The 144179-nt window shown below is 43.8% G+C and overlaps 1 pseudogene; it reads right to left on the bottom strand.

Moving 5' to 3' along the window:
* Positions 1-39690: 39690 nt before the first annotated feature.
* LOC114229015 (mitochondrial import inner membrane translocase subunit Tim9-like) lies at positions 39691-79496 on the bottom strand (annotated as a pseudogene).
* Positions 79497-144179: the final 64683 nt, after the last annotated feature.

The raw sequence follows: 144179 nt of genomic DNA, 5'->3' as shown, positions 1-144179 counted from the left end.
CTATAAACAACGTGGTACATATGAAACACATGGTAACCAGAAACAAAAATCTACAAGTGGTACATTTAAAAAAGAGAGAAAGAAATTCAAACCCAACAGTACAGAAAGTCATCAACAAACAAGAGGACAGAGCAAGAGAAAAAGAAAAGAATAGAATAGAACTACAAAATGATCAGAAAAAAATAAAATTACAATAACTACATATCAACAATTACTTTAAATATAAATGGTTTAAATGATCCAGTCAAAACATGAATAAAGAAAGAAGAGGTGGTACATAGATACACTGGACTACTTCTTGGCCATAAAAAAAGATGAAATCTTGCCAAAACCGGTTTGGCTCAGTGGATAGAGCGTCGGCCTGCGGACTCAAAGGTCCCGGGTTCGATTCCAGTCAAGGGCATGTACCTTGGTTGCGGGCACATCCCCAGTAGGGGGTGTGCAAGAGGCAGCTGATCAATGTTTCTCTCTCATCGATGTTTCTAACTCTCTATCCCTCTCTCTTCCTCTCTGTAAAAAATCAATAAAATATATTAAAAAAAAAGATGAAATCTTACCATTTGTGAAACATAGAGGGTATTATGCTAAGTAAAATAAGTCAGAGAAAGACAAATATATTATTTCACTTACATGTGGAATCTAAAAGATAAAATAAATGAACAAACAAAACAGAAACAAATTCATAGATACAAACTGATGTTCACCAGATGGGAGGGATGTTGGGAGGCTGTAGCAAAAAGGAAAAGGGACTAAAAAGTATAAACTGGCAGTTACAAAATAGTCATAGGGAAATAAAGTACAGCTTAGGGAAAATTGTCAATAATGTTGCAATAACTATATATGGTGGCAGGTAAGGGCACTATGTACCAGGGGAAATCACTCGAAAGTTATATGTTTAATAACTATGCTGTACACCTAAAACTAATATATAATATTGAATGTCAACTGAAATTTAAAAAATGGTCACCAGGATATAAAGTACATCATAGGGAATATAGTCAGTAATCCTATATAATAAAGAGGTAATATGCAGATTGACCATCTCTCCAACACACAAGATGGCCGCCCCCAAGTGGCCAAAGATGGCTGCCCCCATGAGGACACAAGATGGCCACCACAAGATGGCTGGCAGGGGAGGGCAGTTGGGGGGGACCAGGCCTGCAGGGGAGGGCAGTTAGGGACAATCGTGCTGGCAGGGGAGCAGTTAGGCATCGATCAGGCTGGCAGGAGAGTGGTTAGAGAGTGATCAGGCTGGCAGGCAGAAGCAGTTAGGGGCAATCAGGCAGGCAGGCAGGCAGGCAAGCGGTTGGTAGCCAGCAGTTCTGGATTGTGAGAGGGATGTCTGACTTCCCATTTAGGCAGTCGGACATCCCTCAAGGGGTCCCAGATTGGAGAGGGTGCAGGCTGGGGTGAGGGACACCCCCATGCATGAATTTCATGCACCAGGCCTCTAGTCCTATATAATAAAAGCCTAATATGCTAAGTGTTCAACCGTTAGTTCAACCGTTCGACCAGTCGCCATGATGTGCACTGACCATCAAGTGGGTAGGTTAGCTTGTTGCTGGGGTCCAGCCAATTGGGACTGGGTGAGATGGTCCAGACACACCCTGAAGCCCTCCCACGGTCCTTCCCTGGCCCGATTGTGCACCCATGAGGTCCCTCGGCCTGGCCTGCAATCTCGGGTAATCCGGGAACCCTCGGGGGATGTCAGAGAAGCAGTTTCAGCCTGATCCCTGCATGCCAGGCTGAGGGATCTCAGCGGTGCACAAATCCATGATCCAGCCCTCTAATCCTATCTAATAATAGACAAATATGCAAATTGACCATACCTCTGACACACCCACAAGCCACACCCATCATCCAATCAGAGCAAGTATGCAAATTAACCCAAACCAAGATGGCTGCAGCCACAGAGAGCAAGGTTTCCTAGGTAACAGAGGAAGCCAAGCTTTCCGCCTGCCCTAGCCAGGCCTAAGCCTCCACTCAAGCTACAAAGTTTCAATTATAGAAGGTAAACAAATTCAAACAAATGGCGGCAGAATGGAGCTTGAAAGAGCAGGCCAGGGTTGCCACCAGCAACAGGGGAAGCAAAACTTTTCGCACACCCTGGCCGGGCCCACCGGCTTAAGGCAACAAAGTTTCAATTATAACCCCAACACAAATGGCTGCCGGCCAGCCTTGGAGGGAGCCCCAGGCTTGGCTTTGCTCCAGGCTACAAAGTTTCAATTGTAGAAGGAAAATAAATCCCAGATACCAGGGTCTTTGCTTGGGTCGCTGGGGGGCGTGGCCGGCCTGCAAACCACCATAGGCCCCTCGCTCAGGCCTCCCCACACCCCAAGGGAACCCCCACCTGATCCGGGATGCCCTTCAGGGCAAACCAGCTGGCCCCCACCCCTGTACCAGGCCTCTATCCTATCTAATAAAAGAGTACTATGCAGATTGATCATCACTGCAACACACAATATAGCTGCCCCCATGTGGTCAAAGATCCTGCCACCATGTGAACACAAGATGGCCACCACAAGATGGCCAGCAGGATAAGGCAGTTGGGAGGCACCTGGCCTGCAAGGGAGGGCAGTTGAGAGGGACCAAGCCTGCAAGGGAGGGCAGTTGGAGGTGATCAACCCTGCAGGAGAGGGCAGTTACGGGTCACCAGGCCGGCAGAGGAGGGATGTTGGGGGCAAACAGGCTGGCAGCAGAGTGGTTAGGGGGTGATCAGGCTGGCAGGCAGAAGTGGTTAGGGGCAATCAGGAAGGCAGGCAGACAAGCAGTTGGGAGCCGGCAGTCCTGGATTGTGAGAGGGATGTCCGACTGCCAGTTTAGGGGAGTTGGACATCCCTCAAGGGGTCCCATATTGGAGAGGGTACAGGCTGGGCTGAGGGACAACCTCCCTCCGTGCACGAATTTCGTGCACCGGGCCTCTAGTATTGTAATAAATATGTGTGGTGTCAGATGGATACTAGACTTACCAGAGTGATCACTTCATACATTATATATGTGTCTAATCACTATGTTGCATACCTCAAGTAATATGATATTGTATGTCAACTGTAATTTTAAAATTAAAAAATAATTCAAAATGTTTTAAAGTCAAAATCCTTTAAGCAGTTTCTGGAACAGTTCTGAAATTACTGATTGAAGAGGCTGAGTGCTAATGAAAAGGTTTGTAGAACACAGTAAGTAAATATGAAAATAATTTCCCTAATCTTTCAGAAAAGTCAGAATAACATGAAGTCATTTATTAAGAATAATAGAATCACTAAATATTTTGAAGATACATTGAAAGGCCATATGGCCATCCTGTTAGAATAGGGAATTTGGAGACCAAAATAATACATGGCATCTCATCCCAAGTCCAAATTACAGAGGATCCAATTATTCACAAACTCACCCAGTGATCATTTCCTGATACTCAACTATATAATTAGAATTAATATATTTAAAACTTGGGGTGCGGTGATTCACACATTGGCTCCTGGGACTGTGGAATAAGAGCTAACTAGTGAAAAATCCAAGATGAATCCTCTAAATTGTATCCTCTGGCTAAGATAGTAAATCAAAACAATATTTTATCCCAGGAGGCAATAGCAGGGTAACTAACCCTCAAGACATAAAGAATGCAAGGGTGGTACACTCTATCATATCAATTTAGCATTCTGGCCACTAAAAAAAAAAGGTGAATTGTGGTGGACAACAGTGATAAATAGCAATTTGACCAAGTAGCAACCCAGGGACCTGCTGGATATAGGATATTTGCTAGATACACAGCTTTATGATAGTACATGGTATTCAGACAACTAGTTATATGGCAAATGTGGTTTTTCGCGCATTGAATTTATTGGGGTAACAAGTGTGAATAACATTATGTAAGTTTCAGGTATACAGTTTTATGATACATCATCTGTTTTTGCATTGTATACTCACCACCCAGAGTCTAGTTTCATTTTGTCATAATATATTTGACCTGCTTTACCCTCCCTTCCTGTCTGGAAACCACCATGCTGTTGTTTGTGTCTATGAGTTTGTTTGGTTTTTATTCATTCGTTCCTTCTGCCTAATATCCAATATATGAGGGAAATCGTATGGTTGGTTCTTGTCCTTTTCCACCAGACTTATCTCACCTAGCATGATACTCTCAGATCCATCCATGTTGTAGCAAATGGCAATATTTCATCATTTTTATGTCTGAATAGTATTCAATTTTACTTATATATATTGCACTAGAGGCCCGATGCACAAGATTCGTGCACTCAGGGGCAGGGGCGGGGGGGGGTCCCTCAGCCTGGCCTGCACCCTATCACAGTCGGGAGCCCTCAGGGCATGTCCGACTGATGTCTTACCCCACCACCCCCCGCCAGGGAGGGGGCCTAAGCCAGCAATCGGGCATCCTTAGTGCTGCCACTGCCACTGCACTCACCAGCTGTGAGCCCGGCTTCTGGCTGAGCAGCGCTCCCCCTGTGGGAGCACACTGACCAATAGGGGACAGCTCCTGCATTGAGTGTCTGTCCCCGGTGGTCAGTGCCCATCATAGCGACCAGTCGTTCTGCCGTTTGGTCAAGTTGCGTATTACCCTTTTATTATATAGGATACCTTCTTTATTCACTCACCCATTGAAGGACACACACAAGTTGTTTTCATGTCTTGGCTATGGTAAGTAATACTGCAATAAACACAGGGGAACATATATTATTATGAATAACTGTTTTCAAATTTTTTTCAATAGATATCCAGAAGAGGGATTCCTTGTTCATATGGTGGCTCTATTTTTAATTTTTTGAGGAACTTTCATACTGGCTGCACCAATTTACATCTCCACCAACAATGTACAAGGGTTCACTTATCCACAATCTCTCCAACATTTATTTATTGTCTTATTAATTATAGTAATTCTAACAGGTGTGAGGTGACATCTCACTGTGGTTTGATTTACATTTCCTTCATAGCTAGTGAAGTTGATCATCTTTTAATATACCTGTTGGCCATTTGTATGTCTTGGGAGAAATATCTGTTCATGTCCTCTGCCCAATTTTTAATTGGATTGTTTATTTTTGTTGTTTTTATTAAGATGTATGAGTTCTTTATATATTTTGGATATTAGCCCCTTATCAGAGGTATGATTCTCAAATAACTTTCCCCCTTCATTCGGTTGCCGTTTAGTTTTGTTGATGATTTATTTTGCTACAGAATCTCTTTAGTTTAATGGAGACCCATCGACTTATTTATGCTTTTAACTTGACTCTTTTTGCATTTGGGGTCAAATTCACAAAAAGCCCTCTGAGACTGAGGTCCATAAAATTAACACCTATGTTTTCTTCTATGTACTGTATTCCTTTAGGTCTATATTCAAGTATTTAATCCATTTTGAGTTAATTTTGGTGTATGGTGTCAGATAGCATTTTAGTTTCATTCTTTTGAATGTGGTGTTCAAATTCTCCTAACTGTATTTATTGAAGAGGGTTTTTTTTTCTCCATTGTACATTTTTTGCTTTTCTATAAAAAAAATTAGCTATATATATATATATATATATATATATATATATATATATATATATGTATATATATATATATATTAGCTATGAGAGCCTAGAAATAAACTATATATATATATATATATATATATATGAGAGCCTAGAAATAAACTATATATATATAGTTTATTTCTAGGCTCTCATGTCTGTCCTATTGATCTGTGAGTCTATTTCTCTGCCAATATCATACTATTTGATATTATAACTTTGAAGAATAATTTAAAGTCAGGGGGTGTGATATCTCTGGCTTTGTTCTTTTTCTCATGATTGCTTTAGCTATTTGAGGTTTGTTCCATACAAATGTGTGGATTTTTTCTTTTATTTCTTTGAAAAATACCATTGGAATTTTTATGGAAATTGCATTAAATCTGTATATTCTTTAGGCAATATAACCATTTAAATTATGAACATAGAATATCTTCTCATTTCTTTGTGTCTTCTTCAATCTCTTTCAACAATGTCTTATAGTTTTTATTGTACAGGTTTTTCACTTTTTTGTTATGTTTACTCATGGATATATCAGATTTTTGTTGCAAGTATAAATGGGATAGTTCTTTTTTCATATTTGATTGTTAGTACTTAGGAATGCAATGGATTTTACATTGGTTTTACATTCTAAAATTTTACTGTATTTGTTTATTGTTTCTAATAGTTTTTTATGGATTCTTTAGGGCTTTTTATATATATAATCATGTCATCTGCAACTATTGACTGTTTAATCTCTTCATTCCCAACTTGGATGCCTTTTATTTCTTTCTGTTGCCTAATTGCCCTGGCCAGGACTTCAGCACTATGCAGAATAACAGTGATGAGAGTGGGCATCCTTGTCTTCTTCCTGATCTTAGAGGAAAAGCTTTCAGTTTTTCACCATTGAGTATATTAGCTGAGCTTGTCATATATGGCCTTTATTATGTTGAGGTACTTTTATTATATACCCATTTTATTGAGTGTTTTAATCATAAATGGGTGCTGTATTTTGTCAAGTGTTTTTCTGCATCTATTATGTGATTATATTATTTTTATATTTTATGTTGTTAATATGGTGTATCATTTGATTGATTTGCATATACACTGTATTGAACTATTGTTGCTTCCCATAAATGAATCCCACTTGATCATGATGTATTATCATTTTATGTATTGTTATATTTAACTTGCTAGTATTTTACTTAGGACTTTTGCATCTGTGTTTATCAGAGAAATTGGCCTGTAATTTTCTGTGTATGTGTATGTGTGTGTATGTGCGTGTGTGTGCGTGTGTGTGTGTGTGTGTGTGTTTCTGTGCATGGTTTGGTTATCAGGGTAATGTAAATATTGTAAAATGTAAATATTGTAAAAGAGGAAGTATTCCCTCTTCTTCAATTTTTTAGAAAAGTTTGAGAATAATAGGTATTTAATCATCAATGAATGTTTCTAGAATTTGCCAGTAAAGCTATCTGGTCCTGGAATCTTTATTTTAGGTGATATTTTTATTACTCTTTAAATTTTCTTGTTAGCAATTGGTATATTTAGTTTTTTGAAAATGTTTTATAAGTTAGTCAAGGTAGGTTGTCTACTTTTAGGATTTTTCCATTTTTTCTAGATTATCAAATTTGGTGGCATATAGCCTTTCATAATAATATTCTAATATCCTTTGTATTTTGCAGTGGCAATTAGAACTTATCCTCTTTAATTTCTTATTAGATTTGAATCTTCTCTATCTTTAGTGAGTCTAAGTTTTTCAAATTAATATATATTTTTAAACACTTAGCTCTTTGAGTCATTAATTTTTGTTCTCTACTTTATTTAATTTCTTTTCATTTAATTGCTTTAATTTCTTTTTTTTTTCTTCTACTGGCTTTGAGCTTCATTTGTCCTGCTTTTCCTAGTTCTTTAAGATAAAATGTTAGATTGTTTATTTGAGAATTTTAAAAAATTTCTTGAGGTAGGCCTATAATGCTATAAACTTCCCTCTTTAGTACTGCTTTGTCTGCATCCTAAAAATTTTGGTATGCCATATTCTCATTTTCATTTTTCTCTGTGCATATTTTGATTTATTATTTCATTCTGTTTGATCCAATTGCTGTTCAGTAGATTGTTGTTTAATCTCCACATATTTGTGGTTTTTCTAGCATTCTTCTTATAATTAATTTCCAGTTTCATACTATTGTGTATGGAAAATATACTTGGTATGATTTTGACCTTCTTAAATTTACTTAGCAAATGTGTTCTTTTCCATTCCTGTCATGAAGTAAGATCAGAAACAGTTTGAATTTATGTGTAATGGACAAAAGTCCACAGATACTCACTTGCCCCAGGGTTACCGTTCCTTTTTAATTGTATTGTCTAAAAGAATTGGAACAGTTTATACATTTAACAGAACACCACATTATTCCACAATATTGATGACACCTTATTAGTCCAATAAGATAAACAAAAGTGGCAAGTATATTGGAAATCTAATAACACACATGAGCTCCTGACTGTTGGAAATAAGTCTTATAAAGAATCAGGATACCACCATATCTGTGAAGTTTTGGGGAGTTCAGTGTTTTGGATCATGCTGAGACACTCCCTCTAAACTGAAGCACACATTATTTCACCATGTATCTTATAGCACAAAAAGAAAACAATGCCTTATAAATCTCTCCACATTCTAGAGGCAGAATATTTCACTCTTAGGATGCTGTTCTGACCCATTTATTGGGAATCAAAACCACACCTCAGGAAAAGCAGTCCACTTAGGCCGCATAACCCAGAAGAACATATAATACTAGGTTATTTGTTTGATAAAAAAAGACACCACATGGCCTGGTTGGTGTGGCTTAGAGATTGAGCATCGACCTATGAACTAGGAGGTCAATTGAACCAGGTTCAATTCCCTGTCAGGGCACATGCCCAGGTTGTGGGCTTAACCTTTTGCACTCATATGTCGAGTCACACTCGACACGTAGTTTCACCGCCGGGGGAAGGGGGATTTTTGTCTATTTTTCCAGTATCTTTTCTTGTTTTCATTAGCATGAAAGGACAAGTAAAATGTAAATGCAGTCTCAACTGATGCCACCACCTAAGCTTCACCAATGGCATCTTCAAAGGCTATTTGTTTCTAAGACACATCAGTCACATGAAAAAGGTTAGACCAGTACACTAACTTCCAGGGGTAGATTATTATCCACTAACTTAGAGCAACGTTTAGATGGAAAGCTCCATATAATCACACCTTACCCTAACAAAAAACACAAAGATTGTGTTGTTTGTTCTAACAGAAAAATCAAAGGAGGAAGAAGAGAGACGATTTTATTTGCAAAACATGTGAATGTAAACCAGGTCTTCATGTGGGTGAATGTTTCAAAAAATATCACACCATGAAAAATTATAGAGATTAAAATTACTCTTTGAATGTATCAATAATTTGAAATATAAAAAAATCCAAATAAATAAGTTTGTATGAAAAGAAACTCCAGTTTTTTATTCTACTGCCACGCTTTGTAAAATCTGGGGTATTTAAAAAATTAAATCCCAAGTAGAATAAAGGAATCAAGAAAAAAGCAAGCGAGTGCAAAGGGTTAATCCCCAGTAGGGGGCATTCAGGAGGCAGCCGATTAATGATTCTCTCTGATCATTGATGTTTCTATCTCTCTCTCCTTCTCCCTTCTTCTCTGAAATCATTAAAAATATTTTCTTTTTAAAAAGACATCATATGGGCCGAAACCGGTTTGGCTCAGTGGATAGAGCGTCGGCCTTCGGACTCAAGGGTCCCAGGTTTGATTCCTGTCAAGGGCATGTACCTTGGTTGCGGGCACATCCCCAGTAGGGGGTGTGCAAGAGGCAGCTGATTGATGTTTCTCTCTCATAGATGTTTCTAACTCTCTATCCCTCTCTCTTCCTCTCTGTAAAAATCAATAAAATATATATTTTTTAAAAAAGACATCATATGGATTTTATAGCAAGCTTTGATAGAAGAATCACAACACATTTTTTTAGAGACCTGGAGCAAGACTATTCTTTCCAAAACTGATATCTATAATTTATTTTACATTATGCTCCTTGCATTGTTACTGGACCCTAGTAGAGATACAGAATTTGACCATTGGATGTTAAGTAACCATTTGGCCAGAGCTGCCCATTATAGGCTGGATTCTATCCACCTAGTGTAAGAAAGGGAGAGATACAAGTTTGGTATGGTCCGGAGGGCCCCACAGCAGTTCAAAGTAAGAGAAAAGTGGTACGCCAGTGTCAGCATGGGCAGCAAAGGCACATGCAGGCTGTGTGAGCAGATGCCCAGACCCTTTGTTGTCCCCCATTGTTACCCCATGTCTGCCTGTGACCTCACACCAGCAACTGCCTGGGGAAGAGTATGAACCCCAGCGTGGCTCTGCTGGTTCACTCCATGGGTTGCTGCGGTATAACAGCCACACTCAAAAATGCACCAAAGGACAGTGGTGAGTGGAAATACTCCCAGGAATCAGACTTCAGGTGAACAACTTGTGTATCTACTTTGTGTGAAAAGAGAGGTGGCCTGAGGTGAATCCGTTAGTTGCTCTCACCTGTGTGTTCCAAATGCATATTATATTTAACCCCTTCCACTATACTTAAAATGTGGCTTTGGGATTTTCAGTATTAAATTTTCCCACAAGGTAATATGTTTCTGCAATAAAGAATAATTACTTTATTTTTTATCAGCCCTGGTGCCTGGTCCATAGTAAATTTTAATAAAAGTGTTAAATGAATCACTAAACATCCTCTTTCCATTCCCTCCCTCCCTTTTCACCATTTCTTACCACTGCCCACAATGCCAGCTAATCTGTCTGCTCCCACATTACCCATCAACCCCATTTCAGCCAGACCTTACAGACAGTTCCTGTTTTCTTATTTCCCAAATCTCTTCCTATATTCTCCTACCCTGGTCAGGAGGTCATTTTTCTCAGGGTTTTGCTAAGTAAGATAATATGACAAATTAATGTGTGTCAAGGTTCCAGTAAAATTTAATGGATTTATTATTGAATATTATATTTTAAAATTACTACATATTTTTAATCCAAGCAACTAAGCAATATGGTGCGGAAGGAAGATAACTGGGGGGCAGGCTGCTGTTGGTGGCTGCTTGGCTGCTGTGCTTTTGAGGGTTTTGAGGAAATACATATGTTGAGCATTAGTAATCATTTATCTCTAGACTATTTAACTTATCAGATTATTTCCTGAAAACAGAGAATTTATTTCTTGAGAGGATAGTAGAGAAGAAGAGCAGGCATGTAATGGGCATGTGAAGAGAGGAGAGGGAGCTCCACGAGAGATGAAACGGAGCTGGGGGTGCCGCGACCACAGAGAGACCTGGAGATCTTGGTTCCTCTGCAGCCATTGCACTCTGCCTTCCAGTAGGACCAATCCCCGGGCCTGACCCTGTCTGGTCCAGAAGTCCAGCTCAGAAATGGCTCAGTCACAATATAAATTTGTGAAAATGCTCTGAAAACAAGAAATTACATTAATTTATCACTGAGCCCAGAAAGGTAAAAGCATATCCAAATATACATTAGGTAGTGAGTGCTAGCTCTGTGAAAGAATTAAGCACAAGGACTATAAAGATGAGTAAAACAAATATGTTGTCTAGAAACAATTAAAAATCTAGCAAGGAAAAATGTATTGCAAGCTAACTGGATGGTAGATGTTTAAAAACATTATATAGAAAGGCAGCATTCAGTTCTGGTTAGGTAGCTCTCATTAGCCAATGAGAAGCTATCATATAGTAAGTAATACTTGAAGCAGGTCTTCTAGGATGAGTAGAAGTCTCCTGGGAAAACAGAGAAAGTGGAAGAAGGAATCCTAATAATAAAAGCCCAGGGTTGTAACTTGTAACAACCAATCACGACCAAAGGCTGACCAACCGGAAGTCAGTGCTGGGTTGCCTTGGCGACCTTCACAGCCACTGCCACCTGCTATGGGCTCCACTGGTTGGCTCCTCCAGCCCACAGGAGACTGGCGAGCTGCAGCTGGTGGAAAGCAGTGAGCCCAGGCTGAGCCGCCCACTCCCCCCAATCACAGGGTGAAGAGCCCAGGCCCAGCCGCCCCGCAATCATGAAGTGAACAGGTCAGGCCGAGCCTGGCCAAGCTGCCCTGCAATCCCAGGTGAAGAAGCCGCTCCACTGACCAACCTGCGCTAGGGACCTGTTCGGGCATGTGGCGCAGAGTCCGGGACCTCTAGCCTGCAGCCACGGGAAGTCTCTCTCTCCCCAGAGTTAGGAGCACCAGCCCAGGTCTACCCAGCGGCCTGGTCCTGACTGCGGGGGCGAGTTCCTGCAGGCTGGGGTTTGATCCCCATGCATTGGCAGTAGGAGACCAGTGACTTTCTGATTGCTGTGTGTCTGGATTTTAATTGGACAAATGCCCCAAGTCTTGGGTGCCAGCTTAGTAAAATCTTTTAGGAGGAGAATTCTGTCTGGGTTTCCTCAAATTCCCTCAGCCCCTACTCAGCCCTCTGTAAAGGCACAGAACAAGTGAGGCCCCTTAAATAAAAATCAGAGGTCTCCAGCAACGGTGGGCCTCTCTCATCACAGTCATTTGGACTGGATGGCATTTGAGTATTTATATAGGCACCATGACAGAGAAACACAAGCTCAAGTCATGATCTCTGCCCTTAAAAAATTCACAATCTTATTAGAGCGAGTGGATGATAAAAGTGCAGTAATGACATAGAATGTAAGGCAACAATACAGAGAGGAACAGAGGCAATTGCTAGGATGATTTTTCAATAATTAGTACAAAGAGTATGTGCTGTGAATTAAATAAAAAATATATGTGTGGAAGTAGTTGCTTCATGAGTATGGCATCCCTTCCTATTTTAAAGGAAGCTGAGTTCCACATGAACTGTGTACTATGCTATGATATCTGAGGCACAGGACAAGGGAGGCCCTAAGTGTACTATGCTTTGATATTTGAGTCATTCTTTTTTGTTCAATGTGATTTATTTCTGTATGCCTCAGTTTTGTAACAGTTAAATTACTAGAATAATACATCTTCCTACAAAATATTACTAGAAGATCAAATGATCAGGTGTCATTTATTGTTATTTTCTATAAATGAACACAATCTCTGGTATGCTAAAGTGATAGCTATTATAGAAATATTCAGATAGGGAGTCCTACAGGCTTGATTACAAGTGAGGCTTACTATCACAACCCAAATTTATTGCTTAAAAAAAAAAAGCAGGGAGCCAACTAGAAATTGAACCAAATATAAACCTTGAAAGGCAAATGTAAATTGGATAAGCTTTGCTATTACAAGAGCAAGAAGAAAAAATTCAGATGCAAGAATGAAAATCACATTGCATCCACTCTAAGTTGCTGCTAAAGATAAAGAATGATATACTATGAAAACACTTAATACAGATAGTAAAGACATTTATTCAAAGAGGATTTCCTAGAGTAGGTGATATTTCAGTTAATTTTTTTTAAATGTGAAGAGGTTAGCTAGATAAGAAGAAGGTGTAGGGATCCCGAATTGCAGACGGTGCAGGTGGGGCTGAGGGACCCGCCCCCCTCTGTACACAAATTTTGTGTACCAGACCTCTAGTTTATAATAATTAAAGTGTAATATGCTAATTAGACCAGATGTCCTTCCAGACGAAGCTGGGCTGCGAGGGAAGCCAGGGTCCCAGGTGCAAGAGGGAAGCCAGTGCTGGCAGCCAGGGGAAGGAAAGCCTACGCTTGGAAGAATTTTGTGCATCAGGCCTCTAGTAGCATATAAAAAGCATAAAGCCATGGAAAAGCCTGTCTTGGGGGTAAAGCATCCTATCTAATAAAAGAGTAATAGGCAAATTAACCATCACTCTGCTACACCCACAAGCCATGCCCACAAGCCATGCCCATAAGCCAATCAAGAGTGAATATGCAAATAAACCCAACCAAGATGGCTATGGCCACAGAGCAGGAGGGAGGCTTGGGTTTCCCTGGCAATGGAAGAAGCCAAACTCTCCACCTGCCCTTGCCGACCTAGGCCTCCACTCAAGGCTACAAAGTTTTAATGATAGAAGATACATAAATCCAAATAGAAATGGCGGCAGCCATGGAGCTGGAAAGAGCAGGAGGCTAGGTTGCCCCTGGAGATGGAGGAAGCCAAGCTTTCTGTACACCTTGGCCCACCCAGGCCTCTGCTTAAGGCTACAAAGTTTCAATTATAGAAGATAAATAAATTCCAACAGAAATAGCTGTGGCCACGGAGCGAGCAGAAGGCTTGGCTCCACTCCAGGGTACAAAGTTTTAATTGTAGAAAATAAATAAACCCCAGATACCAGGGCCTCTGCTTGCATCGCCAGGGGGCATGGTGGGCCTACAAACCACTACAGGCCCCTCGCCCAGGCTTTCCCATGCCCCAAGGAAACCCCTACCCTGATCTGGGACATCCTTCAGGGCAAACCAGCTGGCCCCCACCTGTGCACCAGGCCTCTATCCTATCTAATAAAAGAGTAATATGCAGATTGACCATAATTCCAACACACAAGATGGCTGCCCCCATGTGGTCAAAGATGGCTGCCCCCATGTGGACACAAGATGGCCACCATGAGATGGCCAGCAGGGGAGGGCAGTTGGGAGGGACCAGGCCTACAGAGGAGGGCAGTTGGGGGTGATCAAGCCTGCAGGGGAGGGCAGTTAGAGGTGACCAAGCCGGCAGAGGAGGGAAGTTGGGGGCTACCAGGCCTGTAGGGAAGGGCAGTTGGGAGGGACCCAGGCCTGCAGGGGAGGGCAATTAGGGGTGACCAGGCCTGCAGGGGAGGGCAGTTAGGGGCAAACAGGCTGGCAGGGGAGCAGTTAGGCATCAATCAGGCTGGCAGGGGAGTGGTTAGGGGGTGATCAGGCTGGCAGGCAGAAGCGGTTAGGGGCAATCAGGAAGGAAGGCAGGCGTGCAGTTGAGGACCAGCAGTCCTGGATTGTGAGAGGGATGTCCACCGGGATCGGGCCTAAACTGGCAGTCAGACATCCCTTGAGGAGTCCCAGATTGAAGAGGGTACAGGCTGGGGTGAGGGACACCCCCCCTGTTCACGAATTTCATGCACTGGGCCTCTAGTTACTAATAAGATGGATGAATCTTGGGCTTTGAGAAAGTGTGTGGTGATAGATGAAGTTCAGACATAGTAAGGGACCAGGTTATGAAAGATCTTGAATTCCATTCTAAAACTTTTTGTAATTTAATATTTTTAGATAATAAACCACTTACGATTCTTAAACAAGGGACTTACATGTTCAGAATTTCATTTTTGGAAGATGACACTCGCTGTAGTATTGAAAGTGAGGAAGAATGGACTCAGAAAGACCAATCTATTGACAACAAATTAAGGTGGAAGAGAATCTGAGTCAGATAATCATAGTAGGGGCGGACAAGAATGGATAGATACAAGACATATGTAGAAGATGGTCCAAAAGCTTCATGCCCTATTGGCTATTATGGCAAGGAGTCATGAATGACATGATCAGTTGCTTTGGATGATCTTGTGAATTTGCTGATATGTGTAATACAGATGCAGAAAATGTCCATGGACAATTCTATATTTGTGCTGAGGCATATTGACCTTGATGTTCCTATGAAACTACCTTGATGTAGTACCTATGAAACATCAAGGTAGAGGTTCAGAAGGCAAATGGGATAAGGATAGTCAGTAAAGAGAAGATCTAATTTGATTATGTAAACTTTGAAATCACATCAACATATGTATTAGATTGAAATTTTGGATGCAGATGAATTGGTGTAAGGAAGTATGTTGAGACACAACCAAATATAGTATGCCCAAATGTGAAGACTGGTTGAAAAGGAGGAGCCACAAAAAGACTAAGATTATCAGGAGATAGAAGAGAAAAATATAGTGTCCACCAAAAAAAAGGGAAGAAAGTTTCCATGAAAGAATATCAGATGCGTAGAGAGGCAAAGAAAGAGATTTTAAAAACCTGAAAATGTTGATTGAATGTAACAGTATATAGATCTTAGTTTCCTTGGTGACAACACATTTAGTGAAGGGGTGGGGACCAGGTACGACAAGTGAGGCACCCAGGAAATAAAATTTAAGATGGCATTCACTCTCAAAGTTATGCAAATCAAGATCAGCCCCTGAGAGTCAGGGCCACCTTAAATGTTTCACCTTATGTGCCTTATTTGCCTCACCTGTCCATGCTGAAAAGTAAATGAGAAGGAAGGTAGTGAAGTCAGCAGTGTAATTTTACTGCAGGGTATCAGGCTCTCCATCTCTTTCCTAGAAACCACCCTGGAAAGACAGGCTTCAGCCACTGGCCCATGGATAGACATCTGATTTAAGAGAAGCTAATTCTAAACTCTCAGCATGCTGGGCCAATCATTTTCCTCCCTCAGAGACTTTGAATAAGGAAATACCATGAAAATTTATTAGTTGATAATAGAAAAACAGCTAAAGAAAGCTTATCTTTTAAAAGTCAAAATAGCCATAATGGGCAACATATATGCTATATTTATGCTGTATTTATAGGAAGTCCCAGTTCAGAGTAAGCTAAGGAATCAGTTAAAAATGAAATCCAATAATCAGGAAAAGTAAAGTTCCTGCAAGAGGCAGAAAGGACCACAAAGGTCTACAACCCCCTCAGCTCCAAGGAGCTTGCTGTTTCCTGTGCAAACATTTAGATTACACTCCGTTTGTCCCTCAAGTCATTTTGAGTTGAGTTTCTCTCCTCCTTGCATCCAGTAGAACCTAACTAAAGTTATTTTTAAAGGCGCTATTGGAACTATATATAATGGAATGAACTGAAAAAGTGTTAATAAGCTACTCTGGTTAACTTGAGCAGCTTGTTTATCTTACTGATTTATTCCTAAAACACTCTATATCAGGACAAAAAGGATCGAATGTTTGCCCAACTCCTTCCTTTACTCAATAAGTTAAGTCTTGGTTTTCTTACCTATAAAGTGGGGCTGTACACATCTACCTACTTATCTCATTGGATAAATGGATATATTGAAATATAAAATGTCAGGCATCAATAGTAATTGTGAGTCATATAAATTATAGGAGCAAGGGTTTATGTTTTCTCTTTAGTAAGATCAGCCTAAGATTTACTGAGTAGGACTGTACCCACCCCGACCTACCTCTCTGCCACTTTTTTCTCTCTCTCAAATAGTGCTTGAAGCTCTTTGCTTGCTCCGCCATTGCCATCTTTTACTTCCTACTTTTACATCTTATCCAATAACTGAATAATTAACAAATGTCACCTAAACTGCTCTAACATGTTTGTTCCCCTGCAGAAAGGTATTCCAGCTGAAATGGGCAGGAAGGCACTTTAGAGACAGTACATGTGAGGTGCTAATAGTCATGGTGGTAATAATCATGGTGGGATTCTCTTCATGCCTAATTACCATACTAAGCATGGCAGTAGTATAGTTGTTGTTCTTGCCATGTTTACACCATAGAAAACAATATTTACTCATCTGAAATTAAGCTTAACACTTCCATGTTACACCTTAAAAGAACTCTATGTTGGCCCTTTTCCTTACTTTTTTAAAACCAGAATTTTTCGATGCCATCACACCACTTTTAATATGATTTGGGAGTCTCCTAAGTCTCCTTTAATAGCCTACAAGTGAAAACAACCGTGTTCCAGCACAGCCTCCCCTGTGCGCAGCCCTACTCCCTGCCGTGGAGCCACGAGCTGACACAGATGGAGGCTCGGTGCTGTGGAAACCTCTGTAGCAACGGCAGCATTTGGATGCTATGAGAAGGGCACATTTCCAGTTACTATGAAAATGCACGGCATTATTAAAAAACTGAGGACATTTGTTGGAACTTCCCTCTTGCGTAGCACTGAGAGTCAATCTGCTGCTTCCAACCACTTGATAATATAGTCTGATAAGCTGGTCCCCTGGAAACCAGGGAGCTGTCACACAGGTGACAGCAGAAGCCTGGGGAGCCAGCACTGCTGGTCTCTGATTGGCTGGCTGTGTGGGTACTCTCTGAATTCCCAGGTCTCCTGACTGGTTGACAGTGGAGAGAGGACAGCAGGAACACCCAGCACTTCCTCATCCAAAACTCTGAGAGCTCTGGCGCGGCACCCAGTCCTGGCTCCTCTGTGTCCTATGAAGGAAAGCTGTCACCCGGTTGTCACACAGCCCTCCCTGCAGAGGCTGAGGTGGAAAGAGAAGGGACGGGGCTCCTCTCTGCCCTGTATTTACCCATCAAGCACAGTGAACGTCTGTAAAGAAGGCAACTGGGATGATGGGTTCATGAAGGTGCAGGTTATTATTTTTTCTACTGTTGTCATTGTTTGAAATCTCCCATAATAAGAAGTTAAACTAGCCCTAGCTGGTTTGGCTCAGTGAATAGAGCATCAGGCTGCAGACTGAAGGGTCCTGGGTTCTATTGGGGTCAAGGGCACATGCCTGGGTGTGGGCTCGGTCCCCAGTAGGGGACGTGCAGGAGGCAGCCTATCAGTGATTCTCTCTCATCTCTCCCTTCCTCTCTGAAATCAATAAAAATATATTGAAAAAAATAAGTTAAACTAGAAAATAAAAGGTATCATCTTCACTGTGAAACTTTAGGCTTTGGGGAAAAGGGATCTTTCTCACCCAATTATTTTCTACCAACATGTGGTCAGTGCTTTCTGTTTCACAGCTGGAAATAAGACTGAAAATACAAATAAAAACAGAAGTGAACTGTGACTAATTCACATTCAGGTGGAAGCCACCTAACCCTGTTCCTGTCCCCATCCCAGGAGGGAGCAGCAGGGTCCCAGGCGCCTGGAGGGAGAGGGAGCCATGGAGAGAGGGACTGGGAGAGGAGACTGGGAAACGCAGAGACAGATCCTGCTGATGTCACCACCTTCCCATCTCTCTGTCTCAAATGGTTCTTTGGGGGACAGCCTGGTGCTTACTGAGGTTCCCATTTCCCCCATGAGCTTCCCATCCTGCTCCATCCCTGACCGTTATTCTGGGCTTCGGAAGCAAAGTCCTTAACTGGCTTTTGACCCCTGTCTCCTTAGTAATATTAGACCATAAAGTTGCTCAGCACAGAGGAGTTGCCATGACAACACATCCACATTTCTGTAAAATGCCAGCACTGAGACCCGCGGGCTCAGGCACATGGCAGAAGGACAGCTTGGGGAACCGTGGAGGGGGCTGGCTGCGGATTCTCTTCATGCCTAATTACCCAGACACATGGCACAACGGCTCATTTAACTCTGCCTTGGCTAGAAATGGAGACAGGTTCTCATTCCAGTTGGAAAGAATTCCAGCCCTGGCCCTTGCTTCCATTTCAGGGATGAGCAGGAGAAGGAAAGTGAGTTATTGAAATGCACAGACGTGTCTTCTTAATTGTTTTGCACTCACCACAGTTCTTCGTCCTTATCCCAAGTCAGGAGCATTTTTCACCAAAGGCTCAGCTGTGGGTAAATGCCGCACCAGTGTTGGGAGCAACTGTTCCCACGCCTAGTGAGGCAATAGAGTATCATTCTTTCCTGGGACGGATCGGGCAGCCAAAGGGTGGAATGACTTATTCATCCTCGGGATGCATAGGGTAACCCTCCTGGCTTCCTCGCACAGTCCTGAGAACCCCAGCGTGCATTCAGGCTCACCCTGTGGGATTTCACAGACTGAGAAGCAGTCCTGCCAGGACCGGCTGTAAGGTGAGCCCAGGAAAAAGAGAGGACAGAGATGGAGGCAAAGGAGGTTATCTCTTCTGCGCAGGGAGCAATCTCAGGACTAGGCCATTCCTCCACAGGGTGAGATCACAGCTCACCAGAAGTCCTTTTTAGTCATCAAAGGCCATGGCAGAGCAAGTGAGGCTACTGCCTTCTAGGAATTAGAACGAGTGTTTTTCAGAGATTTGTGCCACCAGTTTTCTGCTGGATTTTCTGCCATGGAAGCCACATACATGGGGCAATTGATTACCAAGACAGCATCCAAGTCAACCGGGTAATAGTGCCTTAACCATCTGTTCTGTCTCTCTCCAGCTCTGATCCTTATCACTTTTCTTTCTATGTGATTTACTGTTTATTATCCAATTCAGATCATCACGGGCAGAGGGTCAAAGGCTTTCCCACTATTTTCCTGGCTCAGCAAAACCCAGGGTGCCCATCTGTTCTCCCTCTGCTTTGGTCCACCTTAGCACTGAGCACACTAGAAAGTGGGGTTTGGGAACCCATCACTCTGGGAGGGCCCAGGGCACTGTCTCCTCAATAAGTTAGTAAGAAACACTCTGGTGAGGGATTCTGGCATCTCTGAGGTCAGAGAGGCCTGTCCTCTGGATAAGAGGACTGATGGAGAACGTAGCCATGGAATCAAACTTCTTCATCCAAGTGGAGTATTTAATGGCGTCAAGAGGAAGATGAGACTACTGTGGCTCCAGCCTGCCTTGCACCCCAGCCCAGGCGCAGGGGTAGGATTGCCCACCAGGATGGTTAGAGCACCGCTCTGTGAACAGGGAGGAAAACAGTGTCTTCTGTAGCAGAAAATCACTGTTGTTTGAAAAGAAGCCCATGGGCAAAGGGACGACAATGAGATACTGTTGGAAAGGACAAGGGACTCAGGGTCTGGGCCATTCTTACCAAATGCTATTCCTGCTAAATGTTAAAGTTAGCCCAGTATTTTGTAGACCAGCTGTAAATAGTATGGCTTGACAGCAACAAAAGGGATAAATGTAGCCAACTGCAAAGGAGAAATCTGTGTGTGATCGGCCATATAGTGTCTATAAGTGATCCTACCCTCCCTTCAGAGACATAGAGCTTTGGATATGGATCCCGTCCCCTTCACTTGCTGCAAGTAAATAAAACGGCCTTGTGACAACCACATCTTATTCATGGATAGAGCACCTCAAGCGGAAGCCTCTTGACTTGGGTAATAGTACTGACTAGGTGACGGGGGCTGCACATCAAAAGCTGGGTGTTATTGATCACCTGCTTCATAAGACCAGGTGGCTGAGGACAAATTCCTGGGCAATAGAAACTCTGCATCAAGTCTGGAGCTCCAGGAGGCACAAGTAAATGATATGAGCACGTAGCCAGACTCCCTGCACCCCTGCCTGTGCTCCCTCAGCTCACACCTACGAAGGAGGAGGAATGGCTCTCACCGAGCTTTCAAATGGGGATACACATATTTGGTGCTCACAGTCCTGGGTGCTGACTCATTACTGCCTCACTTGTGAGTGACAATATGTGTGACAGAAAGTGCTCACAGAGGTTCAGAACTTGAAGCAACATATGGGGCCAGTTACTTCATCAGGAGGAAGGTCTGAGGTCTAGATTTATATAGAAACTCCTGAGAAGTGGCAAATTACTTGGCTGAAAAAATTAAGTCTGAATATGTGTATATTCATTTCCTGTAGTTGCTATAGCAGATTACCACACCTGAAAACAACAGACATTTATTCTTTCACAGTTCTAGAGGCCAGAAATCTAAAATCAGAATCACCAGGTTGAAAGCAAGGTGTCAGAGGCTTGAAGAGACAATCCATTCCTTGCCTCTTCCAGTTTCTGATGACTGCTAGCAATCCTTGGCTTGTGGCCACATGACTTCAATCTCTGTCTCCATTTTCACATTGCATTCTCTTCAGGTTTTGTCAAATGTCCCACTGCCTCTCTCTCATAAAGACACTTGTGGTTTCATTTAGGGCCTACCCAGGTAATCCTGGATAATCTTCTAATCTCAAAATTCCTAATTTAATCATATCCACAAAGATCACTTTTTCCAAATAAAATGTAAAGATTCCAGGAATTGCAACAGGATACCTTTAGAGGCCTTTATCAGTCTGCCATAGGTGGGACTAGTAGAACTTGGAAAGGGATTTCTGGGTGAACCTATGGGAATGGGTACCAAAAGTGTGAGGATTTTTGTATCCCATGTTCCTACCAAACAAAGTGCATTCACCTCAGAGGCCTCGATCCTCAGGGAGACAGCATGACTTCCTGTAGATGTCAGTGAGTGTTCATTTGGCCTACTATTGGCTGAGTCCCTGAGTTGAGTGGCTATGTGCAAAGAAAGAGTAACCTGTGATCACAGCAAAACGGGTTCCCTCTGACAAGCTCTTGATGCTGCCCAACCTGCCAGCAGCAGAGACTGACTCTAACCACTGGATATGCTACCACACCTTTAGGACAGTGCTTCCCCACCCATTGGTTCTGAATCACCAGGTTTATTTGTTTTTAACTTCTAAATACTATAGAAAATATTTTTAAGTAATACGATAAATTGCTAGAAAATTAGCACATGATTGGATGCTAAAACGATGTCAAATTGCTAACAAAAGATTTCTAGACCCTTACTCTCAATTTCTGTATTTATCACAAATTGGTAACATAGCAGCATAGATCCAAGGACCATGTTTTGAGTAATATAGCCCTACAAAATTACCCAGTCACCTGTTGGCAGATCAATCACATCAGATCCTTTTCATTTATCTAAGGTTACACCTATTCAGAAAATCGGCTTTCCTTCCCTGCTCCTGCCCAAGATGCTTCCCCCAGTACCTACTGGCAGAAACAGGCTTGGGAACAAACAACTGATGGAGAAGTAAGCTGGTTTCACTGTTAGATCGGCATTAATATCACATAGAATGTGTTACGGAGAGAAAGGGAAGCCTTAGTTAATCCACCTAGTCAGTGAATTGGAGGTTGGATAAGAGTTTCTACTATGTAACTATTTGTTACGAAAACTACCAAACCTATCAGGTATAAAAGTAAAGACACCAAATGAACATGGAAAAAGGCAAATTTTGTCTGGCTTGGCCTACAGTTGGACTCTTGTCCTTCAAACTGAGTATGGTTGCCTTGGTTTTAACAATGTGTCATCAAAGTTGAGAATCAGTGTATAATGGGTTGCCCCTAACCACTGGCCTGCCTGCCTGATTGCCCCTAACCACTCTGCCTGCCTGATGCCCCTAATTGCTCACCTGTCTGCCTAATCACCCCTATCCCCTCTGCCTGCCTGCCTGATCGCCCCTAACTGTTCACCTGCCTGCCTGCCTGATCACCCCTAACCACTGGCCTGCCTGCCTGATCACCCCTAATCACTCTGCCTGCCTGCCTGATCACCCCTAACCACTCACCTGCCTGCCTGATTGTCCCTAACTGCCTCTGCCTGCCTTCCTGATTGCCCCTAACTGCCTCTGCCTGGCTGATTGCCCCTAACTGCTCACCTGCCTGCCTGATCACCCCTAACAGCCTTTGCCTTGGCCCCCACCACTGTGGCTTCATCTGAATGATGTGGAAGGTCATTCGGCTATCCATTCTAATTAGCATATTACCCTTTTATTAGTATAGATAATAATAAAAGGGTAATATGCTAATTAGACTGGACATCTTCTGGACGACCTTCTGGATGTCCTTCTGGACAAAGCTATGGTGGCAGGGCAGAGGCAGAGGTGGTTAGGGGTGATCAGGATGGCAGGGGAGAGCAATTAGGGCAATCAGGCCAGCAGGGGAGAGTAGACAGGGGATCAGGCTGTCAGGGGGGAGAAATTGGGCAATCAGGCCAGCAGGGGAGAGCAGTTAGAGGAATCAGGACAGCAGGGGAGAGCAGTTAGGGATCAGGACAGCAGGGGAGAGAGTTAGGGGGATCAGGTCGACAGGGGAGAGCAGTTAGAGTGATCATGCCAGCAGGGGAGAACAGTTAGGGGGATCAGGCCAGCAGGCAGGTGAGCAGTTAGGAGCCAGCAGTGCCAGATTGTGAGAGGTATGTCCGACTGCCGGTTTAGGCTCAATCCTGCAGGAATAGGGCCTAAACCAGCAGTCAGACATCCCCCAAGGAGTTTCAGATTGGAGAGGGTGCAGGCCAGGCTGATGCACTAATTTTGTGCACCCTGCCTCTAGTAGATATATAGAAGGCTAACATGCAGTGTCCCCTCAGGAGTTTGGCCAGGAAACCGGGAGTCCAACTGCTCACTATGATGTTCACTGACCACCGGGGGGCAGCACAGAATGAAGGAAGGCCCCAGCTGGCAACCGGAAGGCCCTGACTGGCCCTGATTGCTGGCCAGGCATAGGAACCCTACTCATGTACACATTTCATTCACCAGGCCTCTAGTTATTAATAACAAACTACAACATTCACTAATGACTGATTACTGTAATGGTGTTGCATTCATTTCCTTTACATGCCTTATGAGCAGGCACACCATTTCTCTCCACTAATACTAGCAGCAAATATTTTAGCAGCCAATTGCCACATCATTAGTCTTGGACTGACTTGTTTGGTGTGTGCAATAGGAAATATTTTGTTTTTGGAGAACAAGAAAAATAGGTTTATTTGCATTATGCTTATTAATTTGTGTAGGTATTCAGTGTCTGGTAAGTTAATGTTCAAGAAAAAATATTCATTTTTATTAAAATGTTCTATTATTTTATGTTAAGGATTACTCATTTATTTCAGCCCTTTGTATTCAGCATGTCTCTATCGAAATAAATCTATGTTTCTATGAAAATTGAAGCTTTTGTTTTTTGTGACCCACATAAATTTAAACCTTGTTTATTTGGCCCAGGTTAGCCTTTGAGTTTGATATGCTTGTCTTACATAAACTGTCATTCAGCTTGCTGGTGCCTCTTACAGTGGTCCTAAAGCAACACTGAATGAATGGATCCATAGGTCCAGAACAGGGACACATCACTTAACCCTGGTTGGAATGAGAGTTCTTGCCATATGATTATTTTCTTCTGTTAAAATCCTTCATACTTACTTTATAGCTATTCCAGAAAGTCTTGGAATAGAAACATCAATGATGAGAGAGAATCATTGATCAGCTACCTCCTGCACACCCTCTACTAGGGATCAAGCCTGGGACCCAGGCATGTGCCCTTGACCAGAATCTAACTTGGTACCCGTCAGTCCACAGGCTGACACTCTATCCACTGAGCCAAACCAACTAGGGCCAAAACTCTCATTTTAAACATGAGGAAACTGAAGGCCAGAGAAGGGAAATGAATTGCCCATACTCACTTGCCATACATTGCAGAGCCAGAATTTCATTCATTTATGTATAGGTTAAGTATTATCTATACTAATAAATGCCTATGTGGTTGTCACGCCCTCATGCCATGATGCCCTCACGCCATCACAATCCATCACCAGGAGGCTGCAAGCACAGTAGGCACATGTAGGTGGGTGAGGCTATGTGCGCGACACAGGTGGGTCGAGACCTGCTGTGTGCACAGCACAGAGGCGGGGCCCACAGCTCCAGCCTGCCTCTTTGGGGCAATCCATCCAGGAGCCCTGGATGGGTAGGCGGGGTCTACCTCTTTGGGGCGATCGATTGTGGGACTCCCACACTGTGAGAGGGCACAGGCCAGGCTGGGGGACCTCCCCCTTGAGTGCATGAATTTCATGCACTGGGCCTCTAGTCCTATATAATAAAAGCCTAATATGCAAATTGACCGAACAGAGGAATGACTGGTGGAATGATGCATTGCTATGATGTGCACTGACCAACAGGGGGCCAGATGCTCAATGCAGGAGCTGCCCCCAGCCTGCAGGCCCCAGGCCAGCCAAGCCAGGTGCCAGCAGGGTCCCCCACCCTGATCGCCCCACTGGTTGTGCTGCAGAAGGAGGTGACCTATGGCAGCAGTGGGGTAATCGAGGGGCAGAGCCGGCCAGCAAGCAGGCCAGCACCACCCCCCAATCACCCTGCCAGTCACCTCCAAGGCAGGTGCCAGCAGGGCCCCTCAATAAACCTTCAGGTTGCCCCAGAGATGGGCCCTGATCACCAGCCAGACCTAGGACCCTACCTGTGCACAAATTTTGTGCACTGGGCCTCTAGTTCATATATAATTCTGGATAGAGTAGTTTCCAGTTTCAGATACAGGACCCTATGGGGAGTAAGAGGGACAGTTTGTGGGATCTGAACCTTGGTCTTAGTCCAGTGCACTTCCCACTATAACACTTGTCGTGTGCAGTTTAACTAGATCATACTTACTTTATAGCTATTCCAGAAAGTCTTGGAATAGAAACATCAATGATGAGAGAGAATCATTGATTGGCTGCCTCCTGCACATATCAATCTGAAAATATCCCTTTAGCCAGCTTTATCTTCTTCACAAACAACTGCTGCCTTGGAGGCTAGGGCTCCTCCAAGCCCCTCCTTGCCCTGTGTGTGAAGGTGCTTCCTCTGCCCTGAGCCTCCCACCTGCCAGCACCCATGGGGGCTGGGGTAGCCTCGGCTCCAGCCTCCCACAGAAGCAGGACCTGGGCTTGGGCTATGCCACCTGACCACAGGGCCCCTCCCAGTGCTGGGAGCCTTCAGGACTGCACACCTCAAAGCAGACCCAGAAGAGTGCTTTCCAAACTGGAGAACACAGGAATGCGTCTGTTAAAGGTGAGGTGTTCCAGGCATTGAGAGTCAGACTCTAAGTGGTTGCCATAGAAATCATTGATCTGGAAGAAGCCGAAGATGAGATGGAGGACATTCAACCAGAAATCATAGCGCTGAGTCAGGGTGACAGTTCATACCTGTAACCAGACAACCAAGGGGTCCGTGCTGCCTGTCAGTACTTCAGCCAATAAGCAGAGGCAGGAAGCAGAGGCAGGGTTGAATCATTATGAGCGTTTATTCCAATCCTGCCGGCAGCCTGGGAGAGCAGCAGGTCGTCCACAAAAATCTGCTCTGCCCCTCCCCATAAGCTGGCTGCTTATATTGGTAGAAGGACAAGATTTCGTGGGGAAGTAGGAATTACAGGCAGGGGAAGTGGGCACGGGATAATCATTACAGGTTACAACATGCGGGCTGTGGGGAGTCACAGACACGGTGCCCCGGGAGCCCCAGGACCAGATTACAGGTAATAGGGGCTGGGGTGGTAAAGAGCAGTGCCTCCAGGACTAGGTGCCATGAGGTTGTGAATCTTCCATGACGACAGGCAGTCCTCAGAAGGATGGGCTGCCATTAGTATTTTAATCCAAATTGGGAAAAAATGGATTTCTTTTATTTCTTTTTCTTGTCTCATTGCTATGGCGAGGACTTCCAATACTACTGTATTTTCTGGCGTATAAGACCCCCGACTTTTGAGAAGATTTTCCTGGGTTAAAAAGTCGTCTTATATGCCGGAAAATACGGTATGTTGAGTAAGAGTGGTGAAAGCAGACATCCCTGTCTTGTTCCTGATTCTAAGTGAAACACTTTTAGTTTTTGTCCACTGGTTATGATGTTCATCACAAGTGGCCTTTATTATGTTGAAGTGTGATTCCTCTGTTCCCTCTTTGCTGAGAGTTTTTATCATAAGAGATGCTGTATTTAATCTAATGCTTTTTCTGCATCTATTGACAGGATCATTTGATTTTTAGCCTTCATTTTTTCTATGTGATGTATCATATTTATTGATTTTCGAGTATTGTGCCAACCTTGGATTCCCAGAGTAAATCCCACTTAATTGTAGTGTATGACTTTTTTAATGTATTACTAATTCCAGTTTGATAATATTTGTTGAGGAATTTAGCATTTATGTTCATCAGGTATATTGTGCTATCCCTTTTCTTCATTGTAGTTTCTTTATCTGGTTTTAAAATTAGGATAATGCTGGCCTCATAAACACACCTTGGGATTCTTCTGTCCTCTTAAATTTTTTGGAATAGTTTGAGGAGAATAGGTGTTATTTCTTCTTTGAATGTTTGGTAAAATTTGCCTATGAAGCCATCCAGAGCAAGACTTTTGTTTGCTGGGAGTTTTGATTACTGCTTCTATTTCATTAGTTGTAATTTGTCTATTCAGATTTTCTGATTCTTCCTGATTCAGTTCTGGAAGATTGTATGTTTATAGCATTTTCTTACAATCCTCTGTATTTTTCATCAGTTATTATTTTTTATTTCTGATTTTATTTATTTGGGTCCTCTGGTTAAAGGTTCATCAAACTTGTTAATCTTTTCAAAGAACCTGATCTTGGTTTCATTGGTGTGTTGTTGTTTTTTTCATTTTTAGGCTCTGTGTCATTTATTTTTACTCTAATATTTATTATTTCCATCCTTCTGCTTACTCTGGACTTTGCTGGGTCTTTTGTAGTTCTTTTGGGTATAGGCTTAAATTGTTTATTTGAGATTTTTTTCTGTGTTTTGAGGTAAGCCTGTTATGAGATAAACTTCTGTCTCAGGACTGATTTTCTATATCCAATTGATTTGGGTTTGTTGTGTTATTTTAATTTTATTTCTTTCTTGAGCTCAGTGCTAACCCATTCATTGTTAACTCACACACTATTTAGACTCCATATGTTTGAATGTTTTTCAGGGTTTTTTATTGTAATTGATTTCTAGTTTCATACCATTGTGGTCAGAAAAGATGCTTAATATGATTTCAATCTTCTTGAATTTACTAAGACTTATTCTGTATCCTGACATGTGGTCTATCTTTGAGAGTGCTCCATGTGCATTTGAGAAGAATGTATATTCTGCTGCTTTGGGATGAAATGCTCTTTAAATATTAATTAACTTCATCCAATCCAATGTGTCATTTAATGTCACTGTTGCTTGTTTGATTTTTTGGCTGGAAGATCTATCCATTGATGTAAGTGGAGTGTTAACATTCCCTACTATAACTGCATTGCTGTGGTTCTCTCCCTTAATATCTGCCCAAGATTTTCTTTATGTATTTAGATGCTCCTAACTTGGGTGCATATATATGGATTATATCCTCCTGTTGGATTGATCTTTTTAATATTATGTGGTGACCTTCTTTGCCTCTTGTTATGGCCTTTGTTTTGAAGTCTATTTTGCCCAATATAAATATTGCTACTCCAGCTTTTTTGTTTTTATTTGCATGGAATTTTTTTCATCCCTTCTTTCAGAGTGTGTGTATATTTTGTTCTGAGGTGGGTCTCTTGTAAATAGATATATTCTGGAGAACACAGGAATGCGTCTGTGTTCTATATAATGTCATGTTTACTTATCCATTCTGCTACCCTATATCTTTTAATTGAGCATTTAATCCATTTACATTTAAGGTTATTACTGATAGGTACTTATTTATTGCCATTTTATTTTTATACATATGTTCCTCCATACATATATATTTTTCCCTTATTCTTAAAGCAGGCCCTTTAACATTTCTTGCAATATTGGTGGTAATGAACTTTTTCAGGTTTTCACTGTTGTTTCTTTTTTGTTTGTTTATTTTTGTCTGGGAAGCTATTTATTTCACCTTTGATTTTAAATTATAGCCTTGCTAGATAGAGTAGTCTTGGTTATAGGTCCTTGCTTTTTATCACTGAATATTCCATGCCAATCCCTTCTGGCTTTAAGTGTTTCTGTTGAGAAATCAGCTGACAGTTTTTTGGGAACTGCCTTGTAGGTGACTGTCTTTCTCTTGCTGCTTTTAAAATTATCTCTCTGCTTTTAACCTTTTCCATTTTAATTAAGTTAACACATTTAATTATGTTGTGTATTATTGTGGGTTCATCTTGATTGGGACTCTCAGTGCTTCTTGAACTGGTGTGACTTTTTCCTTAACCAAGTTGGGGAAGTTTCAGCCATTATTTCGTCAATGCTCACTCTCTTCTCTGTCTAGTACCCATTTGGTACAGATGAGGTTACTTTTGGTGTTGTCCCACAGGTCCCTTTGACTTTTCTCATTTATTAAAATTCTCTTCTTCTTGAGTGCTGGCTGTTATCTTGTCCTCTAAGTCGCTGGCCCACTCCTCTGCTCCATCTAACCTTCTGGTGATTCCTTCCAGTATAGTCTTCATTGCAGATATTGCATTCTTCATTCCTGACCAGTTCTTTTTCATGGTTTCTATGTGTGTGTTTTAATGTTTGCTGTCTCTTTGTTTAAGTTCTCTGTGATATCATCCATTCTTTCCCTAAGGTCCTTGAGCATCCGTATAACTATTGTTTTAAACTCTGAATCTGGTACCTTGGTTGCCTCCATTTTATCTAATTTTTTTCCTAGAATTTTTCTTGTTCTTTCATTTGGAGCATATTTCTTTGTCTCCCCATTTTATGGCTGTGTAGATCTGCTACAATTCTAAAACTTTATTTGATGACTTTATTACGTAGTTGTCTTATTGGGTTCAGTAGCCCAATCTTCCAGATCACCTGAACTCTGTGTTCCAGGAATGTTTCTTGTTATGTGCACCCTTCTGTTGCAGTTGAGTCTTTAATGCTGTTGACACTTTCGGGGTGGAGTGGACACTTCAGGCTGCCTGACTATTAGGATAGCCTTGATCACCATGTAAGAGTCACTGTGCAGGGGCTATTTCCCAAAGTGAAGTTGTCCCCAGCAGGGTCGAGTGCCTGCCCACATCACCCTTTGGGTGTGCCACTTGTGTGGCTAGCATTGTCTAAAGCCCACCACTATCTTGGTCAACTTGGGCAGGGGTCTATTACAACTTGATGTCAGACATTGTGTGTAAACAGCTTTGGGTTACCTGTCTGTAGCCACCACTCTATTCACTGTTTGTGGCCATACCCACTGGTCCTGGATGTGCATGGGAGGGTCCAATCTGTATACAAGGGTAAGCTTGCTCCATAGTAGAGGGTAGGAGCAGATCTATAAAAGGTCTGAGGCTCCCTGAGGTCTGCTTCTGCCTGTCAGTTACTCTACATCCCCCTGAGGTTTTCTGGTTTTCTTCCAGCGCCTTCCAAGAAAGACTGCACAGTGAGCCCAGGCCAGCTGAAACCTGTATACTCTTCTCCAGGCTGCAAGCTTGGGAGGCTGGGCAACTGGGATCAGGGGATGGGGCTAGTGGGTCTCCTACTTGGGGGCTGTGCTGTCAGGCACTCAATGAGGGGAAAGTGGCCCCTAGTCTCTACCAGATTCTCTAGCTCAGCACCCCAGGAGAAGCGTGCTGCAGGCTCAGGTTGTGGGCAACCATCATCCCCTCTGCAGGAGCAATCTCAGTAGGGTAGAGAGACCTGGCCTCCAGAGGACAGTTCAGGAAAGCCTTGGGTTGAGGGTGGTGCCAGCTGAGATGCAGGAATGGGGCAAGCACTCATCCTGGTCACAAACAATAGCCCCCAAGGGAGACCCACTCCAACTGCCCAGGCTCCAGGCAGTATTTCTTCACCACTCAGAGCCAAGGACAGCAGGGCAGGGCCCTAGGACACTGGAGGGCAGATCCAAACAGAATCCCATTGAGGTGACACTGGCAAGCCTATAAGAAATGGGCGGGCACTTCTCCCCCTTTCTGATCTAAAGCCTTGGAGGGCAACAGGCACTGAAGGTTCTATTCCAATCAGCTCCCACATTTTCCCACGGTCTGAGCCCAGCAGGTCAGGGCCCCCAGCTGCCAGAACTGCAGGCAGGTCAAATCAGTCTCCTGTTGAGGGACTGGTCCAGGCTGAGCTAGCAGGGGAGATAGAGTGCCTCCCTCCCACCCTGCAATATAGCCACACCCCAGGACCTGCCTTTCTCTTTCCCAGACAAAAGCCATCTCAGGAGACAAGCCATGCTCAGAAAGTCCAAGCTCAGTGTGGCACTCTGATCCCCCCACCAAGGGGCTGAGCTAAGCAATGTAGGGCCACAGGGAGTGGAAGGGCAGGCCCAGAGATTCAACAAGTCAAAGTGGGGGACACCAGCTGCGTGCTCAAGGGGACGCTACCTGTTCAATCACTGGCTGAGTCTCTGCCAAGAGCTTTTCCAGAAACAGAGCACGTCAAAGGTCCCTACTGGGTGTAGCCTGCAAACCCACCTGCAGGCAAGAATGGTGTTACCAGTAGTTGGAGGTAGGTCTTTGCTTTACATCACTTTGAATATTTCATGCCAATCCTTTCTGGTCTGCAAAGTTTCTGTTGAGAAATCAGCTATCACAGGAGAGCTCCTTTGTAGATAAATAACCTCTGTCTTGCTGCTTTTAAGAATCGCTCTTTGACTTTAACCTTTCCCATTTTAATTATGATGCATCTTGGTGTGGGCCTTTGGGGGTTCATCTTGTTTGGGACTCTGTACTTCATGAACTTGTGTGTCTTTTTCTTTCACCCAGTTAGGGAATTTTTGGGTCATTATTTCCTCAAATAGGTTCTCAATCCTTTACTCTTCTCCTACTGGCACCCCCATGATATGGATATTGTTACACTTCAAGTTTTCCCAAAAGTCCCTATTTGTTTTAATTCATTTTTCTTTTTGCTGATCTGATTGTGTGTGTTTTTCCTACCTTGTCTTCTTTCAAATCGCTGATTTGATCCTCTGCTTCCAAGCTACTGTTGATTCCTTCCAGTATATTCTTTATTTCAGCTATTATATTCTTCATTTCTGGACATCCCCCGAGGGCTCCCAGACTACGAGAGGACACAGGCCAGGCTGAGGGACCACCTTTCCCCTGCCCCCAAGTGCATGAATTTCATGCACTGAGCCTCCAGTAATTAATGATTAGCTAATTACAAATGGTATCACAATCACATATCTACCTGTAATCAAAAAGCTGCTAACCTAATTTAACATTGAGGAGAGGAAAAAAAACTTTTAATATATATTTTTTTAATCACTGGAAGGAATTTTACTGATCATGTTGACCTTTCAAAAGACCACATGAAAAATCTACAAATAAAGCATAGTTATGTTTATGGGAATGACTGCAGTAAAAGAAACAAAAATGTCTCAAATGGAGTTATTAGTGGAAAATATTTCTAAAGTTTAAGAGTTGGTTTGCATGGTTTTAAGAAAGATTTTAGAAGACATGAAATTTGTTGAGACTGGGCAAAGTTTTTGACAGTAGCTTTGGAGTGGTAGACACAGCAAGTCAAGGGTCTAACAGCAAGCCTTGAGAAATAACCTGTTAGTTATGTTTTGCGAAGTTTTTAGGTGAAATTCACATGAAATAAAATTGACCATTTTAAATAAGTAATTCAGTGGGTATAGTCACATTTTGTATAATCACAACCTCTATTAATTCCGAAACAGGAAGAAAAACAAAAACCTATGCTCCCAGCGGTTGGTGTTTCTGATCCTGGATTTACCTACTCCGTATGTTTCCTCTAAGTGAGATAATATGTATGGGCTAAAAAATACTAAATTTTTCCTCTCACCTTCTAGGTTTTTCTAGCTAGGTAAATACCCAAACTGACAGATTAACAGGAGAAAATCAAAGGTTAATGCATGCACATGGGGAATTAACATGGACATGACAAATCCATGAAAATTCCCCAAACATTGAAGCAACACTGGGTATATAAGACATTTTGGACAGAGGAGAAAAGGGGGTCGTGAGGTATTTGATTTTAGAAGTGAGAATGGGTAACTGACAGGTGTTTGAGGAGCAGTGGAACGCACATGGCAGGAACGTCCTTGCCAGGTGACTCAGACACTCTGGGACATGGTGAGTACCAAGCTAACAGGCACCTACTACCACCTGTAATCAAATTAGGCTGAGGGAGCACCCTAAGGTCTCCTTCCTGAAGCAGGTTCCTCTGTTTGAATCTATTGGGCAGGACACAGGGAGGGTCAAAATTTTTTCTGAGTCTTTAGTTTCTTATGACAGCTTCTAATTAACTTCCTTTCTATGTGCACAAATTTGTGCACCAGGCCACTAGTATTATATAGTTCATATAAAACCAAGTACCATGTGAGACTGTATGAAGACCCAATAGAATAGAGATGTAACATAAATAATCAGCATAATAAATGGCATAGGGAAGGTGCTCAGGAACATGAGTTCCTTTCCCTTTATGGCAGATGAGAAAGAACCTGGCTGAGGATCTCATCACAGATGACAGCAGGGCCCTCACACATGCGATTCTCCAGGCTAGGGTTTTGGCACTCATCTGTTCCAGAGTGGTGTTAACATGAAAACATTCAAACCATTTACATGGATGGACCTGGAGAGCATTATGCTAAGCAAAATAAGCCAGTCAGAGAAAGATAAATATCACATGATCTCACTCATTTCTGGAATATAATGAACAACATAAATTGATGAACAAAAAACAGATTCAGAGACAGAAGCATCGATCAGATTGTCAAACCTCAGAGGGAAGGTAGGGGAGGGTGGAGGTAAGGGGGAGAGATCAACCAAAGGACTTGTATGCATGCATATAAGCCTAACCAATGGACACAGACACCAGGGGGGGGGGTGGTGAGGGGATGAGTGGGGGTTGGGGGGCAAAGACAAGGGTTCCTTGTCTTTACAAGGACCCATATATCATACCTTAATCAATAAAGAAAAAAAAAAAGCTAGTGGCCCTTTAAAAAAAATAAACATTCAAACCTGTAAATAATTTTTTGTGAGTTTATTTGAACCAAACTGTGGACAATTGCCTGGAAGCAGAATCTCAATGGGTTGGGACAGTGCTTCAGAGAATGGCAGTTTTTCACCTTGTTATATGTATTATAGTCAGAGAAGGAGATGTAAGTGGGTTACATGAAATCCATTGGTGAGAGATTAGGGAGACAGGAGTGAGCAAAGCAGGGAAACCTCTGGGATTGGATAAAGAGTGAAATGATAGACAAATACTTCTTTTACTTAGGTGGGTGCAGAAAAGTTAAGTCAACAATTAACATGATAACAATAATGAAGGAATTGATGGTCTCCATTCAGGCGCCCAGGGCATTTGGTTGTGCCCTGAGGGGTCTGGAAAAAAGAGAGGCTACAAGTTACCCTGACATTTCACAGGGAGGTTATGGCAGATGCGAAAAGACAATAGGCCCAGTTAAGGTAAAGAGTGACCTTTGACAGGGAAGATACTGGCCTAAGACCTGACTACCCACTATAAACTGCTTTTAGTTCAAATTTAATTTCAGACCATCCTTTGTGGTTACTTTTTTAGGTCTCTGAGTTTGCAAAACGGCCATGCCGGCCTCCCCTGAGCTGGTCAGGTTAGCACATGGCCTTTTTTTCATCCACAGTGGCAATTCCTTTCATAGAAGGCACTTTTGAAGACTGGGAGAAGGATATTGATTGGTGGAAAGAGGGAAAAGCATCCCATGGGCATTTCACAGAAGCTCTCCTTTAATGAAGAGTGAATGCAGGTCACACTGGTGGCTTACAGGAGTTGCCAGGATCTAACAGTGACTTTTCCTCTGAATGTGTTTACCTTTTCTCTCCATGTCTGTGTGTAAGGTTCTGTGGGGAGTGGGCTAGGTTTTTTGTTATTTTGGGGGGCGGGGGGCGGGAGTTGTTTGTTTGTTTGTTTTGTAACTTTATATCTATAGTGATTAACACAGAGGTGTCTGTGATAAATTAATGAATTTATCAAGGAAAGCCAGATTATGAAACTGTAGGGCAGTGATGGGCAACATTTTGAGCTTGGTGTGTCAAACTTCACCAAAAAACTGAGCATAACTCGGGTAGTGTGTCACTTTGAGGAAAAAACTAATTCCAAGACTCTAGTTGCAAATGTTTCATCCTCAGGAGCAGCAAATGTTTCATCCTTGGCATGTGGCCACGTGTCATCAGAAATGGCTACGCGTGTCAGTGCTGACACGCGTGTCATAGGTTCGCCATCACTGCTGTAGGGCAAACCCCTTGCCTTTCATAGAAACTTCACCTGAGGCATTTTTATAATCCATTGATGTTGTTTATTTGTTTTTAACTTCACCCAAGGATATTTTTTCCATTGATTTTTAGAAATAGTGGAAGGGAGGGAGAGAGGGAAGGAGGAAAAGAGAGAGAAACATCAATGTGAGAGAGACACATAGATCAGGTGCCTCCCGCATGCACCCAAACCAGGGCCAAGGATTGAACCTGCAACCCAGGTACGTGCCCTTGATCAGGAACTGAACCCATGACCCTTTGTCGCTCAGGTAGACATTCTAACCACTGAGCAACACCAGCCAGGGCTTAGTTTATTGATTTTTTTTAGAAAGAGGAAGGGAGAGTGAGAGAGATTTGTTGCTCCACTTATTGATTCATTCATTGGTTGATTCCTGAATGTGCCGACTAGGATCAAACTTGCAAATTTGATGCATCAGAAGGATGCTCTAACCAACTGAGCTACCTGCCAGGAGTGCCCTGAGGCACTTTAGGAAGAGGAATTCTTCCCAGATCCCCAAGGATGATGCCTGTCGGGTCGGAGCTGTGGCCACCTCATGTCTAAGTTTCCCTTTGCAGGAGAGAGGAAAGGGTCGCAGAGTAGCTGCTGACAGTCGGATTATATGCCAGCTGTGCACAAGCCCAGACAGGGCTCCTCTCTCATTTAGGCCTGCCCATTTCCACACCTTCACTTACATTACTCTGTCCCTACAAGAATGGCCTGAAATGGGACAGGGCACCTTTACACACACGTTCTACCATTTCACAAGCTTGGGGCAAGTTCTCTGACCTCAGGTCCCTAAGTGGCTTCCTAAGTCTACTTTTCCCTTTTCCTATCTCATCTAGTCAAGCGTGGCTAAAAATATCCTGCAAAGCACCAGAGTAAACCTGTCTTTGTCTCTCCAAATGGTGTCCCTGATACATCCATGGGCACTCACCCGGGCGAGCTTGCAGACACACACACAGACGGAAATGATGCCACTTCTTGGAGGTGTCTCTGAAGGGGAGGGCCTGCAGGAGGAGGCCCTTACCAATAAGAGTCTTTTCAGGGCAAGGCTCAAAGCTGCTGCCATGGCAACCCCTGCAACCTGGCTGAGATCCAAATAGGTTGTTCTGACAGAGAGAGAGAGAGAGAGAGAGAGAGAGAGAGAGAGAGAGAAAGGGAGAGAGAGAGAGGATGAATATCACTGATATCAATGAGATTGGCTGCGGCTTCTGTTTGGAGTTATGAAGCAGTGAAAAATTAATTTCCTAAAACAACAAAGAAATTAAGCCCCTGGGAAAATCGTGCCCTCAAGGAAGAGAGACCAAATGGCAGAGAACTGCGGCAAACCCCAGCGGAGGCAGCTTGGAGGGAGCTTCAGGGGCAGAGAGAGAGCTGCTGGGGTGCAGACCCACATCCCATCCCGAAGAGCGCCTCCCGGGGGTGCGAGCCTCCTGTTAACATTAAAAAAAAAAAAAAAAAAACATTGAAAGAATTTTTGAGTTTATTTGAGCCAAACTGTGGACATATGCCGTGAAGCAGAACCTCAAGGAACAAAGATGATGCTCCGGAGAATGGCGGGTTACATCTGTATTTATACATTGCAATCAAAGGAAGGAATGTAGGTGGGTTACATGAAATTCATTGGTGATGGATTTAGTAGGTGGGAGAAATCAAAGCGGGGAAACCCCTGGGATTGGATAAAAAGTAAAATGATGGACATATACTTAGGTGGGTGCAGGAACAATTAACATGATAATGAAGGACTTTGTGGTATCTGTCCTGGCACTCAGCATGTTAGGTTGTGCCCCAGGGACTCCAGAAAAAGGGAAGTTACAAGTTATTCAGACATTTCAAGGGTATCCTATCAAATAAAGAGGGAATATGCAAATTGACCATCACGCCGATACAAGATGGCCATGTCCACAGTGGAGGCTGAGTTCCCTTAAGGAGCCTTAATGAGCAATCAGCAGGGACCTGAGGCTGTGTGGTGCTGGGCTGGGGCAGGGCACCTCAGGCTGTGCCCCCTGCCTGGCAGGGCTTGATGGGGGACCTCAGGCTGTGTCCCCCACCCCAGCACCAGGCCAGGGGACCTCAGGGCAGACCCCCCATCCCGGTGCCAGGTTGGAGGACCTGAGGCCACTTCCCCTGCCATGCAGGGCTTGACAGGGTTGGGGCAGGCCAGGTCTGGATCTAGCCCAATGGTGGTGGGGCTGGCCAGGTCTGGGTCTCACACAATTTCGAGGTACAAATGGGTGGGCATGGACTTGAATCTGGTTCCTGTGGCTCACCCCAGACTCTGACAGGAGGAAGATTTTCATATACACTTTACTAATTTTCTTTCATCTCTGACACTTCTATTATAGATAAAGGGCAAATAGCAATATTAAAATATTTCCTCTAATTAATTCCCTTTTAATGTGCACAAATTTCATGCACTGGGTCACTAGTGTTATTACAGATGCAAAAAGACAGGCTCACTTAAGGTAAAGGTTGACCTTGTCAGGGAAGATACCAGCCTAAGGTGTGACTACCCACCATAACTGCTTTTAGTTAAAGTTTAATTTCAGACCATCCTTTGTGGTTACTTTAGGTCTCTGAGTTTGCAAGACCGCCATGCAGGCTTCCCCTGAGCTTGTCAGGTTAGCATGTGGCCCCATTCGTCCACACTCCCTCTGCCCCCTTTCCCCCTCCACTTCCTCCCTGCCTCCTCCAAACCAGAGGGTCTCCAGTTAAGCACAGAGAGTGGCATGCCTTTAAAAATCGTTTCTCTTTGTGTCCTAGGTGATATGGGGAAAACTAATGGCAGCACATGGCACAGTGAAAAAAGCGTCCACATTTGTCTTTACATTGACACCCCTCTCCTCCCTTCCACTCCTCCCCTCTCCTCAGACCAGTGAGCCAGCCCCTCCGCTACGCACTCCACCCCCCACTCCAACTCTTTTATTATCAAATAAGTCACGTTGTGTACCAAGCCCAGGGTCATTTCAGGTCAGCTGTGGATGAAAGGACAGAGGTGCTGACATTGTGCGCAAAGGTGCTAACATTGGCAGGCCAAATGAGAGGGAGAGAGAGAGAGAGAGACAGAGAGCAAGACTGGAGAAGGAGCAAAATGTGAGAAGCTCCAGTGTCCTAACAAGAATATAGTTATGCCTGAAAGACACAAGAAATGTTTCAAAGCACGACAGGTGCTACTTAATCTGTAACTACTTTCTTATAAAAACAAGAATGTGGCTTCTAGAGATCTGTCTAGAGACTGATTAAAGTGTTGAGTTGTCCTCCCTCAGAACCTCATTTTTGACCTTTGCTCAGAGAGAAATGCTCCCCATTGCAGAAGTCCATGCTCTGGGGACCAGCCCTCAGTCAGCCAGAAGCAGGGCTCAGGGGCAGTGGTCAGCCTGGCAGAGGGTCTGGACTCAGAGCCCCGGGTGATGGGGAGGAGGCTGGTGGTGGCCTAGCCCTTCTCGGAGATGTTTGGAGCCACCAGGGCGTGTGGCCAGTCTATTTGCCTTGTTTCAGTATCAAGCACAGATCTCTTTGTTGGGAGATAAAGAAAACAAAAGAAGCCTTACATACATGTTTTCTCTACAATGTTTGCTGGGTAGTAATGGCCTGGGTTGTTTGTTGTTGTTTTGAAGCAAGTAACTATTTTGTGTATTTACCAGCAACTTGAGGCAGTCATTGATACTATTGCAATCAACTAGTTATTAATAACAGAAAAGGAACAATGAGGGAAGGCCAGGCACTGTAGGCATATCATTTCAGCAGCTTCACCATGAAGCTGCAACTTTGCACCCACAAGGGGTGCGACCAAGGCAAGACATATGCCCGCTCCCTAAAGTTAGGGAAAATAGGGAAGTTGCCTGTCAGTCACACCTGGAACAGAAATCCTTCGCCAGAATGGGCGTGGCCACTGAAGGCATTCGAACTCTTAGGAACATATAATCCCCTAAACAGAGGGGTTCACTCTCTTGGTACTTGTAGGACTCCTGTTGCTTGAGTGCTGCTGGCTTGCTCTTGGCTTTCTTGTACTTGTTGTGTGGCCCATGGCCATGCGAACCCCACACACAGGGGGTGAAGGGACTGCAGCTTGTGCTGTGACATTGGACTATGTAAATATACAGGAAGCTGGACACTTTCTCTGGCTTTAGTTTTCCTAAAACCCCAGCTACATTTTTCTGTGACTGGACTATGGAAAATGGGGCTATGAAAATCCAGGGGTGTTTACCATGTAAACAAACCTTTTTACTCTATTTCACCCTCTCATGAGGGCCTCCGGGATGCTTATTTCATCAGTACCCCAAGCACCACGCTTCTGTGAACAGCTGAGGGAGATGGGACCCTCCACTGCCCTGTCACAATATGCATGAACAGTGATATTTGGAAGATGATTTTGAATGAAAAACACTTCAATGTGCCCAAGGTCCAGTAAGAATACTATGGTACTATATAGTGTAAACAACTGCTCAGTAACACTTCCATTTATTTTATTTTTAGTAATACAATTTTTTCCACCACATGATTGAACACATATTTGGTTTTAAAATTAACAGTCACAATTGAAGAAACAATTGTCTATTTTTCTAAAAACGATTAAGCTGTTGAATCTCAAGGCCTCAACAAATGTTGCATCTGACTATTTTCATTGAACCTTCTATTATGATTATTCCTGCTAAATACCAATGCTGTTTCTCCACTGGGCTTTCATTTACCACATAGTCATGACAGATGGCCGACATGGTGGCCACTGCTCCAGGGGACTCTGTCATATGGGTCCCATTTCCAGCGCAACAGCCACTGGCAATCTCTCATGCAAAGTCCACTCATAGGGACTTCTCTATCGCTGTTGGCCAAGGGGTCCCGCTTCGGCTGCCAGAGCTCTGCTGAATATGAAATCCCTGAAACCTCACAGGAATTCTTTGCATCACTTTTAAATATTTCTGTAAGCAATGTTCTGAACAGGTGGTCTCTTCAGGTTTTACATCTCTTGTTGTGAAGTCTTTTTTTTTTTTTCCTTTTTAATCTTTATTGTTGAAAGTATTACATGGGTCCTCCTTTTTCCCCATTAACCTCTTCCAGCCACTCCCTCCCCCCAGGCCCTCACCTCCCCATTGTTTGTGTTCACGGGTTATACATATATGCATACAAGTTCACTGGTTGATCTCTTCCCACCCACCCTCCCCTGCCTTCTCTCTGAGGTTCAAGTCTGTTCATGCTTCTATGACTCTGGGTCTGTTTTTGATCATCAGTTTATTTGGTTCAGTCAATTCCACATATGAGTAAGATCATGTGATATTTGTCATTCTCTGACTGGCTTATTTCACTCAGCATAACACTCTCCAGGTCCATCCATGCTGTTGCAAATGGTAAGATTCTTTTTTACTGCCATGTAGTATTCCACTGTGTAAATGTACCACAGTTTTTTTATCCACTCATCTGCTGATGGGCACTTAGGCATGAGGTCTTTAACAAGCCTAAAAAACAGGTTTCTGTACATTTATTGTTGTTTCCAATAAATTTCTTAAACTGTTTTATCTAATCAGATTCTGACATTTGTGCAGCTGTTAGTCTAGGCGGCTAGTGAGGTATTTAAAAAAGAGAAGGGCGGAAACTGGCTGAGCCTGATGAAGCTGGGAAACTACCGTTTCACACACACTCCAGGGAGTAGCCCAGTCAGCCTGCCAAAGGGGTCAGTGCCTACTGGTCAGGGAAGACCAGCTTTCCCATCACCCAGAGGAAGCAGGCCCTTCTCCCAGGTTAACGGGGGAGGGAGCAATGCTGAAGAAATGTTCTACTGAGTGCGTGAGCAGTCGGGGCAAAGATGGTTCATAAAGGGGAGGAGATACACCTGGGGAAGATCAGAGAGGATAAGGGTATGACACCCCAGGAGAGCCAGGAAGGAGATCAGATAGTTCGAAAGAAAGCTTGCTCTCTCCCAAGCCCAAGGAATTATAAGGGAGCTTAACAAAGACCAAGGCTCTCTCTTTCCCACAGACGCACAGGCCTAGTGCCGCCCTGGAGCAGAGACTGTGCTGGGGCAATGGCCGGGCAGCTCTGGGCCCTGGCCCTCCTGGTCTCAGTGGGCAATGGTGTGGGTCTGCAGCCCTGGAAGCTGAACTTCTTCCCGAGCAAGAGAGAGCCGAGCCGAACCACCTGGCTGTGGATGAGACATTCGGTGGGGTGTCTCTGAGAGCAGATGGACAAGGCTCTGCTGCTGGACCCACCGGGCAGTGTGTGGGGCCTGGGAAGCCCTGTCACGGGCATGCTAACACATCTTGCCATCATCACTTAAAATCCTCCTTTGCGGGTCCCTGAAGTTCCTTTCCTGTGACACATGGAAGAATCTGTTTCCAGACCAGCTTCCTCCAGTAACACAGCCATATTCTTCTGGTACATGAATTAGTCACCTTTCCTGATGCCTGAGTTTCCTTTCTCTTTCTTGAATGTCTCCAGTGAGGCCTGGTTTCTCACGTAAGCACATACTCTCTCTCCCGATAACATCCTGAGGCTGGCAGCTGGGGCTGGTCATGCTGCCGGTCAAGTCCAGGGGAAGAGGGTCAGCATGATGCAGATGCCCCAGCTGTTGGATGGAAAAGCTGTTCTGTTGTTGTTGTTATTGTAACTATTGTTTAATCTACGAAAGAAGATGCCACTGTCTCCTTTGAGCTTTTAATTCAATGCCATTTCAATAAAGATAATTTTTGTCTCTGAATTCTTTCCAAATATATTTTTCCCTTCTCTTCCTTCCCACTGCTGTAAGAAATGTCCTATATTCTCCTCACTAATTTTTTCTAAGAAACAAGGTTTTATTTTCTTATTTATTTTATTTATATTTATTTTTGCAATAACATTCATGCCAACACAATCCATCAAAGGAGTGGGAAGTTTGGGCAATAAATTACTTCCAGATTTGCAGTCTGTCATATGGAAATCCCCATCCCTGCTCCATCCCCCATGACCTCTGCTCTGCCTCCTATTTTACTAGTCGTCCCTCTCTAGCATGGTAAGCCCACAGAAATTCAAACGGAGAGGCATTTGAATTAAAGGCAACTAGATAAAGTAAACTGACACGTGACAAGGTCTGAAATAGTAAAGGCTGAAATTTTGTGAGTCATCCATTTATCAACCCATCCTGGCAAAGAGCTCTTTGTAATGGTTATCATCTCAGTGTGATAAACATACTAGAAAAACCTGCTTCCATATGCCAATCCCCAACTCATGCCATTATAAAAACACTAGAGGCCTGGTGCATGAAATTGTGCATAGGTGGGGTCTCTTGGCCTGGCTGGCCATTGGGATCCCTCGGCCTGGCCAGCAATTGGGGCCAATCGGGGGGGGGGGGGGGGGAGGCTCGCCTGCCAGGGGAAGGGATTGTGGAAGGTTGGCCCCAGCAGCAAGCTAACCAATGGCTGATTCCATGAGGAATAAGACCCCCTCCTCCCTCCTGTCTGGGTCCAGGATGCAGGTGAACTAGTTTCGGGGCTGTCAGGGCGCTGACAGCAAACTAACCAATGGCTGATTCCACGAGGAATTGGGCTCCCTCCTCCCTCCTGTCTGGGCCCACGGTGCTGGTGAACCAGTTTTGGGGCTGTCAGGGCCCATCAGGGCCCCAGCAGCAAGATCTGGGTCAGTGCGCATCATAGCTACTGGCCAGTCATTCGGTCATTTTGGTCATTTGGTCATAATGGTCATGTAGGCTTTTATATATATATACTCACTGAAGTTATAGCAGTTCCCTCATCACCAGAATTATATGTTTTCAAAGGAACACAAGTAGTTTCTGTTACTGTTGTTACTTTTCTTATAGTTTTTCATTTCAGAAGCTCAATTTTCTTGGCATTTGACTTGAATGGACTACCATTGGTCTGTTTGGGGTAGAGAGTGAAGAGAATAGAGTAGGAAGGAATAATGTCATTTATATGGTTGGAAAAGATATCTTGATTTAGTCTAAATCAGTTACTGCCTTATATGTTACTGGACTACTACTAATAAGTGGATAAGGATTAGCTGATGCTTATACCAATCAGAAAATGTGGACACCTATGCCCTGGCCAGGTGTTCAGTTGGTTGGGTGTCATTCACTACACCAAAAGATTATGGGTTCAGTTCCTGGTCAGGGTGCATACCTAGATTGAGTATTAAATCCTTGGCCAGATGAGTGCAGGAGGCAAATAATCAATGTTCCACTCCCACATTGATGTTTCTCTCTCTCCCAGTTCATCTCTCTAAAAACCAATAAACATCCTTGGGTGAAGGTTTTAAAAAAGAAAAGAAAATGTGAAAACCCACAAATAATCAATGAGAGCTCCCAGGGCATTAGTCATTTTCAACTCATTAAATGCACCATAATGAGAGACCCTGCTCTGAGGCACAGCTGAGAACAGCAGCTGGGGCATGCATATGCCACAGAAAGAAGATGGCAAGTTTCCTCTAACAACCTTGCCTTGAGCAGCATTGAATCATGCAAATGAGCAAAGCAATAATATTTCTCTATGTTCATATCTTCCTATGTCTCCCATAGTCTAAAAAGAGCCTTCAGGTTGACTAGATGTTCTAACAGACTCAAAATACAATTGGTCATTTCTCAGTGCCTTACTGGGAAGGATGGAAGGAATGAATCTAATATTTCTTAAGTAATCATGCACTTCACGTGAATATAACTAATTTAGTCCACACAAAAACCCTGTGGATAAGTATTAATTTATTCCCTGATGAGGAAACTGACACTCAACCAAAATAAGTATCTTAAAAAATACCATTCATCTAACAAAAGAAGGGAGACCTTCCTGTTTCAAGGACCATAATAAGCTTACTATACACAACTTTCATATAACCCTACATTATGCTTAGTACTATCTCCTTTTATAGATGAAGACACTGAGATTTGAAGAACTTAAGTAGCTTGTTGAAAGACACAAAGATAGTGAATAAAGGAGTCAGAACTCCAGCTCTTGTCAATCTGACTCTCAAAGCCCCTGCTCTTTCATTGCAATTGATGCCTCTAATATTAGCCTGAGAAGGGAGAGGGAAAAATTAGTTCTGAGCCCCATTCCAACATGATAACATACAAAATCTTTCCAATCTCTAAAAGACAGAAAATGTTATGTTGGCACTTATAGAGAGAGCCTGTCCATGGGAGGGCATCACCACAAAGTCCCACAGGCCCAGAGAAAAATGTTTCAGACAGTCTTGTGGAGGATGACAAATAATTACCCACTAGGTCTGATGATAAACTAAGACCTCAGGAGTGACGTTGGTTTGTTGGATGTTCCAAAGACACCAAATGTGAAAGATGAGAAATTCTCAGAACCTACTCTCATTCTAGCTTTTTACTATTGAGTCTAAGACCATTTTTAAATGCAACCACCAAATTTATCCTTTTCAATTGATTTGGCCATCTTAAGTAAAGGACATTTGTTTATTACACAAATATTAATTGAGTACCTACTAGGTGCTAGGCAATATGTTGTATGTTGGGGATACATCATGTTGTTCAGTTGACTAGATAGTGCTACTATTCACTAGTTAGGGAACATCAGATGAGGAGAAGGAAAAGAAGGAAGAGAAGGAGGTTGGAATGGACTTGGTGAAGAAGTTAATGAAGAAAGATATGGCAGACTAAACTGAGTCTAAAGTGCCTGCATGTGGGGAAGCATGAGACTTGGTTGGAAAGCTTGTAAGGAGGATATTCCAAGAAAAGGGAAGTGTGTGGAAGGCCGCCTACCCTGTTTATCAGAATTCCGACTTCAGGGAGTGTCGAAAGCAGCACCCCTAATTATTCCTTGACCTTTCCAAATAAGTCTGTGTATGTGTAGACCCCCAGGTGTTTACTGGCATCCTTATGCTTAACCCCTGGATGCCCTTGCCTAGAAGACAATGTAAACACATGTGTCTTCCCAAGATTACTCACCCTACTGATTGTATCTAAAGATAAACTTTATCTCAAACTGCTGCTACAATAAAAGGTTAACGAAGCAGGCAATAGAAGCTGCCTGGTTGCTATTGCCAGACTGTCCCTTAGCCCTCTCTTTCACAGCAAACATGTTGGAATAATCCATTCATCCATCACTCAGGGTCCACTTGTCAGTCCTGCCACCCGAAGGAACACCCACTGGAAAAGCCTAGTAAAGTAGTTGAAATTAAGGGTTTGCTCTAAGGAGACAGATCCAGACTAAAAACTATATATTTGAGAGGGACTGACATATGGCAGATGATAACTGAAGACCTGGTGGTAACCAGATCATCCAGAGAAACAGGGTAAAGTGAGAAGAAAGGGACTTAGATAAACAGAGCTCTGATGAACATTGTGTTTAAGAGACATTGGTGATCATTAGGAACTTTTCCTAATTTCATATGTAGCAAATAGGCACACTCTTATTCATTCAGTCATTCATTCAACAAGCACTTACTGACTGCTTACTATGGATTAGGCACAAATGAATGAGGTATGATCCCTTGCCTTGAGGAATGTTATAATGGATTTATATACCAAAAGCTACCTATATTCTTTCTGGAGGAGAAGGAAAGAAATGGATGTGACAGAGGTTCATAGTGGAAATGAGGTTTAACCTGGACCTTGCATAATAAATAGAGAGGAAAATATCAGAAGAAATCCAACTTCTGTACCTTTGTGCAATATAGCTACTTAAATACTAGTATTGGAATAGACCAAAAATATGCTGAGAAGAATATAATAGAAAAGTAAACGGGGACAATGGAATGCAGTGGGTGTGGGGAATATCGGGGAAATGCATTAAAAAAGGGGGAAGAAAGCTAAAGAGGGGAAGGAGTCTCCGCATTACTTGGGGGAAGGGTTACCTAAACCAATGACAGAACTGGGAGGAGCAGCTTGAAGACGTCCTCTTGTGTATATTGTGGGGATAAAGCATCCAATTTGGGAAACTAGAAAAAAACATATTCGCCAAGGCTCTTCAATTGCAACTAATGAAAAGAAATTGAAGGTACCTTAAGGAAAAAGTAGGGTCAGCAGTCTTTGTTAAATAAATGATGCGATATTAATAGAATTAAACAAACAGGACAGAGCTGGGCCTTAGGAAGGGACTGGAAATATGAACTGGAAACCTGTTAAAGAACTCGATCAGATGACACGTCTCTATCCCTCCATTGCCTGCCTGCATGCTGCAGACTTCTTCCTTTGCTAACCAACTTTCTCTGCTTTGCAGGCCACTTGCTAGGATGTGAGTGCACAGCAATTGACACGCTGGGCTGTGTGCTCCACACAGCCTTGAACACATTGTTTGTTAAACTGGATTCCAAATTAGAAGATGAGAAAATGGTGCAGAATCATTGAAGCAGCTGTCCACCAAGGGCACAATCACTCCGGTGGGAGACATGGCGCGCAGGGAGACATGGGACAGGGCATGGCTTATTAACTGGACATACAACCTCAGAGTCCAGAGGACTGTATTTGAGGCTTTGGCCTGGAACCAGGTTTGTGCATGAAACCTATCACGACAGACACAGTTTTTCTTAAGAATGGAAAGCAAGGAAGCAATAGGACTACAGCGCTCAGTTAGGGGAGAGGAGAAAGAGAAACAAATTCAGCAAAGTTGGCCCTGAAATCACGGTAGGCACCTGTAACTGTCCACCCACAGCGGCTCATGCTGGGAAGACTCGCTAATTGTGATCTAAGCAGCAGGGCCAGGACGAGGGCTCAGTGAGCAAGGCAGGCCATCCAAGGGCATGATCGTATCCTATTTTTATTTAAAATCTGGGTATTTTGTTCACTGTTGATATTTGTGTTAATATTTATTTTAAAATATTACATCAAGATAGTTTTTATCGTGATCACTGGTATTTGGGTGCTTCTTGAACTTTGCACCTCAGGCAGGGGCCACATTCACCTCACCCTAGTTCCCTATTCTGCTGAACAGCTGGAAAAGCACATGAGGATTTGAATGACACCTTGTGTGAAGAGAATCTTGAAAAAACTTAGAAAAGTCAACCTCACAGCTATTAGTCAACATTAGAACCAACTGAAACAATTTAAAGGGAGAAAACCCTTTAATCCCATGGCCAATGCACAAGAGCAGTGGTTAACATAATGGAATTTTGTCTGGTGGCTTGTCAAAAGTAAACAGTTTTAGCATCTATACAGAAAACACAAAAATAATCTACAAAAAATATAGTAGAATTAATCAGTAAATTTAGTAAGATTTTGGGATACAAAGTGTTGTGGGTTGGATTGTGTCTCCTAAAAATATATGTTCTGTACCTGTGAGCATGATCTTATTTCGAAATAGGATCTTTGAGGTGTAATCGAGCTCAGACTAGGCTGTCCAGCTTAGGATGAGCCCTAAGTCCAGTGACTGGTGTCCTTACAAGAAGGCAATTTGAACACAAACTCACAGAGGAATGATCAATGTCACATTATAAGCAGAATTGGAATGATGCAGCTACAGGTCAAGAAATGCCAAGGATTGCAGGCAACCACCATAAACTAGGAGAGGTGTGGAATACATTCTTTCTCAGAGTTTCTAAGAATGCAGTGGGTGTGGGACTTTTAGCCTTCAGAACTATGAGAGAACACATTTCTGTTGTTTTAAGTCACTCAGCTTGTGGTAGTTTGTTGCTGCAGCTCTAGAAAACGAATGCACAAGGGTCAATATACAAAAATTATTTGCATTTATAAATAGTAGAAATAATCAGCTGTAAATTGAAATCATTTAAACCATTTAAAATAGCTTCAAAAATACTAAATATTCAGGAATAAATATAACAAAGTATATTTATACACTAAAAATTTATACACTAAAAACTATAAAGCTTTGCTAAGAGATCTTAAAGAAAACTGAAGTCACCTAGCAGGTGTGGCTCAGTGGTTGAGCGTTGACCCAGGAACCAGTAGATTACAGTTAGAGGTTCGATCCAGGTCAGAGCACCTGTCTGGGTTGCGTGCGGGCTCGATTCCCAATAGTGGGTGTGCAGGAGGCAGCCAGTCAATGATACTCTCTCATCATTGATGCTTCTATCTCTCTTCCTTTTCCCTTCCTCTCTGAAATCAATAAAAAATATATTTTACGAAAAGGAAAACTGAAATCAATGACGAGATAAGCTGTGTACATGGATAAGAAGGCCCAATGTTGTTAAAATGGCAATTCTCTCCAAATTGATCTACAGATTTAACCCAGTCTGAGGAAGATTCCAGAAAGCATTTAGAACTTTATTAGCTGACTCTTAAAATTTATGTGCAAATGCGAAGAGACTAAGATAGACTAAACAATTTTTTTAAATAAAAATAATTTGGAGAAATGACACTATCTGATTCAAAATCTCGAAAGTTATAGTAATCAGTCAGTGTGGCATTGGAGTAAGGATAGTTACATAGATCAATAGAACAGAATCAGACTCACACATATATCACCAGCTGATGTTCACTGACAAGACCTTTCTATAGGTATACAGCCTTTAAAATGAGAATAGCCTTTAAAAGTCAAAGAGTGATAGAAAAATTAGATAGCCATGTGCATAATAAATAAATAAAAACAATTATTTGCATTATTTACAAATATTAGCTTTAAATGTATCTGAGACAAAAATGTAAGAGCTAAAACTAATATGTCTAAAATAAAATGGGACAAAATCTTCGTGATTTTAAGTTAGATGACAATTTTGCATATGTGACCAAAAAAAGCATGAACCATAAAAAAGAAAAACTTATAATAAAATTAATTTTTTAAAAAAATCCTGCTTTTAAAAATATACTAAAAAATAACAAACATGTTACATACTGGGAGAAATGTTTACACTTATATGTGATAAAGGAATTATACTCAGAATATATAAAGAAGTTTTAAAATTTAATATTAAGAAGACAAAGATCCATAAATAAAAAGGGCAAAATAGTGGAATGCATATTTCACCAAAGAAAATATGTATGTCCTATGAAAGGAACCCAATGGTATTTTGAGTCACTAGGGAAATGCAAATTAAAGTCATAATGAGATAACACTAGACACCACAAAATGGATAAAATTTAAAAGACTGACAATATCAAGTAGTGGCAAGGATGCAGAACAAATGGAATTCTTATACTTTGCAGATGGGAACACAAAATGGTACAACCACTTTGGTAAACAGTTGGCAGTTTCTTATAAAATTAAGCACACACTTAGCATCTAATCCAGCAATCTTCCCCTAAAGAATGAAAATACATACCCATGTAAAGGTCTTCATGCCAATGTTTCCAGCAATTTTGTTCTTAATTAGCAAACTCTGGAAACAACCCACATGCTCATCAACCAGTGAATTGATAAACAAATTATTTTACTTCCATTCACAAAAAAGACAAATAACTGATATGTGAAAAAACATGAATAAATCTCAAAAGCATTAGGTGAAGTGAAAGATGCCAGAGTTGATTATTACAACATTCTGGAAACAATAAAACTAAAGTTGTACAGGTCAGAGTTCACTGACTTGGAATAGAAATGGAGGCAGGAGGTTACTGCAAAAGAGAATAAGGAAGCTTTTGTGGGTTATGAGAATGTCTATGTATTCTTTGTAACAGTGGTTGCATGACTAAACATTTGTCAAAACTCATTGAACTGTATACTTAAAAAGAATGTTTCATTTTATGTAAGCTATTCTTCAATAAGATTAATTTAAAAATGAAGAAAACTGCCCTGGCCGGTTTGGCTCAGTGGATGGAGCATCAGCCTGCAGACTGAAGGATTCCAGGTTTGATTCCGGTCAAGGGCATGTACCTTGGTTGCAGGCACATCCCCAGTAGGAGGTGTGCAGGAGGCAGCTGATCAATGTTTCTCTGTCATCGATGTTTCTAACTCTCTATCCTTCTCCCTTCCTCTCTGTAAAAAAAATCAATAAAATATATATATTTTTTTAATGAAGAAAACTGACTGAAATGACCAAGGAATAAACTGAATATATATTTAAACCAAATACAAACTTAAATTCTGTTAAAAAGCAATTTATTTTTACTCTACACTCACAAAATAAGAGCAAGTATAAGAGCAGCCTTACATATTTTTCATAAATTAATTTGTTGCAAATTTTTCCATTTTACACCAAATTGCATACTAAGCATATCTGTAAATTAATTAAAATCTTTCCATTCCCTTCTGTACATGCTCTAACCTCCTCCTGTGCCCAAGAGTATAAGATACAGGCCACAGAAGCTTACTCACAGCTAAACCCCCTTTAATACTGGGGCATCATCTCCAGAAAAGTATAAAAAAAGGAAAATATAATGAAGAAGGGTTGATTTTATTTCCACTGGTACTGGCACAAGAACAGACATATAGATCAATAAAACAGAACAGACAACCCAGAAATTGACCCAAGCCATTTCAGTAAATTAATATTTGATTAAAAAAAAGGCAAGAATAAACAATGGAGTAAAGACAGTCTCTTCAGATACATGCAAAAAATCAAACAGTACATGCAAAAAAAAATGAAACTAGACCACCAATTTACACCATAAACAAGAATAAACTCAAAATAGATAAAAAACTTAAAGTAAATCGTGAAACCATAAAAATCCTAGAAGAAACCATAGGCAGCAAGATCTCAGACATCTCACATAGCAGAATTTTTATTAATACATCACCTAGGGGAAGAGAACAAAGGAAAAAATAAACAAATGGGACTATATCAAACTAAAAAGCTTCTGCACAGCAAAAGAAAACATCCACAAAATGAAAAGAGAACCCACTCTATAGGAGAATAAATATGCCAATAATACAGCTGATAAGGGGTTAATTTAGAACATATATAAAAAACTCATACAACTCAACAAAAGAAATACAATCAAATTTAAAAATGGGCAGAGGGCTTCTCCAATGAGAAAATACAAATGGTGATGAGACATATGAAAAAATGTTCAAAGTCACTAATCATCAGAGAGATCCAAATTAAAACAACAATGAGGTATCACCTCATACCTGTCAGAAGGGCTACCATCAACAAATCAATAAACAACAAGTGCTGGCGAGGATGTGGAGAAAAAGGAACCCTAGTACACTGTTGGTGGGAATGTACTAGGAAAATTATGGAAAAAATGTGGAGTTTCCTCACAAAATTAAATATGGATCTTCCATTTGACCCAGTGATCACACTTCTAGGAATGTATCCTAAGAAATCCAAAACACCAATCAGAAAGAATGTATGCACCCCTTGGTTCATAGCAGCACAATTTACAATAACTAAGATCTGGAAACAGCCCAAGTGCTGTTTAAGTAGATGAGTGATAAAAAAGCTCTGGTACATTTACATCATGGAATACTATGCAGTTATAAAAAAGAAGGATCTCTCACCCTCTGAGACAGCATGAAGGGACCTGGATAGTATTATGCTAAAATAAGCCAGTCAGAGAAAGACAAGTATCACATGATCTCACTCAAATGTGGAATCTAATGAATAAAATAAGCTGATGAACAAAATAGATCCAGACACATTGAAGTGTCGAAAATCAGAGGGAAGGCAGGAGTGGATGGTGGGTGGGGAGAAATAACCAGGGAACTTATATGTATAACCCATGGACAGAGACAATAGTGTGGTGAAGGCCTAAGAGACGGCAGGTGTGGGGTGAAGGGAGTCAATGGGATAAAAGGGGGGATATTTGTAATACTTCGAACAATAAAGATAAATTAAAAAAAAAACTAAGGCAAGTAGTTGAATCACTTGTTTAAGGACAGGAAGCTAGAAAGATACAGAATAAGGATTCAATCGCAAATCTTAATTATGTCACAGTCATGTTATGATATATACGTAGTATTCTGTGTCTCTTTTTTTTTAAATCCTCACCAAAGCATATTTTTCCATTGATTTTTTTTTTTTTGTTTTAGAGAGAGCATGGAAGTGAGGGAGTGTGGGAGAGATAGAGAGGGTGAGCAAGAAAGAGAAATATCAATGTGGGAGAGACACATAGATTGGTTGCCCCTGCATGTGCCCCAATCAGGGCTGGGGATTGAACTTGCAACCCAGGCATATGCCTTTGACCAGGAATTGAACCCACAATCTTTCTGTGCACAGGCTGACACTCTAACCACTGGACACACTGACCAGGGCTCTAAGCATCTTAATGGATTCCTGGCTTATGTGAATTACCTCGTGGTGATATGTGTGTGTTATTGTTATTTTTCCAAATAAGTTGGGCAACGACCGTTTTTTAGCAACTTTACCTTTGAGCTTTATGGATGTCATTATAGAAAGACACAATCCTCCTAGAATTGTGTAAGAATATAGTTGATAAACAAAGTCCCTTTACTCCTTACAAATGTATGAGTTCTTTCTGCAGATTGTTCATTATTGGTAAAAACACATACAGATTAAGCACTGATAAAATACAGTCTTCCAAAGGATTTCAGAAATTACTTTTAAATAATAGATCCCATGTTTTTGACCACCAAAGACATGTATAAGAATGTTCATAACAGATTTGTTTGTAATAGTCCAACACTTGAAACAATAAAATGTTCATCAATAATGGAAGAAATGTTTTTAAAGTGTGGGATATCTATACAATGGAATACAACACAGTAATTAAAAAAATACTACCAGTTTGTGCAATAATAAACATGAATCTCACAGACACATATTAGTGAAAGCAGTCAGACCTGATGAAAATAAAATAAACTGAGTCTAAGTGAAGATCATGCTGGAAGGACAGAGACAAAACTTACACTCTCCTCCTAAAGAACTAGGTGAATGACTAGTGATCACTGAGGGACGTGAATCATAAGGCGAGCCTGTAGCTGCCCGTGCTAATGATCTGAGGAGACAGTTTCCAGGCTGCAGTTCACTGAATTGAGAAGACAGAGTTCAAAATCTGGGGATGCAAAATGCCTAGAATTGGTGAGACAAAAAATAGTAGAGAGTAGAATGAACTTCAAAGATCTGCAGGGGTCCACTCAAGGTTTTTAGTCCTGTCCTGTAAATGTGAAGAAGAAAACTGCCTCAGGCCAACTAAAGAACAACCAGACATCATTCGCCAGAACAATTCTTGAAGCTCACTCAGGATTAGAAATAGTTTCTTTTCCGAATGGATTGAGTGAAAAGACCTCACCATGTATGGAGCATCTTGTAGAGTCTTCAAAAGGGCATTGCCTCAGGATTGGGTTAAGTTAGCTCTGAACGGAAGACTGCTCCCTAACAAAAATTAAAATCAATCCTAAAACATGATCAAACTGACTCCAAGTCATTTTTTCCCCAATCTTTAAGTGAATTTTAAAAAGTCCACCATGCAACAAGGTAAAATTTGTAATATCTAGCATTCAATAAAAAATGATCAGGAGTGCACTGTTCACTCATATTTATAGCAGCACTAGAGGCCCGGTGCTCCTTCCCTCTGAGATTCATCAGTCCGTTCCATGTTTCCATGCCTGTTCATTGAGTGTCTGCCCCTGGTGGTTAGTGTACATCATAGCTACTGGTCGAATGGTTGGATGGTTGCTTAGGCTTTTATATATATAGACTAGAGGCCGGGTGCATGAAATTCGTGCACTGGGGAGGGTGTCCCTCAGCCCAGCCTGCACCCTCTCTAATATGGGACCCCTCGGGGGATGTCAACTGCAGGTTTAGGAATCGGGCCTAATCCTGCAGTTGGACATCCCTCTCACAATCCGGGACTGCTGGCTCCTAACCGCTCACCTACCTGCCTGATTGCCCCCTAACTGCTTCCTTGCTGGTCTGATTGACCCCTAACTGCTCTTCTGCGGGCCTGATTGCCCCCAAATACCCTCCCCTGCTGGCCTGATCACCCCCAAGGCTTTACCCTGCACAGAAAATTTTACTAACCCTGCTTTACAATAAGGGCTTGACGATTGAATCATTAGGACCAGACACCAAGATTTCCTTTCTTTGAATAGTGGAGGGAATACTTATCTTGTCTTTAAGTTGCCCAGAAATTAAAATGAGATAATGACTTAGAAAAGTATAAAAGCACCATATAAAGACAACTGTCTTCTTAATGAAGTGGCAAAATGAAAAACACTTTTTATTCTCCCCTTCCTTCCCTTACAGCTTTTATTTAAACTTTTAAATTTATAAAAATTTCACTCCAATTTTCATTTCTTTACATTCAACATTATTTTGTATTGGTTTCAGGTTTTATATTAGTTACAGAATAGTGGTTAGACAATCATATACTTTACAAAGTGTTCCCTGATATTTCTAGTACCCACCTGGCATCATACCATCATTACAACACTATTGACTATATTCCCTATTTAAGTGACAATGGGTTTACAGGTTCCTTTCAGTCTTTCTTTTGTGTTGCTTGTCCTTCCTTTTCTTTCTCACTTCTTCCCTCATTTTCTTTATATAGTATCTCAATTGGCCATCAAAGCTCAGTGAAGGCACTGGGACACACTTCATCCATTTTACAGACCAGGAAACTGAGGCCAATTCCAGTTGGCTGTGGAACTTGACTCAGCACACAGGAAGCCCTCAGAGCCATGCTCTTTGCACTTCCTAAGGGGCAGCGGCCCAGCAAACAGAACAAACCTTCCAGTCAGGCTTCTGAGCCTTTTTCTCAAGCACCTCTTCATTGCGGATGCTCCACATTCTTTCCTCTCCCCCCATTCTTTACTGCCCCCCCTTCTCCGAAGCAGGTGGAAGGTTGCCCACTCACTGCCTAGGCATGCTCTGCCATGGGGCAGTGTGTCGCGAGCTTGCTTTTGGGTCAAGGCAGGAGCAGGAGTCACTGCCTCTGAAGTGTGAAGGCCACCTGAGCGAGGCCCATTAGCACTGGGAGCTTCTCTGAATCACATCAGTCAGTCCAGTACCCTGCAGTGCAGCACCCTCCACTGAGGTGGCACCACCCCTCAACCCCCACCTCAGGGGTGAGGGTCCTTGCCCCTCTGCCAGGAGTCCTTCCATGCCCCTTGATCCCTGGCTGGGCCCACCCACGTCTTGGGGACACTGCAGAACCTCTGTCTCCCTGCAGATGAGGCAGATCCCTGCCCTAGGTCTCCGCAAAGCTATGAATCTGTGGCCAGAGGCCTGGTCTGGGTCTCAGCAACCACATGCCTGCAATGTTCCCAGGGACCCTGGGAGCAGCTGGGCGAGTCCCGCCTCACCTCCCCAGGGTGCTGATCTCCCCAGGGACCCCTGGGAGAGGCTGGATGGGCCCGGCCATGCCCCCACAGGTTGCCTATATCCCCAGGGACACCCGGGAGCGGCTGGATGGGCCGGCTAGGCCCCCTGGGTTGCTGATCTCCCGGCCACGCCCCCCTGGGTTGCTGATCTCCCCAGGGACCCCGGGGAGCGGCTGGATGGGCCCGGCCATGCCCTCCCGGGGTGCCGATCGCCCCAGGGACCCCCGGGAGCTGCTGGATGGGCCCGGCCATGCCCCCCCAGGTTGCCAATCGCCCCAGGGACCCCCGGAACTAAGAGGACTGGGCGCCGCCATCTTGATCTTCTCAACAGCCGGATAGGCCACCCGGAGTCCCGCCCCCCAGCCTCCCGCCGGCCCAATCGTGGGCGTAGCGGAGGTGCGGTCAATTTGCATGTTTCTCTATTATAAGGTAGGATTATTTGCAATAGCTAAAGATGGAAGCAACACTAGTGTCTATCATCAGGTGAATGGGTAAACAAAATGTAGAATAGACATACAAGGGAAAATTATTCAATCCTAAAAAGGAAAAGAATTATGTAACATGGATGAACATTGAGGACATTATACTAAGTAAAATAAATCATTCACAAAAAGTCAAATTCCACTTCTATGACATACTTACATAGTCAAATTCATAAAATCAGTGACTGGAATAATTATTGCCAGGGGCTGGAATGAGGAGCAAATGAGAAGTTATTTTTAATAGGTATAGAGCTTAAATTTTAAAAGACAAGAGGAGTTCTAGAAACTGTGTGCATAACAATAAAAATATAGTTAATATGAAATATACACTTAATGATTAAAATGACAAATTTTATTTTATATGTCTTTTAACATGATTTTATTTTTTCTTTTTCTTTTATTTATTTATTTATTTATTTATTTATTTATTTTTTATTTTTAAACACAAATACATGTTTATTATGTGACAGTTCTAGGACCTGCTGTATATACTGTCAGTTGAGAATGAGGGTGACCAACAAAGTAGAATTAAAAACTATTTTTAAAAAAACAACATAAAACCCAGAACTAGGCAGACAGCCTGACAACACATATGTCACCGATTACAGCTTGGAAAGATTCTTTTTTTTTTTAATTTCTTTATTGATTAAGGTGTCACATATTTGTCCTCATCCCCCCATTCCCATCCCACACCCCGCGCCATGGATGACCCCACCCCCCTATTGTCCTTAACCATTGGTTAGGCTCGTATGCATGCACACAAGTCCTTTGGTTGATCTCTCCCCCCTAACCCCACCTTCCCCTACCTTCCCTCTGAGGCCCGACAGTCCAATCAATGCCTCCTTGTTTCTGGGTCTGTTCTTGTTCATCAGCCTATGTTGTTCATCATTTACCCTAGATGAGTGAGATCATGTGTTACTAGAAATATACTTATAAGAACCGAATGTGAGACGAGCAATAATAGTTATGCTGACAGGCAAATGAATCAGTCTGTAGTGAGTTTCTTTCTGGACCAACAGTTCTTTTGAGACCCAATTTCAATGTCCACCAGTTCCTTATGTGTACATGTCGGCACTGACTTTTCAGCTCTGAATGGTGGACAAATGGTGGTAATGCAGGTCCGACTCCCTCTGGTTTGGTCTCTCCCAGACTCAGGGGCACGGCTTCACCCGGACTCAGGGGCACGTGGCCTCACCCAGACCCAGGGGCACGTGGCCTCACCCGGGCCAGGGACCCAGCCTCATCCGGACCCAGGGGCATGTGGCCTCTCTCGTACCCAGGGGCATGGTCTCACCCAGACCCGGGACCCAGCCTCACCCGGATCCAGAGGCACATGGCCTCACCCGGACCTGGGATCCAGCTTCACCTGGACCCAGGGGCGCGCGGCCTTGCCCGGACCCAGGGGAGCGCGGCCTCACCCGAACTTGGGACCCAGCCTCACCCGGATCCAGGGGCACACGGCCTCACCCGGACCCGGGATCCAGCTTCACCAGGACCAAGGGGCATGTGGCCTCACCAGGACCCAGGGGCGTGTGGCCTCACCAGGACCCAGGGGTGCACGGCCTCACCCAGGCCCAGGACCCAGCCACACCTGGACCCAGGGGCACGTGGCCTCACCCGGACCCAGGGGCGCGTGGCCTCTCCTGGACCCAGGAGCGCAACCTCACCTGGGCCTGGGACCCAGCCTCACCCAGACCCGGGACCCAGCGGGGCTTCATCTTCTTGATCCCAATTCCTGTTGGTCAATTCCCTCTCAGCAATTCCTTTGGCCATTTTCTCAGAGCTCAGGGCGGCTGCCGCAGAACTTGTTGGGCGGCGGGCTCGGCGAAGCTCTGGTGTGCCCAGTGCACGGTGGCGGGCTGGTCCGGGGTCGCTGCATCGGCGCTTGGGTCTGCAGCGGTGGCTGGTCACTGAGCGTGTGCACCTGGCCGCATCCGGGGCGTTGAGATTCTTGAAGGACTCGGAGGTCAGCAAGTGTGGAGTCTCCCACCCCATGTCTCCCAGGGGCTCGTCTGTCCGTGCTCAGCAGCGAGTGGAGCCGTCCCCTCAGCCGGAGACTGCCGGGGGAACTGCGCTGAGCACGTTCCAGGCCACCATTGTGTCGCCTGAGCCATAGTTCTTAAAGTGTGATCTTTGGCTCACCGGCATCAGCATCATCCCGCGTACCCCTCTCTTTTATTCTAGTTGTAGAGCATCCGCTCAGCCAGCCCTCCGGTGGTTCTGGATGGTGTCTGCTCTGTTTTCCCATCGTAGTCTCAAAATTGTTGTGGTAGGCAACGATCAGGCTTCCGCCCTATGCCTCCATCTTGGTCCTCCTTTGTGTAGTTAAGTCTTGATTGTTGTTGGTGTCACTGGGAGGAATTTTCCTCCAGGCCAATTGGCTGTGAGGACCCGCTGTATCTATAAAGGAAGAATTGCTGTGCAGGAGACACGCTTATGGGCCGGGACTTGTTGCAGCAAGGCTTTGGTGCTCACTGAGTCTGCCTCTTGAATGTGTCCCTTATGCGAATGGTTGAAATCTGGTGTCATCTCACACCGACCACTAGCTGCCCTCGTTTCTGGGTCTCCAATGGGGTGCAGGTCAGCTACTGTCTCAGGCCACTCAGCAGGAGTTACAGAAAAAACTGCAGTTTTCTCCTCCTGCTTGAGTGGTTTTGGAGCAGACTGACTGGAACTGCAGTTTATTTGGTTAAGCTGCCACAGGGCAGGCCATTTATATGCAAGCGCTGCTGTTTGGAGCCTGGGCGGGTTTGTAGAATGTGCGGGGCGGGTCTCAGGGCGGGGCAGGGTCTCAGGGCGTCACTAGGCTAGGGTGTGGCAAACAGCAATGGCTGCAAGTCTGCCTTTTCTGCCTTTCCGCGTTTCCAAGTCTCCGCGTCCGATGCTCCAGTACAGTAAACACTGATTGCTGGGCGCACCTCTGCAAGAAAGTCGCTCTCACTTTCTGACACGATGTCTGAGAGTCCAGCTTCTCTCCGTAGGTGTCTGGGTCTCCCGAGTGTCCCCAGAAACTGGATTTCAGAGTGATGGGGAGCTAATCTCCCTTCGGGTTGGAAAAAAAGCCGCGAGTCCCTTCCCCCGCCACCAGCCCGACCCACGCGCCTCCGCACCTCAGAGCCTCCGAGTTTGATCTTTCCTCTTCCCTCTTAGTTGTAAATCCACCATTCAGCCAGCTCTCCTGTGGTTCTGGGTGGCAGACGCTCTGTCCTCCAGTTGTATTTTTGAAATTGCTGTGCGCAGCGCAGTTCATTTGTTTAACTTTGCCACCATCTTGGTTCTCTCTGGAAAGTTATTTTTTATTTTTAAAAATGACTGGAATGCAAATAATCAGAAAAATACATTTATAACATAGAGGAAAGTAAATCAATAAAAACAGATAAAAATTATACAAATAATAGAATTAGCAAACACATTAAAAGAGTTATTATAAGTATTATACATATACTTCATATGTTCAAGAGGGTTGAGGAAAACATGATCATAATGAGTAAAAAAATAGAAGATATTAAAAAGGCCTAAGTTGGACTTTCAGAGTTGAAAAGAATATATCTGAAATGGAAAATACATTGGATGAGATTAACAGCAGATTTGACACTGCAGAAAAGATTATTAACCATGAAGACATAGCAATAAAAACAACTATGAAACACACACAAAAAAAGACTGAATAAAATGAACAGCTCATCAGTGTACTGTGAAACAATAGCATATGTCTAATATATGTGTAATTGAAGTTTCAGGGGGGAAAGGGTGTGGGGGAAATAAAATGTATATAAAAAATTATTTCAAGAACTAATGGTGGAAAATTTTCCAAATTTGATGAACACTACAAACTCATAAGTACCAAAGCTTACACATGTTTAGTAGAAGAAAATGAATAAAACCACTCCAAAATATATCATAATGAAATTGTTGAAAATCAATATAAAGAGAAAATCTTAAAGGCAATCAGACTAATAAGACATAGAACAAAGATAAAATTGAGAACTGACTTCTTACTACACACAATGTGGAAGATAAGTCAATTTAGAGGCATCTTTAAAATACTGAATGACAGAATTGTCAATCTAAAATTTTAGCCCCACAAAACTATCTTTCATGAAGGAAGACAAAATAACTTTTAAAAATATATGGGGGAAAACCAAGATGGCGGCATAGGTTAAACACCTAACCTGCAGCCGGGCACAACAATTTCAAAAATACAACTAGAGGTCAGAACGGACATCGTCCAGAACCACAGGAGAGCTGGCGGACTGAAATACCCACAGCTGGGGGGAAGGAGAAGGCCACGGGGACAGTCGGGGAAGCCGTAAAAGCCTGAGGTATGGAGAAACGGGCGGAGACACGAGCACACGCGCCTGCGGGGAAGATGGAACCGGAGAGGAGGGGGCGGCTGATGACCTGGCCGGAATTCACTGGCAGGAAGGAGATAAAGGCTCCGGAGTGCGCTGAGCACCGGCTCCGAATGCACTGAACCCCATTCCGGGCGAAACCCTGGGAAACTCACTAACTTTCGCAACTCCGCCGCCCCCGCAGGCCGCCCGGCCCGGGACGCTGGGGACGCCGCCGCAGCGGCGGCGCCCGGAGCCCGGCGGCCTCCCAGCACCCGTCCCCGCCGCGCAGCCCCCGCGCGCCTGGTGCCGCGGGCCACGCACCCCGCACACCGGACGGAGGCCCGGGCGCCCTTTCCGTGCACCTCCCGGCGGCGCTAGACTTCAGTAGAGTTGACTGAAATGAAGGGATTAAGAGGTACGGATTGAGAAGTTTGAAAAAGATGGCGGCGGAGGTTAGGGGCTGTTCTGTTGCCTCGCACCCAGCGAAATCGGAGGGAATGAGGTGTGAAGGTGCGTGGGTCTGGCTGGTGGCGGGGGAGAGGGGCTTTTGTTCCAAACCCAGGGGAGATTGGCTCTCCATCACCCTGAAACCCATCTTCTGGCGAACCCCGGGAGACCCAGATGCCTGCGGGGAGAGGCGGGACTCTTGCGGAGGTGCGCCCAGGAATCAGTGTTTGCTGCGCTGGAGTGCGGAACGAGGGGACTTAGATACGTGGAAGGCAGAAGGACCAGACTCACAGCCATCTTGGCTCGCCGCACCATGGCCTATGGGCGCCCTGAGACCCCGCCCCGCCCTGGGACCCGCCCCGCACGTTTTGAAGACCTGCCCCGAAAGTCTCGCAGGCACACCTGCGCCCCAAGCAACGGCTTATGCATGTGGGTGGCCTGCCCTCTGGCAGCGGACCAGATGATCTGCTGTTCTAGTCGGACTGCTCCAGGGCCACTCAGACAGGAGGAAGAAACTACAGTTTTTGCTGTAATCCTTGCTGAGTGCCTAAGGCAGTAGCTGATCTACACCCCATTGGAGACCCAGAAACGAGGGCATCTAGTGGTCTGTAGGAGATGACACCAGATTTCAACCACGTGCATAAGGGACACATTCAACGGGAATATTCAGTGAGCGCCAAAGCTTTGCTGCACCAAGACCCGGCCCATAAACGTGTCTCCTGCACAGCAACTCTTCCTTTATTGACAAAGAGAGCCCCCCCAGTGACACCAACAACAATCAAGACTTAACTATACAAAGGAGGACCAAGATGGAGGCATAGGGCGGAAGCCTGATTGTTGCCTACCACAACAACTTTGAGACTACGACAAGAGAGCAGAGCAGACACCATCCAAGACCACCATAGGGCTGGCTGAGTAGATGCTCTACAACTAGAATAAAAGAGGGGTATGTGGGATGATGCTGATGCCGGTGACCCAAAGACCACACTTTAAGAACTACGGCTCAGGCGACACAAAAGAACTATGGCTCAGGCGATACAACAGCGGCCTGGAACATGCTCGGCGCAGTTCCCCCGGCGGTCTCCGGCTGAGGGGACGGCTCCACTGGCAGCCAAGCACGGACAGACGAACCCCTATGAGACATGGGGTGGGAGACTCCGCGCTTGCTGACCTCTGAGTCTGTCAAGAATCTCAACGCCTCGGAAGCGGCCAGGTGCGCATGCTCGGCGACCGGCCACCGATGCAGACCCAAGGGCCGACGCAACGACGCCAGACTGGCCCACCGCCATGCACCGGGTGCACCGGAGCTTTGCCGAGCCGCCGCCCGACGAGTTCTGCAGCAGCCATACTGGAGCTCTGGAAGGATGGCCAGGGGAATTGCTGAGGGGGGATTGACCGGCAGGAATTGGGATCGGGAAGACGGGGCCCCGCTGAGACCCGGGTGCGGGCGGGGTTGCGCGCCTCTGGGCTCGGGTGTGGTCACACGCCTCTGGGTATAAGTGAGGCCTCAAGTCCCTGGGTCTAGGTGAGGCCACATTCCCCTGGGTCCAGGTGAGGCCGGACTCCGGGTCCGGGTGAGGCCAAGTGCCCCTGGACCCGGATGACGCTGGATCCCTTGCCCGGGCGAGGCCAAGCGCCCCTGGGTCTGGGAGAGCCCACACACCCCTGGGTCCAGGCGAGACCATGTGTCCCTGGATCCGGGTGAGGCCGCGTGCACCTAGGCCCGGGTGAGCCCAAGTGGCCCTGGGTCTGGGAGAGGCCAAGCGTCCCTGGGTCCGGGTGAGACCATGTGTCCCTGGATCCGGGTGAGGCCTTGTGCACCTAGGCCCGGGTGAGCCCAAGTGGCCCTGGGTCTGGGAGAGGCCAAGCGTCCCTGGGTCCGGGTGAGACCATGCGTCCCTGGATCCGGGTGAGGCCTCGTGCACCTAGGCCCGGGTGAGCCCAAGTGGCCCTGGGTCTGGGAGAGGCCAAGCGTCCCTGGGTCCGGGTGAGACCATGTGTCCCTGGATCCGGATGAGGCCTCGTGCACCTAGGCCCGGGTGAGCCCAAGTGGCCCTGGGTCTGGGAGAGGCCAAGCATCCCTAGTCCGGGTGAGACCATGTGTCCCTGGATCCGGGTGAGGCCTCGTGCACCTAGGCCCGGGTGAGCCCAAGTGGCCCTGGGTCTGGGAGAGGCCAAGCGTCCCTGGGTCCGGGTGAGACCATGTGTCCCTGGATCCGGGTGAGGCCTCGTGCACCTAGGCCCGGGTGAGCCCAAGTGGCCCTGGGTCTGGGAGAGGCCAAGCGTCCCTGGGTCCGGGTGAGACCATGTGTCCCAGGACCCGGGTGAGGCCTCGTGCACCTAGGCCCGGGTGAGCCCAAGTGGCCCTGGGTCTGGGAGAGGCCAAGCGCCCCTGGGTCCGGGTGAGACCATGTGTCCCTGGATCCGGGTGAGGCCTCGTGCACCTAGGCCCGGGTGAGCCCAAGTGGCCCTGGGTCTGGGAGAGGCCAAGCATCCCTAGTCCGGATGAGACCATGTGTCCCTGGATCCGGGTGAGGCCTCGTGCACCTAGGCCCGGGTGAGCCCAAGTGGCCCTGGGTCTGGGAGAGGCCAAGCATCCCTAGTCCGGATGAGACCATGTGTCCCTGTATCCGGGTGAGGCCTCGTGCACCTAGGCCCGGGTGAGCCCAAGTGGCCCTGGGTCTGGGAGAGGCCAAGCGTCCCTGGGTCCGGGTGAGACCATGTGTCCCTGGATCCGGGTGAGGCCTCGTGCACCTAGGCCCGGGTGAGCCCAAGTGGCCCTGGGTCTGGGAGAGGCCAAGCGTCCCTGGGTCCGGGTGAGACCATGTGTCCCTGGATCCGGGTGAGGCCTTGTGCACCTAGGCCCGGGTGAGCCCAAGTGGCCCTGGGTCTGGGAGAGGCCAAGCGTCCCTGGGTCCGGGTGAGACCATGTGTCCCTGGATCCGGATGAGGCCTCGTGCACCTAGGCCCGGGTGAGCCCAAGTGGCCCAGGGTCTGGGAGAGGCCAAGCGTCCCTGGGTCCGGGTGAGACCATGTGTCCCTGGATCTGGGTGAGGCCTCGTGCACCTAAGCCCGGGTGAGCCCAAGTGGCCCCGGGTCTGGGAGAGGCCAAGCATCCCTGGGTCCGGGTGAGACCATGTGTCCCAGGATCCGGGTGAGGCCTCGTGCACCTAGGCCCGGGTGAGCCCAAGTGGCCCTGGGTCTGGGAGAGGCCAAGCGTCCCTGGGTCCGGGTGAGACCATGTGTCCCTGGATCCGGGTGAGGCCTCGTGCACCTAGGCCCGGGTGAGCCCAAGTGGCCCTGGGTCTGGGAGAGGCCAAGCGTCCCTGGGTCCGGGTGAGACCATGTGTCCCTGGATCTGGGTGAGGCCTCGTGCACCTAAGCCCGGGTGAGCCCAAGTGGCCCCGGGTCTGGGAGAGGCCAAGCGTCCCTGGGTCCGGGTGAGACCATGTGTCCCTGGATCCGGGTGAGGCCTCGTGCACCTAGGCCCGGGTGAGCCCAAGTGGCCCTGGGTCTGGGAGAGGCCAAGCGTCCCTGGGTCCGGGTGAGACCATGTGTCCCTGGATCTGGGTGAGGCCTCGTGCACCTAGGCCCGGGTGAGCCCAAGTGGCCCTGGGTCTGGGAGAGGCCAAGCGTCCCTGGGTCCGGGTGAGACCATGTGTCCCTGGATCTGGGTGAGGCCTCGTGCACCTAAGCCCGGGTGAGCCCAAGTGGCCCCGGGTCTGGGAGAGGCCAAGCGTCCCTGGGTCCGGGTGAGACCATGTGTCCCTGGATCCGGGTGAGGCCTCGTGCACCTAGGCCCGGGTGAGCCCAAGTGGCCCTGGGTCTGGGAGAGGCCAAGCGTCCCTGGGTCCGGGTGAGACCATATGTCCCTGGATCTGGGTGAGGCCTCGTGCACCTAGGCCCGGGTGAGCCCAAGTGGCCCTGGGTCTGGGAGAGGCCAAGCGTCCCTGGGTCCGGGTGAGACCATGTGTCCCTGGATCCGGGTGAGGCCTCGTGCACCTAGGCCCGGGTGAGCCCAAGTGGCCCTGGGTCTGGGAGAGGCCAAGCGTCCCTGGGTCCGGGTGAGACCATGTGTCCCTGGATCCGGGTGAGGCCTCGTGCACCTAGGCCCGGGTGAGCCCAAGTGGCCCTGGGTCTGGGAGAGGCCAAGCGTCCCTGGGTCCGGGAGAGACCATGTGTCCCTGGATCCAGGTGAGGCCTTGTGCAACTAAGCCCGGGTGAGGCCACGTGCCCCTGGGTCTGGGAGAGGCCAAGCGTCCCTGGGTACGGGTGAAGCCAGATCCTGGGTCCGGGTGAGGCCGTGCGCCCCTGGATCCATCCGGGTGAGGCTGGGTCCCAGGCCCGGGTGAAACCACGTGCCCCTTGGGTATGGGTGAGGCCACGTGCCCCTTAGTCTGGGTGACGCCGTGCCCCTGGGTTCGGCCGAGACCAAACCAGAGGGAGTCGGACCTCCGTTACCACCATTTGTCCACCATCCAGAGCTGAGGGGTCAGTGCTGACATGTACACATAAGGAACTACTGGACATCGAAATTGGGTCTCAAAAGAACTGTTGGTCCAGGGGGAAGCTCGCTACAGATTGATTCATTTGCCTGTCAGCATAAATATTATTGCTCGTCTCACATTCAGTTCTTATTAGTATATATCTAGTGACATATGATCTCGTTCATCTAGAGGAAATGATGAACAACATAGACTGAGGAACAAGAACAGAACCAGAAGCAAGGAGGCATCGATCGGACTATCGGGCCTCAGAGGGAGGATAGGGGAGGGGAGGGGGAGGGTGGGGGGAGGGGGAGAGTTCAACCAAAGGACCTGTATGCATGCATATAAGCCTATCCAACGGTTAAGTTCAACAGGGGATTGGGGCATGCATGGGGAGAGGGGTGGGATGGGAATGGGGGGATGAGGACAAATATGTGACACCTTAATCAATAAAGAAATTTAAAAAAAAAAAAAAAAAAAAAAAAAATATATGGTTTTTTTTATTGATTTTCAGAGAGAGGGAGAGAGAGATAGAACCATCAGTAATGAGAGAGAATCATTGATTGGTTGCCTACTATGGAGGATCGAGCCTGCAACCGGGCAGGTGTCCTGATCAAGAATTCAACTATGACCTCCTGGTGCGGGGGTCAATGCTCAACCCCTGAGCCACACTGGCTGGGCAATACTTTTTGGACAAATAAAAGTGAGTTAATCCATTGCCATCTGACATGCATTACAAGAAATATTGACAGAGTCTGGCTGGTGTACTCAGTGGTTAGAGCATTGGCCTGCAGACTAAAAGGTTGCATATTCAATTCCCAGTCAAGGGCACATACCTGGGTTTTAGGTTCAATATCTGGCCGCAGTAGGGGCATGTGTAGGAGGCAACCAATTGATGTGTTTCTCTCACATCAATGTTTTCAATGTTTCTCTCTCTCTCTCTCTCTCTCCATCTCTCTTCCTCTCTCTCTCTCTAATAAATATATATATATATATATATATATATATATATATATACAGAAATTTTTCAAGCAAAAAGAAAATAATACCAGATAGAAATTTTGTCCTACACAAAGAAATGAAGGACAGAAAATGGGTAAGTGTGTGTAAATATAAAAAACACCTTTGAAAATAATTTTCTAGGTTTATTTAAAGGGTAATTTACTCTTTGGAATAAAAATAACAACGTGTATTTTGGGGTTTACTACATTTTCATAAGTAAAATGTATAAACACCAATAACACAAATAACAGAAGGAGAAATAGAAGTATAGTGTTATAAAGGTCTGCATTACACATGAAGTAATTTAATGTCATTTTACATTAAATTAATACATTAAATATTGAATTGAAATAAACAATGGAAAAACTACTGAAAAGGAAGTATAGATAATAAGTTAATAATGAAGATAAAATGTAAAATGAAATAAAAATAATAATTAATCCAAAAGAAGACAATATAAGAGAAAAAATATCAAAGAATAGATGGGATGAATAGAAAACAGAAGCAAAATGATAGATTTAAACCCTGAAGGTATACATTATAGTAAAACTAGAGGCCCGGTACATGAAATTTGTGCATGGAGGGGGGTTGTCCCTCAGCCCAGCCTGTACCCTCTCCAATATGGGACCCCTTGAGGGATGTCCAACTGCCCGTTTAGGCCCGATCCTGGTGGGATTGGGCCTAAACGGGCAGGCGACATCCCTCTCACAATCCAGGACTGCTGGCTCCCAACTGCTTGCCTGCCTGCCTTCCTGATTGCCCCTAACCGCTTCTGCCTGCCAGCCTGATCACCCCCTAACCACTCTGCTGCCAGCCTGTTTGCCCCCAACTTCCCTCCTCTGCCGGCCTGGTCACCCCTAACTGCCCTCTTCTGCAGGGTTGATCACCTCCAACTGCCCTCCCTTGCAGGCTTGGTCCCTCTCAACTGCCCTCCCTTGCAGGCCAGGTGCCTCCCAACTGCCCTCTCCTGCTGGCCATCTTGTGGTGACCATCTTGTGTCCACATGGGGGCAGGATCTTTGACCACATGGGGGAAGCTATATTGTGTGTTGCAGTGATGATCAATCTGCATAGTACTCTTTTATTAGATAGGATAGAGGCCTGGTACAGGGGTGGGGGCCAGCTGGTTTGCCCTGAAGGGCATCCCGGATCAGGTGGGGGTTCCCTTGGGGCGTGGGGCGGCCTGAGCGAGGGGCCTGTGGTGGTTTGCAGGCCGGCCACGCCCCTGGCAACCCAAGCGAGGCCCTGGTATCTGGGATTTATTTTCCTTCTACAATTGAAACTTTGTAGCCTGGAGCAGAGCCAAGCCTGGGGCTCCCTCCCAGGCAGGCAGCCATTTGTGTTGGGGTTACAATTGAAACTTTGTTGCCTTAAGCGGGTGGTCCCAGCTAGGGTGTGTGGAAAGCTTTGCTTCCCCTGTGGCCAGTGGCAACCCTGGCCTGCTCTCTCAAGCTCCATTCTGCCGCCATTTGTTTGAATTTGTTTACCTTCTATAATTGTAACTTTGTAGCTTGAGTGGAGGCTTAGGTCTGGCAAGGGCAGGTGGAAAGCTTGGCTTCCTCTGTTACCTAGGAAACCTTACTCTCTGTGGCTGTAGCCATCTTGGTTTGGGTTAATTTGCATACTCGCTCTGATTGGATGGTGGGTGTGGCTTGTGGGCATGGCTTGTGGGTGTGTCGGAAGTATGGTCAATTTGCATATTTGTCTATTATTAGATAGGATGTTAGTGGTAAAACTGAGGTGTAAATATATTGATGCAAAGTCCTATGAAAAAAGACATCAATGAAAAAAGACATTTAAATAACAGTTCAGTTAACTAAACAAGCTGTTTAGTTAATTCACAGTTTTTAGGTGGAAATTGAAGCAGTTCTGTTGGGCATGCATGCTTAATTGCATGTTTTGATTTCTTGGTTTTGGCCTGTATTCACTTAAAAATAATTATCATACAAATCTAAACAGTAACTATAGTTGCAAGATTATGCATTTTGCATTTTATGGTATGTAAAATTTAGCATAAGATAAAATAAATACAAGAATGACATATACACACACATACACATGATGTACATTACAAAAACATTTGTTGTATGTTTAAAATTTTTTCATAATAAAATGTTGGAAAAATCCATTTCAACTGAAAAAATATATTATAATTCAATTGATATGAAGTTCAAAACAGTAAAAAATAATCTGTATGAATGGTGATTACAATAGTGGTCACCCTTGGGATGTGGTTGGAAGAGAGCTTTCTAACATGCCTTTTGAAGTGCCGTAAATGTTCTATATCTTTGTCTTGGTAGTCTTCAGGTGAGCACATGATAATGAGTATGAAAATCAATCACTGGATTTTTACACATTACAGTACGTGAATTATTTCTCACTTTTATTTTTTTTAATATATTTTATTGATTTTTTACAGAGAGGAAGGGAGAGGGATAGAGAGCTAGAAACATCGATGAGAGAGAAACATTGACCAGCTGCCTCCTTCACACCCCCTACCGGGGATGTGCCCACAACCAATGTACATGCCCTTGACCGGAATCGAACCTGGGACCTTTCAGTCTGCAGACCGACGCTCTATCCACTGAGCCAAACCGGTTTCGGCTATTTCTCACTTTTAAAAAATTCTAGCAGATGAGTTCAGCGGTCACTAATGATTTTAGAAAACCATTATTTTTTCTTATTTGTAAAAATTCCTGGGATGGCAGATTCTTTCTCCAGTCCATGATGAATTGTCAAATCTGAATAATTAGTGACATATTGAATCGTCTATTTTAGAGTGGTTGGGGTCCACACTGTGCAGGCCCCTTAGTTCCAGTTTCCAGCTGGCACAGGAGGGTTCCAGCACTATCAGAATTCAGGTTTCTGTCCTTGCCCCTTTATACTTACTTCACTCCTGGACATCTCTGCTGTATACTTCACCATCACCTCAAAGATCTTAAGTCTAGAAGCAAGTTTATTATCTCAAAGTGCCTTCCTACTGCCCTCTCCTTACAGTTTTATTTTTGTCATATTACCACTAACCTTATTATTACGTACTTGAAGTCATCTCAGAGCTTCCCCTGTGTCTAACTCACTAAGTCTCTTTAGCCTCTTTAATATCTCTGATGGGTGTCCTTCAGCCATCACTCTATGAGCTCACTGAAACCACTTCTGCTGGTGCTCTGGGTCCGGTCTCCTCCTTGCTCTCACAGCACCACCAGACAAATCTTCCCTCTGCTTCACAGCACTCCCCTGCTGTCAAGAACAGAATTCAAACTCACTAATCTAACATTCGAGGTCTTCTGTGCTACGCCAATTCACCTAGTCTTCCAACCTAATCTTCCAGTAGCCCCCTGCATGTCCCCAGCACTCTGTTAGTACTGATTACTAATTAAATGCATTCTTCATATTACTCTTTCTAAAATTTTGTTCATGTTTTGATCCTTGCCTAGAATGTCCCTCCTTTTTATTATATCTCAATATCACATATCTTTAAAGACAAAGATGGACATTCACCATCTTCCTGGGATATTTCCAGGGGAAACACACACACACACACACACACACACACACACACACACAGCAATGAAAACTTTCTCTTTGAAATGCTTTCTCTTTTATAATCATCGCTTGAGGATATATTTTTTTATTTGAGAGAGAGAGGGGGGGAAACATCAATGTGATAAACATCGATCTGTTGCCTCCTGTATGTGGCCTTACATACGCTCAACCTGAGTATGTGCCCTGACTGGGAATCGAACCCACAACTTTTTGGTGTTTGGGATGATTCTCCAACCAAATGAGCCACCAGGCCAGCGCATTGGAATGACTTTGAAGTTCTATGAATCATTCACCCTGGCAGTGACTCTAGACTACATTGCTATGTTCTTCAATTGTTTTATGTGTTCACATGCTGTGTCCACAAATCTGAAAGAAGCTCTTTTAGGACAAGAACGACGTTGAAATTTTGAATGTTTATGAGATAAATTTGAGGATATTTTTCAAGGGGATGATTCAGATGTGACACTTCAACTATGAAATGGCAGAATGGCTGTGAAATAATTTGTGCAGACTCAGAAAAGCTTGATTCATATATTGTATCTCTAACCTGCATTTCTAAAGCTATTATGTCTGTTCCTTTAATCTTAGGACATGAAGACTTCATATTGTCATTATTCAGAGGAATTCAGGGTATTTTAACTTAAACTGAATGTGGAATGTTAGGTCAGTCCTCTCAGTATCCTCTTCTACTCCAGCAAAAAGAGAAATTGGGATTAGATGAGTTTCAACCCTCCTCTAATTCTAAAATTACCTTGTTATTTATCTTCTACTTACTTGTAAACTTCATATTACTCTCACTCCAGCAAAAATTAGGGTTGGGCAAAGAAGCTTACATTTATTGAGCACCTGTATCTTCTTGATTAATTCTTGTCACAGTCCTCTGAAGTAGCTATTGTTATATAGGCTCTGAGGGTCTGAGGAATTTGTACAAGTTCCTACAGCTATCAAAAGACAGAATTTCCAAATGATTAACTCTAAAGTCAAGTCTTTCTCTACTACTCAAATGTTCAATTAAGATCTGTTTAAAACATGAATAAATGAAAATCAGAAACATTTATCAATAGTAAATTTTGATATATATTCACATTACACTTAAATAATAGTCTTGTTATATAATACTAGAGGCCCGGTGCATGAAAATTCATGCACTGGAGAGGGGGTCCTTCAGCCCAGCCTGCCCCCTCTCACAGTCTGGGAGCCTTCAGTGGTGGGAGGCGACTCAGCGATCAGGTGAAGGTGAAGCCCCATCACAACTCTGCTGCTGCCACTGCTGGCAGTGCAAGCCTCGGCCGGCCCTGGTTACCTTGGGCAGCCCTGAGTAGCTGGGCAGCCACCATCCGAGGCTTGCCTGCACCTCAGGTTGGCCCTGGGCAACTGAGGGGTTGAGCACCACCATTTTGTGGCTGTGGGAACCGCCATCTTTGAGGGCGTGACAGTCAATTAGCATATTCCCTCCTTATAGGCTGTAGGTGCCACCATCTTTGTGATGGTGTGAGGGTCAATTAGCATATTCCCTCTTTATTAGATAAGATTTTTAACGATTCTTGCCAATATTAGAATTGTAATACTTTACATTTGTATAACCTTTTATGATCCACCTACATGATCTCATGACTGCACCCTTCCAGGGGAAACAGCAGGCATTATTGTCACCATTACATAAGGGGTGATATGACTCCAAGATCAGGAGAGGTTAACTTGTTATCTAGGAAATGAGGTTACAGAAGTATGTAACTCACAGGATTTTTAAGAAGATTAAATTAGAAAAAGTAAGGTAGTTGCATTTATGTCTATTATATATACCACTAGAGGCCTGGTGCATGAAATCCGTGCACGGGAGGGGGTCCTCAGCCCAGCTTGCACTCTATCCAACCTGGGACCCCTCGGGGGATGTCCCACTGGGACCCCTTGGGGGATGATCCCCAGGATCGGGCCTAAACCGGCAGTGGGATATCCCTCTCACAATCCAGGACCACTGGCTCCTAACCACTCACCTTCCTGCCTGCCTGATCATGCCTAACTGCCCCCCCCTGCTGGCATGGTCACCCCCAAATGCCCCCCTGCTGGCCTGGTCGCCCCTAACTGCCGCCCCCCTGCTGGACTGGTCATACCTTACTGCCCATCCTGCCATCCTGGTCACCCGCAACTGCCCTTCCTGCCAGCCTGGTCACCCCTCACTGCCCTGCTCTGCCATCCTAGTTGCCCCTCACTGCCCTCCCCTGCCAGCCTGGTCACTCCCAACTGCGCCCCTGACCCCCCACACATCCTGAAGTTCGGTCATTTGGTCGCCCCTCACTAACCCCCCTGCTGGCCTGGTCGCCCCACACAGCCCGCTGCTCTGTCGTTTGGTCATCCCTCACTAACCCCCCTGCTGGCCTGGTAACCCCACGCAGCCTGTTTGGTCATCCATTCGGTTGCGGTGGTGGCTTAGGCTTTTATATATATAGACTAGAAGCCCGGTGCATGAAATTTGTGCACGTGGTTTGGGGGGGGTGTCCCTCAGCCCAGCCTGCACCCTCTCTAATCTGGGACCCCTTGAGGGATGTCCATTTAGGCCCAATCCTATCACAGTTGGACATCCCTCTCACAATCCAGGACTGCTGGCTCCCAACCGCTCACCTGCCTCTGCCTGATTGCCCCTAACTGTTTCTGCCTGCCAGCCTGATCACCCCTAACCACTCCCCTGCCAGCCTGATTGATGCCTTACTGCTCCCCAGCCGGCCCGATTGCCCTTAACTGCCCTCTCCTGCAGGCCTGGTCACCCTCAACTGCCCTCCCCTGCTGGTCTGGTTCCCCTCAACTGTCCTTCCCTGCAGACCTGGTCTCTCCCAACTTCCCTCCTCTGCCATCCCGGTCACCCCTAACTGCCCTCCCCTGCTGGCCTGATCACCCACAACTGTCCTCCCCTGCAGGTCTGGTCCCCCCAAACTGCTCTCCCCTGCTGGCATGGTCCCCCCCAACTGCCCTCCCCTGTTTGCCTGATCACCCACAACTGTCTTCCCCTGCAGGTCTGGTCCCCCCCAACTGCCCTCCCCTGTTTGCCTGATCACCCACAACTGTCTTCCCCTGCAGGTCTGGTCCCCCCAACTGCCCTCCCCTGCAGGCCTGGTCACCCCTAACTGCCCACAACTGCCCTCTTCTGCTGGCCATCTTGTGGCGGCAATCTTGTGTCCACATGGGGGCAGCCATCTTTGACCACATGGGGGCAGCCATCTTGTGTCTTGGAGTGATGGTCAATTTGCATATTACTCTTTTATTAGATAGGATACTATAACAAATATTAACTCATCAGTGGCAGAACTCCCACATCTAAGTTGTATGTCATTTCTACTTCCAAACGTCTCTGCATATCCTACTATATCTCGTGAACTTTTGATAACAATCTCCTCCAGATAAGACTTAACACACAGCTTTATGCTGAATTTGGTGCTGTAATAGGGAATATTATATCTCACCCACAAGGTATCAATGACCTGCCCTCAACAAAAGATATTCTTTTGAGATATTTTCCAGGAGGGTGGTGGGTGTGTTGCCAGTGGAAATTGGGTTCTTGCAGAGTCACGAGTAGAGCGTGTTGGGGACCATGCCTGGGAGGTGAGGTGTAGCAGTAAGATTTATGAAAGCCTGAAAGCCGGAGTAAGCGCAGAGAACTATCCCAGGTCCCCCAGAGTGTGTCACATCCACACCAGGGGGCACAGCTCTGTCCAGGGAAGAACTCTGCCTTGTCTTCATCCAGCCAGGGAAGGGCCAGGGTCCAAAGATCCTGCCCTCCTTCAATCCAGCCAACACTTCCTCCACATCAGCCTCTGTCCCATCCTGCGACCTGACCTCGTGTTGGTTCCGTTTGAGCTCTGGCCAGCTCTGCGCTGCCCTACCCTGCCCAGGCCCGCACCCGGCCCAGCCTGGGCCTACACTCGGGCTTGCAGGTTGCTAAGCCACGTGGCTGCCACAGAGAGAGATGCGCAGCAAAAGGGCTCACAAATGTGTGTTACCCAGAGCGAGGCCTTCGTTAAGCTTTGATGATATTCCCTTGGGCTTGGGAAGCCAGCTAGCTCTCTTTCAAACTCATCCATCAATATCCGGATCCTTCCGGCCTGTGCTGGGCCCTCCCCCTAACCAATCCATGTCCTACCTTTCGGGATTCTGTGCCTCTTATCCAAGCCGAGCCTTTAGCCATTGTGGTCACATGATCCCATGGAGGAATTCCTCTTTCATTCTCCCCATAGCCTGGGTGAGGTGACAGGCTGCGTCCAGGTCCCAGGAGATTGGAAACCTGGTCCTTCCTGCCTAAACAAGGGTGCTAAAGAGCGTTAATCCTATGGGCCGCCAGCAATGCTGTGATCCCCTGGGGGGTGGGGGATGGGGTGAAGCTGTAGCTTCTGACCTCATTAAACTCAGCCAGTTGTGCTCCTTCTGTTTTATTACTATCTAGCTATCTATGCTAACAGTTGATGTGCCTTAAACCATTTGTAAACTCTTGCCCAGTCCCAAATGACCAATTGCTGCGCCTGCAAGAGGAGCCTGCAATGGGAATTCCTTTCTGTGGATCAGAGGTTTCCCCCAGAAGAGAACTGGCCAGAACCAGGTGTGTAGCCAGCCTCCGTGGTGCCCAGTGCTAGCAGCTGCCTTCAGCATTCCAGGTTCATCTCTGTGTTTATTCACACAGACCAAGTTTACTTTTTTTATTTTTTAGGACACAGTTTTCTTTCATTATTTTTTTGGGGAAGAGAAGCCACACTTCTACTCAATGAAGAGAAACATTTTTATCAGCACAGAGGGGTCTTTTCCACTCATCGTGCCATGAATTCACAGGGGTGGGTTCCAGCAGGGCAGGTTCCTTCCCCTTCTCACAGAGTGCGCAGCTCTGAGCTCAGCAGGCTGAAGTTCCGCTGAACCCTGTACCTTTCTCTCTGGCTTCCTTCTTTTTCTGATCATTTTCCTTCTCGTCTCAGGAAGCTATCTCAGCTCTTAGAGTGCCTAACATGCTCAATACCACGTACATTGATTCTCTTGCCCACTGCATGCTGGGAGACAGTGTAGGCTCTTGCAGTTTTGCCAAGGGAGTGTCTGTGGGGCGTTCCTTTTTGAAGTCGCCATTCCCTGATGTCCACAGTATCACCTTTCTTGTAGATTCGCATGTTTGTCTTCTAAAGGCCGAGAACGCAGCAGTGCCCCGCCTCTCCCCTTGGTGTTAGTCGTTTTGGTGAATGACTGGACAATTCGGCTCCGGCAGAAAGGCTCAGTTTCCTTCTTTACTGTTCATGAAATATCCTCCGTCTCACAAGGAATTAGTCCGGCTCCATTCTTGCTATGTTCCATACAAACAGGCTAGGAACATTTAGAATGAGGGTACCAATTCCTCTTTTTTCTTCCTCTTATTTTTTACATCAAGTCACTTTTAAAAATGAGAGTGTTTATATAGTAACTTGATGTTTGTGGGTATGTTGGCAGTGGATCAAAACTCCAAGTTTTGTAGTCATCATTTTATTTTTATTTTTATTAGTATCAATTAGAAGCAAAAAAAATAGTCTGGATAAACAATATGAGGTTGACTTTAAAAAGTAAATTAAATGTTTTTCAGAGAAGTAGGGGGGAGATCTAAAGAACACTCCACTTTCTTCCTCTGGCCTCCTGCTTCTCTATTGTAGCTGCTGCAGCAGGCAGCTCACGTTTTCAGAGTGGTACCAATGTTAACATCTCAGAGAGAGCCTCCATCTGTTGAGGGTATCACGGGCGGGAAATTTACACACCTCAGATTGCCTGATTACATAGTAATAGGATCTCACATTTTCAGCATTGGGTCCCTGCCTCACATATGAAGGTCCTTTTCTTCTGAGTTCTTCAAGGTTTGTAATTCAGAAGCCGCTGTGAAATTCTTTCTTCCCCTTCTCTTCCTGTACCTCTAGGCCCAGTTATCTTGTTAACCAGAAACCCTATAAGGAAAGGCATTTAGTGGGACGATGAGCTCTTTAACAGATCTTTTAGAGGCCCAGTGCACAAATTTGTGCATGGGTGAGGTCTGGCTGGCCCTGTCAGGAATAGGAGATGGCAGGAGGTTGACTAGCCAGCCTGCCCCAATTGGGGCCCACTCAAGGCCGGGCTGGCTGGGGGAAGGGGCCATGGGTGATTGGCCAGCGGGCCTCACCCCCAATTGGGGTTAGGGGGCTGATTAGGGGCAGGGCCGGCCATGGGGAGAGGCTGTGGGTGGTGGGCCAACCGGCCCCACCTCCTATTGGGGTGGGGGGGCAATCAGGGGTGGGGCTGGCCAGGGGGAGGAGCTTCGGGATGATCAGGGTGTTGGGGGCCCATTGAGGGTGAGGCTGGCAGGGGAGGAAAGAGGGGGAGGGGGTAAGGGGCAGGTGAGTTTGGCGGGCAGCCCACCCTTGATCGGGGTGGAAGAGTCTGATTAGGGGAGGGACAGCAGGGGGGAGGGGCTGCGAAGTTGGCCCGCCCCATCCCCTGGTCCGGCCGGTTTGCTGGCCACAGTGGGCATCATAACAACTGGTTGTTATGGTCCTTAGACTGCACGGTCGCTGGCTTTTTATATAGAGATGTGAAAGTATGTGTGTGCTTATTAAAATGGTATTGACACAAAAGATGTGTAGTATACAATTTACAAAGAATGACATAAAATGCAATGCCCTTTCTCATAAATCCAATGCAACCAATCGGTTCCTAGTACACGTTCATTCATGGACTTTGGCTGAACTTCCATGTCCGTAGCTGTCCAGAGAGGCAGGCCATTCTCAGCTCTAAATGCCCCTGCTTGTCCTCCCTGTACAGACCAATATGCATGACCTAATCATCTTCTACACCAACCCATTTCTGTAACTAGTCACAAAGCCAACTAACTGATGAAGGTGACCGTGGTGTGACAAGGGGAGGACTGGCTCATACGCCCTCCGTGTGGCCTGCTATGCTGCCTGATGGTCCAGAGTGACCAATTCCAAGCTATCATTATGAAGTCACTGAATGCAGGTTTAGGAAGAGATGAGTATTATGCCATTGTATACTATTTCCATAATGCATATAAAATAGACATAAATAACCTTATGGGAATAGATAATAACAAAATGTAGTAAAATAATTAGAAAGTAATGAGTGATAGTATGCATTAATTTTATATTTAATATAATCAATGTAATTTAATTAATGTTATTAATTGTGAGTTTACATTATTTAATTTTAAGAATGTCTACATTTAACCAAAAAGTGACATTCCTGAAAATGTAACAGTCATCTCTTGTGAGCCAGTCTGAGCCAGCTCAGCACATCTGTGGATATACCTCTGCCTGGTGCCCTCAGGGCTCACCCACTTTTTAGAGCACTGCAGACCCTTAGATCTCTGAATTGAGAACTGACGAGATGTCCAGGAAACTGAAGGGGCTAGCCTGCCCCTTTCATGTAGACTGTTTGCCCTGACAAACACCTCCTGTGCGTCACATTTTTGTGTCATGAATCTCATGTAGATAAGAGCTTCCTGTCTCAATGTTTCACACATTGTTGAGATCACTGAATTAAAAACTGAACGAAGTTCAGATCAAAACAGATAAATAATAGTCAAATTTCCAAACTTGGAATGAAGGAAGGAACATGCCATTGGTTTATCAGCCTAAACTGTTCTCTAGGTTTGAGCAAAGAAGTCGGAAAACAGGAACAGTTCCTCGGTTTAAGCTTAGAAAAACAGTTCAGAAGGAAAATGATTATTAGGGTAAACAAGGAAGCAATGGTTAGCTACATTTTCTACAATCCTCACTGCCTGTGTTAGGTCCTAGCCATGGTTCCCAGGGTTTCTGGGACAAAACCAATGACTTCTTGACTCACTGACCTCAACTTATCAGTTGACCTGACCCTTGTGAAACATGATTAAAGTCTGTATTTTAGAGCCCCCTGCCCCTCCTTGGGGTTATTTGGCTTTGAAAGAAGGAAACCTGGATTCTAGTTAGTGATGATCAGATAACATTCACGCACATCCCAGTCAGCACAACTCCATGAACCCTGCCTATTAAGCAGATACCAACACTCAGGCCTCCTCCTCCTGGGGGTCATATACCGGGCCTGCACCAGGGAATCCTTCTCCTGCCATTGACATCATATTGAAAAAAGAAAATAGACAGCCCTGGCCATCGTGGTCCATGGTTGGGCATCCTTCCATGAACTGAGAGGTTGCTGGTTTGATTCCCAGTCAGGGCACATGCCTGGGTTGTGCGCTCCATCCCAGATAGGGCCTTGCAGAAGGCAGCTGATCTATGTTTACCTCTCATACCTATGTTTCTCTTTCTCTGCTTCTCTCCCTTCTTCTCTCTCTAAAAATCAATTTTAAAAACAAATATAAACAAAATACAAACAAAAACAGTTGTAATTTAAACTTACTCATTTCCAAAATAGTCACATAATCTCTCCATTGGAATCCATAATCAAATGTCAAATACATCTATGTATATGTGTGTAGCTATGCAATAAACATTGATATGTAGTCTGTCCATACATTTTTATTCATTCAATTTTACAGATTATCTATAGTATATTTTTAAACAAAACTGCCTTTTCTGCTCATGCGGCTAAGCAAGGTCAGAGTACACTTTGACGATGGAAGTGTTGACTGAGTTGTGTGTGTTGTATGTGTAGAAACACACTTTGAATCACTTAAGCCAGACCAACCCTCTATGTCAATGTTCTCAGCACATCAAACTCATATGAAAAATGTGTAAAAATTCTGATGTCCATGCCTCACCCCAATCTAATTAAATCTTTGCATTTTTAAGGTTTTCCAGATAATTCCCATGTGAAGCCACAGCTGAGAATGACTGTCCGGATAATGAGCAGTGGTAATGGTTCAATGCATGTCCTCTTTGACCCTTACTTCCATGTTCACAAATCACACACAAATACATTCCAATACAGGGAGTTTGATCAATTAAAAAAAAAAGAATATCATGATGCACATCTGCAACTTGCTGTTCTAATCTAATAATCTACCATGGACATCCCTCCATTAATACATAGCTCTAACTCATAGAAAAATGTTGTTAGAGGAGTGGCATCCCAAAAATATTATTTTGAGACTAATAACCTATTGGTGTTCTATAGGAAGAATTGGGGACCAAAATATCGTAGATATTTTAATAGAAGTCTAACAAGTAGTCTAGAAATGAGAACCAAGGTCTCTAACTAGAAAGTAGCAGTAGAAATGGAAAGGGATGGGCCAACATAAAAAATTATAAAAACAAAACAAAATACCATTGACCTAATAACTGACTAGGATAGGAGACAGAGAAGTGGGGAAAAAATCAGGAACAGTTCCTCGGTTTAAGCTTAGAAAAACAGTTCAGAAGAAAAGTGATTATTGGGGTAAACAAGGAAGAGATGGTTAGCTACATTTTCTACAATCCTCACCACCTGCATTTCAGATTTGCCTGGCTGGCCCCATAATCTCACAAGCTAAAGAGAAAAGAAGAGATGGATGAGAAAGAAGGAGAATTAGGGGCTAAGGGTATGAGAGAAATGGGATCATTTGGGATAGCCACTTGGAGAGTCCTCAATAAATAAAAATGAGCTCTGTGTTATTCTTATTTACCTGATAATATGATTTTGTCATTAGGGGTCAAGCCTGATATTCCATATTTCTTTTTTTTCCTTTGAAATATTCTATCACACCTGGCACATTGTCCCTGGATTGGTGTGTATTTGTTACTTTACTGACTCTTTCCTTGTCAGCCTATGAATATTTTTCCTTACTTCTGTTCTCCCGAGCCAGCTTTTAAATAAAGGAATAGATAAATTCTCTGTGTTTAACAATGCATTGTGGTTTCTGTTTCCAGACTGAAGCTGGTTTAGGCTTGTGCCTCTGAATGAAAGTGGTCATCAAAGCAACATTAGCACAGGATCCAGGTGCCTAGCTTTGCAGGAATCTGGAGGAAAATAGAATGGAATGATGAACATTTGAGAGAAAAAGGTAGATTTTTGTGGTTTGACTCTATGTTGTTATTATGTGGGGGGGAAGGGTGTTATTATTTTTCTCAATCCTTCCTATGTTTAAAGAGCATTCTATATATTAGCTTATTAATCTTACACAATACCCACTTTCATCATTTCTCAGATTAGGAGATGGAGGCTGAAATAGGTTAGGTAATTTTCCCAGTGTTCCCATCTAGAAAGTGGTAGAGCTGAGATAAGAATCCAAATTATCCATATACCAAAACCAATACTGTCTGCATCGGGAAACTGTCACTCACCTCCATGACCTCAGCTACTGGACAACTAAGCTCCATCTTGATGCCACCTTTGGCATGTGTGTATTAGAATGATGTCTTAGAATGATGACTCCTCAACGTGCTGACTGTATGCTTACTCACATGCCCTTTTCAAGCCCTGACTATCTATTTAGGGCATGCAGGCATCCCCTGAACTCAAGTGATACTTTACACAGGGAGATGGGAATGTTAGGCAGTTATAAAGAGTAAAGATGGTCTGATTGCACAGGGATCCACTGCTGGGAGAATAGTCCGCACAACACCTAGCTGTGAAGATCCCCAGGCATTCTCCTAAGGGGCCTGTGTGCAGACTCCTTCACTCACAGGCCCTCGCCCTGAGTGCCAACAAAAGGAAGTGCCAGAGACATACAGGAAGAAAGTGAATTGTGTGGCTTCAAGTTGAGAACTGTCATTGTACCCACATTGAACTCCCCACCTACAAGCCTACCTGGGCAGGCCAAGCCAAATCTGAACCTGCATTAACCTGGTAACACCACTTGCCCCACCCGGGTGACTTCCTGAGACCTTGCCCCACCCGACTCATACTGCCCTAGGCTCTTTCAGTAGCTACCCGCTCAGGCAGCCTGCCCCTGCACCACAGGCTTTCTTTAAACTCTCCGAGGTTACACTGGAAAATAAGTGTGCACAGCTCTCCAGGGTTTCCAAGCCCTTGGCAGGCAGCATCTGGCCTCAGTGTATCCTGTGCCTTCGGCTGAGTGGCCCCAGGCTCAGTGCAGGTGGCACAGAGCCTCAGCTCTCAGCAGAACTTCTCCACGGGCCTCCATGCCCAGCAAGGAAGCTGCTAACATCAATTCTTACGAGGTGGGCCTCAGTAGGACAAGGGCAGCAGAAGACCTCAGCCGGCACAAGAACCCTCTCAAGAGGCCCCAGAATAAACATACCTGGGGCCCAACCTCAGACCGCTTCAGACCTAATTAGCTCAACAAATTACACACCCAAAAGGTGGTTTTGGCAGACACCAGAGCCCCACTGAGGCAAATCCTGCTCTGTGGAGTCAGCCTCCACTGTGGGCATGGCCAGTCCTCACGGAAAAGCAGCCTGCAGATGAACCTCACCCACTGATGAGAAAACAGCATGTAAGGCTCAGCTACAATAGGGGGAACAAACAGTACACACAAGGGACACTCCTGGAGCACCTGGCTCAGGTGACCAGGAAGACTGTGCCACTGAAACCCACAGGACACCTATTTTAGGCTACCCTGCCAAGTCAGGGAGACATAGGAGATCTATGTCATACAAAAAAACAAAAAAAAAAAACATAAAAAAACACAAAGAAACCCAAGCTTCCAGCCAAAATGGTATAGGCTAACACCAAACCCAGAACCTCTCACAGCTACATCAAAATTACAACTAAACTATGGAATAACCAACATTCAGAACTGCCTGAAACCTAGATGAACTGAAGTCCTATATCTAAGGGTATACTGAAGAAGCCACATCGACTGGTAGGAAAGGTGAGATGCAGAACAGGCTGGTCCCACACTCAGGTGTGAAGGATAAAAATTGGCTGTGGAGGTCCCTCCAGAAAACCCAGGGGTCTCTGTCCCACATAAGAACCCCTGGCCCAGAGTTCCAGTGCCAGAATAGAAGTCCCCATAACTTCTGGTTGTGAAAACCAGTGGTGATTGTGGCTAAGCAAGACATAGGGCTGCTGGAGTCATTAGAGTTGCCCTTAAATGGCCTGAACATGGACTGGCTTGATGATGGACTTACTCACTCTGAGCTTCAGTGCTGGGCAGATCAAAGGTGCCAGAAACATATGGGGAGAAAGTGAATTGTCTGGTTTCAGGACAAGAACTGGAGGGGCAGCTTTCTGCCAAACAGAAGTGCTGGCAGAGACCATTGTGGCTTTGCTGAGCCCTCTCCCCACAGAACTGGTAGGTAGGTCTCCATTAACCTGGCTAACACTGTTCCCCTCATCATGGTCATTCCCTGAGACCCCATCCAAATTGTGACCCCATCAAGCCATTTCCAGTGGCTGTTACATTCAAATGGCCTTCCTTGGTTCATGTTTGTACTTTCCTAAAATCTCTCAAACAAGCAGTATCTGGCCTCTTCATACAGTGAACCTCTTGCTAAGTGGCCCCAGACCTGATACAAGTGGCAACCAGCCTTGGTTCACAGCTTGGCCTCTCCTTGGCACTCTAGACCCAGAACAAGTAGCAGCCATCTGCAGATTACTCTGTAGCTCATGCAAAGTGGCTCCAGTCAGGAAATAGGCAGTGGCTGATCTTGCCCAGCACCTGCCAGGAGCCCCCAATGCCAGTGAACCAATGGAGAGCTTCAGACCATGTCAGATTACAATGTAATCACTTCCACACACACAAAAAAAAACACACTCAAGAGAGTGTGAGTGAGGAACCCATAGAGAAGAGTGTAGACGTGTGTGGTGTGTGTGTGTATAAGCTAGGGTCAGTTAGATTCTGCACGTCTTCCAAGGGGCTGCCTAACCGGGCAGTCCTAGACAGCGGAGCCCCGCGCACAAAGCGGACACATCTCCGAGGCTGGTGCGGACGCGGAGACCACGCCATCTTGAGAAACAGAGCTGCCTGAGACTCGGATCCTGGCTTCTGACACAAACCAGGACCCTGCAGCCACTGGGGACAGAGAACTGCTATCACAGCTTCAGACCAACAAACAACAAGAATCCAGACGTCCCGGCAGAATTCCTTGAGTCAAAGAGCCTACCCCCTCCCCACAGGCGCGCAGACAGCGCCATTTTAACTGATAGATCCGCCTCTCGCCCAAGCCTCAGAGCTTTGCGCAGGGACTCGCTCCCCCTCAGGGAATTTGGCGCGCACAGGAGAGAATCAGCTCCCTGTTGGGGAAATCTGTCAGTGCGCACAGAGGGCTCCCCTTCGGAGAATTTGGGGGAATTTGGCTTGCGGGTCACAGCTCTCCCTTCAGGGAATCTTGGTGCTTGCACAGAGGGGCTTTTCCTTTGGGGAATTTGGCGCGCAGGACAGACTCCGCCCCCCTTCCGGACTCCGGTAGAGTGCACAGAGCCAGCTCACCTTCAGGAAATCAAGAGTGTGCGCCCTAGCCGGTTTGGCTCAGTAGAGAGAGCACACACAGGTCGCAGCTCCACTTCAGGGAATTTGGCACGCCGGACACAGCTGCCTGGGATCCCTGACTCACAGCGCATTCACACTAAGAGCCAGTGACCCCAATTGTTGGTGCATGCACACATAGGGACCCTGAGTCTCAACGAGAAACTGCACAAGGCAACAGAGACTCTGACACTCTAGTCTTGGTGCAGACACAGGGAAACTCTAACTCCTGGCACATGCTAAGGATCTCATTTTCAGCACACACCAACAGTGTGGTGCAGACAGGGCCCCTGAATCTAAGTGTGCACACGAGACCATATGGAACACTGGGGACACTGACCCTGGGCAAGTCTGGTTCCCACCAACCAAAGGCAGCCACACGTCCTAGTGTCAGAGCACTTCAGTGAAACTCGGGTGGAGTGAAGTCCCCACAGCACACGGCCCAGGTCCACGCAAACGGAAGCTTGAGCTTTCTGGTGATAGCCAGAATGGGGAAACGAAATAACTCACAGAGGAAAGAAAATGTGGAGTCGCCAAGAAAGGAAATCAGTGAAACTGAAGCTTGCAACATGACCGAAAAGGAGTTTAGAGTAATGGTCGTGGAATTTATACATCGGATGGATGAGAAAATAAACAACTTATGCAAGAATCAGGAAGAAATGAAAAGTGATATAGCTACAATCAAAAACACCATGGAAAGTTTCAACAGTAGACTACAAGAAGCAGAGGACCGAATTAGTGAGTTAGAAGATCAGGTACAGAAACAAGCTCAATCTCAACAGCAATTGGAGAAAAAAATTAAAAAGCAGGAGGAAAGCCTAAGGGAGCTTCGGGACAACATGAAACGAAGTAACATGCATATAATAGGGCTGCCAGAAGGACAAGAAGAGCAGCAGGGATTAGAAAATCTATTTGAAGAAATAATGACAGAAAACTTCCCGGATATGGGAAAGATAAAAGTTACGCAAGTACAGAGAGTCCCAAGCAGGATCAACCCCAAAAGACCCACACCAAGACATGTCATAATTTCAATGGCAAATATAAATGATAAAGAGAGAATCTTAAAGGCGGCAAGAGAGAGACAGAGAGTTACCTACAAAGGAACACCCATCAGATTGTCAAATGATTGCTCAACAGAAACACAACAAGCTAGAAGTGAATGGACGGAGGTATACAAAGTGTTGCAAAGCAAAGGACTGAATCCAAGAATACTATATCCAGCAAGACTATCAATCAAAATTGAAGGTGAAATCAGGAGCTTTGCAGATAAAAAAAAGGCTTAAGGAGTTTATCACCACCAAACCAGCAATGCAAGAATTGCTAAAGGGAATACTGTAAAAAGAAGAAATAAACAGGTAAGAAGGAATATAGACACAAAAATAGATATGACCACAAACAAATACCTTTCAGTAATATCTTTAAATGTAAATGGACTAAATGCTCCAATCAAAAGATATCGAGTAGCTGAATGGATACAAAAACACGACCCATATATATGCTGTCTACAAGAGACCCACCTCAGAACAAGAGACTCACACAGATTGAAAGTGAAGGGATGGAAAAATATCTTTCAGGCAAATGGAAATGAAAAAAAAAGCTGGGGTAGCAATACTTATATCTGACAAAATAGACCTCAAAGTAAATGCCATAACAAGAGATAAAGAAGGCCACTTCATAATACTAAAGGGAGAAATCCAACAAGAAGAAATAATTCTGGTAAACATATACGCTCCCAATATAGGAGCACCCAAATACATAAAAAAAACTCTTGGAAGATTTCAAGGGAGAGATTAATAGCAATACAATCATAGTAGGAGACTTTAATACCCCACTATCACCACTGGACAAATCCTCTAAACAAAAAATCAGCAAAGAAACAGCAATCCTAAATGAATCACTAGACCAGATGGAATTAATTGACATCTTTAGAACATTTCATCCCAAAGCCACAGAATATACATTCTTCTCAAGTGCACATGGGTCATTTTCAAAGATAGACCATATGCTGGGTCACAGGCAAAGTCTCTTCAAATTCAAGAAGATAGAAATTATATCAAGCGTCTTCTCAGATCACAGTGGCATAAAACTGGAAATCAACTACAATAAATACAATCCAAAGAAATCAAACACTTGGAGACTAAACAGCATGCTATTAAACCATGACTGGGTCACCAGAGAGATCAAGGAAGAAATAAAAAACATCATGGCAACAAATGACAATGAAAACACAACAATCCAAAATCTATGGGACACAGTGAAAGCAGTCTTGAGAGGGAAGTTCATAGCTCTACAAGCCTATTGCAAAAAACAAGAATCAATGGTAATAAATTACTTAACCCTACAACTCAAAGAGCTAGAAAAAGAGCAGCAAGGAAAGCCCAGTGTAACCAGAAGGAAGGAAATAACAAAGATCAGAGCGGAGATAAATGACATAGAGACCAAAGAAACAATACAAAAGATCAACAAAACCAAGAGCTGGTTCTTTGAAAGGATAAACAAGATTGATGGACCTCTAGCCAGGCTCACCAAGAAGCAAAGAGAGAGGACCCAAATAAACAAAATCAGAAATGAAAGAGGTGAAATAACAACAGACCCTGCTGAGATACAAAGGATTGTTACAAAATACTACGAACAACTCTATTCCAACAAACTGGACAACCTGGAGGAAATGGACATATTCCTAGAAAAATATAACCTTCCAAAAATCAATCAAGAAGAATCTAAAGAGCTCAATAGGCCAATAACTATGGAAGAAATTGAAGCAGTCATCAAGAAGCTTCCGGCAAACAAAAGCCCGGGGCCAGATGGCTTCACAGGAGAGTTTTACCAAACATTCAAGGAAGAACTAAAACCTATCCTCCTCAGACTATTCCAAAAAATTCAAGAGGAAGGAACACTTCCAGGCTCCTTCTATGAAGCCAGCATCACCCTAATACCAAAACCGGATAAAGACAACACAATGAAAGAGAATTACAGACCAATATCCCTCATGAACATAGATGCCAAAATCCTCAACAAAATTCTAGCAAATCGGCTCCAGCAGTACATCAGAAAGATCATACACCATGATCAAGTAGGATTTATCCCAGGAATGCAAGGATGGTATAATATCCGCAAATCAATAAACGTGATACATCACATAAACAAATTGAGAGATAAAAATCACATAGTCATATCAATTGATGCAGAAAAAGCATTTGACAAAATCCAACACCCTTTCTTGATAAAAACTCTCAACAAGGTGGGAATAGAAGGCTCATACCTCAACATAATAAAAGCTATATATGATAAACCCACAGCAAACATCATACTCAATGGTCAAAAACTAAAAACATTTCACCTAAGAACAGGAACAAGACAGGGATGCCCACTCTCACCACTCCTGTTTGACATAGTACTGGAAGTATTAGCCATTGCAATTAGACAAGAAGAAGAAATAAAAGGCATCCAAATTGGAAAAGAACAAGTAAAGCTGTCTTTATTTGTAGACGACATGATATTGTACATAAAAAATCCGAAAGACTCCGTCAAAAAACTAATAGACTTAATAAATGAATTTGGCAAAGTAGCAAGATACAAAATTAACGCCAAGAAATCTATGGCCTTTCTATACACCAATAGTGAACTTACAGACAGAGAGACTAAAAAGGCAATTCCATTTACCATCGCACCAAAAAAATTAAGATACCTAGGAATAAACTTAACTAAGGAGGTAAAAGACCTATACACGGAAAACTACAGGACACTGAAAAAAGAGATAGAGGAAGACGTAAACAGATGGAAGAACATACCATGTTCATGGATTGGTAGAATCAACATCATTAAAATGTCCATACTACCCAAAGCAATCTATAGATTCAATGCACTCCCCATTAAAATACCAATGGCATATTTCACCGACCTTGAAAGAACTCTCCAAAAATTCATCTGGAATAAAAAAAGACCCCGAATAGCCACAGCAATCCTGCGAAAGAAGAATAAAGTAGGAGGGATCTCAATACCAGATTTCAAGCTGTATTACAAAGCCACTGTTCTCAAAACAGCCTGGTACTGGCACAAGAACAGACATATAGATCAGTGGAACAGAATAGAGAATCCAGATATTGACCCAAACCACTATGCTCAATTAATATTTGACAAAGGAGGCATGAACATACAATGGAGTCAAGACAGTCTCTTCAATAAATGGTGTTGGGAAAATTGGACAGATACATGCAAAAAAATGAAGCTTGATCACCAACTTACGCCATACACAAAAATAAACTCAAAATGGATACAGGACTTAAACATAAGACGGGAAACCATAAAAATACTAGAGCAATCCACAGGTACCAAAATCTCAGACATATGCCAAAAGAAATTCTTCACTGACACTGCCCCTAGGGCAATGGAAGCTAAAGAGAAAATTAACAAATGGGACTACATCAAAATAAAAAGCTTTTTCACAGCAAAAGAAACCATTAACAAAACAACAAGAAGGCCTACTGCATGGGAGAACATATTTGCAAATGGCATCACTGATAAAGGCTTGATCTCCAACATCTACATGCAGCTTATACAACTTAATAAAAGGAAGATAAATGATCCAATAAAGAAATGGGCAACAGATCTAAATAGAAGCTTTTCAAAAGAAGACAGAAGGAAGGCCAAGAGACACATGAAAACATGCTCAACGTCACTAATTATCCGAGAGATGCAAATCAAAACAACAATGCGGTACCATCTCACACCTGTCAGAATGGCTATCATCAACAAATCAACAAACGACAAGTGTTGGCGAGGATGCGGAGAAAAAGGAACCCTCGTGCACTGCTGGTGGGAATGCAGACTGGTGCAGCCACTGTGGAGAACAGTATGGAGCTTCCTCAAAAAACTGAAAATGGAACTCCCATTTGACCCAGTAATCCCACTCCTGGGAATATATCCGAAGAAACTAGAAACACCAATCAGAAAGGATATATGCACCCCTATGTTCATAGCAGCACAATTCACCATAGCTAAGATTTGGAAACAGCCTAGGTGCCCGTCAGCAGATGACTGGATCAGAAAACTGTGGTACATCTACACAATGGAATACTATGCTGCCATAAAAAAGAAGGAATTCTCATCATTTGCAGCAACCTGGATGGAATTGGAGAACATTATGTTAAGTGAAATAAGTCAGTCAATGAAAGAAAAATATCACATGATCTCACTCATTTATGGGTAATAAAGAACATTATAAACTTGAACAAAAAGATAGATACAGAGACAGTAAAGCATCAAACAGAGTGTCAAATTACAGGGGGAAAGTTAGGGAGAGGTTGGGGAGATAAGAGATCAATCAAAGGACTTGTAGGCATGCATATAAGCATAACCAATGGATGCAAAACTCTGGGGGGTGAGGGCATATATGGGAGTGGGGTGGGGGGTGGCAATGGTAAAACATGTACACATATAATACCTTAATAAAAAAAATTGGGAAAAAAAAAAAGAAAAAAAAAAAAAACACTCAATGATCAGACTTGGCAAGAACCAAAGTGTGACAGGGGAGAAAATGGAGGCAGAATAGACAGACGTGTTCCGAGCCTTGTCCCGGACCAGAAAGAAAGAACAGCTGAGGGTCTCATGGGGAGTGTTTGTTAGCAAGTTAAGGGACAGCTAAACTCCAGGAGAAGGTGGGGAACTTCTGGGTGGGGTTCCCCTGACCTGGCAGCCCCCACTGCGGCTGGGTCCCCTCCTGGAGCTATAGGCTCAGACGCGGAAACTGCGCCATCTTAAAAGGGAAAGTGGATCTTATCGGAAGCCTGAAAATCCACAACTGCAGCAACCACCGAACAGCTGGGAGCCCCAGAACACCGGTCCCCAATTAGCGCAAACATGCGAATTCAAAGGAGCTCTACACTCCACCACAGAAAGGTCAGATTTTGCCTGGGATAAGGTGAGGTCTCTGGTCCCGGTGAGAGAGAGTAATGTGCACTTTGCGGGAGCTGGAGGACTGGGGAAGTCTGTGCCTAGAAAAATCCATGGCTGTTGGGGCTGGTGTGATCCGTGAATGTGGAAGGGGGTCTCAGAGCTGCTAACAGAAGGGATCTCTAAAAAGCAGCCCATTTTGATCTGACTTGGAGGGACAGCCTGGGAGTTTCAAAGGTGTGCAGGCTCCTTAGACTTGCGTGCAGACCCATTGTCTGCACACTTGGGCTTTTTCCTCTTCAAATTATTACTAAGCCCCATACATAGGGTCACCCAGTTGGGGACACCCTGGGAGACTGCAGGGGAAAGTTGTTTTTCTGGAACCTGGGGATCAGAGCGGGGAGTGACCATCGGAGAGCCAGCTCTGAGGCAGCCCACCTCCACAAACCAGTATTGAGTGCCACAGGGAAAGAAGGCTAGAGAGGCCATAGAGACACAGAAGTCAATCCAGAAACACTGCCACCCAGGGGCTGAACCACAAATTGACTTTTGTGTAATCAAAAATAAAGGAATACAAAAAATTAAGACACCGCCTGCTTAAAAATCAAGACTGGCTTACAACACTGAGGAGCAGTGGAATGCAGGGAATTGCAATACTGTCCGGTCTGGGAAGCAGGCGTCCCAAACAGAACAATAGAGGAAGTGAATGACCTTCACTACTGCAAATTTTATTTTTTATTTTATTTTTATTTTATTTTTTTTTTATTTTCACTTTTTGCATCTTTTACTTAAGAAACTATTTTTTTTTCTTTTTTCCTCACTTGATTTTAGGTTTTAATTATAACATTTTTATTTTCAATCAGTATTATTACTACTACTATTGTACTTTTTTTTCTTAAGTGTCATTTTATTTTCTCTTCATTTTACTTTGGGATTAGTGTTCTACATTCTATTTTCATCTTTCCTTTAGCATCGTTTTACCCTATCTCAACTCTACCTTTATGCCATCACTCTCTTCCTAACCTTTCCCCTTTTGGTGTGCTGTTTATCTTAACCCTTTCCTGCTTTAGATTTTCCCTATTATTTCTGTTGACCCCCTGCTAAAATTTCACCCTACTTATATATCTAATTTCCAATCCCCTGCTCCAAGTTCATACACACCTCTCTCTTCACTGTCTTAACTATCAAAAAAAAATGTTTTTCTCTCTGTCCTTTTGTTGTTGTCTGCTTGAATGTTGATTATATTGAATTTTTATGCTTTTTTGTGAGATTGTTTTGCTTATTCCTTTTTTTTCTTTGTTTTTGTTTGTTTTTTACTTCTGTTTTCCCTTGCTTCACTTGATATTAGTTGGTGTTGTAGTTTGTATTAATCTCCAGGTATTTGTTGTTGGCATTTGCTGGGATTAGAGATTGTTCTATTGGAGTTTTCTCCCCATATATATAGTTTGTTCCCCTTTTCTCTCATAGTCTTGTTCTTGTCTCTCTTACTTGTTTTTTCCTTTTCCCAAGTTCATTTTGACACTCCTTTTTTTTCTTGCTTTTTACTCTTCTTATATCTCTCCTATCCCCTAATTTGCCTTTCTCTGGTGGTCACCTTTATTGGAGGTTATTAATATCGTGAATACATTTCTGTTCAGTGCCTTGTGTGTTGTACCTGGTTGTGTTGTATTTTGTGACTTTAAATCAACGCAGGAGAGACAGAACTACATAACCAGACATTCAGACAGAGAGACCATGGGGAGACAAAGAAACAGCCCGCATATGAAAGAAAAGCAGGCATCACCAGAAAAGGAAGTAAATGAAATAGAGGCAAGCAACCTATCAGAGAAAGAATTCAGAGAAATGGTCATAAAGTGGCTGAAAAGAATGGAAGACAAATTCGACAATATGAGTAAGAACCAAGAGGAAATGAAGAAGAAACAAGCAGAAATGAAAAATGACATCGCTGCTGTAAAGAACTCAATAGAAAGCATCAAGAGTAGAATAGAAGAAGCAGAGGCCCGCATCAGTGTGCTAAAAGACAAGATGGAAAAAATACCCAAGTAGAGCAGCTTCTAGAAAAAAAAAAAGTAAAAAGCAGGAGGAGAGCCTAAGGGAACTTTGGGACAACATGAAACAAAACAACATCCACATAATAGGGGTTACAGAAGGAAAGGAAACTGAGCAAAGACTAGAAAACCTGTTTGAAGAAATAATGACAGAAAACTTCCCTGATATAGGGAAGAAAAAACCCACACAAATCCAAGAAGCTCACAGAGTCCCAAGCAAAATGAACCCCAAATGACCAACCCCAAAGCACATTATAATTAAATTGGCAAACAACAATGACAAAGTAAGAATCTTAAAAACGGCCAGAGAGAGACAGAAAGTTACATGCAAAGGAACACCCATCAAACTAGCAACTGATTTCTCAACAGAAACTCATCAGACCAGAAGGGAATGGAATGAAATATACAAAGTCATGCAAAGGAAAGGTCTGAATCCAAGAATACTGTACCCAGCAAGGCTATCAATGAAAATTGAAGGTGAAATCAGGAGCTTCACAGACAAAAAAGGACTAAGGGAATTTATCACCACCAAAACAGCAATGCAAGAAATGCTAAAGGGTCTGCTGTAAAAAAAAAAAAAAAAAAATAGGAAGCGAAGAAGGAACACAGGGGTAAAGAATAAAAATGGTGATAAATAAGTACCTATCAATAATAACTTTAAATATAAATGGATTAAATGCCCCAATCAAAAGACATAGGGTAATGGATTGGATAAGAAAACAAGACCCATATATCAGCTGTCTACAAGAAACCCACCTCAGAAAAAAAGACGCACACAGACTGAGGGTGAAGGGATGGAAAATGTTTTCCATGCGAATGGAAATGACAACAAAGCTGGGGTAGCAATACTTATATCTGACAAATTAGATCTCAAAGTGAAGGACATAACAAGAGATAAGGAAGGCCATTTCATAATACTAAAGTGAGCAATCCAACAAGAAGAAATAACTCTGATAACATATATGCACCCAATACAGGAGCACCCAAATACATAAAAAAACTCCTGGAGGATATCAAGGAGAGATTAACAGCAATACAATCATAGTAGGAGACTTTAATGCCCCACTATCACCATTGGACAAATCCTCTAAACAAAAAATCAGCAAAGAAATATCAATCCTAAATGACTCACTAGACCAGATGGAATTAATTGACATCTTCAGAACATTTCACCCCAAAGCCACAGAATATACATTCTTCCCAAGTGCACATGGGTCATTTTCAAAGATAGACCATATGTTGGGACATAGGCAAAGTCTCTTCAAATTCAAGAAGATAGAAATCATATTAAGCATATTCTCAGATCACAGTGGCATAAAACTGGAAATCAACTACAATAAAAACAATCCAAAGAAATCAAAAACATGGAGAATAAACAGCATGTTACTAAAAAAATGACTGGGTTACCAGAGAGATCAAGGAAGAAATGAAAAAATATCATGACAACAAATGACAATGAAAACACAACAATCCAAAATCTATGGGACACAGCGAAAGCAGTCTTGAGAGGGAACTTCGTACTTCTACAAGCCTACTGCAAAAAACAAGAAACAATGGTAATAAATTACCTACCCTACAACTCAAAGAGTTAGAAAAAGAGCAACAAGAAAAGCCCAGTGTAAGCAGAAGGAAGGAAATAATAAAGATCAGAGCAGAGATAAATGACATGGAGACCAAAGAAACAATACAAAAGATCAACAAAACCAAGAGCTAGTTCTTTGAAAGGCTAAACAAGATTGATTAAACTCTAGCCAGGCTCACCAAGAAGTAAAGAGAGAGGACCCAAATAAACAAAATCAGAAATGAAAGAGGTAAAATAACAACAGACCCACCAAAATACAAAGGATTTTAAAAAAATACTACAAACAACTCTATTCCAACAAACTAGACAACCTGGAGGAAATGGACATATTCCAAGAAAAATATAACCTTCCAAAACTCAATCAGGAAGAATCTAAACAGCTCAATATGCCAATAACTATGGAAGAAATTGAAGCAGTCATCAAAAAACTTCTGGCAAAAAAAAAAAAAAAAGCCTGGGGCCAGACAGCTTCACAGAAGAGTTTTACCAAACATTCAAGGAAGAACTAAAACCTATCTTCCTCAGCCTATTCCAAAAAATTCAAGAGGAAGGAACACCTCCAAGCTCATTCTATGAAGCCAGCATCACCCTAATACAAAAACCAGATAAAGAAAACACAATGAAAGAGAATTACAGGCCAATATCCCTCATGAACATAGATGCCAAAATCCTCAACAAAATTCTAGCAAATTGGCTCCAGCAGTACATCAGAAAGATCATACACCATGACCAAGTAGGATTTATCCCAGGAATGCAAGGATGGTACAATATCCACAAATCAATAAATGTGATACATCACATAAACAAATTGAGATATAAAAATCACATAGTCATATAAATTGATGCAGAAAAAGCATTTGACAAAATCCAAGACCCTTTCTTGATAAAAACTTTCAACAAGGTGGGCATAGAAGGATCATACCTCAACATAATAAAAGCAATATATGATAAACCCACAGCTAACATCATACTCAATGGGCAAAAACTAAAACCATTTCCCCTAAGAATAGGAACAAGACAAGGATGCCCACTATCACCACTCCTATTTGACATAGTACTAGAAGTATTAGCCATTGCAATTAGACAAGAAGAAGAAATAAAAGGCATCGAAATTGGAAAAGAAGAAGTAAAGCTGTCCTTATTTGCAAATGACATGATACTGTACATAAAAAACCCAAAGACTCCATCAAAAAACTAATCGACTTAATAAATGAATTAGGCAATGTAGCAGGATACAAAATTAATGCCAAGAAATCTATGGCCTTTCTATACACCAATATTGAACTTACAGAAAGAGAGACGAAAAAAGCAATCCCATTTACCATCGCACCAAAAAAAATTAAGATACCTAGGAATAAACTTAACTAAGGAGGTAAAAGACCTATACACGGAAAACTACACAACACTGAAAAAAGAGATAGGGGAAGACATAAACAGATGGAAGAACATACCATGTTCATGGATTGGTAGAATCAACATCATTAAAATGTCCATGCTACCCAAAGCAATCTATAGATTCAATGCACTCTCCATTAAAATACCAACGGCAAATTTCACAGACCTAGAAAGAACTCTCCAAAAATTCATCTGGAATAAAAAAGACCCCAAATAGCCACAGCAATCCTGAGAAAGAAGAATAAAGTAGGAGGGATCTCAATGCCATATTTCAAGCTGTATTACAAAGCCACTATTCTCAAAACAGCCTGGTACTGGCACAAGAACAGACATATAGATCAATGGAACAGAATAGAGAATCCAGCTATCGACCCAAACCACTATGCTCAATTAATATTTGACAAAGGAGGCATGAACATACAATGGAGTCAAGATAGTCTCTTCAAAAAATGGTGTTGGGAAAATTGGACAGATTCATGCAAAAAAAAAATGAAACTAGATCACCATCTTACACCATACACAAAAATAAACTCAAAATGGATACAGGACTTAAACATAAAACAGGAAACCATAAAAATACTAGAGGAATCCACAGGCAGCAAAATGTCAGACATATGCCAAAAGAACTTCTTCACTGATACTGCCCCTAGGGCAATGAAAGCTAAAGAGAAAATAAACAAATGAGACTACATCAAAATAAAAAGCTTTTTTACAGCAAAAGAATCCATCAACAAAACAACAAGAAAGCCCACTGTATGGGAGAACATATTTGCAAATGTTATCACTGATAAAGGTTTAATCTCCAACATCTACAGGCACCTTATACAACTTAATAAAAGAAAGATAAATGATCCAATAAAAAAAATGGGCAACGGACCTAAATAGAATCTTTTCAAAAGAAGACAGAAGGAAGGCCAAGAGACACATGAAAACATGCTCAAAGTCACTAATTATCCAAGAGATGCAAATCAAAATGACAATGCGGTACCATCTCACACTTGTAAGAATGGCTATCATCAACAAATCAACAAACCACAAGTGTTCACGAGGATGCGGAGAAAAATTAATGCTTGTGCACTGCTGGTAGGAATGCAGACTGGTGCAGCCACTGTGGAGAACTGTATGGAGTTTCCTCAAAAAACTGAAATGGAACTCCCATTTGACCCAGTAATCCCACTCCTAGGAATACATCCTAAGAAACTGGAAACACCAATCAGAAAGGCTATATGCACCCCTATGTTCATAGCAGCACAATTTACAATAGCTAAGATTTGGAAACAGCCTAGGTGCCCGTCAGCAGATGAGTGGGTTAGAAAACTATGGTACATCTACACAATGGAGTACTACGCTGCTATAAAAAAGAAGGAATTCTTACCATTTGCAGCAACCTGGATGGAATTGGAGAACATTATGCTAAGTGAAATAAGCCAGTCAATGAAAGAAAAATACCACATGATCTCACTTATTTATGGATAATAAAGAACATTATAAACTGATGATCAAAAAAGATAGATACAGAGACAGTAAAGCATCAAACAGACTGTCAAATTATAGTGGGAAGGTTAGGGAGAGGTGGGGGAGATAAGAGATCAACCAAAGGACTTGTATGCATACATACAAGCATAACCAAATGGATGCAAAACTCTGGGGGGTGATGGCATGTATGGGAGTGGGGGAGGGGCGGCAATGGTAAGATATGTACACATATAATACCTTAATAAAAAAATGAAAAAAAAAAAAAAAGAACCAAAGTGCCCCTGAAGTGAGTCCTGCTCCTTGGGGTTAGCCCCTCCATAGCAGCATCTTCACTTACGTTACAGCTGGTCCTAAAGCTGACTGGCCTAAGATTCAATTCCCCCCAGTGATGTTCCAACATCAATCAAAGCTCAACTGCAACAGGAAGGTGCACACAACGCACACACAGAGTGCTCATGACTCACGTGACTGAGGAGGCTGAGCCACTGAGCTCTTCAAGACACCTACTACTTAAGGCCACTCCACCAAGACCAGGAAGTGTAGCACTTCTACCTAATACATAGAATAAAATAAGGGAAGTAGCCAAAAAAGAGAAGACAGGAAAGAAGCTCCAAGTACAAGAACAGAGAAATCCCTTTATAAAGGACTAATGAAATGGAGGCAAGCAAACTAGCAGATACAGAGTTTTAAACAATGGTTATAAGGATGTTCAAGGAACTTAGAATTTCAACAGCATAAAAGTACATGGAAACCATAAAAAAGAACCAGTCAGAAGTGGAGAATACACTAACTGAAAAAAAAAAAAAAAGTACATTACAATTTGTCTGTGTGGCTCAATAGCTTGGAGAATCATCCCATTCACCAAAAGGCTGTGGGTTCATTTCCCAGTCAGGGCACATACCTACATTATGGGTTCAATCCCCAGTCAGGGCATGTATAGGAGGCAATGGATCAATATTTCTCTTTCACATCATTGTCTCTCTACTTCTCTTGTTTCTCTCTTTAAAATCATTTTATTAAAAAAAGAAACATATCCTCAGAGGAGGATTTTAAAAAAATACATTGTGGGGAGTAGATGAAGCAAAGGATAAATTCAGCAATTTAGAAGACAAGGAAGTAGAAAACACCCAATCAGAAAAGCAGAAAAAAGGAAACCAAAAAGAAGGAGGATTGTTATGAGTCTCAACTTCAAGCATACCAACATACACATCATGGAGGTGTCAGAAAGAGGACAGAGAACAAGAAATTGAAATCCTATTAAGAAAACAAAAGACAGAAAACTTTCCTAACCTGGTGAAGGAAACAGACATACAAGTCCAAGAAGCATAGAAAGTCACAAACAAGATGGACCCGAAAAAGCCCACACTAAAACACATTATAACTAAATCTAGAGGCCCAGTGCACAAAATTCGTGCATGGGGGGGGGAGGTCCCTCAGCCCTGCCTGCACCCTCTCCAATCCGGGATCCCTCAGGGGATGTCCGACTGCCTCTCGCAATCCAGGACCACTGGCTTCTAACCGCTCACCTGCCTGCTTGCCTGATTTCCCCTAACCTCTCTGCCTGCCTGCCTGATCACCCCTAACTTCTCCCCTACCAGCCTGATCATCCCTAACTGCTCCCCTGATGGCCTTAGCACCCCTAACTGCCTCTGCCTAGCCCCACACCCGGGAGCCAGGATTCCCTCCTCTGGCCAGTGGCAGGCACCCAGAACCCAGACTTCCCTTCCTCTGGCTGGCCACAGGAACCCAGGACCCAGGTCAACTTCACCTGGGCTGGCCGCAGCCACAGGGGACTGTGGGCAGGTGGCTTCACCCAGGCTGCAGCTGAAAGCATGTGGGACTGTGGGACAGGCGGCTTGTCCCTCTCCCGGGCCACTGGCACAGGCGCTGGTGCCTGGGACTTCAGGGAGGGTGGCTTGTCCCTCTCCTGGGATGCAAGCTCAGGTGCTGGTGCCCAGGACCGGGGGGTGGGCAGCTTGTCCCTCTCCCAGGCTGCAGCCTGTCCCTCTCCCAGGCTTCAGCCTGCCTGGTCCCCATTCTTCTCTCACGAACTCATTTGTGCCTGGCTGGTCCCCATTCCTCTCTCACGAGCTCATTTGTTCCTGGCTGGTCCCCATTCCTCTCTCCCAAGTGTTGAGTCTCTGAGCAGTTCTGGTGCCAGAGCGTGAGGGTGCAAGGGCGTAATGACCATTTGCATATTAGCTCTTTATTATATAAGATGTCAAGGATTAAAGACAAAGAGAGAATCTTAAAATCAATAAAAGAAAAGCAGTTAGTTAACAACAAGGGAGCTCCCACAAGACTATCAGCTAATTCCTCACCAGAAATGTTGCTGGTCAGAAAGAATTAACACAATATATTCAAAGAGATGAAAAGCAAGGACTTACAGCCAATATTAGTCTACCCAGCAAAATGATCATTTAGAATGTAAGAACAGATAAAGAGCTTCTTGGGCAAGAAAAAAACTAAAGGAGTTCATCACAATTAAACCAGTATTATAAGAAGTGTTATAGGTTGTTCTTTAAGAAAAAAATATAAAAATATGAATAATGAAATGGTAATAAATGAATATTTATTAACAATTGTTTTAAAAGCAAATGAATTAAATGTTTCAATCAAAAAATATTCAGTAACTAAATAAATGAAAAACAGGACCATGACATATGGTGTCTACAAGAGATCCATCTCAGAACAAAAGACATGTGCAGTCTAAAAGTAAAGAAATAAAAAATATATACTTCATGAAAATGTGGGTAGTAATGCTTATATCAGACAAAATAGACCTTAAAACAAAGGCTATAACAAAAGACAAAGCAGGACCCAGCAATTCCACTTCTGGATATTTATCTGAAGAAACACAAAACAATAAATTGATCAAATTCATACATTCATATATGAATTCCAGCATTATTTACAACTAGAGGCCCAGTGCATGAATTTGTGCACATGTGGGGTTCCTTGGGGTGGCTTGTGGGAATAGGTCCCCAGCTCATGCCCACAGGTTCACAGCCTCGCAGCCCCGCTTGACACCCCACTGTGGCCTGGTGCCGCCCCCTCACCTGCTCTATCATCACGCCTGCAGGGAGATCAATCAGTTGGAGATATGGGTAAAAACAGAAAAGGATTTAGAAGTACAAATTTTGGTAGTAACAGAACAATCACAGGAATATAAAGTACAGAAAAGGAAATATAGTCAATAATATTGTGGTAACTAGCCCTGGCCGGTGTGGCTCAGTGGATAGAGCGTCGGCCTGCGGACTGAAGGGTCCCGGGTTCGATTCCCGGTCAAGGGCATGTACCTTGGTTGCGGGCACATCCCCAGTAGGGGGCGAGCAGGAGGCAGCTAATCGATGTTTCTCTCATCGATGTTTCTAACTCTATCCCTCTCCCTTCCTCTCTGTAAAAAAAAAAAAAAATAAATAAATAAAAAAAAATAATAATATTGTGGTAACTATATGTGGTCTCAGATAAATACTAGATTTATCAAGATGATTACTTAATGAACTTAGGGGAAGTGTAGATCCACTTAGTGAGAACTTAAAAAAAAAGAGATAGTGAGCATAGAAAAGGACATAGAAACCATACAAGAGAACTAGTCAGATATTAAGAAAACAGTAACTGAAATAAAAAATACTCTAGAAGGAATCAATAGCAGGTTAGATAAAGCAGAAATTCAAAACAGTGGTTTTAAAAACAAGGTAGTGGAAAATACACAAACAGAACAGCAAAGTAAATAAATAAATGTATGTATGTATGTATGTACATATATTTTTTAAATTATTTTATTCATTCATTTATTTATTTAAAAATAGGATAATTTAAAAGACCGCTGGATCAACATGAAGTGTGCCGGAGGAGGAGAAAGAGAGAGAGTAAGCGACTGAAATCCTATTTGATGAAATAATGACTAAAAACTTCCCTAGTCTGGCCAAAATAAATAAACACACAAATATAAAAAGCACATAGATTCCCAAAATGAAAACCTAAAGAATCCCACAATAATACACATCATAATTAAAATGAAAAATATTAAAGACAAAGAGAGAGTCATAAAAACAGCAACAGAAAAGCAATCATCTACAAGGGAGCTCCAATAAAACTGACAGCTAATTTCTCAACAGAAACTTTGCAGGACAGAAATAATTGGCATAAAATATTTAAAGTGGTGAAAAGCAATGACCTACAACCAAGCTGTTACTTACCATTGAAGGAGAAATGAAGAGCTTCCCATACAAGAAAAAGCTAAAGAGGAGAAAGAAGATGGCGACCGGCAGGAAGGTAGGGAGAGAGAGAGTGTGAGTGAGGAACCCATAGAGGAGAGTGTAGACGTGTGTGGTGTGTGTGTGTGGATGAGCTAGGGTCAGTTAGATTCTTCAGGTCTTCCAAGGGGCTGCCTAACCGGGCAGTCCTAGTCGGCGGAGCCCCGCGCACAAAGCGGACACATTTCGGCTGCTGGTGCGGACGCGGAGACCACGCCATCTTGAGAAACAGAGCTGCCTGAGACTCGGATCCTGGCTTCTGACACAAACCAGGACCCTGCAGCCACTGAGGACAGAGAACTGCTATCACAGCTTCAGAACAACAAACAACAAGAATCCAGACTTCCCAGCAGAATTCCGTGAGTCAAAGAGCCTATCCCCCTTCCTGCAGGCGCGCAGACAGCGCCATAGTAACTGATAGTCCCGCCCCTCGCCCAAGCCGCAGAGCTTTGTGCAGGGACTCGCTCCCCCTCAGGGAATTTGGCGCGCGCGGGACAGAAGCAGCTCCCTGTTGGGGAAATCTGTCAGTGCACACAGAGGGCTCCCCTTCGGAGAATTTGGGGGAATTTGGCTTGCGGGTCACAGCTCCCCCTTCGGGGAATCTTAGTGCTTGCACAGAGGGGCTTCCCCTTTGAGGAATTTGGCGCGCAGGACGGACTCCGCCCCCCTTCCGGGACTCCGGTAGAGTGCACGGAGCCAGCTCACCTTCAGGAAATTAAGAGTGTGCGCCCTAGCCGGTTTGGCTCAGTAGAGAGAGCACACACAGGACACAGCTCCACTTCAGGGAATTTGGCACGCCGGACACAGCTGCCTGGGATCCCTGACTCACAGCGCATTCACACTAAGAGCCAGCGACCCCAATTGTTGGTGCATGCACACACAGGGACCCTGATTCTCAACGAGAAACCACACAAGGCAACAGAGACTCTGACACTCTAGTCTTGGTGCAGACACAGGGAAACTCTGACTCCTGGCACATGCTAAGGATCTCATTTTCGGCACATACCAACAGTGTGGTGCAGACAGGGCCCCTGATTCTAAGTGTGCACACGAGACCACACGGAACACTGGGGACACTGACCCTGGGCAAGTCTGGTTCCCACCAACCAAAGGCAGCCACACGTCCTAGTGTCAGAGCACTTCAGTGAAACTCTGGTGGAGCGAAGTCCCCACAGCACACGGCCCAGGTCCATGCAAACGGAAGCTTGAGCTTTCTGGTGATAGCCAGAATGGGGAAACGAAATAACTCACAGAGGAAAGAAAATGTGGAGTCGCCAAGAAAGGAAATCAGTAAAACTGAAGCTTGCAACATGACCGAAAAGGAGTTCAGAGTAATGGTCGTGGAATTTATACATCGGATGGATGAGAAAATAAACAACTTATGCAAGAATCAGGAAGAAATGAAAAGTGATATAGCTACAATCAAAAACACCATGGAAAGTTTCAACAGTAGACTACAAGAAGCAGAGGACCGAATTAGTGAGTTAGAAGATCAGGTACAGAAACAAGCTCAATCTGAACAGCAATTGGAGAAAAGAATTAAAAAGCAGGAGGAAAGCCTAAGGGAGCTTCGGGACAACATGAAACGAAGTAACATACGTGTAATAGGGCTGCCAGAAGGACAAGAAGAGCAGCAGGGATTAGAAAATCTATTTGAAGAAATAATGACAGAAAACTTCCCGGATATGGGAAAGATAAAAGTTACGCAAGAAAAAGCTAAAGAAATGTATTGCTATCAAAAGAGTATTACAAGAAATGTTCAAATTAAAACAACAACCTCACATCTGCCAGAATGGCTATTATCAATAAATCAACAAACAACAAGTACTGACAAGGATGTGGAGAAAAAGGAACCCTATACATTATTGGTGGGAATGCAGACTAGTACAATCACTATGGAAAACAGTGTGGAGTTTTCTCAAAAAGTTAAATCTGAAACAGACATTTTACCCAGTGATACCACTTCTATGACTATATCCTAAGAAATCTGGAAAACTAATCAGAAAGAATATATGCACCCTTATGTTCATAGCAGCACAATTTACAATAGCTAAGATCTGGAACAGCCAAGTGCCCATCAGTAGATGAGTGGATAAAAAGCTGTGGTACATTTACACCATGAAATACTATGCAGCAGTAAAAAAGAAGAATCTCTTACCCTTTGAAATAGCATGGATGGACCTGGAGAGTATTATGCTGAGTGAAATAAGCCAGACAGAGAAAGGCAAGCATAACATGATCTCACTTATATGTGGAATCTAATGAACAAATTAATGTGATGAACAAAATAAAACCAGAGACATTTGAAGCATGCAACAGACTGACATATTTCAGAGGGAAGGAGAGTGCCTTTTTTCACAGAACTAGAACAAAGAATTTGAAAATTTATAGGAACTCACAAAAGACTCCTATAGCTACAGCAATCCTGAGACAGAAGAACAAAGATGGGGGTATCATGCTACCTGATATTGAACTATACTATAAAGTTACAGCCATCAAAACTGCATGTACTGCCATAAAAACAGACACAGATCAATGGAAACAGAAGGCACAGCCCAGAAATGAATCCACACCTATATGATCAATCATCTACGATGAAGTAAGTAAGCGTATACAATGTGGCCCTGGCCAGTTTTCTCAGTGGTTAGAGCATAGGCCTGTGGACTGAAGGGTCATGGGTTTGATTCCATTCAGGGGCATATACCTCGGTTGTGGGCTTGAGCCCCAGTCCTGGTCAGGTTGTGTGTGGGAGGCAGTCAATCAATGTGTCTCTCTCTCATCAATGTTTCTCTCTCTGTCTCTACCCCTCCCTTCCACTCTCTCTAAAAATCAATGGAAAATATCCTCGTGTGAGGATTAACAACAACAACAACAAAAAGAATATGCAATGTGGTAAAGACAGTGCATTTAATAAATGGTGTTGGGAAAACTGAATAAATACATTCAAAAAACAAAGCTAGAACACCTTGTTACACCACACACGCAAATAAACTCAAAGACTGAAATGTAAGAGCTAAAACCGTAAATCTCTTAGAACAAAACACAGGCAGTGAACTCTGACATTCTATTAGTGGCATTTTTTCTGATACAGCTCCTCGGGCAAGAAGAACAACAACAAATAATTCTATGTCAAACTAAACGTTTTTGTACAGCAAAGGAAACCATGAAGAAAATGAAAAGACATTCTACTGATTGGGAGAAAATATTCACCAATGATGTATCCAATAAGGGGTTAATATCCAAAATTTGTAAGAACTCATACAATGTACCACTAAACACAAACAAACAAACAAACAAAAATTTAAATAAAAATTTGTCAGAGAACATGAATAGACCTTTCTCTAGAGAGGACATACAGAGGACCGATAGACATAGGAAAACATGCTCAATGTCACTAATCATCAGAGAAATGAAAATTAAATCCACAATGAGATATAACTTCACACCTGTCAGAATGGCTACCATACTATCTAATAAAAGAGTAATATGCAAATTGATCATCACTCCAAGGCACAATATGGCTGTCCCCATGTGGTCAAAGATGGCTGCCCACATGTGGACACAAGATGACCACCACAAGATGGCTGGAAGGGGAGGGAAGTTGTGGGCAGGTGGGGGTGACTAGGCTGGAAGAGGATGGCAGTTGGGGGAGACCAGGCCAGCAAGGGAGGGAAGTTTGGGGGGACCCAGGCCTGCAGGGGAGGACTTTTGGTGGGGGAACCTAGGCCTGCAGGGGAGGGCAGTTAGGCGTGACCGGGCCAGTAGGGGAGGGCAGTTGGGGGCAACCAGGCCTGCAGGGGAGGGCAGTTGGGGTGACCAGACCGGCAGGGGAGGGCAGTTAGGGGCAATCAGGCTGGCAGTGGAATGGTTAGGAGGTGATCAGGCTGGCAGGCTGAAGTGGTTAGGGGCAATCAGGCAGAGGCAGGCGAGCAGTTGGGAGCCAGCAGTCCTCTGGGATCGGATCTAAACAGGGGGTCGGACAGGCCCATGCACCGGGCCTCTAGTCAATAAATAAACAAACAAGTGTTGGTGAGGATGTGGAGAAAAGGGAATCCTTGTGCACTGTTGGTGGGATTAAAAATTGGTATAGCCGCTATAGAAATCAGTATGGAGGTTCCTCAAAATGTTAGAAATAGAACTACCTTATGACCCAGCAATTCCACTTCTGGGTTTTAATCTGAATAAATCCAAAGCACTAAGTTGAAAAGATATATGCACTCCTGTGCTCACTGCAGCATTATTTACAAGAGCCAAGATATGGAAAGACATGTCCTTTGATAGATGAGTGGATAAAGAACATATGGTACATATATACAAAGGAATATTATTAGGTCAAAAAAAAGAAAATATTACCATTTGTGACAACATGGATGGATCTAGAATGTTTTATAGCAAGTGAAATAAGTCAGACAAAGACAAATGCCATATGATTTCACTTATATGTAGAATTTTAAAACTAAATAAACAAATAAACAAAACAGAAACAAATTCACAGACACAAAGAACAAACTGATGGTTGCCAGATGGGAGCCTGGGGTGGGGGGCAGGGTGAAATGCTCATGGGAACGTGAAGTACAGTTAATGCTATGAGAATACAGCTAATAATACTGTAGTAACTATGTACAATGCCAAGTGTGTACTGGACTTACTTGGGAAGTCACTTTGTAAATTATGTAAATGTCTAGCCACTATGATGTACACTTGAAAATAATATAGTATGATATAAATGTGAAAATTTTAAAATAAATATGAAAAAACAAAAGAAGGTACAAAGAAATCTCTTATATAAAAGGCCTCAGCCATCACGCTGTAACACCGTCACGACCAAAGGAGCAGCAGCTCTTGTGGAGGACGGGGCAGGGCAGGGCGTGGGCAGGGTGGCCAGCTGAGGCAAGCAGAAGCGACTATTCGCACACAGTTTCGTGCATGCTGGGCCTCTAGTGAGAGTATAAAATAATAATGAATAGAAATCACAAATGATTCTCTTAAAAATGAAAACAATATCTGAAGTGAAAAATTATTGGATTACAGCACATTAGAAGAGATACCAGTATATTTGAAAACATAGCAATAAAAACTACTCAAATTAAAGTGTAACAGAAAAAAGACCTGGAAATTAAATGAATAGAGTCTAGCTGACTTATGAAACAGCTTTAAACAGTTTGCTGTAGGTGTGGTTTGAGTCCCAGAAGGAGATGGTGGACAGAAACAGTATTTACAGAAGTAGTGGTGAAGGCCTGGGAGGTGGGGGGTGGAGGGGGTCAATGGGATAAAAATGGGGGGGAGGGCGGGACATCTGCAATACTTTCAACAAAAAAGATAAATTAAAAAAGAAGCAGCAGCAGCAGTGGCTGAGCCCTGGCCTAGTGGCTCAGTTGGTTGGATGGCCGTCCCATACAGCAAAGGGTTGTGGGTTCAATTTCCAGTCAGGGCAATACGTAGGTTGCAGGTTTGATCCCCAGTCCAGGCACATACAGAAGGCAACTAGCCAATGTTTATCTCTTGTATTGATCTCTCTCTTTCTCTCTCTCTCTCTCTCTCCCTCCTCTCTCTCTCTAAATCAATGAACATATCCTCAGGTGAGGATTTTAAAAATAAGAAAAAGAAGTAATAGCTGAAATTTTTCCAAATTTGATTTTTAATAAACTAATTTACATAATAATCAAATTGCCAAAAAAAAAAAAAAAAACACACCACATACCAGTGGTAAAGAGAAAAGTTTAGAAGTTTACAGAGAAAACACACATTACATGACTTAAAGGGAGAAAAACAACCTGTAAACTTCCTTCTGGAAATACTGCAAGTCAGAGGACCATGGAGCTGTGCTTTCTCTATCTCTGCACTAATCAGTCTCTCGAGAGTATAGTAGAAGCACCTATCACACACAGATTCTGTAAAGATGTCATAAAATAGTGTAACTTATTTTTTAAACTCTGAATATAAAGTTGTCAACTACAACTTTAATTTTACTGCTATACTATTGCTGTCAATATTACTACTATTGTTATTACACTACAGAAGCCCAACCACGCTGATCTGCCCGAAAAGATCTTTCCGTTTCACCCCCCAGTTTTCCCAGACACAGCTGCCTGTTGGGTGTTCCCGCTCTCACCCTCTCCTTCTCTTCCCAGCCTCTGTGCATACTTCGGCCCGCCCTTAGTGAAGGGCCCACGTTGTTCCAATCTCACTTATAACCTTCCATTATCATCCTTCCAGAGCAGCTTCTTTGTCTTTTACGTTCCCACAATATAGTGCTCCTGCCAGTATTTCTCAGACTTCACCTGGAGTGGAGCTGAGATCCGGGGTTTTACAAGTTCCCACGTGCTGCTGCTGCAGCTGGTTTGAGGGTGCTCTGTGTTTCAGGGTCAAGGTCTCACCCATTTTTTTCATCTCACCAACTGAAAAATAACTGTTTAAAGAACAACAGAAAGTTGATTTTACCTGTGTTATAACAATAACACCTAATGTAGAGCTATGCAACTACTCAATCCTTGCCAACTAGATTGATGAGAGAGATTGAGAGACAGAGATATAAATAGACATGATTATAGGCAATCTTCTTCTTAGTCAAACCCTGACTTCTTACTTCCTGGCACTTAGGAATATGAATCTCATTTTCAAGTGTTCAGGAATAGTACAACCTAAGCATTCTTCAAGCTCTTGTATGAATGGAGAGTCACTACTCTGTGGTAGCTACTTCAGCTACATCACTTTATGAGAAATTCATTAAAAATTATACTGCCAATAAAAATCTTCATTTATCTGGCCAAAATTTAAAATTTAGACTTATTGAAAATTTTTCTTTGCACAAACACTCTAAGTATCTACTGTCTCCAGTGGAAAAAGAAGTGCCCAGGATGGGATGTGTTTCGAGGAGGAAGGTCATCCCTCTAAAAGCATAAAGCATGTCCACTTTGGAGAAGTGTCTATGTAGGTCCTTTGCCTGTTTTTTGATTGGATTGTTAATCTTCCTTTTGTTAAGATGTATGAGTTCCCTATAAATTTTGGAGATTAAACCTTTATCAGATGTATCATTGGGAAATATACATGAAAAATGCACAAAGTCACTAATCATCTGAGAGATGCAAATCAAAACAACAATGATGTATCACCTCACACCTGTCAGAATGGTTACCATCAACAAATCAACAAACAGCAAGTGCTGGCGATGATGTGAAGAAAAAGGAACCCTCGTGCACTGCTGGTGAATGCAGACTGGTGCAGCCACTGTGGAGAACAGTATGGAGTTTCCTCAAAAAACTGAAATGAAACTGCCATTTGACCCAGTGATCCCACTTCTAGGAATATATCTAAAGAGATCAGAAACACCAATCAGAAAGGATATATGCACCCCTAGGTTCATAGCAGCACAATTTACCATAGCTAAGATCTCTAAACAGCCCAAGTGCCCATCAGTAGATGAGTGGATAAAAAATCTGTGGTACATTTGCACCATGGAATACTATGCAGCTGAAAAAAAGGAAGGAATTCTTACCATTTGCAACAGCATGGATGGAACTAGAGAGCATTATGCTGAGCGAAATAAGCCAGTCAGAGAAAGACAAATATCACATGATCTCACTCATTTGTGGAATATAATGAACAACATAAACTTATGAACAAAAACAGATCCAGAGACAGAGAAGCATCAATCAGATCGTCAAACCTTAGAGGGAAGGTAGGGGAGGGTGGGGGGAAGGGGGAGAGATCAACCAAAGGACTTGTATGCATGCATATAGGCCTAACCAATCGACAAAGACACCAGGGGGTTGAAGGCATGAGTGTGGGGGTATAAGGACACATATGTAATACCTTAATCAATAAAGACTAAATAAATAAAATGAAAATGCTGCCAATGTGAAAAAAAAAAAGACACTACAAAGAAAGAGAATTACAGGTCAATATCACTTATGGACATAGATGCTAAAATCCACAACAAAATATTAGCAAATCTGATCCAGCAATATATTAAAAATATCATACACCATGACCAAATGGGATTTGTTCGAGGGATGCAAGGCTGGTACAATATTTACAAACCAATATTCATCTTTATTTTTGTCGTGTTTTTTAAAAAATGAAATACTAAAAATATCAATAAATAATACCAGATACTTAGAAATAAATTTAGTAACAAGAGAAAATCCAGTAATTGGTCTTGGAGTACAAAGCAGAGTTGAGTTTCTTCCATCAACTGTCCACAGGAAACGGGTGCTCTCCTGTGAGTACTGACAAAGGTGCTCCCAGTGCTCCTCGCGGGTACTTCCCAGGACGTGGTTCCCTTGAGGAGCTGGTGTGAAACCTGAGCTGCCTTCTTTCATATGGTCCTGAAGCCCTTTTTATTTCCAAAGTGCCTTGCACTTGTTTTTCCTTAGAAGGTCCTTCAAAATGAACCCTTGAGGTGCTGTGGTGGGGCACACCCAACACAGGAGGTTGTGGGTGGCAGCACTGTGATGACACCATGGAAAGTCTGTCTACGTTTTCAGGGTGCTCTATTCAAAATATTTAACAAAATTCAAAGATGTCTAGGAGAACAGCAAGCTTGGCTTTGCCTATCGGGACTTAGAATAGGGTTGCCAGATAAAATATAGGTCAAGTTAAATTTAAATTTCTGATAAACATTGAATAATTATGTTAGTAATAGGGGCCTGGTGCATGAAATTCATGCAAGAGTAGGCCTTTGCAGCCCCAGCTTCGTCTGGAAGGTTGTCCGGAAGAGCATTTGGACAGTTGTTCTGCTGTTCAGCCATCCCATCTAATAAGCATAGTAGCTCTTTATTATCCTATCTAATAAAAGAGTAATATGCAAATTAACCATCACTCCCTACATCCACAAGCCATGCCCACAAGCCACGCCCACCAGCCAATCAGGAGCGAATATGCAAATAAACCCAACCAAGATAGCTGCGGCCACAGAGAGCAGGAGGGAGGCTTGGGTTTCCCCCGCAATGGAGGAAGCCAAGCTTTCCACCTGCCCTTGCCAGCCTAGGCCTCCACTCAAGGCTACAAAGTTTCAATGATAGAAGATACATAATTCCAAACAGAAATGGTGGCACCCATGGAGCTGGAAAGAGCAGGAGGCTATGGTTGCCCCCAGCGATGGAGGAAGCCAAGCTTTCCGCACACCCTGGCCAGCCCAGGCCTCCGCTTAAGGCTACAAAGTTTCAATTATAGAAGATACATAAATCCCAAAAGAAATGGCTGCCACCACAGAGCAAGCAGACGGCTTGGCTCAGCTCCAGGCTACAAAGTTTTAATTGTAGAAGATAAATAAACCCTAGATACCAGGGCCTCTGCTTGGGTCACCGGGGGCCGTGGCCAGCCTGCAAACACCATAGGATCCTCGCCCAGGCCACCGCACACTCCAAGGAAACCCCCACCCTGATCCGGGATACCCTTCAGGGAAAACCAGCCGGCCCCCACCCATGCACCAGGCCTCTATTCTATCAAATAAAAGAGTAATATGCAGATTGACCATCACTCCAACACACAAGATGGCTGCCCCCATGTGGTCAAAGATCCTATCCCCATGTAGACACAGGATGGCCACCACAAGATGGCCAGCAGGGGAGGGCAGTTGGGAGGGACCAGGCCTACAAGGGAGGGAAGTTGGGAGGGACCCAGGCCTGCAAGGGAGGGCAGTTGGGAGGGACCAGGCCTGCAAGGGAGGGCAGTTGGGAGGACCCAGGTCTGCAAGGGAGGGCAGTTGGGAGGGACCAGGACTGCAAGGGAGGGCAGTTGGGGGCAATCAAGCCTGTAGGGGAGGGCAGTTAGGGGTGACCAGGCCTGCAGGGAAGGGCTGTTAGGGGCAAACAGGCTGTCAGGGGAGCAGTTAGGCATCAATCAGTCTGGCAGGGGAGTGGTTAGGGGGTAATCAGGCTGGCAGGCAGAAGCAGTTAGGGGCAATCAGGAAGGCAGGCAGGCGAGCATTTGGGAGCCAGCAGTCCTGGATTGTGAGAGAGATGTCCAACTGCCCACTTAGGCCCAACCTCATCGAGGGGTCCCAGATTGGAGAGGGTGCAGGCTGGGCTGAGGGACACCCCACCCCCGTGCATGAATTTCATGCACCGGGCCCCTAGTATAGGACTAAAGGCCCAATACACAAAATTCATGCATGGGGTGGCGGGGAGTCCCTCAGCCCAGCCTGCACCCTCTCCAATCCAGGACCCCTCAGGGGTTGTCAGACTGCCGGTATAGGCCCAATCCCACAGGGCCTAAACCGGCAGTCAGACATCCCTCTTGCAATCTGGGACCGCTGACTCCTAACTGCTCCCCTGCCTGCCTGATCACCCCTAACCACCTCTGTCTTGGCCCCGGCACCCGGGACCCAGGCTTCCCTCCTCCAGCTGACTGCAGGCAACTGGGACCCAGGCTTCCCTCCCTCTGGCTGGCCACAGGCACCTGGGACCTGGTGGAGTGGGGGGGAGCATCTGTCAGCCTGGCCTGGCCCCTCTCACAGTTTGAGAGCCCTCAGGATATGTCCTACTAATGTCTTAGGCCTGAGGGGAGCGGGCCTGAGCTGCAGTCTGGCCTCCCTCTGCAGGAGGTGACCAGGCAATCAGGGGAAGGCACCACTGCCATCACCCCACTGCTGCTGCCACTGCCAGCCTCCATGACAGCCTTCCTTTGGCCCTTGCAGCCACCGCCATCACAGCCACTGCGGCTTTGTCCAGAAGGACGTCCAGAAGATGTCCAGTCTAATTAGCATATTATCCTTTTATTAACATAGATTAAAATATATATTAATTTATCTATTAATATAGATAAGCATATCCCATTAATGCCATGGGTCCTGGGCTTTTGTTTGCTAAGTCTGAGAGCCCTAACTGAGCAAGACATTTTCACCCCTGAGCTGTATTAACTTGGGCAAAGAAACAATGTTTCTGGATTAGAATTTCTCATCTCTGAAAATAAAATGCTACAGGACCTGAAGTGACTTCTATTGATGATACAATGTCTTTCTATCACCCAAGACTTCCCTAGGAGATAATTACAGTGTTGTGGAAAGAGGGCTACATTTGGAAGAAAGAGACCTAAGTTTGACTAACTATATGGTCATAGGCAAAACCAATCCTTATAGTCTTAGTTATACACAAATGATCACTTTTTAGAAAGTTACTCAACTTCTACCAGAAATTACTCTCAACCAAAGTTGAAATAAGTTATTATCAAAAAGTATAGAGCCACAGACTCTGTTCTCTACATGATTCAAGTTTTCAAACTTGGATACATTCTCAGAAGGTGCCCCCAGGCAGTTGTGTTACCATCTTTGCTCTTTGTATTTCAAGAGACAAGTGTTGTCCCTAAACCTTAATCTTTTCAAATAATAAATGATCAAAATAATACCACCACAATCATATATTATGAGAACAGAGTGAGAACACACAAAGGCCTGGGACAGAGTTTATCACTGGAAATGCCAGCTCCTCCCCTTCTCGCTGCTCCTCTCCAATGCCTCAGCTGAAACCTGGCCCTGGGCGTGGTCCATCAATGTGTGGGGTACGTGGGTGTGTTTCGGGAACAGGCCTCAGTTTCCCCTTTCCTCCTTTGCCTGGCAGCTCTGCTGTCACAGCCCAGCAGGGCTCCTCCAATCTCCAGACATCTGCCAGGGTGGAGCTGAGATGCCCAACTCTGAGAGTGTCCTCTGACCTCCACGGCCCCACAGGTCGTTATAATCTTCCCAAACTGCAACCAGACTCAAACTAGAGCATCCAGAGAAAGGTCGGCCTGACCCAAAGGGGCAGCCAGCCTCCAGCACTAGACACAGGATGATGAAGCCATACAACAAACACACAATTCCCGTCCTCAATGACTGCATAGTGTGCTGGCACCAGGTGTGTCGGCCTCTCTCCCTCTCGCCTCAAACACAGCTATTTCTCAGCTAATTTCTCGGTCCACCAGGACAGTCATCAATTGGGACAGAAAGGTGTCTGCACTAGGGAATCTCTGACCTGCCCAGGGGATGTTGGATCCATCCTTTGCATAAGCCAACTTGGCAAGGATGACAAGGGGCTTTGCACGCACTTGTGTGGTGCAGCAGTGACCCCCAGCGGCAGTGCCTTTCCGGCTGAGCCAGGAGGACAAAATGCCTGCAGGGGGCTCTCTCAGGACACCCTGTCCTTCCAGGAGGCTGGTATACATGATGACAGTTTCCTCTTGGAACCACTTTCCAGAAAATCTATACACAACTGTACAGCATCTAAAAAAGCAAAGGAACAACCTCAGAGTTATGCACATTGTATCAAAACATGTCCCACGTCACTCTACCGTTTATGAACCTTAGGGCAATGCCACCTCCATTGACCAGAGGATAAGCTGCAAGCTATTTAGCCAGGGGGCTTCAGGGCCTGTCGTTTCTTACAACTTCCCATCCCTTCACACACACCAGACTTCTTTCTAGGCCCTGAAGGGCTAGTGCTATTTCCTCTCCTTTAATGATTCTGTTCACTTGTCTACCTGATGAAATCCTTTTCCTTTTTGAGGTTTTTATATCATAAACTAGAGGCCCAATGCACAAAATTTGTGCACTTGGGTGTGCCCCTCAGCCCAGCCTGCACCCTCTCCAATCTGGGACCCCTCGGGGGATGTCTGACTGCCGGTTTAGGCCCGATCCCCAGCAGTTGGACATCCCTTTCACAATCTGGGACTTGCTGGCTCTTAACCACTCACCTGCCTACCTGCTTGATTGCCCTAACCTCTTCTGCCTGACAGCCTGATCACCCCCTAACTATTCCTCTGCTGGCCTTATTAACACCTAACTGCTCCCCTGCCAGCCTGACCGCCCCCAACTGCCCTCCCCTGCTGGCCTGATCTTACCCCCAATGGCCCTCCCCTGCCAGCCTGATCTCACCCCCAACTGCCCTCTTCTGACAGCCAATTTGGTTCTGATTGGTTGGTTCCTATGCCAGTCAGTGTCAAAAGCTCCACCTCCCAGGCAGCCATTGGCTCCTCACAGTTGACCTGGATTTGGTTCTGATTGGGCGGTTTCTATGCCAGTCAGCGTCTCTGGACCTATTAATGGGGCCTGATCTAAAAGGTGGGGCTGATCAGCAGCCCTGGTGGAGGCCTGGAGAGAAACAGAGGCACAGCTGCTGACCAGGCCAGAGCTAAAGAGAGAGGCAAGTGTTGATCAACAGCTGCCACAGAGGCTATGGAACAGACCCTGCTTCTCTCTTCAGGCCTCTCTCTGGGCCTGATTAACAGCCCCCTCAGCAGTCAGTGCTAGGTCACTGTGCCTGCAGCCATAGCAGGGAGTGCTGGGTTGCCATGGCAACTCAGCACTGACTGCAGAACTGACTTCCAGTTGGTCGAGCCTCTGGTCATTGAGGATGTGATGGACCCAGGGTTTTTATATATTAGGATTGCCATCTTGGTGACACCTTCAGTATTGTCTTCCAACCACTGGCAAATTATGTTTTCAAAACGTGAATGGGAGCTAATACAGATTTCTTGGTTTATCTGAGAAACAATGCTAGGACATAGTTCCAGCCCTTTTGCATGGGGGTTTGGGATAAGCAGGTGACAGAGGAAAGGTTTCTGGCCTCAGAACACTCCCACATGAGCAGAAATAACTGCCACAGATGGTGGTAAGGTGTTGCCTGCACGTTATACACTGGGCTTAAGAACGTCCTTGCTTCAGCCTGTGAACGGGCAGTCAGAGACCTTGTGTGACAGTGAAAGGCTTTGGGAAGGTCTTGAAGCAAGAGCAGGAGTTAGCCAGGCAGATGAGAGGATATTAAAAAGGAAATCGATAAAGTATTTGAGGCATGAAGTAACTTACAGGAAGCAGGAATGTGCTGGGGGCGGTGAGTCATTGACATGAGCTGAACATGGGTTCCCTGTTGCAAAGCAGATGCAAAAAAGGCTAAAATGCAGGCTGGAATCAAAAGACAGAAATAAGGGTTTTAAATATTTGCTATAGCAATGAGGAGTTATTGAAGGTTCTTTTTGTATTATTTCTTTATAATCCTCACCTAAGGGTATTTTTCCTATTACTTTTCAGAGAGCGGGGGAGGGAGGGTAAGAGGGAGACAGAGAAACATTAACATGATGCCTCTAGAATGCACCCTCCAAACAGCAACCCAGCATGTGCCCTTGATTGAGAATCACACTCACCACACATTGGTGCACAGGTTGATGCTCTAATCACTGAGCAACACCAGCCAGAGCTCATTGAAGGTTCTTGAATGAAAATAATACCTAGAAAAAACAATAAACTGACACAAAAGCTAGCCATAGCATACAGGAGAAGCAGCGGGAGATCAAAATCAGGGTTTTGCCAATTATTAATACTCAGAGACACTGCAGGTGTCAATCAAATTGAGTCTGGGAAGCTAAGGCATTGAGTGGATAGGTATCCAGGCAGACAGGGAACAAGACAGCAAAGGGAAGACTTTAAAACACAAGGCAGTCAGGTGAAGTGTAGACAAGAATAGGAGCAGGTGTCAAGGCTTCAGAGAGTGGGACGTGCGCGTGGAAACACGGGAAGCCGGGCTTCCTCTGGGGAACAGCGCCTGCTGGATTCTGTTTGCTTGACAGGCTGGAGGCTTGAATGGCAAGTGGAGGGCCTGGAAGCTGCCCTGAGAGGTCAGTTATGAGACCCTGAGGGGCAGTGAGGCTGCATTCTGGTTCAGACGTGTGCAAGCCGGGGCCGGGCAGGAGCCTGCACCTCCCTCCAGCTGACACTGCTGCAACAGGTGTCCCTTATGATCACTTCATCACCAAGGGGAGGTGATAGCTGCCTCTGGACATGGAGAGCAGGAACCAACTGGGGACAGGAATGGGAGAGAGTAAACCAAGGGCCTGTGCATCTGTGCACTTTATATCTGTGATTCCCAGAGAGATTTCTCACTCACAGATGAAAAAGCACAGCCAATCTAGAGCAGGGCCTCTCCAGGGAAAGAGGTCAACATAATAAAGACAGGGGACTCCATCAGGTCCCCATAGCCAGCTGCCTCCTTTCCCCAACACAGCACAGCATGGAGGGCCTTCTGTTGCTTATCCTCATGGCCCATCACTAAGCTCTTTGAGATACAGACACAACCTCCTCGATGAGCACAGGGCCCGACAGTCAGCACCCGAAAAGCACTGGCCTGGAATAGAGACGAAGTAAGCAGCCCTGAGGTGGAGGGCATCGGTGGGAGGGCCCAGATATCTGTGGGAAGGGCTGAAGCACCAGTAGGTACTGTATTTTCTCATTTGTCCTTCATCCTTTTACAAACATTACTAACATGAACCTTAGAAAAAATCTTTACTAATAAAAGCCTAGGTGGCCCTCGCGCATGACATCATCACAAGATGGCCAACACAAGATGGCCACCACAAGATGGCTGCCACAAAGATGGCCACCACAAGATGGCCACCACAGATGGCCACATGCACAGTGAAGGTGGGGCCCAGTGGCCGCTCCACACAGTGAGGCCTGTGCGTCCTGCTGCTCTGCGCAGTGTGGAGGAGGCCAATTCTGGCATCTTTACCGTCTCATGTGGAGGAGGCAGGTCCCAGCAGAGGAGATGAGTTGCAGCAGGAGAGGGCAGTTGGGGGATATTGGGCCAGCAGCGGAGCAATTAGGTGTCAATCAGGCCAGCAGGGAGTGGTTAGGGGGTGATCAGGCTGGCAGGCAGAAGCAGTTAGAGACAATCAGGCAGGCAGGCAGGCAAGTGGTTAGGAGCCAGTGATTCGAATTGTGAGAGGGATGTCCAACTGCCAGTTTAGGCCCGATCCCTGTGGGTAGGATTGGGCCTAAACCAGTAGTCGGACATCCCCCGAGGTGTCCCAGATTGGAGAGGGTGCAGGCTGGGCTGAGAGATACCCCCCTGTGCATAAATTTTGTGAACTGAGCCACTAGTCCTATACAATAAAAGCTTAGGTGGTGTAACACCCTTGCACGACATCATCACAAGATGGCTGCCACAAGATGGCTGACACAAGATGGCCAGCAGGGGTGGGCAGTTGTGGGAAATCAGGCCAGCAGAGGAGGGCAGTTGGGAGCGAACAGGCTGGCAGGGGAGGGCAGTTAGGGGTGACCAGGCCATCAGGGGAGGGCAGTTAGGGGTGACCAACCCTGAAGGGGAGGGCAGGCCATCAGGGGAGGGCAGTGGGGGTGATCAGGCCATCAGGGGAGGGCAGTTGGGGGTAATCAGGCTGGCAGGCAGAAGCGGTCAGGGGCAATCAGGCAGGCAGGCAGGTGAGCTGTTAGGAATTAGCAGTCCTGGATTGTGAGAGGAATATCCCACAGGGATTGGGCCTAAACCAAGAGTTGGACATCCCCCAAGGGGTCCCAGATTGGAGAGAGTGCAGGTTGGGCTGAAGGACACCACCCCCATGCATGAATTTCATACACCAGGCCTCTAGTATGATATAGAGAGATAAAAAAAGATTTTAAATTTAGGCTGTGCCACTTTATTTTCTTGGCAATTTACTCAAGTTGTCTAAGAATTCATTTCTCCACCTAAAATTCAAAGAGAACACTACTACTGCCATCCTCACATGGTGAAGAAAGCAGTAGCCTCCAGAACCTGACAGCCACCGTGAGCACAGCATGTTGTGTCCTTGTGAGGGGCTCTGCACTGTCACCTGCCCCAGATGCCAGCAGACAGTCTTATCCAACAAGTAACTGTCATAGGACTCGCACGCTGGAGACGCCTGGAGATGTCTGGATACTTGTGTCCCTGTGTCTGTGATTCTGTGTTTGGAATGGACAATGTGTGCTTGACAGTAATGGGCTTTTTGAGTGTGAAGTATGTCAGTATGGAGTTATGACACTATCTGTCAGTCTGTTGTCCCTGCAGCCAGAGATATTGAGCTGTGAATCCTCAGGACAGAGAAGCAGTTATGGGGTTCACACAATATTTTGACATCCAAGACAAAGCAAAGCCCTGCAGTCTGGCTCTCAGATTGTTCTTATAGATGAGAGCAAGAGGCATGGGGCTGGGGAGGACATGACTTCATGGCAGAGGCTCAGGTAGCTTGACGTTCAATACCTGAAGAATCAGAGCGACCACCTCAGACCAGTAGACATCAGTTAGTGACACCGAAACCCACGGCCAGCACATGTAATAACTCCACTCGGTTCAGTGTGTAGCTTCAGAAAAGGGGAGTTACATCCAAATCCAGAATCCCCTGAGGCAAAGGGCCACACCTAATTCATTGATTTCAGCCAAACGGCTGATCAGGACACAGGTCTGCCCCTCTGGGCTCAGGCAGTCCAGGTCCAAGGCCCTGGAGTCGGTGTGAGGGACCAGAGACCAAAGGAGGGGTTATTTTCCCCAAACTGTCTGCTGGGTATGATGGAGTGAAGCCATCTCACTCACCGTGCAATGCAACTCTAAAATGTGAATCTCTATCCCAGACCTCTCTTCTAAAGTCAAGTCCCTAGTCCAACCACCTAGACTTGTCCACTTAAATATCTCTCAGATTTCTAAAACAACTTTTCTCAAGTTAAACCATGGCAACAGCATGGATTTTGTAGCATTATTTTTTATTCTTCATTGTTTCTCTCCCCTGATCTAATCAGTTTCTATGTTCAGTTGAGTCGCTACCTCGATGGCAGCTACACGCAGATCTAGGCCGAGCCCTCTACATGTGCATTAGAATCTATGACTGTTGTAACAAAGTAGTAAAAAATTCAATGCTTAATATAACACAAATTTATTTTCTTATAGTTCTATAGGTTAGAAATCCAAAACAAGTTTTACTAGAGTAAAACCAAAGTATTGGCAGGGTTGTGTTGCTTTTGGGAAGCTTTGGGGGAGAATCCACTTATTGACATTTCCCACTCATTTCCTTGGCTCATGGCCCCTTCCTCCATCTTCAAAGCTACCAACATAACATCTCTCTGAACCATCTTCATGTCTCTTTCTGATCTCAGCCAGGGAAAGTTCTCAAATAATAGAGACTTAGTTAATTAGGTTGAGCTCATTTGGACCAAGAATAATCTCCCCAACCCTGGCAAGTTAGCAAGGTTGGCTAGAGCATCATCCTGATACACCAAGATTGTGGTTTCAATCCCTAATCAGGGCACATAAAAGAAGCAACCAATGAATCCATAAATAAGTAAAACAAAAAATTGTCTTGCTTTCTCTCTCACTCCCTTTCTTCCTCCCTCCCTTGCTTCCTCTTGAGTGTATGCACAAGCATTCTCTCTCAAATCAACCAATAAAATATTTTTAATAATAAAAAATAAAAGAAGAATCTACCCAGAGAGGATCCAAGATGGTGGTGGAATAGGCAGACATTACATTCACCTCCTCCCAGGAAGACACTAGAATTACAACTAAAATTTAAAACAATCAACCTGAATAACCAACTGAAGACTACTACAAACCCTTATAACCAGAGACTTACAGGAAACATAGCAAGACTGGTGGGAAGGGTGGAGATGCAACAAGGGCTGGCTGGCACCCACATGTGGCAGCTGAGAATATGGAGGGATACCATGGTCTCAAGCCCAAGCCAGGTGTCCCACCCATAGCACCAGATGCAGGAAGAGGGCCCACGTAACATCTGAGTGTGAAATCATCAGGAATTCTGTCCACAGGGAGAGATGGGTTCTGTTGGAAATCCCAGTGCCCTGTGTAAGGGCCAGAACACAAAATCTCATTTGAAACCCCTCACCCTGGGCTCTGGCACAGGCAGGGTGGATTGAATCAGACTAAACTCACATAAGGAGGGACTGGGTTATGTGGCTCTGAGGAGAGAATTAAAAGGCCAATGGCCAGTGGCCCTGTGCTGAGTTCCTTTCCCAAGCCACTGACAGATGCCATCTTTCTTGGGTCAAGCACAACTATCCATATAACATCAGACAGGAAATGCAATACCCTCGCCATCCCAACACTCTGTTTCTTGGCCTGCCAAGCTCATGCCCAGAGGAGTCAGGAGATGTCAGAGACTGAGTTGTGTGGCTCTGGGTCAGGTGCCATTTCCCCCCATTTCTTTGAGATTTATTGGCACATGCCTCCCATGGGAGATACACTAGCTCCATCCTCCCAGCTCCCAGCAGCCCCTCCAATGCTCTCAAGGAGGTTCAGGCAGAATACAGGAGAAACTGAGTTGTGTGGCTCTAGGGCAGGGGCCATTTCCCCCTCACATGCCCAACTGGTACTACTGTTCCTGTGTAGAGCCCTCGCTTTAACACAGCCAACTCTTGGTCTGTTTGGGCCTGATAAACTCTTCTGCCATCACCCTAATGAGTCCCTGAGACCCTGCACCACAACAAAGGTCTGTGGGCACCCACCTGGTGGTGGCGGCTGTCTTTTGTGCACCCTGGGACTTTTGCTGAGTGGACTCAAGGCCAGCACTAGCACCAAATTTAAATTTGTATCAATATAAAAAACACTACTCTCACTGGTGACTCACTGAGGGCCTTCCCTATGCAACCTGCATATCAACCAAAGGCTCTCTCAGTGACTGAGCCTAATGGGCAGCCAGCAGGCAGAGGCAGACAGAGGCAAATCTTGGAGATCCTGGGGTCTTTTGCTGATCTGCCACCCAGCTCAGTGTTACTAGAATTCAGCCTTAGTGCACAGCTTTGCCATTTCCATGAAAATCCAGGCCTAGAAGAGGCTATCAGAAACTGTGCCTCACTTTGTAGCTCCAAACAGGTAGTCCATGGCCTACATCAGAGTCTCTCTCAAGATGCGCCCAAAACAATACACCTATGGCAAGTTTTATACAACATCAGAACATAACCCAATTAGCTCCACAAGTAGCACATTCAACCAGTTGGGGTAAAATCAGCTTTATGTGGTCAGCATCCTCACAGTATAGCTCATACACTGTGGTCAAGTTCAATCCTCACAGTCAGCCAGTTGAAAGGTCAAATTTCACACACACAAAAAGCCAACAGCAATCAAGACTCAACTAGGGCTCACATAATTTACAGAAGGAACATTCCTGAAGCACCTTGCTCTGGTGATCAGGGGGAATGCACTACTAAGCCCCAAAGGATACCTACCACATAAAGCTACTATACCAAGATTGGGAGACATAGCAGATCTACTTACCACAGAGAAAAAATATACAGACAGGCAACCAAAATGGGAAGACAAAGTAATTTGCTCTAAATGAAGGAAGAGCAGAAATCCTCAGAAAAAGAACTAAATTAAATGGAAGCAAACAATCTACCAGATACAGATTTCAAACCAATAGTTATAAGGATGCTTAAGGACTTAGAAGAAGAATAGATGAACTTATTGAGAACTCAAACAAAGAGATAGAAAGCATGAAAAAAGGCATAGAAACCAGAAAAAAGAACCAGTAAGGAATAAAATATCTGAAATAAAGAATACATTAGAAATAATTAACAGCAATTAGATGAAGCAGAGGAGGGCAACATGATTTAGAAGACATGATATCAGAGAACATCCAATCAGAAGAGTTAAAAAACATTTTTAATAAGGATAGTTTAAATGACTTTTGGGACAACATGAAGGATAACAGCATCTACATCATAGGGTTACCAGAAAGTTAAAAGAGAGAGAGCAAGAAATTGAAAACCTATATGAAGAAATAATGACTGAAAACTTCCCTAACCTGGTGAAGGAAAAAGTCACACAAGTCCAGGAAGCACAGAGAGTTCCAAACAAGATGAACCCTAAAAGGCCCCATCAAGACACAACATAATTAAAATGGCAAAGGTTAATACAACAAATATATTTTAAAAACAGCAAAGGAAAGGAAATTAGCTACCTATAATTTACCCATAAAGTTATCAGCTGATTTATCAACAGACCATACAGGGAAGGTAAGAAATATTCAAAGTGATAAAAACCAAGGACCTACAATCTCAAATACTTTAGCTAGCAAGACTATCATTTAAAATTGAATAAGAAATAAAGAGCTTCCAAGACAAGAAAAGTTAAAGGGGTTCATTACCACAAAACCAGAATTACAAGAAATTTTAAAGGGTCTTATTTAAGGAGAACAAAGAAAATAAAAGAAGAATATAATAATAAAGAATAAAGTGACAATAAATATAAATGGCTTTAATGCACCAATCAAAAGGTATAGGGTAATTGAATGAATAAGAAAACAAGATATATATGCTGTCTATAAGAGACCCACCTCAGAACAAAAGACACACAGACTAAAAGTAAAGGAACAGAAAAGGATAGTTCATGCAAATTTTTTTTTTAAAAAGTAAAGCTGATGTAGCAATACCTATATCAGACAAAACAGACTTTAAAACAAAGGCTAACCCTGGCTGGTGTGTCCCAGTTAGCTGAGCATTGTCCCATGTACCAAGAGGTCACCTGTGCAATTCCCAGTCAGGACACATGCCCAGGTTGTGAGCTTGATCCCCAGTAGGGAACGTGCAGGAGGAGGCCAGTTGATGTTTCCCCTCTCCCTCTCTCTTCCTCTCTCTAGTAAATAACATGTTACTAAACTGTGAATGATTTAACAATGAAATCAATAAATAAATCAAAAGATGCCTTAAGAAAAATGAAAATAAAAACTTTAGGGAACATAGCAAACGCAGTTCTAGGAAGGAAATTATAGTCCTGCCTTCAAGAAACAAACAAAAAAAAACTTTCAAATAAACAATCTAACTTTATACTTAAGATAACTAAACACAAAACAACAAACAACCCAAAGTAAGTAGAACAAAGGAAATAAAAGAGATCAGAATAGAAATAAATAAAATAAAGTCTAAAAATCAATTTTAAAAAAAGATCAATGAAACCAAGAGCTGGTAATTTGAAAATATAAACAAGATTGACAGACCTTTAATCAGACTCATAAAAAGAGAGAATTTCTTTAACTCATATAAATAATATCAGAAATGAAAGAGGAGAACTAACAGGTGACACCACAGGAATATAAAGGATTATGAAAAAATATTATGAGCAAATATATGCCAACAAATCAGACAATCTCGAAGAAATGGATGAATTCATACCATCTCCTAAATCTGGGTCAAGAAGAAACATGAAATCTGAATAGACCAATTACAGCAAATAAAATTAAGCAGTAAGCAAAAAAAATTCCAACAAACAAACATCCATGACCAAATGAATAGACCAATTACAGCAAATAAAATTAAGCAGTAAGCAAAAAAATTCCAACAAACAAACATCCATGACCAAATGGCATCACAGACATTCTTAGAAGAACTAACACCCCTCCTTCTCAAACTATTGCAAAAAAATTCAAAAGGAGGGGGAGACTCCCTAGCTCATTAGGAAAGGCCAGCATTTTCCTAATTCCAAAGCCCAATAAAGACCCTACAAAGAAATAAAATTATAGGCAATATCCCCGATGAACTTAGATGCAAAAATCCTCAACAAAATATTAGGAAACTCAATTTAGCAATACATTGTAAAGATCATATATCATAATCAAGTAGGATATATTCCTGGGATGAAAGATTTGTACAATATCTGCAAATCAATTAACACAATACAACACATGAACAAAATGAAGGATAAAATCATATTATATCAATAGATGCAGAAAAGCATTTAAAATTTAGCACCCATTTATGACTAAAATTCTTAGCAAAGTGGGAATAGAAACAACATATCTCAATGTAACAAAGGCTATATATTACAAACCCATCACTAACATCACACTCAATGGGGGAAAACTAAAAGCATTTCCACTGAGAACAGGAACAAGATAGGGATGTCCACTTTCACCACTCTTCTTTAACATAGTACTAGAAGTCCTAGCCACAGCAACCACACAGGAAGAAGAAACAAGAGGCATGCAAATTAGAAAAAAAAAAGAGTAAAACTGTCACTATTTGCAGGTGACATGATACTGTATATAGCAAACCCTAAAGATTCCACACACAAAAAAACTACTAGAACTGATAAATACATTCAGTAAAGTACCAGGATATAAAATAAGTATTCAGAAAACAATTGCATTTGTACACACCAATAATGAAGTATCTGAAAGGAAAACTAAGGAAATAATCTCATTTCAAATTGCATAAAAAATAAAATACCTAAGAATAAATTTAACCAAGGAAGTAAAAGACATAAACTCAAAAAATTATAAGACATTGAAGACGATACAAATAAATGAAAAACATATGCTGTGCTCATGGATAGGAATAATTAACGTCTTTAAAATGCCCCTACTATCCAAAGCAATGTATAGATTCAATTCACTTCCTATCAAAATACCATTGTTGTATTCCACAAAACTAGACCAAATAATCCAAAAATGTATATGGACTACAAAAGGCCCTAAATAGACATATACTAGTAGATCAAAGGATCAGAGTAGAGAGCCCAGAAATAAACCCATGCCTAAATGGTCAATTAATATTTGACAAAGGAGGCAAGAATGTACAATGGGGTAAAGAGGAGCTGGGAAACTGACAGACAGATGCAAGGAAAAACAGGAACTAGCTTACCTTCTTACTAGTATACAATACATAAGAATAAACTCAAAATTGATTAAGATTGAATTTTAAGACCCAAGACCATAAAACTCCTAGTAAAAAACTTAGGCAGTAACATCTCGGACATTTCTCGTAGCAATATTTTTTTCTGATACATCTCTTCAGGCAAGGGAAACAAAAGAAAAAAAACAAACAAATGGGACTACATCAAACTAAAAAGTTTTTTAACAGCAAAGGGAACATCAACAAAATGAAAAGACAACCCACTGAACAGGATAACATTTGCCAGTAATCTATAATAAAAGCATAATATGCTAATTAGACCAGACATCCTTCTGGACATCCTTCCGGGATGAAGGCAGGCTGCAGCCACATGGCTGAGAGGGAGGGATCCAGGCAGCAGTGGCTGCAAAGGCCTACTCTTGCATGAATTTTGTGCATCAAGCCTCTAGTACATCTGATAAGGAGTTAACATCCAATATTTATAAAGAACTCATAAACACAAAACAAATCTATACTAAGAAAAGGTCAATATGCTAATTAGACCAGACCTCTTATAGATGTCCTTCCTGACGTTTTTCCAGACAAAGTCACAGTGGCAGGGGACCGAGGCAGAAGTGGTTAGGGGTGATCCAGCAGGCAGGGAAGCAGTTAGGGGCAATCAGGCAGGCAGGCAGAGGTGGTTAGGGATGATCAGACAAGCAGGCAGAGGCAGTTAGGGTTGATCAGGCAGGCAGGCAGGCAGGCAGGCAAGTGGTTAGAAGCTAGCAACCCTTGTGGAATCAGGCCTAAACCAACAATCAGACATCCCCCAAGGGGTCCTGGATCAGAGAGGGTGCAGGCTGGTCTGAGGGACCCCCTCCCATGCACAAATTTTGTGCACTGGGCCTCTAGTAAACAAATAATCCAATTAAAAATAGGCGAAGGGCCTAAATAGACACTTCTCCAAAGAGGAAACACAGATGCCAACAGACATATAAAAAGATTCTCAACGTTACTAATCACCAGAAAATACAAATTAAAACCATGAGATATTACTTCACACCAATCAGAATGGCTATTATCAATAAATGAACGATCAATAAGTGCTGGCCAGAATGTGATGAAAAGGGAACCCTCATGCACTGTGGATGAAAATGAAGAGTGGAGCAACCACTATGAAAAACAGTCCAATGGGTCCTCAAAAATTAAAATTAAAATCACTGGTAACCCAGTGATTCCACTTCTGGGTATATAATTAAAGAAACCCAAAACACTAATTCAAAAGAATATATACACCCATATGTTCATTGCGATGATTTTTACAATAGCTAAGATATGGAAGCAATCCATGGGCCATCAATAGAAAAATTGATTTAAAAAGCAGTGATACATATATTCAATGGAATATTACTCAGTCTTAAAAAATGAATGAAATTTTACCATTTGTGACAGTATTGGTGGACCTAGAAGGTATTATGATAAGTGAAATAAGTCATAAAAATACAAATACCATGTGATTTTACTTATATATGGAATATAAGTAATAATATAAATGAACAAACAAAACAGAAACAGACTCATAGATATAGAGAACACTCTGATAATTGTTAGAAATAAGGAGCACCACCAGTTTTGGCTCAGTCAGTGGATAGAGCATCGGCCTGAGGACTGAAAGGTCCCAGGTTTGATTCCTGTCAAGGGCATGTACCTTGGTTGTGGGCACATCCCTTGTAGGAGGTGTGCAGAAAGCAGATGATCGATGTTTCTCTCTCATCAATGTTTCTAGCTCTTTCCCTCTCCCTTCCTCTCTGTAAAAAAAATAAATAAATAAAAATCAATAAAATATATTTTTTAAAAAAAAGAAATAAGGTGCGCCCCAAAATCCAGGGGTCCTGGGGGAACACAAAGCACACTCAGAGCCAGGCAGCAGGGCAAATGGCTTTCCTCTTGCAGGAGGGTGCGCACACATGGTCTGGGAGCACGAGCCCTGAGTGGGCGGTCCCTTGGCTTTTAATCCTGACACACGTGACCTATCTGTCACTCTTGATTGGAGCGCAGGCTCACAGTCTCTCGTGATTGGCTAATTCAAAGGAAGGGGTTGGCCTTTGTGGTTTCAAGATGGCGGCCCTCAGGGAAGCTGTAAGTCATGTGAGCCTAAATAGCAGGTGATAAGTCATGTGGGTAAAAATGGTGGCTGCTAAACTGTTCTTTGACAGAAAAGGTGACTTGTTGATTCTCACATGATTTCCAAAAGGGAAGGGAGTTGGGGAACTGGGTGAGAAGTATAAAGAAGTTGAAAAGTACTACAACCAAGACTACTCTACCCAGCAAAGTTATCATTCAGAATTGAAGGTCAGATAAAGAGCTTCACAAATAAGAAAAAGCTAAAGGAGTTCACCACCACCAAACCAGTATTATATGAAATGCTGAAAGGTATTCTTTAAAAAGAGGAAAAAGAAGAAGAAAGATAAAAATTATGAACAACAAATACATATCTATCAACAAGTGAATCTAAAAGTCAAGTGAATTAAAAATCTGAGGAACAGAATAAACTGGTGAACTTAATAGAATCAGAGGCATAGAATGGGAGTGGATTGATAATTCTCAGGGGGAAAGGGGTGTCTGTGTGGGGAGTATGGGAAGAGACTGGACAAAAATCATACACCTATGGATAAGGACAGCGGGGGGGAGGTAAGGGCAGAGAGGGGGTGGGAACTGGGTAGTGGGGAAAAAGGAGAAACAATTGTAATCTGAACAATAAAGATTCATAAAAAAAAAAGAAGTTGAAAAGTACAGACTGGCAGTTACACAGTAGTCACATGGTGTAAGGCAATGCATAGGAAGCATGGTGAGTCATATTGTGATAACTCTGTTAATACTGTGATAACTGTGTTAATACTGTGGTAACCAAGTTAACACTGTGATAGTTGTGTTAATATTGTGATAGCTGTGTGAATACTGTACTAACCATGTTAATACTGTGGTACCCGTGTTAATACTGTGTTAATACTGTAGTAACCATGTTAATACTGTGGTAACTGTGTTAACACTGTGGTAGCTATGTTAATACTGTGGTAACCAAGTTAATACTGTGATAGCTGTGTTAATACTGTGGTAACCAAGTTAATACTGTGGTAGCCATGTTAATACTGTGGTGACTGTTAATACTGTGGTAGCCATGTTAATACTATGTTAATACTGTAGTAACCATATTAGTACTGTGGTAGCTGTGTTAATTCTGTTATTATTATAGTAACTGTGTTAATACTGTGGTAACTGTGTTAATACTGTGGTAACTGGGTCTAGGGCTGGAGGTGCTTGGGGGTTTCAAGGGAACACTCTGTCAAGTATGTGACTGCCTTACCACTATGCTTACACTTGAAACCAACACAAAATAACATTGAATGTAAACTATACTCGAAAAATATTTTAATATTTTGAAAAAAATAAAAATTATTTTAAAAGGATAATTTCTCCATCTCAGTGACCTTAACTGTCATCAAATCTACAAGATTTCTTTTGTCACACAAGGTAAGACATTTACAAATTCTGGGGATTATGACATGGACATTACTCATAATCTCAAGGATTCTGTGAGGTGACTATCCTTGTCATCTTGCTTTTACTGATGAGGAAGCTGATTTGGCAAAATCACCTTCAGATCACTGCAGTGCATGTAGAGCTTTGCACGGAGCTATTTGGGCCCCTAACTGCTCTGCATCTGCTTCCTGGACACCCCTTGACCCCGTGGTCCCAACACCTTTGCTCAGGATACCCTGGGACTCACTTAGATTGTGAGTTGTCCTAACTGATGTCTCCCTCCAGTTTTAAGGTCCTTCAAATCCACCCTCAACTGGAGCCTCCTCTATGGAGCACACACCCATTAGTTACCCCCAGTGACACCATCACTTTTTAAGGAAAGCCCAGACTCGGGACCTGGTGCAAGAGCCACACGGTGCTGCCTGCCTTCATCCACCTACCCTCCTGCTCCCCCAACCCCACAGCCTCCATGATGAGACAACACAGAACTTCTATCTGTTTCCCACATGTATCATGCTTTCTTTCAGCTGCAGATGTTTTCAGATACTAGTCCTTTATAGGTTGTTGGACAGATTAAATAAAACCACAGGTGTAAAGTGCTTGCTATTTTCCCTTGAGCATAGTAAGTGCTTAAACAGAGGGCTGACAGCAGAGAGAGGCAATGTTTTTGTAGAACAGTGAACAATACATGAGAGGTCCTGCAAAAAGGATCTAAAATAAATTAAATAGAGAACTTAATATAAATGTATCAAATCTGCTTCTTTTTAAATTTGTTTTTTATGGCTTGCCTTTGAAGACTGGTTTGAGTAGATATAGGAAGAACAAAAGTATATTTCAAAAACAAAATAGCCAAGAATTACTGAATAACTCATCCTCTCCATCCTATTGTCTAAAACGATAAGCATATAAATGGACCCAAAGTAACAGGAATTCAAAGATGGACAAACAGCTCCCTCTGTCATCAACTAAGAAAGTGCAGGAAGTGTGAAGGATATTTGCCTTGAAGTACTCTGTCACAAGAGCAAATGAAGGTCTGTGTGGTTTAGGAAACAGGATGAGTTTTCTTTATAAACAATTTGCATTTTTATGTCGAATAGAATTTTTGTAATATGACTTAGAGGAAATAGTCAAGTTTGGGTCATACGTTATCCCAAACCTACACATGGAGTAAACTACATTAGTTCACTTGATAAAGGTTGATTTAACATCTACCTGTATTGGGCACTAATCCTATCTAATAAAAGAGTAATATGCAAATTGACCGTCACTCCAACACAAGATGGCTGTCCCCATGTGGTCAAAGATGGCTGCCCCCATGTGGACACAAGATGGCCACCACAAGATGGCCAGCAGGGGAGGTCAGTTGGGAGGGACCAGGCCTGCAGAGGAGGGAAGTTGAGGGGGACTAGGCCTGCAGGGGAGGGCAGTTAGGGGGGACCAGGCCTGCAGGGGAGAGAAGTTAAGGGGACCAGGCTGGCAGGGGAGCAGTTAGGCATCAATCAGGCTGGCTGGGGAGTGGTTAGGAGGTGATCAGGCTGGCAGGCAGAAGTGGTTAGGGGCAAACAGGAAGGCAGGTAGGCAAGCAGATGGGAGCCAGCAGTCCTGGATTGTGAGAGGGATGTCCGACTGCCTGTTTAGGCCCGATCCTACCGGGATTGGGCCTAAACGGGCAGTTGGACATCCCTCAAGGGGTCCTAGATTGGAGAGGGTGCAGGCTGGGCTGAGGGACAACTCCCCCTGTGCATGAATTTCATGCACCAGGCCTCTAGTACAGACATAAAAAACTATTTCCTGTTTTTTATGAAGCTCAGAAGTTAGTGACAAAAATATGCAGAGTGAAGCATAACAAGGCACCATAGACACTGAGGTGATCCTGCATGAAGGAGCTACAGGAATCAGACAGGAAGAGTCCTCCTCCTGTGTGACGGTCCACGCATGGTTCCTAAAAGTGAGGCTCCTTCAGCAGAATCCTGCAGAAGCTCAGGAGTAACCAGACATCAAGTATGGGAGGGAGACAGGCAAAAACAGCCAGAAAGACAAGCAGCTGAGTATGGGGCTTGAAAGGAAGACTAGACATCTTGATTGTGATGTTACGGATTTTGAACTTTATATGGAGATAATGGAAGCTCATGAATATTCTTAAACATAACAGTGACATAGGAAAATTTGAATTTTAGAAGTGTTATTGATGGCCATCTGGAGGTCTGATGGGAGGGGTGGAGTTTTATTTAGACTCTAAATGTTAGAGGCTATTGCGGTAACCCAAGCCCTGGACATTGGTCAGCCATAAAACTGGAGATGAAGAGACAAATGTTAAAAAGAAATCAATAAAACTGCTGATGTGGGTGATGTCATTTCCTGACAGAAGGAATTTGAGGAAAGATGAGATTAGGGAGAAAAGTTCAGTTTCAAGTATCTGTAAAGCATCTAATAAGTGATATTGGGCATCTGGACTTGGAATTAAGGAGAGAGGTCCACAATACATATCATCTGTGAGTCATCATGAAGTGCCGGCTGCAGCCGTCAGAGGAGAGTTACAGAGGAGTTGGAAAGGCCCTGGGGAAATCTGACATTTAGGATTTTTCAGACAAATAAAGCAAAGGTCATGGAGGACATTGAGGTGAAATCATCAGAAACATTGGAAGAAAAACCTTGGGAGATAAATGTAATTGGAGCCAAAGGAAGACAGAAACCAAGAAGGAAGAACTGGCATGAGCCACCACGCAGGCAAGGAGGGTGACAGGTGGCCATCATGCAGAGCCTCCATCTGGCCTGCCTGGGCACCCAGCATGTGCAGCCCCCTCGCCACCCACCTCCCAGTCCTGCTAGTCACTTTCTGTTACCCAGTGTTACTTTCTGCATCACCTAAGTTTTAGCTGGAAATACCTTGTTTATTTCTGTCTCCATAGTCTGCCTCCCACTATCTATATATATAAAAGCCTAAGCCACCATTATGACTGGCTGACCGAATGACTGGCTGGTAGCTATGATGCACACTGACCACCAGGGGCAGAAACTCAACACAGGAGCCAGCCCCTGGTGGTCAGTGTACTCCCACAGCCAACCTCCCATGGTCCCTCCGCCCCTCCACACTCCCCCCACAATCCTCCTGCTGGCCCCAATTGGAACTGGGTGAGATGGCCCCAATCAGCCCCGACCACCGGCCAGGCCGAGGGACCCCACCCATGCACGAATTCATGCACCAGGCCTCCAGTAGAATATAAAGCCATGGAGGTAGGAATTTCATACATCTTGTCACCATTGTCTCCCTTTGGATGTCACAAAACCAGACCCTGAATCTAGGATTTGAATGCAAGTTTATTTGAGAGTTTATCAAAGGAAACATGAGTAAAGGAGTGAGGAAGGAAGACAATAAAAAGCTAGTGTAACCCAGTTTCCACTGTAGGCAACAAGTGTGTGAGCCTACCGGGAACCTCCATCAGTCAGTGTGGAAGACATTACACCAACTTCCCACCAAGGGGACAGGGGCCTGGGGTTGCTATCCACCTACACCTGTGGGTTACTACTTGAAGAATGTTGGGGAGCTTTAACTTTCTAGCACTTCTGGGTTTCCCTAGATGTAACAGAACAGGCCTAGCAGCCAGAGGAAGCCTCCAGCAAAGAAACCCCATGCAAGGAAGTGGCAGTGGAGGCTGGGACAGCATGCACAGCACAGAACAGTAGGGCCCTGGACAACATCCACCAGAGCTCCCAATTCCCTGGCACAAAAAAAATTATGCTAGGCCCATTGTAAGCTCTCAATTGATATTTTCATAAATATTGTAATCAAGAATGCAGGAAGCTATGGCCTTCTTCAGCTCTACCTCGTTCCACCTTCGCTGGGAGCTCTAGGTTACAGCCACACTGGACTCTTTTTAATTCCTCACCTCAGGGTCATTTCAGGCGATGTTCCCATTGATTTCGTGTTACCTTCGCCATTGAGTGTCACCTCCTCAGGAAAGCCTTTTCTAGCTTTTTCCCAATAGTTTATGTCCCCAGGTCATGCACCACGACAGCACCCTGCCGCCTCCTTATTTATAGAACATACACCACGTTTGAAATTACTGTCTACCTTATTCGTCAGAGTAACTATAATTCCCACACAGTGCCTATTATATAGCTACTTCTCAATGTGTACTTAGTAAATAATTAACAAGTTAAGATTAGAATTAGATGATCATGTAGAGGTTTTGTTTGGAAAAGTGAAGAATTAAAATAGAAGCTGGAAGGAATACAAAAAGTTCTTTACTAGAAACACAAAACACAAAAAGATTCCAGGCAACACTGAAGACTCAGTCAAGTTTGGAGATAATTAACATATAGTGGCACTGATCTCCATGATCCTTTGCCTCCCCACTGAATCCTGCTCGGAAAAGCAGATGTAGGATGTGTGAATGGTCATGAAGCACTGGATTTTTTGAGCGCAAAGCAAAGCAAAACTAACATGGCAGAGGAGTTGAAGTAGTTTGACTTAACGTGAGAGTGACTAAAATGATGTCCTAAACATTTAAGTTGGTCTTGAGGGGAAAAGTAGAGCCAGAATAATGGGTAAGTGATGAAATAGGTGAAAAAGAAGAAGAAGAAGAAGAAGAAGAAGAAGAAGAAGAAGAAGAAGAAGAAGAAGAAGAAGAAGAAGAAGAAGAAGGAGGAGGAGGAGGAGGAGGAGGAGGAGGAGGAGGAGGAGGAAGGGGGAGGAGGAGGAAGGGGGAGGGGGAGGGGGAGGGGGAGGGGAGGGGAGGGGAGGAGGAGGAGGAGGAGAAAAGAAAAGAAAAGGGAAAAACAGAATAAGATCTTAAATGGGGGAGGATGCAGTTGCCCAGAGGTAAAAACATAAAAGAACTGTGGTTACATAGCAGAATGTTAAAGGTTGTGATTTCAGAATTACAGAATATTGTGATAAGAAACATAGAATTGCAGAGTCAGCATGGTAAAAACTAAATTTAGCTTCCGTTGGAGAGACAAGCATAAAAGAGATCATGGAAGTTCATTTGTAAGGCATCAGTGAAGTATCTTGGGAAACCCCCTTGGTAACAGACTTTGTCTTCCTACCTTACTCACTGATGTATCCCTAGCATTTACAAGTGTTAGAACACGAGAACTCAATGAATATTTGCTTAATGAACAAATAAATATATAAATTAGAGAACATAAATCTTGATACATTCAACTTAAATAAGCAAGGAAATGCATTGCTTACACAAGCTAAAATCACCAGGTAAGGCTGTCTTGGGTATTACTGGACTCAAGGATTAAATAAACTAATCAGGACTTCAGTTCTGTCTATATCTGGACTTTACTTTCCATTGTTTTGGCCTCAGGCCTGGGCTTCACAGGATAGCAAGATCTGGGAAGAGTCACGTTTCACAAAACTCTATAAAACCTCTAATTGCCGCTAATTGACTAACATGTCTATTCCCAAACCAGTCACTGTGTAAAAGAAAATTATTTCTTATAAGTCTCTTAGGCCTGGATCACATGTTCTACCCTAAAAGCTGAGATAGAGTCAACCTCACTCCAGTACCAGAGTCTGAGATTGTGGAGAAACAAATGTAATTCTACCAAAAATAAAGTTAGTGCATACTGTGTAGCAAAAGCAATAGGGGCCCATGACAAAAAGCATAGTCCCTATCTTCTCCGGTTGCTCTGGGGAGCTGCTGAAAGGTTTACGGAAAGCAGCATAATCAGATGTGCATTTCAGAAAGGTCACCCTGGAGCATGGTGAAGGACAAGCTAGAAACTGTTGAAACTAACACAAGGACAGATAGGGGACACATTTAATTTCAAAATCATCCCTATCAATTGATCATATTTATTCACAAGAAAGAAACCTCTATCTAGAGGCACAACAATGAAAAAGATGTAGTCCCTGCTCTTGAGGAGCTTCCAGTGTAGATTACCTACATGGCTCTGAGGTCAGGATGGAGGCATAGGTAAGCACTGTGCTCTCCTCCTCCCTGATCACAGCTAAATTACCACCACAGAACAACCACCCTTGAAAACCACCCGAACATGAGCTAAACAGAATTCCTATACATAAGGGTATAAAGAAGAGACCATATCAAGACTGGTAGGAGGGGTAGAGACATGAAAGGGGCTGGTCCAACTTCTGGCAGGTAAGGATCCAGAGGGGATTCCAGTCAAGAAGGCAGAGCAGGTAAGTGAGGTGCTGGCATCCTCCCTCAACCACATCAAAATCACAACTAAACTATAGAACAACCGTCATTGAGAACCACCTGAAATCTAGCTGAATGGAAGTCCAGCAACTAATTGTTTAAAGCAGAAGCCACATTGAGATTGGTGGGGGGTGGAGATGCAGATTGGGCTAGTCCCACACCCACATGTGGTAGATAAAATTCAGGGAGATATCTTATCTGTGAAGTACCCCCTGAGAAGTGAGGGGTTCCAGCCCAACACCAGACCCCTCAGTCCAGGGTTCGAGTGCCAAGAAGACAAGTCTCCATAACTCTGACTATGAAAACCATCATGGATTGAGGTTGATTGAGATGGAGGCTGGAGTCCCAGGCTCCATACAGACAGAGATGGCAGATGGGAGCCTTATCTCAGTCTCATCAACCTGGCTCACACCCTTTGCCCCACCCCACCCAACTTGCTGGCCCACCCAAGCTGTTTCCAGTGGCAATTCCATACGAATGACCTGTCTTGGCTCATGCTTTAGACTTTCTAAAATCTTACAAATAAGTATCTGGCCTCAGCATGCCCTGTACTTCTCGCAAAGTGGCCCAAGACTTGGCACTAACAGCAGTAGAACGTTGCAGCTTGGCTTCACCTGGGCACCTCCAAGCCCAGCACAAGTAGAACCATCTGCAGATCACTTTATAGCTCATCCCATGGCCCCAGGCAGAACATGGGTGGTGGCTTAACTTGGCCTGCAACTCCTGGGAAGCCTCAGAGCTAGGACACCTGATGGAAAGCTTAAGACCACATCAAAACACCACCCAATCACCTCCACAAGTAACACACAAAAGGGGTGGACTCAGAAAGCATCAGAGCGCCCCTGAAGTCTTGCTCTCTAGGGTGGGCCCCTGCACGGCTAATCCTCCACAGCAGTCACAACCAGTCTTCGCAGCTGATCATATTGGGGGCAAATACCCCCATTGATGTGCCAATAGCAATTATAGCCCAAGCGGGGATGGGGGTGCAACTGGAGTGTCCAGCTCAGGTGAACAAAGAGACAGTGCCAGTTGACCCTACAGAACACTTACTATATAAAGCACTCCACAAAGCCTAGGAGACATAACAGCTATATCTAAAATATAGAAACAAATGCAGAAAAGCAGGTAAAGTGAGGAGACAAAAAACAAACCAAACAAAACAAAAACATGTGACGAATGAAAGAATAGAAAAAAATCCAGAAAAAGAACTAAACAAAATGGAGACAAGCATTCTGCTAGGAACAAAGTTCAAAACACTGGTTATAAGGATGCTCAATAAATGTAGTGAGAACTTCAACAGCATAAGAAGGGACATGGAAACCATAAAGGAGAACCAGTCAGAAATAAAGTGTACAGAATGGGAATGAAGAATAATTAGCAGGGGATAAATAGTATAGTAGATGAAGCCAAGAATCAAATCACTGATTTGGGAATATAAGGAAGAACCAAATCACCCAATCAGAACAACAAATAGAAAAAAAGAACATAAAAAACAAACAAACCATGAGGGTAGTGTAAGGAGCCTTTGGGACAACTTCAAGCTTACCAGCATTCACATTATGAATGTGCCAAAATAAAAAGAGTGAGATCAAGAAATTGAAAACCTACTTGAAAAAATAATGACAGAAAACATGGTGAAGCAAATAGACATGCAAGTCCAGGAAGCATAGTCAAAAACAACATGAACCCAAAGAGGCCCACACCAAGACACATTAAAATTAAAAAGCAAAAGATTTAAAAAATAAATAAAAATCTTAAAAGCAGCAAGAAAAAAGAAAAAAAAAACAGTTAGTTACCTACAAGGGAGCTTCCATAATACTGTAAGCTGATTTTTCAACAGAAACTTTGAAGGCTAGAAGGGAGTGGCAAGAAATATTCAAAGTGATGAAAAGTAAGTAAACAAGGTTACTCTACCCAGCAAAGCTATCATTTAGAGTCAAAAGACAGAAAAATAGCTTTCCAGGAAAGAAGAAGCTAAAAGAGTTCATCACCACCAAACCTGTATTACATGAAATTTTAAATGGTCAGGAAGAAAGAGGAGGAGGAGGAGGAGGAGGAGGAAGAGGAGGAGGAGGAAAAATGAAAAATATGAACAAAAAATGTCAATAAATGAATATCTATCAAAAATTGAATCTAGAAAACTATATAAAAAAGCAAGCAGATGCCCTAGCTGGTTTGGCTCAGTGGATAGAGCGTCAGCCTGCGGACTGATGAGTCCCAGGTTCGATTCCTGGTCAGGGCACATGCCCGGGTTGCGGGCTCGATCCCCAGTAGGGAGCGTGCAAGAGGCAGCCGATCAATGATTCTCTCTCATCATTGATGTTTCTATCTCTCCCTCTCCCTTTCTCTCTGAAAGCAATAAAAATATATTTCCCTCCTCACTCACTTTCCCAAGGCAGACGTCACTGATCCAGCTGAACACGCTTGCTTTCAGCAAAGACCCCACTTCAGAATCCTTCTCAACCCAACAGTCCAGGCTGCCATCACCAATTAGAGTTGGCAAGTGGTTTGAAACTAATTTGCCAGCCCAAGAGGAGAGAGAAAGAAAGGGAAAAGAAGGAATAAAGAGGAAAGTAAATTTACTAAGCACCAACCATGTCTCCAGCAGCGGCATATAGAGGACGGTGGGAAGTAGGACAGGTAGTTTACCACTGGCATTGCGTAGTAATCATAAAAACAGACTTTAATCTGCCTCACCTGGTACTTAAGTTCTCCAAAGACAAGGTACCCCTTAGTGTCTGTACCCTGGCTGGACCTCGCACTGTCCCCATTCCCCTTCCTCAGTGCACTACTGAGATAAGAAGTTGTGGGGACCTTTCCACTCAGGTCACCTCTGAGAACCCCTGGTGAGATAACAAGGAATCAGAGTCAGGAGAGCCATCCTTTTATCCAAGCCCCGTCCTTAGTTGTGGGTGAACTGCGTTTCGGTTTCCACATTAACAGAATGTGAAAAACAAGGCTGTCTCTTTCTTAGAGCACTGTACTGCACAGAGCTTGGCAGATGGGAGGAATTTTTTAAATGTAAGATTTTTTTCCTTAAGTTACCAACTGACTGGATTGCCCTTTCTTAAGTTTACAATCATTACAGTAATAATGAAAACAATTTCTAATATACAAAAAAAAAAAAAGCTGTCAGATTTAGAAAAAAATACAGGATTCCCAGTTAAATTGGAATTTCAGATTTAAAAAATAATATTTTCAGTATAAATATATTTCAAATATCACATGGGATATATGTATACTAAAACCTTATTTTTTTTTTTTTATTTAAAATTCAGATTTAACTTGCTGTCCTGTATTTTTATCTGATAACACTAACATCAAATCTTGAGATGTGTGGAATGAATAGAGGAATAACTCTTCAGAGATAAAAATGTCAAACAGAAAGGAATATTTATAGAAATGGCTAACTTTCAAACTTTTTTTAGCCACATTCCAGAGTAAGAAATACATGTTGTATGACAATTCAATGCACACATACATATATGAATTAATGGAAATAAATATTTCACAAAACCTTTTCTGTGTACAATGCCCTCTAACACTTTCTATCTTAACCATTCTGCCTTATTCTATTTTTTTTTAAATTCCTGATTCAGCCTCACTTAATTGATGTCCTGACCCCCTCATGCAAAGGTCAGCAAACTACAGCCCAAGGGCCAAATACAACCAGCCACCTGTTTTTGTATGGCGTGTGAGTTAGGAATGGTTTTCACATTTCTAAATGGTTGGGGGGGAAATCAAAGGAGTATGCTATTTATGACATGTGAAAATTATATGAAATTAAAATTTAAGTGCCCACAAATTAAAAAAAAAGCAAGCAGAACAGAAGCAGACTCATAGATGCAGAAAACATTTTGATGGTTGCCAGATGGGAAGGTGTTTGGGGAGAATGGGTGCAACAGGTGAAGGCTTTAGTAAGTACATATTGGTTATTACAGAATAGTCATGGAAATGTAAAGTACAGCATAGGAAATACAGTTAATAATAATAATAATATATGGTGTCAGATGGGTATGAGGTTAATTGGGATGATGACTTGGTATGGTATATAATGTCTAATCACTAGGGTGTACACTCTAACTAATATAATATTGTATGTCAACTGTAATTAAAAAATAAAAAATGATTTAAAAAAACAAAAAAAGAATTCATAAGGATATCTCAAAGTTCCCCACTTAAGGAGCAAGAGGTCCCACCGCCACATTGAACTTCCCAGCTCGAAGCACAGTGCCAGGAACAAGAGTCCACAATAAATCTGGGTGTGAGAAAAGCAAAAATTGCCTCCTTGTAAGATGGAGTGTTACTGTTAACCTTGCATCCTCTTAAAAGGCCTGTAGAGACTCACTTGCTCATAAACACTTACCCCAAGCTCCAGTAAAAAGTGCCAGAACTTACAAGGAGAGACTGAATTGAGTGGCTTCAGAGTAAGGACTATAGGGAAGCTCTCTCCAGAAAAGAAGTGTTGGCAAGCACAGTTGTACCTTTATTAAGCATCCCCCTACCAAGTCCGGAGGAACAGGTAGGAACCATAATCTGAGTCTCCCTCAACTTGGCTAACCACCACTTACCCCACCAGGGCAATTCCCTGAGTCACCACTCCACCTGACTCTTGCACAGATCAGAACCTCTTCCAGTGTCTTTTTCTCACAAGTGGCCAGCCTTTTCCCACACTAGAGAATTTCGTAAAATTTCTCAAAGGCCCACAAATTCCAAACAAGCAAAGGCTGGCCTCAGTTTGCCCTGCACCTCTAGTTAAGTGACCCCAACCCTGGTACCAGAGGCAGCAGGCCTCAGGTCACAAAATAGCCTCTCCCAACCCCTGCCAGCATGTAACATCTTCCAATCGCAAATCACTGTGTGGCCCCAGGCTGGACACAAGAAGCAGCTGACCTTGGCCTGCACCATGACCTCTCCCAAAAGGCCTAAGAAGAAACACATCAAGTGACCAGCTTCAGAATAAACTTAGTTCCACAAGTTACATGCCAAAAAAAGGGTTCCATAGGTAAAAGTGCTTCTCTAAAGTAAACTCACTCTGTGGGGTCAGCCCCACACAACAGCTCCTCAGTTGTAATCATGGCAAATCCTCAAATCCTGAGGTTCCATTTTACCCATAACATGCTCAGAGCAATCAGCTACCACAGGAGGACATACACAACATCAGGGACACCCCTGAAGCACTTGGCTCAGGTGACCAGGGAGACTCATCACCAGGACTCAAAGGACACCTACCTTATAAAGCAGGGGTGGGAATATTTTTTTCTGCCAAAGGCCTTTGGATATTTAAACATCATTTGCAGGCCAGACAAAATTATCAACTTAAAAATTATCCTGCTCTATTTAGTCAAATATTTCATTAAATCACCACTAATGCCTTGGCAGGACCAGACCAAATGATTTTGTGGGACTTATATGGCCCACGAGCCAGATGTTCCCCACCCCTGATACAAAGTCACCATGGAAAAACTGAAAGACATAGCCATAACAAATCTATCTAATACATAGATACAGACACAAAAGATAAGCCAAAGGAAGAAGCAAATAAACATGGCTCAAAAGAATAGGAAAAAAAAACTCCAGAAAAATATATTAAATAAAATAAAGGCAAGCAATGTTTCAGATGTAAAGTTTAAAACACTGATTATAAGTTTACAAAATGAATTTATGGGAAGAATAGGTGAACTCAGTGAGGATTTACACAACTATATAGAAACCATAAAAAACAGAAATGAAGAATTTAATAACTAAAATAAAGGATATATTCGATGGAATCAACAACAGATTAGATGAAGCAGATGATCAAATCAGCAATTTGGAAGACAAAGTAGAAGAAAATACCTCATCAGACTGGCAAAAACTCAAAAAAATTAATGACAATAGTTTAAGGAATCTCTGGGGAAAAATCAAACATAACAACATCCATGTCATAGAGGTACCAGAGAAGAGGGAACACAAGAGATTGAGACCTATTTGATTAAATAATTACTAAAAACTTCCCTAATCTGGCAATAAAAATAGACACATAAATCCAGAAAGCACAGAATCCAAGATAAGATGAAGCCAATGAGGCCCACACCAAGACACATTATAATTAAAATGTCAAAAAATAAATAAAAAGAAGAAGAACCTTAAAAGCAGCAAGGGAAAAGTGAGCTCCGATAAGACCATCAACTGATTTCTCAACAAAAACTTAGCAGGCCAGATGGCATTGACATGAAATATTCAAAGTAACAAAAAGCAAGGAACTACTACCAAGATTACTCTACCCAGCACAGATATCATTTAAAATAGACAAAGAAATAAAGAGCTCCCCTGACCAAAAAATAAAACAAAACAAAACACTAAAGAAGTTCCTCATCACCAAACAAGTATTAAAAGGAATGTTAAAGATTATATATATATATATATATATATATATATATATATACTGAGTGGCCAGTTTATTATGATCTCTGAATGCATAATAATCTGGCCACTCAGTGTATATCCTATATAATAAAAGGCAGATATGCAAAATGTCCCCTCAACCAGGAGTTCGACCAGCAGGAAGGCCAGCCAACTGCCCATGTCCCCTCCCCCTGGCCAGGATGGCTGGACCCCACCCATGTATGAATTCATGCACCAGGCCTCTAATATATATCCTACCTAATAAAAGAGTAATATGCAAATTGACCCTAACTCCACTACACCCACAAGTCATGTGCACCAACCACGCCCATGAGCCAATCAGAGTGAGTATGCAAATTAACCCAACCAAGATGGCTACAGCCACGGAGAAAGTAGGAGGGAGGCTTGGGTTTCCAAGGTGATAGAAGAAGCCAAGCTTTCTGCCTGCCCTGGCCGGCCTAAGCCTCACTCAAGGTTACAAAGTTTTAATTATAGAAGGTAAACAAATCCAAACAGAAATGGCTGCCGGCCACGGAGGGAGCAGAAGGCTTGGCTCCGCTCCAGGATACAAAATTTCAATTATAGAAGGTAAATAAATTCCAGATACCAGGGCCTCCGCTTGGGTCACCAGGGGGCGTGGCTGGCCTGCAAACCACCACAGGCCCCTCACTCAGGCCACCCCATGCCCCAAGGGAACCCCCACCCTGATCCTGGACACCCTTCAGGGCAAACCAGCTGGCCCCCACCCGTGCACCAGGCCTCTATCCTATCTAATAAAAGAGTAATATGCAGATTGACCATCACTCCAACACACAATATAGCTGCCACCATGTGGTCAAAGATCCTGCCCCCATGTGGACACAAGATGGCCAGCAGGGGAGGGCAGTTGGGAGGCACCAGGCCTGCAAGGGAGGACAGTTGAGAGGGAACAGGCCTGCAAGGGAGGGCATTGGAGGCGATCAACCCTGCAGGTGAGGGCAGTTAGGGGTGACCAGGCCGGCAGAGGAGGGAAGTTGGGGGCAAACAGGCTGGCAGGGGAGCAGTTAGACATCAATCAGGCTGGCATGGGAGTAGTTAGGGGGTGATCAGGCTGGCAGGCAGAAGTGGTTAGGGGCAATCAGGAAGGCAGGCAGGCAGGCAGGCAAGTTGGGAGCCAGCAGTCCTGGATTGTGAGAGGGATGTCCACTGGGATCGGGCCTAAATGGGCAATCAGACATCCCTCAAGGGGTCCCAGATTGGAGAGGGTGCAGGCTGGGCTGAGGGACAACCCCCCACCCCCATGCACGAATTTCATGCACTGGGCCTCTAGTATATATATATATATATATATATATATATATATATATATATATATATACATATATATATGTGTATACACACACACACACACACACACACACACACACACACACACACATATACACACTGAGTGGCCAGATTATTATGCATTCAGAGATCATAATAATCTGGCCATTCAGTGTATATATATAATAAAATGGAAATAAATACATACCTATCACTAATCACTTTAAATGCAAGTTAGTTAAATGCTCTGACCAAAAGATATAAGATGGCTGAATTGATAAAAAAAAAAGAAAAGAAAAAGAAAACAAGATCTATTCATATGCTGCCTACAAAAGTCCCACTTCAGGAAGAAAGGCACACACAAACCAAAAGCAAAGGGATGAGGAAAGATATTTTATGCACAAGGAAACAAAACAACTGGGGCTATAATACTCATAGCAAACAAAATAGACTTTAAAACACAATGGAGTTTCCTCAAAAAATCAAAAATGGAACTATTTTATGACCCTACAATTCCACTTCTGGAAGTATATTTGAAGAAATCTGAAACACTAATCTGAAAGAAATAACAACTCTATGTTCATTGCAGTGTTATTTACAACTAGAGGCCCAGTGCACGAATTTGTGCATGGGTGGGGTCCCTTTGTATGGCCCGCAGGGATTGGGCCAAAACCTCCTGCCGCTCCTGCCTGCCATTCCCTCTCATCTCGGCCCTGCTGCTCCTGTCATGGGCTCACACTGTCAGTCCTGATCAGGAGAGGATGGCGCTGCCACAGTGGCACTCACCAGCTGTGAGCCCTGTGTCTGGAACCCATCCCAAGGCGGGGTGTGGGGGGCAGAGGGCCTAGGATGCTATTGGTCCTCCAGGCAGTTGGTGGAACATCCTTGCTGGCCCGGGATCTGGATCCATGTCACTGATGTTCATGCTGGTTGTCGTGAGCCACCTGGCAGCTGCTTTTATATCGTTTCTTTCTTGCAGAGTGTCTAGGGAGGGGAAGCAGCTGTGGTGCCTGAGGCTGACTTCCAGGAGGCTGGTGGTGCTGTCATGATCATGCCAGTGATGCTGGTCCATCAGTGCCTGGTCCATTCTCCAGAGATTGGACCTGAGGACTACTGAGGGAGTGAGTGGCTGCCATGGGGCTACTGGGCTGCCGGGATGGGTTAGTCAGCTGAGCAGCACTCCCAGTGTGGGAACGCACTGACCACCAGGGGGCAGCTCCTGCATTGAATGTCTGCCGCCTGGTGGTCAGTGCACTTCATAGTGACCAGTCGATGGTCGTTCGGTCATTTGGCCACTTAGGCTTTTATTTATATAGATAGCCATGGAAGCAGCCCAGTACCCATCAGTAGGTGAGTAGGCAAAAAGCTCTGGTACATTTATGTCATGGAATACTACTTGGCCATTAAAAAGGAAATACTACTTTTTGGGATAGTATGTATGGACCTGGAGAGCATTATGCTAAGTGAAATAAGACAGTCAGAGAAATACAAATACCATATAATTTCACTTATATGTGAAATCTAATGAACAAAATAAATCAACAAACAAAATAGAAATTGACTCATAGATACAGAGAACAGACTTATAGATGTCATGGGGGAGGGAGAAGAATGGGGACTGGATAAAAAAATAAAGGGATTAAACTAAAAATCCTATCTAATAAAAGAATAATATGCAAATTGACCGTCACTCCAACACACAAGATGGCTGCCCCCATGTGGTCAAAGATGGCTGCCCCCATGTGGACACAAGATGGCCAACACAAGATGGCCAGCAGGGGAGGGCAGTTGGGAGGGACCAGGCCTGCAAGGGAGGGCAGTTAGGGGCAATAAAGCCTGCAGGGGAGGGCAGTTAGGGGTGACCAGGACGGCAGAGGAGGGAAGTTGGGGGTGACTGGGCCTGCAGGGGAGGGCAGTTAGGGGCAAACAGGCTGGCTGGGGAGCAGTTAGGCACCAATCAGGCTGGCAGGGAAGTGGTTAGGGGGTGATCAGGCTGGCAGGTAGAAGCAGCTAGGGGCAATCAGGAAGGCAGGCAGGTGAGCAGTTGGGAGCCAACAGTCCTGAATTGTGAGAGGGATGTCCGACTGCCCGTTTAAGCCCGGTCCTAAACGGGCAGTCGGACATCCCTCAAGGGGTCCCAGATTGGAGAGGGTGCAGGCTGGGCTGAGGGATATAATCCCCCTGTGCATGAATTTCGTGCACTGGGCCTCTAGTAAATAAATAAAACCCATAGACACAGACAACAGTATGGAAATTACCAGAGGAAAGAAGGGTAGTGGGAGGTAGAAGAGGGTAAAGGGGGGATAAATGGTGATGGAGGAAACCTGATGTTGGGTGGTGAACACACAATACAATATACATAGGATGTATTATAGAAATGTACACCCAAAACCTATATAATTTTATTAACCAATATCGCCCCAATAAATTCAATAAAATTTTTTATGTATTTTATTGTTTACAGTATTACAGATGTCCCCCTATTTTCCCCATTGACTGCCTTCTCCCCAATCTTGCCCCTCCCCAGGCCTTCACCACACTATTCTATGTATCCAAAAAATTTATATGCATATATGAATTTAATTTTTTTAAATAATAAATGATTTTAAAAGCCTAAAACAGACAAAAGAGAACATTTCAAAATAATAAAGGAATTAATTCAACAAAAGCATAGAACCCTTATATCCTTCATTAAGGTCATTTACGCACTGAACATAAGAGCACCTAAATATATAAAGCAAATAATGATAGACATAAAGATAGATATTTGCAGTAAGACAGTATAGTAGGGGACTTTAACACCCCATTAACATTAATGGATAAATCTTTCAGGCAGAAAATCAACAAGAAAATAGCAGCCTTAATGACACACTAGATCAGATGGATTTAATTCATAAATCTTAGAGCATTTCATCCCGAAGCAGCAGAATATATATTATTTTCAAGTGCACATAAAACAATTTTTGGAATAAACCACATGTGAGGCCACAAGCAAATTTCAATAATTTAAGAAAATTGAAATCATATCAAGCATCTTCTCTGATCACATTGGTATAAAGCTGAAAATCAATTACAAAAAGAAAACTGAAAAACACAAACACATGAGACTAAATAACATGATAAACCAAAAAAAAGTGGGTTAAAAATGAGATCAAGAAAGAAATCAAGATACCTTTAGAAAAACAAATATTAAAACATAACCTCAATTCTATGGGACACAACAAAAGCAGTCTTCAGGCAGAAATTCATAATAATACAGGCTTACTTCAAGAAACAAAAATAATCTCAAATAAACAATCTATCACAAAGAAATTAGAAAAAGAATAACATACAAAGCACAAAGTGGGTAGAAAGAAGGAAATAATAAATCAGAGGAGGAATAAACAAAATAGAGTCTAAAAAAGAGACAAAAAAAAATCAATGAAACCATGACCCGGTTCTTTGAAAAGATCAGCAAAATTGATAAGTCTATAAGCAGACTCATGAAGAAAAAGAGAGGACCCAAATAAATAAAATAAAAAAATAAAAGCAATGACAACTAACAGCACAGAAATACAAAGGAAATAAAATACTCTCGCCCTAGCCAGTTTGGCTTAGTGGATAGGGCATAGGCCTGCAGACGAAAGGGTCCCAAGTTTTATTCCAGTCAAGGGCACATGCCTGGGTTGCTGGCTCAGTCCAACATGCAGGAGGAAGCTAATCAATGATTCCCTCTCATCATTGATGTTTCTACGTCTCTCTTCCTCTCTGAAATCAATAAAAATCTATTTTAAAAATAAATAAATAAAAGACTATGATGGCTAAATAAACGTATAAGAGTCAACATCCCATTGTGTAAAATGTACCACAGTTTTTTAATCCAGTCATCTACTGATGGGCACTTGGGGCTGTTTCCAGATTTTCGTTATTGTAAACTAGAGGCCCGGTGCACAAAATTCGTGCACGGGGTGGGGGGGTGTCCCTCAGCCTAGCCTGCACGCTTTCCAATCTGGGACCCCTCGAGCGATGTCTGAAATGGGCAGTCGGACATCCCCCTCACAATCCAGGACTGCTGGCTCCCAACTGCTTGCTTGCCTGCCTTCCTGATTGCCCCTAACCACTTCTGCCTGCCAGCCTGATCACCCCCTAACCACTCCCCTGCCAGCCTGATTGATGCCTAACTGCTCCCCTGCCAGCCTGTTTGCCCCTAACTGTCCTCCCCTCCAGGCCTGGTAACCCCTAACTGCCCTCCCCTGCAG

The sequence above is a fragment of the Eptesicus fuscus genome, chromosome 23 (genome assembly GCF_027574615.1).
Source record: "Eptesicus fuscus isolate TK198812 chromosome 23, DD_ASM_mEF_20220401, whole genome shotgun sequence".
Classification (NCBI taxonomy): Eukaryota; Metazoa; Chordata; class Mammalia; order Chiroptera; family Vespertilionidae; genus Eptesicus; species Eptesicus fuscus.
This window is presented reverse-complemented; position numbering and strand designations above follow the sequence as displayed.